Source organism: Daphnia pulicaria, chromosome 1 (genome assembly GCF_021234035.1).
Source record: "Daphnia pulicaria isolate SC F1-1A chromosome 1, SC_F0-13Bv2, whole genome shotgun sequence".
Taxonomy (NCBI): Eukaryota; Metazoa; Arthropoda; class Branchiopoda; order Diplostraca; family Daphniidae; genus Daphnia; species Daphnia pulicaria.
The window spans coordinates 20,680,930-20,825,108 of NC_060913.1; the positions used below are offsets into that span (position 1 = coordinate 20,680,930).

The following is a 144,179-nucleotide window of genomic DNA, read 5'->3' on the forward strand; positions in this document are numbered from 1 at the left end:
TCATCGACGCTCTCTTCCGGAACGTCGGCGTCCTGAAGATCTGAAAGATCGTGACCGACGCTCTTCAGTATGTTGGGCCATGAAGAGGCTACGGCAGATGGCGCCAAATGGGACAGGTGGATGCCGTGCGTTGGCGGAGGTGCCGAGGGATAGGTGTGATCTCTTGCCCCAAGGAAAGAATGGAAAGAAGAGACGAAGAAGAAACTAAGATGAGACGGGGTGCACGGGGTTCTTATTTCCTCGGGGCAGGATCTGGTTTTCGTAAAAAAATTGCCTTTTTCTTAAAAATTAACAATAGATAAACTACAATGAATATCGAGGTGAAACAAACACAAAAATCTCACCTGATAACGAAGGCATCAAATTATGAACGGGAAATAGAGATGACTTAAATGGGAAAAATTTCAAACTAGTAATGACACTGGCAAAACTTCATCAGCCGCTATGGAAGAGCAATTACAAATTCGTGTCAAAAATTTGTTTTCGCTTAAAACAAACTGGCAACTTCGGAAGTAAGCCTAGTTTATTGAGAGAGTTTCTTCTCAATACCCATGACAAAAGTAAATCAAGAAAATTTAAAAATTTAAAAATAACAGAATATGTAAATTTTTTCTTTAACATTTTTTAAATGTGAGTTGCATTTTTTATTAAATTTAAAATTATTTGTAACGATTTGATTTCGAATTTTTCAAATTGATTTATACTATTTTAGCAAACGACGCAAACCATATAGTCATCAAGTCTGAGCAGACAATTTTACTTTGTGGTGGGGTCAAGAAATGTGTAGAAGGGGTAGACGGAGAGGCCATGTTGAGGTTTTCGTAAAACAATAGAGTTGTTGGACATCCTGCGTTGCAGGTTCTTGAAATTTCATTTGTTTCCCAAATGGCAAATCACCGTACAGCGTTTTTTAAGAGGCTGTACGCTTTGGACACAAATGAGATTTCAAGAAATGGCAACGCGTAGCCGATTCATATTTTTGCTTCAATAAAATATCATTAAAGACTTTCCGTCTTGAGTCCATTGCGGATCGTCCATTGGACGTCGGTAAATTTTGATAGCCATTTTAAAAGAGGTGGTTTGCGAAACTTCTACTTTTTGATCATTTTGGGGGAAATTTAAAGGTTTTCGAAAATGGTTAACTGCAGTGATGTAATTTCCAAACCTTTGGTATCCTATATTGGCTGCATCGAATTTCTCTCGTAGTTCTTTGAAATCATCCACAATTTCTTGTGGATTTTTTAGAAATTCTTCAGCTTTAATATTGAAACAATGGTTCTTCGGCTTTACTCCGCGGTTAAGTTGTAATTTGGGATTCACTGAGAAACGCTTTTGCAACTAAGCTCGTGAGCCATTTTCAGTGAAACTTTCAAATGTTTTTTTGCTGCAAATACGGCACTTTCGTAGAAAACAGTATCCAGTCTATCGATTTCATGCCAATTAATCTGTTTAAAAATTCTTCTTCCTTCCAATTGCAAGGTGGTGTGGGGTACATCAATTTTCCATGCAGAGGTGAACTTATTCCAGCTGATATGGGTTGTTAAAACAGTTAAGGGTTGGTAACCAATTGAGGTTCAGTTTAGTAGACGAAGAGGGAAGAAAAGAAACTAGTAGATATTTTTTTACTTACCGTTCTCCGTTGGTGGAAAACCAGTGAGTTTTGAAAACGTGGCTCTGTAGTTTTAGAAAAAGAAGAAAGGATAAAAAGAGACCCCTAATTTAAACTCCCAGTCTTTTGATTTAAGTGACTCAGGATGACCATATGAAAAAATTGTGGAATTGAATCCTTGTTCATATTGGAGCAGATCCAATGGTGCGAATCCCCAAGTCATTTCTTGGTTTACCACATTTCGGTTGATGTAGTTGACACATGCGTTTATTTCCGCAGCTCTGCGATTATTTTGCTGGCCAAAAAATGTTTCGTCCTCACCATATACCGTTAACGTGGCGTGGTAGCGTCCATTAACTTTTAACGTCTTGATTGTACAAGATGTACTGGTGTATTTCGTCAAAAATCCAAAAAGCCTTTGTTTGAAATACTTAGGATCATTCAATCGAACGACTTCAACCTTTTTAAAGGTACTGTTTTAAACCGTGGCGCAGAGTGAGTCCGGCTTCTTTGAGAAGTGCGTGAGCTTGACTGTTGGTGACTTCTTTCTCGGTCGGTTGGCCGTTCATCGACGTAATCACGTCGCCTTCCCGGATGCCTTGCAGCGCTGCTTTGCTCACAGGATTCACCGCCGATTCGATGAGAACAGCTCCAATGTAGGAATCGGAGGACTTGACTTGACGATTCTACGACTATGGATCGACCAAGGAAACGGTTTGGTTAAAGCTGACTGCAATTTCGATTGAAAGAAACTCCGAGTAGAATCAATGTTAAGTTTAAGAAAGACAAGGATGAAAGACAAGGACTGTGATGCGTAGCGTAAATAAAGAAAACTTTGAGGGCTTGAGGGCCTGCAAATAATTTTTTGAGTTTTTTTTTAGCATGATAGGGAGTAATTAAGTACCTTTTGTTGATATCTTCCATTTCACAGAGCTCCTCTTCATGTTTGCTTTTCAGATTGGTGTAGCGTAAGATGAGAGATTCCAACTCTTTTTCCAACACAAGCTTTGTTGATTTGAGCGGAATGACTTTTACAGATTCTTTATGTGTATGGTTAACCGTTGGCTAGTTTAAAATAGTTAGTTTAGGTATTTAATTTATAGAATACCTTACTGGTATTCGACTTACAGCTTTTCAGGTGCCTGTTCTTTTTCTAGAATTTAGGGTTGGTTCGGCATCTCGGACTCGTAAAAAACATCTTCAATGTCTTCTTTTGTGAAGATATTCCCTTTTTTTGTTTTGAAAATTACTAATTCGTCCATTTTGAATCGGTCAAAGATTATGCAAATATGCGCGAGGTTTCTTTAATCTTTTTTTACGAAAATGTGGCTCCTCCCGCTTGGCGTTGCCCGCTGCTTGGAATCAATCCTGCGGATTCAGATCCAGCGGGCCCACCTGATAAGAAAAAGAAGAGATATTAATTTTTCATGTCAATATATTTCTGTAGGGCAGCCATTTTTTATTGGAAATTGATGAAGGTCAACAAAACTTGTAAGTTCATGAAACAGAAAATTTTATTTTTGTACCATCAAATCAGGTTTATCTCGACCTTCTGGGCTTTTCTCTGAGAATTTGAGCATAATTAATTTTAACATTTATTTGCAAATAAATGAGGAGTTATTGAATTTACCTTCAATGGTATAAGTCTGAGTCTTACCAGACCCAGAATGACCATATGAAAAAATTGCGGAATTTAATCCGCTAACAATTGACTGTTAAAGAGGTTGACACGACAAAAACACTTCCACTTGAGAGTCCTTGGTGGAGAAAACTTGATCAAAATGGAACTCTACACCGGGAATGGTGGATTTTCTCCTTGAAGTCAAAGGCGTAGTAAAAAAACTGCCTTTGTCGGGAGCACCGAGGCTGTTGCGGTGGTTATTACTGCTATGTGTAGTTTTGGGAACTTCAAGAAAATTGTCAGACAAATCTTTGAGAAGGCTCATTTTTTCGATTTGCACATTTTCATTTTGATGAGAGCGAACTCTGACAAATACCCGTAATTTCTCTGTATGATCCATCTCTTTATGGCGAAGTGTTCTAATTTGGAGTTCCAACTCACTACAATTAGCCTACACAAAATAAATTATTTCACATGGATAAAGCATTTAAAATTTGAGTAATTAAGATTTTGCCTTGTCTTGCTGGAGCTCCACGTTTTTCTCGAGACATAAGGCTGATTTTTGAAGTTCTAAGTTGCCAACCTTATCTGTAAGGTCGCCCACCTTTCGTTCGAACTTGTTCAACTTTCCCTTAATTTCGTTCAACTCCCTCTTAACCTAGCTAAGGGTTTTGTCCATCTCAATCACTTTACCTTGAAGACCCTCTTTCTTCATTTGTATTTCGCCTACCTTTCGTTCAAAATTGGCCGTTTTTTTCCGCAGATCCCTCAACGCTTTGATGGAAATGTCATCAATGACCCTAGACTACAATGAAAATTATTGCGTGACTTAATTTTATATTTTAAAACAACCTTGCTGGAAGGATATTTTGTTGGGACATTCCGGGATGAAATTCTATGGATGATTACTGGATTGATGTTTCTTTGTTTTTCCCTGATGTGGCGATTAAAATTTTTGGGGTCTTTATACGATAGATAACATGTATTTATTCACACTGGTACCTATTGAAAGAAAAGAAAATTAAGCGCGTGCCAATCAGGACAATTCTCCCTTACTCTTAATTTCTTACCTGGGAATTTTATGCTCTAACCGATGCAATCTCATTCCTTCTCTAGTCTGCGATTCAGCTAGACATGGAAGAACATCGGCGGGGGAAGGATCGGTTTTAATGGCTTTCTTGTCAGGTTTGTAATCACATCGGACCTTAATTTTAGTTTAAAGACAAATATTACAGATTATTGGTAGAGTGAATGGTGGACATAAGAACTAGAAAATAATTTTGCGTCATATCGGTTTAGCCTGGTAGCTCAAGTGATTCCTTCCGGAATGGAATTTTCATCCAACTATAATTAAAGAATTTATAAATAACTAATTACACAATAAACAATGTATGACGTTCAGTTTGTCCCTTCAGACCGGTACCTTTCAGGCAAGTACTGGGTAACCCTTCAGCCAAAAAAACACGGTTAATTGTGACTGGGGCTGTAACCCAGGATATGAGTGAACTGGGAGCGGAAGAACTGTGTATTTCATCACCTTTGATTACATCTTCATCTACATTTAGGACATTATGCTACCTCTGAGTGATATATATTGATTGGACAATTCCTCATAGTCTTTTCTTATCTTAAGTGTGCCGTCTTGTCTGTCTATGCTAGGACTTGATTTCCATTCGCTACTGTTCAAGGATTTTTTCTTTCTTTTGTGATGCCATTTACTGCACTTTTTTATTTATTCCTTTCCATCGGTTTTCAATAGATTTATTTCACTTGAATTTTATCCACAACCCACATGTTCTTGAAAAATTTTTACTGCTAGGTTTTAGAATGTTCTTAACCGGCACCGGTTGTTACCAGGCACCTACCAGACAGCTTCCTTTAAAGATTAGGTAAGTACCAAGGGTGTCTAGCTTTGAAAAAGCTTCATTGAATTTTCCATCAAACTTCCAATTTCCAAGCCGTGAAGCTAGCAACGATAGTTTTCAGGAAACTTCCAAATTACGGGTTTTGGAATCTATTCGTCTCCTGGGCATAAGCTACCGAATCAGTTGCGTTACTTTATTTAGACAATAATAAAATAAACAGATTAAGTTGTGCATAATGTTCTTTGTTTTAACATAACAATTTTAGTATTATGCAAAACAATCAAACCATTTGTAAATAACAAACATACAACATGATGAAATAATAACACGAGAAATCTTAATCATCGCTTTCTACTGTTGATGAATCTCGTGAGGGACTGGAATCACGTAAACTAGGTAAACAACCGCTTCGAATTGTAGAACTGTGGGATTCTCTAGGAAGACCCTGATTAGGGCCATTTCTATTTTGACACTACTTTTATTATTTAAGTTAATTATTTACTCTCAGACAAATAAAAAAATTTTAATCGTTTCACTTTATCTAAAATTTAAAGAACTGATATCTGTTTAGGTAAACAGCAAAGCTTCGTAAAGTTAGGCAATTTTGCAATCCAATCTCAATCCAGGTAATCTACATCCGTCTTTTCTGCAAACTAAATCCCAAAGACTTCAAGCTGTATACCCCGAAGGATCTTTTACAAAATACCAAGAAAGTGGTTGTCGCCACCATGCTCACATGAAGACGAATCTTGTTGCGTTCTTTTGCGCTCTCAAGATACACTTTGATGGACCGTCATATGACCATGGAAGAAATCACTGGACTGGTGGATGGAAAGGGATTGTCCGAGATGATCTCCCTTAATTTGAAATTGACCGCAGCATGGCCATGCTTGGTGGACAACACATCAGCTGAAGGACCAACAATGTCGGTCTCTCCGTTGGTGTCGTGAGCACTCCTGGATTCGATCGCCGCCAGTTTGCATATGCCAACGTTACCAGCCCAACACACTCGGCCGCTCCATACAGGCCGATTTGGACGTCACCATGCAAAGTCGTTTACAATTCTCTCGAAGGTATCCCAGGGGATCATCAAGGCTCGCGGATATCGCGTCCACTTGCCCGCCACAATTTTTGTCAGAAAGCTCTCCCTCCGACAGCTAGGTCAAAATCAAGAAAAACACTCTCAACGAAGAGAAACCCCTACCCTACCTATTCACGAGCAAGACTGCCGCTTCAAGGATACTTGCTTCGAGTGCGAACTCAAAGCTTGGTAACCCTAGGTGAGCAATTCCACAAAGCTAATTTTTGAAGCCTAGATGTTGTATTATTAATTAATTATATTATATATTAATTAATTATTATATTATTATATATTATTATATATATTAATATTATATTAATTTCCTAACAGGACAAGTGGTTCATAAAAAACCAACGAACTCTTGGGCATGGAATCCCACGTTGAATTTTAAAACTGCGAGACTTACACCGGCAGAGCCTCCATTGCCAAGTATATTAAGGAATACTTCATGCCATCAGAAATAAACTTGCATGGTGGTGTGCCCGGTTTCCTCTTCATGGGATTCATGCAAATACGCAACTACGTATTTGCAATTGTTGGTGCAGCACGACTGGTGCCTTCTCCATGAAGGCTGTCCTGCTCTGAACGCAAATTAACCCTGCTCAAGCTGTTGGAATGAAATTGAAGATGGATTATGCCTTCTCAACTGGCAAGGAGGCCGCTTCTGGCAAGATTTTCACCACCGTAATTAGGATGCCATTACTTTGTTGGGTTCCCCCGACCCCATTGGAATGTAGAATTCAAATTGAGTAAGAACCTTTTAATGATTACTATGTTCTAGTTTTATATCTGTTTGTGGTCTAACTTCGACGATCCATTTGAGTGTGTGTTCATTTATAAGTTGTTTAACTGTTCTCCAAATTATGTGTTGTCTGAATTATGTGTTGTCTGAATTATGTTCTCTGGATAGCCTTCTTCTCTGTTAGTTGAAGGGTTTTGAAAGAAAGGTTTGAAGACCCCATTATCCTTTGTTGGGACTTTTTATGTTAGCTGGATTGGCAGATGTTTCTATTTTTGAAGGGTTGGTGATGGTGAGTGTGATGAATTTTTTGCATGTGGAGTAAACTCCGTTTGCATAATTGTTATATTTAATTGTAAATTGCTATTTTTTATTTGTAGAAGAATCTTGGAAGCCGTGCTGTCCACCACGCCCAGGAGTTAGTTAAGTTTAAGTTCAGGCAAAACCAGAGAAGCTTTCAGAAACAATCTTACACCACACAATAACAACAAATCTTAAATGAGTCATCTAGTTTTCTGCAAATATCCGTTTCAATAACAGGTATCAGATAACGTTTTCATATAATATATCGATAACTCTATTTGAAATAATATAAAGTAGCATAATTTGTTTATCATACAGCATTTCCATCGATGATATAATTTCATTTTACTTTGGTTATAGGTTATGCTACCATAGTTGCAGTCCAGTGTGGTATGTTGCAGCCTATGTTGGAGAAATAATTTCGTATCAAGTTAATATGTGCTGGCTGTTCCTTGGGGATGGTGTCCTGTTACGGAAGTTTCACACAGTTTTTTTAATTGTCATTGTGTCTATGCGTTTTACCGTTCATATGTTAAGAGGGAACTAAAAAATTTTTTATGTGAAACAAATAATAAATGTGTTCGCGATTGGGAAAGGAACTAGAAGGAAGTTGGGTGAAAGGAAACCTGATTAAAAAAAGGAAATTTAGGTTGATCATTAATGCATAACGATGCAATGGGTATGGATAAAAGCGGTTTTAATATATATTCTCAAGCAAAAGTTAATGCTATTGCATAAATTTATATATAGCTTAAACTCTTGCTTATAACATGAAAATTACTACATTAAATATGGAAATAAAAATACAATGGTTGTACATAAAATAATTAATTTAATAATCAGCGTCCCGTGCAAAACTGAAGGTGCCTCGCTCAACGAGTCAAACTTAATCGGTGTTGGAGTAAAGAGTTGAAGGTAAGTACAAAACTGGTGTCGCCAATTTGCTACATTCCCTTCCCTAAGAGGATGCTTTGAGGACTGTGAAACAAATTGAGTTATTTTATGCTGAACATTTTTTTCCGAGACAATAATAAGGTGTTTAATTTCCATAAACTAGTACTGGATTTCTTTCTACCAGGGAGATCCAGATTGCATTTAAACTGGGACTGTATCGACTGATGGTCACTAATCAACAAAGGTTGTAAGCTGATGCTTGTAAAATTATCTGCAAACGTCTGACTAGCATCCATAGATTCTATCAAGTCGTGAAGAACCGGAATGATGATGGAAAGTGTGGCCCGGTTCACCATTCTTATTAGCTTTTTCCAGATGTCTGTAAGGTCTAGACCTGCAATCATCTCTTTCAAAGCAACGTTTACAATTTGGGATGGATGGGAGTGGGATTTGTTTTGGGATCTTTCTTCGCCGTCCAGACAGTTGAAGTCGCCAATCAACACAAGGGGAAGAGCTTAAGCAGGGATGGTACGTCTCAGAAAATTGTTTCGTTCATCCTTTGCTCGTTTACCCGACGGAGCATATAGACGTTTACAAATGTAAACGATTCCAAGTCGATAGAGATCAGCCTTCAATCGGGATCTAGCAAAGGTCGCGAATGGTTCAAGCCATGTCGTAATAGAATGGTACTACCATTTTTGTTTGGACCCAAATTTGTAAACAAGAGATAGCTACTTTCAATAATGGGACAAGCATGAAAAGCCAACTCTTGAAGTCCCACAATATAAAAGTACCCGTCCCTGCAATAGATAAATAGAAGTTGACGTTGCTCGACCGACTTCAAAACCCCCGTATTAATTAATACAACTTTAAGTTCTGTCATATATATTTTATTTTTTATTTTTTGAGGTCTGGTGCTATAGCTGTCTTTGAAGGTCGGGAGTTCTTAGCTGTCAATGTCGGTTTTAATTTTTTATTCTTGGTCTCTTGGGGGCTGATTGCCATTTTACCAAGTCGTTTGAATTTTAATTTGTCGTTCAAGAATCGCCGTCAGTTTCAATGGATTCAAGGGTCCCAGAATTGGGATCCGTTAAAACTATAGAGTCAATGGGTGGCAAAGTTGGTTCAAACTGTGTTTCCATTATTATTGACGGGGAAGAATTTAAAGGAGGATTCTGTTTAGCCATGGAAACCACTTTAAACTGGAATAAGGCTATCAGGTAAAAATGAGAAAGTTAACTAGTTTTTGAGGATCTGTTTTTGTTCCTTTACGGAGTGAATACGAACAGATGTAAAACGAAACTAGCATTTTATGACCTAAATAACAGTAATTCAAACAAGTTCAGCCAAAAAAATACGGTATTTAAGCCCTTTACGGTATTTTGTACAGTCAGGGAAAGTGTTCAGTCAGGTAGAAAGTTGTTAAGGGAAATTCACAATTTTGCGTATTTTTTTATCAATTTTCCTTTTAATTTTTCTCTCTAATTATTTCTTCTAATCATCTCTTGTAATAAAATCTTTTAATCATTCTTCTAGGAACAAGTCAATAGAACCCCTCACAAAATTTAAAATGATTTGCGATTATGACAATAGATAGCGTATGGTGCCTTTTTTTACAAACAAACAAAATGGCGAAAGTTATCGTTCTGCAAGTTGCCATATGTAAGGCGCAACATCGTAAGTGTCATGGCAAAAAAAATTAATAAATAAAAAAAAGCGCCACCGTTATCTAGCGGTTAAAATTACAACTATACATCAATTTGTTATTGTTCAAATTTCTTTGTTTTTACAGATGAAATTCAACCTCCCAAAAATTACATGTAAGTAACTCTGGCAGTTTGTTATGAGATCCCCAAACTATGGTGGCCAAACCCGCCACTTTTTCAATTTCAATTTTTTTTCGAAATATCAATAAATAAAACCACAAACAATTTTATACAAAAGCAATAAGTTAATATGAAAACCGAAAAAAGTTTAATATAAAACCACAAAAAATGTAATAGAAAGTTGGGAAGTTGTTAAAAATGGCAGACACCTAGCCGTCAAAATAATAGCTTCATGCCATATCTCCACCCTATTTATAGCCAGTTTGAATCCAGTACTACAAACTGGATACTTGCGCGTGACGCGTTTAACTTGTGTCATTGCAACCGCTTAAATAACCCTACTTAATGCACACCGCTCTAAGTTTAATTAAAAGGACAAGTAAAAACGATTGTGGTGAATGGTCGGACGAGTAACGCGAGCCCGTTCATTATTTAAGTGGTTATCGCTGGTTCGTCCGCTATTTCAGCGTTGTTGCCCGTTCGCTGTTTTCGGCGGCTCATAACACGAAAAATAATTAATTGAAACGTTTTGCGCTTGATCTAGCGCCATCTAAGCACGTATGACGCTAGCGATGTTGTTTTGCTATTAGCTTGCGCGCAATGCGCTAAATTTAGTACCATTCATTTCGTTGCAATATTTACGAAACGTGCACAAGCACTAAATTTAACTAAAAGGACGCAATTCTCGTATCGGCTGGAATACATTGCGCTATTTTATTTCACCGTTTAATTCTGGGCTAGCCGGATTTCCCATTAATTCGACACCCAGAATATAGTCGAAAGTCGATCTGTCCCGGCTGATCAGTGGTCCTTATCGTTAAACACATTAAGAATGGGAGGCGGATGAAAGTGGCAACGGCCACTACACGATTGCGAAAACGGATCAGAATGTAGGGTCGGCATACAACGGCAAATACCGCGCCTGTTCAACGACAGAACTCTCCTGGCAAAACGTTGACGTTACGTTACGAAACGTCTGGTAAGCGAGGCAATTGACGTTTACGTTATCCAGCGTTAGCTGTTCTCGAAGCGCGTTGCGACAGAACATGGCGTAGTTGCGGTTGGCGTTTGATTCCAGATCGATGAGACTATGTTGTTACCTGCAGCAGAGAATGAGGGAGCCATCGGAAAATCGCCATGCAACCATACTTTTAGGTCGATCCTCACTTAGATGACATAGTCGAGCGCTGGAATGTTGGCAATAATAAGGGCTGACAGCGTCGAGTTTGTTCTTTAGGACCTGGAAATTTTGATTATTAATTGTCGCTGAGCGGCCCGAAGTTTTTTAGTAAACCATTTCATCCTTGATTTTCTATCCCAGATGATACAGCTACAGTACCTACCGGCCAAGTTGGTACGATTTTAACATGGCGTCTTATGGCGCTGCACGCCTTCAGTTTTTATTTCTTTAATTAGCAGTAGTGTCCTGTAATGTTAAGATTTTTGGAGGGGAGGTTCAAGACAAAACTGGGAACATGAAAAAAATACGTGACCCTTTTGGTTACATTTCCCCGTTTCCCCTAGAATAAGCGGTATTGTACTAAAATTATTACTTTTTAAATGTGAAAGAGCATATAAAGAAACTTTGTGTCCCAAATGGCAAATCACCGTACTGCGTTTTTAAAGAGGCTGTACGCTTTGGACACAAATGATATTTCGAGAAGTGGCAACGCGTAGCCGATTCATATTTTTGCTTCAATAAAATATCATTAAAGACTTTCCGTCTTGAGTCCATTGCGGATCGTCCATTGGACGTCGGTAAATTTTGATAGCCATTTTAAAAGAGGTGGTTTGCGAAACTTCTACTTTTTGATCATTTTGGGGGAAATTTAAAGGTTTTCAAAAATGGTTAACTGCAGTGATGTAATTTCCAAACCTTTGGTATCCTATATTGGCTGCATCGAATTTCTCTCGTAGTTCTTTGAAATCATCCACAATTTCTTGTGGATTTTTTAGAAATTCTTCAGCTTTAATATTGAAACAATGGTTCTTCGGCTTTACTCCGCGGTTAAGTTGTAATTTGGGATTCACTGAGAAACGCTTTTGCAACTAAGCTCGTGAGCCATTTTCAGTGAAACTTTCAAATGTTTTTTTGCTGCAAATACGGCACTTTCGTAGAAAACAGTATCCAGTCTATCGATTTCATGCCAATTAATCTGTTTAAAAATTCTTCTTCCTTCCAATTGCAAGGTGGTGTGGGGTACATCAATTTTCCATGCAGAGGTGAACTTATTCCAGCTGATATGGGTTGTTAAAACAGTTAAGGGTTGGTAACCAATTGAGGTTCAGTTTAGTAGACGAAGAGGGAAGAAAAAAAACTAGTAGATATTTTTTTACTTACCGTTCTCCGTTGGTGGAAAACCAGTGAGTTTTGAAAACGTGGCTCTGTAGTTTTAGAAAAAGAAGAAAGGATAAAAAGAGACCCCTAATTTAAACTCCCAGTCTTTTGATTTAAGTGACCCAGGATGACCATATGAAAAAATTGTGGAATTGAATCCTTGTTCATATTGGAGCAGATCCAATGGTGCGAATCCCCAAGTCATTTCTTGGTTTACCACATTTCGGTTGATGTAGTTGACACATGCGTTTATTTCCGCAGCTCTGCGATTATTTTGCTGGCCAAAAAATGTTTCGTCCTCACCATATACCGTTAACGTGGCGTGGTAGCGTCCATTAACTTTTAACGTCTTGATTGTACAAGATGTACTGGTGTATTTCGTCAAAAATCCAAAAAGCCTTTGTTTGAAATACTTAGGATCATTCAATCGAACGACTTCAACCTTTTTAAAGGTACTGTTTTAAACCGTGGCGCAGAGTGAGTCCGGCTTCTTTGAGAAGTGCGTGAGCTTGACTGTTGGTGACTTCTTTCTCGGTCGGTTGGCCGTTCATCGACGTAATCACGTCGCCTTCCCGGATGCCTTGCAGCGCTGCTTTGCTCACAGGATTCACCGCCGATTCGATGAGAACAGCTCCAATGTAGGAATCGGAGGACTTGACTTGACGATTCTACGACTATGGATCGACCAAGGAAACGGTTTGGTTAAAGCTGACTGCAATTTCGATTGAAAGAAACTCCGAGTAGAATCAATGTTAAGTTTCAGAAAGACAAGGATGAAAGACAAGGACTGTGATGCGTAGCGTAAATAAAGAAAACTTTGAGGGCTTGAGGGCCTGCAAATAATTTTTTGAGTTTTTTTTAGCATGATAGGGAGTAATTAAGTATCTTTTGTTGATATCTTCCATTTCACAGAGCTCCTCTTCATGTTTGCTTTTCAGATTGGTGTAGCGTAAGATGAGAGATTCCAACTCTTTTTCCAACACAAGCTTTGTTGATTTGAGCGGAATGACTTTTACAGATTCTTTATGTGTATGGTTAACCGTTGGCTAGTTTAAAATAGTTAGTTTAGGTATTTAATTTATAGAATACCTTACTGGTATTCGACTTACAGCTTTTCAGGTGCCTGTTCTTTTTCTAGAATTTAGGGTTGGTTCGGCATCTCGGACTCGTAAAAAACATCTTCAATGTCTTCTTTTGTGAAGATATTCCCTTTTTTTGTTTTGAAAATTACTAATTCGTCCATTTTGAATCGGTCAAAGATTATGCAAATTTGCGCGAGGTTGTATTGGCTGCATCGAATTTCTCTCGTAGTTCTTTGAAATCATCAACAATTGCTTGCGGACTTTTTTGAAACTCTTCAGCTTTAATACCAAAATAATGGTTCTTCGGCTTTACTCTACGGTTAATTTGTAATTTGGGATTCACTGCTTGTAAGTCCAGACAATCCAGACGACGAACAACGCATTACAAGAAACTAAAACAGCAATAAACTCAGCAACGCTCTTTCAACTAAGCTCGTGAGTCATTTTCAGTGAAGCTTTCAAATGTTTTTTGCACTTTTCGCACAAAACAGTAGTTCAGTCTATCAATTTCATGCCAATTTATCTGTTTAAAAATTCTTCTTCTTTTCAATCGCAAGGCGACTATGTCGCAAACTCTGAATCCTTTTTTCATTTTCCTGATTACGACTTCGTTCAAATGTTTTGCTGTGTATATTAATTGTATTATTGCAAGTTTTTTTACGGCCTTGGTGCCGATGGCTTCCTGGTGGCGATGGACTAAGCATAGTTCCAGAGAGAAAACAATTCCATGTGCATGCATAAGTCTCAAAAGGTAACGCAAAAGTGATCAATTGGAAGCTGCACATAGGAGGACGAGATCTTGGCAGGTGAAAAAAAAAACGAAATTATTTGCTCACGAAGCCATTCTGGCTGCCCGCGGTCCAGTGTTCGCAACTGAATTCGCCGAGGAACAGCCGAAGGAGGAAGAACAACAACCGAAGATGAAACGCATCAAAAGAAAAGCCAAAAAAAGCGATAGAAGAACCGCTAGATCAATTGGTTCTTTTTCGTTCAATGCCAGAAAAACAAGTAAGCAACGCCGCCTGCAACGCCATAATGGCGTCGGGAAAGGATGCTGCTGGTCTTTATCGGATCAGATTGGAAGACGTGAAACCTTCGACTGTGGAACAATTTCTTCACTTCATCCTTGACTTCATCTACACGGGCGAGTTCACCTCAACACTGGCCAACCAAGAGCTGCTCAAGTTAGCCGAGTATTATCAGCTCACAACTCTGATCTCTCGCTAACAACTAGACAAGAGGAGAGCGGCAGCAGAACAGCATGGGCAGAAAAGGATTTCTTTGCAACCATATTCCACAACTTTGAGGTGTAAGAGAAGCAAGTTGGCGAGGATGAGGGCAGCGCCCGTTGACGTAGAATTATAAAGACGCCAAATAGCTATGACAAAAAGGCGATGAGCAGCTTTCAGGGAAGCGATCACGGAAAGCCGAAGGCCAAACAGAACAATTATAAAGCAAAATGGGAACATGGTTGTATTATAGAGAAGTGAGCGTTACGCTAGAGTCCCCATGATGATTTAAGTAAGAAGTTTGGATACTAATTGTCGTGATCATCATGCCGTTCGTTTAAAATTTGTCACTTTTGTCTCCTTGATTACCTTTTGGTCCAATTTTAATTGCTTTTACATTTCGACAATTCTTGTGTGGGATGGATAGTTTTATAAGTGATGTGTTCTATACTTTGATCCGCTCTCATTTTTTTAATCATGGGTGGGATATCCAGTTTTAGAAAAGAGGTGCTCTAGACTTTTACTCGCTTTGAAATTTTATTCCTTTTGGTATTTTAACGTACAGAAATCTTCTCACTCTAAAATTTAATTTTTTACATCAGTTTGACGAACAGCACAAACATTTTTAAAGAATAGTTGAGTACCATTTTCGTAAGGAGATAAAAATTTCTAAATATATTTACACTTCGTGGAGTGCGACCAGAACAGTATTATTGGGTATCGATTCTTTTTACTTTTTGATGAAGGAATTTATTTTCGTAGGCACACCTGGCACTTATCCCGTGCACTCAAATTTTGGAATAATTTGTTTTCAATTTCTATCGACAGTTATTAATTCAGGAAGTTGGCGATGCGAAAATTATCTGTTAGGATTGACAAGAAGTTTATTTGACAATCAACACGCTAACCTTTTCAAGTCCTCTAATCTAATCCTTTCCACTCTCAAATTTCATTTTGAACACCAGTTTGGTTATCAGATTTTGATTAGACAAACCAGATTTAAATGCGGCTCAAGTTTCTCGTCTAACAAATTATCTAAAAAAGCGTATTCTAGTCGTAGATGTTTGTATCCCAAAGTAACTAATTTGAAATTATTGAACGATAAAAGGAAAAATAGTATCAAAATCAAAATAATTTTTTCCAAACACCCCATTTACAAATGAGGTTTGTTCCGATGTTGAAAACAACCTGATAAGATGCAAAAATCATCATCTATGAAATTGTTCACAATTGGCAACAAACAAATAATCGGAAATTTGACTTACCCTTTTCAAAGAATTTTTTCAACCTCTTAATCGGTTTTATCCAAAAATTTTAGAGCCATATTTTAAAAGAAATGAAAGAGAGCTGACACGTCAGTTACACCGTTCAAAACTTGAGGTGGTGCCATGACGGTTCAGTAGGCCATGACAGCTCGATGACAGCATGTCATGTTTACTCGAAAAATAACGTAAATGGCGATATGAGCGCTGGGTGCGCCACCTCCCCGAAAGGTTTAACGGAAGGGTATGGGTTGAAAAAGCTACACTACAGGGGTATAGCTCGACCACCGGCCTAGGGTTCAGTAGGCCATGCTGCTGTACACCAACATCCTCCCTGTGAGATCCTTGTTATCCTTGTTACCCAATGACTGTAACCAGTTGCTCCACCAAACCTTTTCGGGATTGTTTTTTATATAAGATTGAATCACGGAAATGACACATATAAATAGAGTTCCGTATCCTAGCACTTCAGTATGTCAAAGACGATTCACCTGGATGAGTCATCTGTTGTGGTCAACTGTGTTGTAGTTACAAATGATTGAAATCTAACTTGACACTCTAACACATTCTTATCTCTACCTGCAGTCTTTATCAAGACTAACATTTGAATACAATTCCGCTTCCTAGTCTTTTTCAAGACTATGGCTGAAATTGAGAATCAAGACGAGATTTTTGAAGAGGAAATTTTTGCTAATGACGAACATAGCAATTACGACGTTCAAAATGAAGAGTACGATCAAGAAAATATTTAAGATGACTTCGATAACCTAGATTTCGACGAAATTGTTGGCACTTGGTTTTCTAAGTCTGTTCATTCAGAAAAAATGCAACGTCCTTCCGTTGTTGGGATTGGAGGAAAGGTTGAAGGGAAAAAGATTAAGATGAAACTAGACGACGAGTGAAAAAGACGGCGTACATGAAAAAAGAGGTAGGCCACACAATCATCTACCGCAAAAAGAAGAAATTGATCATATTGCAGTTGGTAATAATTTTTCTAAACGAGCCAAAGGTGACCAATTGGCTCTTAGAAGAATTTATGAAGAAGAGACAGAAAGGTAATTTTTAAATTCTAAGAATAATGTGTTAATTCAAACTCCATCGTGTTTTGTAGAATACCAGAGGCCATTTGATAGGCTACAACCAAGCATTGCAAAGGGCTATGCAGAGTAGTAGACAAGGTGCTCAGCCACCACCACCAAAAACTGTAGAGGAAGTGGATCAGTTACTTCTTGAGTACCCGCAGAAAAGGTAATCAATTCATGACATGCAACAATTGCATTTTCATTTTCATAACTAAATAACTAATTCTTTTTTAGTTTAACAAAGAACGGGAACTTTCAAGGGTGTTGTAAAGATTTCAACTTGAGGAACAGCTTTCCTATTTTTATCAATGCATATCATCCCAGAACTTTGACGGACAAAACAGATTAATGGTGATGGAAAGTTTCACACGGATCCTATTGGATTCTATCAAATTGACACCTCAAAAAGAAGGAAAAGGTTAGTTTTTAACAATTTTTAAAATTTGAGTGTAATTTGAATATTTAATAATAAACTCTCTATTATTACACTCTAGAGCCTATTTCTTTTCTACCTCCATTGAAGCTCAGTTAAGGGAAATTTTGGAGAATGATGACAGGTTATAGGGAAAATTTTCGCCAATAAACAGAAGTCAGTGTTACAAAATTGTAACGTAAGAAGAGGAAATCTATACAGGGAACAGTTACAAAACTCACAAAAACCACCGATTTCTCTTCAGGGGATGACCCTTCGTTAGCCGCCATTACGGGTGAAATCCGTCCTCATAAATCCTCTAATAAGTTAGAACTTTAGCCTATACATATATTGCACCATAAATGAGTATCTCGATATGTGATACTAATAAGTAGCCTCTGTATCGGCCCCAAAAAGCCTAGAATAGAGACTTTTTTGTTCCGTTTCTAAAGGAAATTGAAAATAATTCTATTTATGGTTTCAAATGGACATCGAATCTTGGCATCACTCATTTATCAAAATTGATGTTCCCTCTTGTAATAGCTGATGCATCTGCCTGTTCAATTCTGTCAAACAACATGAAGTTCAATTCTTTAAACGGATGCGGTTATTGCTTGAACAAGGGAGTAGCTTTTGAAAAGAGTTCTGGATGGGTGAGGGGTTTTCCATTTTTATATTCTATGCCTGAATTAAGAACCCCAAAGAATCAACATTACGACATGCAGTTACAAATACTAGACTAGGAAAACATTGCAGGGAATAAAGGGAACGTCAACACTTTTTTATTTCTTTTTCTAAATGTTATCCATGGTTTGATTCCAGACTTTATGCACTGCGTGGTTCTGGTGGTTGAAACAAGTTGAATTGTATAGGCATAGTTCTGGGATGACAGCTTTTCAGAAGCTAGAATACGTTTCCTCAAAAATAAGAATTCAATTAAAGTTGATACGCCGCAATAAAACAATTCACCAAATACGTGCAAAACACCAATTCAGAGAAAGAACCTATGTAGCTCTAACTGATAACAATAAGTGGCTACGTTAAACAACGAGGAAAAGTATTGCAGACATTATATTGCAATTCCTGAACAACCAATAAATTTAGTAAATACTATATTTTGAAAAAAACTGAAAATTACGTAAAAAAATTTATTGGAAAATTAGTTGTAAGTAATGAATTGATAATAGGTTAATTTTACTTATTGAAATTGAAAATTTTACATTTTTTGTTGGGAAAATAGTTTTTTTTATTTTTGATGAAAATTAATTGACTACAGTAGTTTCATTTCCATCAGGGGACACTTTAAGTTAGGTTCGTTTGAGTTAAGTTTAATTCATTGAATCTTATAAGCACGTCAGCACGATGTCGCTATCATCAATTTTGTTTGTGTTTTTGTTTTCATTTCATTCATTCCTCTTCATAAGACAGTTTTTCGTTTTGCATTATACGCCGAGGCATCATGATAGTCGCATGTGCAGCAGCGTCGTATTTTCGATCTCAATTCCAAGACAAAGTCAACGTCAACAACACAAACTTCTAATATTCTAATCTCGTTGTCGGGAAAACGAATGGGAGAAGTACGAGCGGGGAAAGTCGGATCTACGCTCAATCTGGCCATTTAAAAAAATCTTATATTCGGCTCTCAGTTTTTAAGATCAGAACAAAATGCGTTCACGGATAAGTGTCCTTAAAATTATCGGACGCTGATCCGTTCACGGATTTCTTCAATATAAAACAGCATTTTCTGCCATTTGCCGTTGCCAAAGAAGAGATATAAAATGGGGAAACGTAAACAAATTCAAATGAATAAATCGATATACATAGCTGTGCAATTTAGTGGTGGAAAGTTAACAATTGGAAGAAGAAAAAAACAACAAACATGCCTGAATCTTTTATGGTTCAAATCTTGGTTATAAACAACGCGTGATCCCCCAGATCCACAAACACTCAAGTAAAATAAGCGAACTTTAAGACGAAGAAATTTTAATTTATGTTGATCTTCCCGGTCTAAGTTCTTTAAAGCATACAAAATTCTAGAAGATGTTCAATAAGAATGTAAAACATATGAAATTACAGAACTTAAAATTGCTGCTCCAGGAAAAGGTTTAAGTAAAAAAGCAACATGCAAAGAATTTGGCCTAGATTTCCAAGGATTGGTAAAACCTCAAAATTGCAATGAAGGCATAAATAGAAAGTCATGTAACGTAGAAACTTCATACATGCTGGATTTGCAAGAAAAAGGTTAACTGCAGTTACATCCGTTGTGCCACTTCTGTCAAGGTGTATTATTGCCGTTACAGTGACATTGATTTCCATGTATCAACCACACTTTACAACTGCGATTTGATGCAGAATTTGAATATAATAAAGTTTAAATCGAAAAATTTTGAGGATTTCTCGAAAGATTTCAACGTTCTGTTTTCTCTTCACTCATCATCTAACTTTTAGGGCTCAATGTCTTCCTTCAGGATTGGAAATCGTATTATAATCGGGAAAAGAGAAACGTGGGTTTTATTATTACGGGCAGTTTTTGATTCAAGGATGTTGATGAAATAAAAATGTCGAAAAATCGAAGCCCCTCTCCGCCTACTCCCCACCTCCCTAAAATTTTACCCCTTCCCTAAATCAAACAACAAAAAAGCAATAAAATAATATAAGATAGAAAAGCAAGCTTATCAGCTCGTCGAATGAATAGTTGTAAGCCAGTTTAAAACTGTCTTAAATAACAAATTCAGGGCCTAGTGTTAAGTCGAACTTTTTTCTAAATGCCTTCCAGTCTTGAAAATGAAAATTAATTTTCTTGTATTGTTGTTTCTGCTTAAGAGGTTACACTTGTTAGTGCAGTGCTAACGTAAGTTTTCAATGTCAATTCAAAAAAAATTGCACTCTTGTCAATTACCTACCTTGATCAAACAGTGTCTGCGGTAAAAAAAAATATATATTCTAGCTTGGCAACGTTGCCTATGCTGCAACGTATATCGATACGATACGACACAATCTACCGGTGCCGAGGATAGTGACGAGGACATCATCACCGGTTACCAGTCGCCGCTGGACGACAACGGCAATTTGGATGCAAGACCTTCGGCCGTGAGCTCATCATCCCCTGGCGCCGCCGTTGCCGCTATCAACGTGGCCGCAATTCCCACTCGCTTTTTCCATTTTCAAAAATTTCCAAGCTGCTGCTACTGCTGCTGATGGGGGAGTAGGAGGCACAGACGACCGGATGATTAGCAATTACGAAACCGCTGCTGCTGCTGCTGAATCTATTCCCATCATCAGCGTCACGCTGCATTCACCAGCCGCTTCCAAGGCTTTCTTCATTTTTGGTGAAATTTCCAACCCATTTTCTCCTACTACTCCGGATGAACGACTAAAATGTCCATCCCGTTATTAGTTAAGAGGGGCGTAATGATCTAATACCAAGACAATCGATCCGGCTGAGGTGTGTGCAGTGGGCCGGATGGAGCTCGCGATCTTTATATATTTTTGCTGTCTTTCAATTTTCGTTCCATTTTCTGATGATGAAGCCTTGAACCTTTTCTTTCCTTTCTCTCCCCATGTGCTTACGTCAACAGGTTTTTTTTTTACACGGACAGAAACAGGTCGTGATCGTTACGGCGGAGGTCAAACCTATAGTGAGAGTAACATGCTAAAAACGTAGAGGCACTGCTTTCCATCTCGCTTTATACTAGGGGGTTGACTTTCTGATTTGTTCGCTCATTTTTTACAGTCGGTTTGACGAGCAGAATCGCAGTGTATTAGAGCTCCCCACTTTTCTCGTGACATCTATAGTGATTTATGTTTTGGTTTTATTTCCTCTTCCGCATTTGATCTGGAAATAGATATTGACATAGGAAATACTGTAAATGTTTGCCCTGATTTGGGTAGTAGCCTACTCGGCAGTATATAGACTCTGTGTGTGGTCTATATACGACACGACCGAGGAGCTTTTGTTTTTCGACATCAACAAAATGAAGGAAGAAGAAAAACACTTTTCGGATTTCTATGCAGAGATCGGCTTTTTTTTTGAATTCGCTTTGAATGGAATTCCGATTGAAAGTCGTTGAAAGAAAAATTAGTCAAATCTTCCAATCAGCATTTTTATTTTTCGGATGATGCATCTAAGGAGCAAAGACGAATTTAACGTACGTTTTCTGGGATTCCAATTTTGGTTAGTTATTATAATCACGATAGACACACACAAGGCACATATTCAATGAGATGCAGCCATCCAATAAAGTAACGATAAACTCGTTCGTCTTTTTCTCGTCATTTTTATATTTCCCTTTTTGTAACTTTTCCCGTCTCGCTGTTTGATTGAGAATCGAGATCTATACGGTTCCTTCCAGTAAAACATCCGACAACATCAAAACTAGGCATTTGCATCTCCCGTTTCGTTTTTCTTTTTCTTACATCTCTTTCCGGTCATTTTCTTCCAGTCATTTTCTTACATATCCTTCTACATTCCCCTTCCTTTCCCCTTATTTTCATCCGGTCATTTTTTACTCGAAAACATTCCTGGCCCTTCCGTTCGTTTCATTTTTTTTTCGACGAATTTTCTTATTCTTTTTTAAATTTATCTTTTTTCTTTTTATCTTTAGTCTTATCTTTTTTCTGTTCATCCGGTAGCCTTCGTCTAAATATATTTTTTAAGCTTTTAAGAAAACTGTTTTTTTTCAAAAGTTTGAGGAAGTTTATCTACTTCCTGGAACTCTTTGACGTCCGGTCCTGGTACGGAAATATTTTCCGGTACCAGTGCTTCCTCAGTGGAGGAAACACTTCGAATTGGTTTGGCCTTGGCTGTCTGGTTGAACGTTATTTTCTCAAATATTTTATTAAAATCGAATCCGAATTGCGGAAACCAATTCGTCCCTTTTAATGCGTTTGACCACTGTAAACCAAAACTGGGACTTTGGCTTTTTGTTCATTGTACACTGAAATCGATAGAATCTCGATAGTGTCACGTGTTTGTACGTTTATCGCATGTATTGTTTCCTCTTCGTTTTCCTTTACGTGGAATTTATGTTTACCTTTTCTCTCGGATCTATTAAGAAATATATTTTTTTTAAATCTTTATTCTTCTTACTCATTATCCCTTCCTGGCATATAATTATCCCTACGTGGTATCTCATTATCCCTTATTTCTGGTATCTAACGTCGAAGTTGGTGTTGGGGAGATTCGTCTTCTGACTTATACCTTATTCCTGAAATCTTAACGTCGGGTTGGTGTTGGTGAATCTTTTAAACAAGGGGTGGGGGTGTTGGTAAGGGAGTTAGTATGAGCTGGACGAAAAACGAGGGTAGTCATCTTTTAAAAAGTCTTCTGGTCTATATCTAAGTGAATTGGTCTAAAGTCTAACGAAGTTGTGTAGCATTGAGTTGGTGGTGGAAGCTATGTTTGCAGTCTGACTCTGTTGAGCAGCTTTAAATTTAGTTTTAACTCCTAATATTATTCACTGGATGCGATCTCAACCTAAATCCCAGAAATTCGTGACATGGTGGAGATGCAGGGTATGGTTAAGATTCGCAATCCGGTTTGACACTGTGTTACACGGAAAAGTTCTTTTGAGCTGAAATGGAAGGATGTCAAGTTTTATTTTGTGATAATGACGTTGATATTCCTGTTCTACGTATACTGAAAGCATTCCACATTGAAGATCATGTTCCTGTTCGGTCCAGGCCACCAATACATGGAGATGTTAACGTGCCAAGACACTGAGTACGGGATCCTCCCATCTTTAGGAGTGATCCACAAGAAGACGCGGTAGACTGGCTCTTCCGCTTTGAAGAAATTTCAAGATATAACGGCTGGAGTCCTATACAAAAACTCAACAATTTTGGTATGAGTCTTTATGGTACCGCACGCAGATGGTATTTAAGTGTCGTACCCCGTTCAATTTTGTTTGATGAAATTCGTGCAAAGTTTTTAATTGCGTTTAAACTTCCGAACTACGAGCTAGATTTGGAAACAAAACTACGCTCTCGATATCAACGTGAAAAGAACTAGCCATCAGTTTTTGTCATGATGTTATCTATTATCTTTGTCCTTGTGTCGACCCAAAAATATCAGTGAAGCAAGTAAAGTACAGCACTTTCTTTGTGAGCTTAATTGATCATTGATTTAAAAGGTTTATCCTTTTTTCAAACCCGACCAACACAACACGCAAGATTTCATGAAACTAGTACAAATTCAGTGTCAGGCGAATCATCTTGCCCAACCAGCTAAATTAATTCACCCGGAATTCCTGTAATGACATTAAGAACCCTGTAGTTCATTCATTCACCATCACCTTTCGTAACCAATGAAAAGTTGCAGCAATTTAAAAAAGATGTTGCATCGGAAATGTCATGAGGAACTAAAAAGCACCCTGAAGGACTAAAAAAAAAGACATTTGTAACGAAGTAAAAGAAATTGGACGGAATCTTAACGATAAACTTAGGGAAATGCTTCCCCGAACATTAAAAAGCACCTTTAGTGATGAACCGATTTGTTTCTGTTATAACAAATCGGTACATATCGGTCGTAGCTGTCCCGATCTACAAATTGTTAGAAAATGCTACATCTTTAATAGTTCGACTCATTTGGCGAATACAAGTGATCAACGTGGAACTCAGAGAAATAAGAAGAAAAGTGCGGTCGCACCATGAAACGTTTAGGGTTTGTTGGAAGGGATCATGTCAACCGATCAGTCTTCACTATTCTCTCTATGGACCAGTCTCTGTTGGTTTTAAAACAAGCCTTCTGTAAAAAATCAACCTGTTGAAGCAATTATTGATACCAGTGTTTTCTCCTGAATTATGTGAATTATTACAAATCCCTGTAGTCGAATGGTCTGGCCCCAATGTTCTATTAGCCGTTGGAAAACGAGATAATGTTGAAGGAACTGTTGAAACGGATATCCTAATTGAAAATTTAAAAATTCATGTTACGGGTTTAGTGTTTGGAATCAATGGATATCAATTAATGTTGGGGAACAATTCTCTTCGCCAATTGAAAAATATCAGCATTAATTATGAAGAAAAACAGGCCTTGTTTGAGCTCGGAAATATTGATTGTGATCTCGTACCAAAGTTATCCAATTTTATTTTTTGTAAAGCGTCTTACCAAATTCCACCTAAATCCATTATTTATGTAAAAATCGGTGGTGTAACTGAAATGGAGGAGTCTGTTAGCTTACACAAGATCGAGCCTTCACCTAAACTCATGAACGACAAAAGGATTTTCCAGTGGAAGATTTTGTTATTTTAATGGATCATCACCTGCTGCTGTTCAACTCACCAATTTTTCAGACCCTCCTCAATGGATTCCAGAAAGTGTAGCATTGATGAAGATTTCAGAGGCAGAGGAGTTTTCTGAAGATTCTCTTTTAGCAGTGAAAACCACAGAATATCATGACTTTACAAAATCCATTAATCAAGAACTATCTATACCTGATCAAGAACAGTTTCAGCATCTACTTCGGGCCGATACTTAGTGTTTTGCGGCATCTGATTGCGACCTGGGTTCATCTAATCATGTTCAACATGGGATTGATATATGAGACAATTTATCAACCCATCAACAACCCTATGCAAGTGCGTGGAAAAAACAATACATCATGGAAAACAGGTTGAAAATATGCTGCGAGACGATGTTATTGAACCGTCAAAAGGTCCTTTTACTGCTCCTGTGGTGTTGGTTGGAAAATCTGACGGAAATAAGTGGCAATTTTGTGGGGATTATCGGTGACTGAACTCTATTACAACTAAAGATGTGTATCCACTACCCAGGATTGACGACGCCTTAAGTCAGATAGAAGGATCGCAGTATTTTTTCCATCGTGGACATGCAAGCTGGATATTGGCAAGTAAAAATAAAACCAGAAGATCGTGAAAAAACGACTTTCGTTGCTAATAATGGACTCTACTAATTTAAAGTTATGCCTGCTGGGCTAAGGAATGCTCCCAGTACATTTCAACGAATGATGGATGTTTTGTTAGCTGGAATGAAATGGAATAGTTGTCTTGTTTATCTCGACGAAATATTTATGTTCTCCAAAACTATCCGTAAACATCTCCAACAAATAGATGCCGTACTTAAATGTTTATCTGGAGCCCATCTTAATTTGAATTGGCTAAATGTACTTTTGGGGCAACAAGTCTTTAAATTTTGGAGCGTATTGTGAGTGGGGCCGGAATTTCACCAGATCCGGCTAAAGTGGAGGCTATGTCTCAGTTCCCAAGACCTTGTTCCGTAAAAACACTTCAGAGTTTCATTGGATTATGTTCTTATTATCGCCATTTCATCAAGAATTTTGCCGTCATCGCTCGTCCACTTATTGATCTTTCAAAAAAAGGATCATGCCTTCATCTGGTCTCACGAATATAAACTTAGCTTCATTACTCTTCAAACTGAATTATTGTCCCCACCTATTCTTGGCCATCCAAATAATGACTTACCCATGGAAATTCATTGGGATACATGCATATATGGTGTTCAAGGAGCAGTACTTGTTCAACAACAGGATGGGGAAAGAGAATTGTCGTATGCTAGTCCTCTTTTAAGTTCTGCTGAACGGAATTATTCCATTACCGAACAGCAATGTTTAACTTTGGTCTGGTCATTACAAAAAATCTAAATATTTGTGTGGGGAACGAAAATCAAAGCTATTACGGATCATCACGCTTTATGTTGGCTCATGTGTAAAAAAGATCGTCCTGGCCGTGTGGCACGCTGGAGCCTTCAACTTCAAGATCTCGACATCGACATTGTTTATCATAGCGGACGTCTTCATACCGATGCTAATGTTTTATCTCGTCATCATATTGGATCTCCGGAAGTGGAATCTGAAATTCCCGTGCTACTTTGTCAATCCTCTTCTTTGTGTCTTACTGAATCTAATATTTCCCAATTACAAAAAAACTCCAGTTGGTAAGAAATCTGATAGAAGACCTCACAATATCCAATCCAAATTGTTCGACGCGACGGAAGATTTGTAATTTTTTACTCATTGGTGGTGTATTATATCACGTAGTCGTTTTTCGTGGTCATTTTTTAAAAAACAACTATGTTTGCCGCCTCAACTAATCAAGCAAGTTCTCTTATAGCTTGTCACGATGATATAACCGCGGGACATTTGGGAGTCTCGCGGACTTTGTTCAAAATTAATCAACGTTTCTTCTGACCTTAACGAACTCAAGATGTTGTTCATTATGTAAAGTCGTGTGTTGAATGTCAGTCAAAGAAACAACTACAAGAACGACCCGTGGGCTACCTGGAAACCATTTCGGTTCAACAACCATTCGAAAAAGTTGGTATTGATCTTATTGGGTTTTTTTCCCTTGTCTCAAGACGGGAAAAGATGTGATTATTTTTATAGATTATTTAACTAAATTATTACTAAAAGATTGCGAAGGCTGTTCTATCCGCAAATACCATCGAAGTTGTTAAATTTTTAATTCATCGTGTCCTGTTACAACATGATTCTCCGCTCAACGTGATCTCAGATCGTGGAAGGTGTTAACTCTTGGGATTTGCCGAAGAGTTATTTCGCAGTATACAAACTTATCATCTTATCACCACGGCACCCTATCCCTAATGTAATAAACTCGTGGAACGCTTTAATCACACCCTTGCTGAGATGTTCTCTATGTTTTTGGATTCTTCTCATTCTAATTGGGATGATGTGATGGATCATGTTGTGTTTGCCTACAACACTAGCAGACAGAAATCTACAAGAATGGCCCCTTTTCTAATGCTTTGCGATTGTGAAGCAGTTCTAACTATTGACGTCGCCTTGGGAAACACTCAAATTTCCGTTTACCTGACCTGATCCTCTTAAATTCATCCGTCGGATCCCTATTCTTTGGTAACAAATTAAAAGAAGATTGTTAAGTGTTCAACATCGCCGGCGCATCCGCTATAACGCTCTTCGTCAAAACAAATGCTATTCTTTTGGTGATCTCGTCTGGGTTCATCGCCCTACTCGGAAGAAGGGCCGCTCAGAAAAATTAATGCATTCTTTTCATGACCCATTTCTTATCGTCGGAAAAGTATATGCCGTCAATTATTCTGTTTGCAGGGATAGGAAGAAACGTATTTATCATGTTCATGCTTGTGATCTCAAGCCTTTTAATCCCCGTACTCGTATTACAAATTCTCTTAATTTTCCATCTATTTCATGTGACCCTGTGAGTACCACGGGTGGTGTGATCGCTGAGGGTGTGATACTGTGAGTGGTTTGGCTATAAGTCACCCTGACATTGAGAAAATCACGGGCGGGGTGGTAATCTTTTAAAAAGTCTTCTGGTCTATATCTAAGTCAATTTGTCTAAAGTGTAACGAAGTAGAAGTAGTTGAAGTGTAGTATTGAGTTGGTGGTGGAAGCTATGCTTGAAGTCTGACTCTGTTGAGCAGATTTAAATCTAGTTTCATCTCCTAATATTATTCACGGGATGTGATCTAAACCTTAATCACAGAAATTCCTGATAATAGATAAGTTGAATGAACGGCTCGAAACCTTTACATTGTGGCCAACAGTAAAAGAGACTGGAGTCTCAATCACTGTTGTCGTTACGGTTATATTCTCATTCGGAAATGGCTCAATTTTCCGGCATTCATTTTGGTCCCTTCATTTTGGTGTGTACGTTTAACATATTTGGACGATCATCTGTCTACCCATAAAGGAAAACTTATAAATAAATATGGTTTGTTGACTGTACCCTAGCAAGACCGATTTCTGCAATCAAGTGGATTTTAGATTTTTTTATAGTGATCATTTTAAATATATATCGTTAATAAATATACATAGTTTAATATGTGCAAAAGAACGAGAGAGCGCGACACACGCGCGTTATAATTTTTGAGTTGTGCATTGCGCAGCGTGTTCACTTCCGTTCACTTGGATTTTTTTTTTAAGTTTCCAAAAACAAAATCAGTATATATTGGCGCAGCTTTTTTAAGTCTACTTGGAAACTCGTAGTCATCTAGCTCTCAGCCTCATAGATACACATATAATTTCGTGAAGACATTAGTCTTTTTTTTATTGCAAGGACCGTAGGAGGTAGGACTATGGATGTTCAATACAGAGTTCAAAGCCAAATTGTCTACGGGGGTTCCATTCATTTTACCCTCAAGCTAATCGTAGCACACAAAGAAGTTACACGTTTTTTTTACATAAAATATCCGGTAAATCCCCCGCGCGTAAAGTATCGGGAATATCGGTGGCAATCTCTCATCAAGAGCACTGATTCAATAGATTATAGGAACATTAGATCATTCTTATTCTAAAACCTCAGGCATTGCGCCTCGCTTGTCTGGGTGGGTTTTAGGGTGGAAATACAAACATTCTTGTTTTGTAACTATGTTTAACTTTTAGCTCAATTTTGGGAGGAAAAGAAGCGAAACATGGGAAAAAAGAAAATGATTAACAGGCTCATTTAGCCACTGGCCATGTCTTTCCCAATAAAAACATTATAAATGAAACCCGACAAACTATCTGGAACTTTCGTAGAGGGAACAAGGGGAACGAAATTTAATTTTTTTCTAATTCAAAAATGACATCCAGGTTTTCAAACGCTATTGAAGTCTAATGGATATGGTGTCCTTCACACGGGTTCTCCAGTTCTAATACTTATATCAGGCAAAGTGAACATATCGTTAATTGTCTGACTTTCAAGAGTTATTTTTCGTTATTTTTCAAATGAAATGATTGAAAAAGATAAATAATCACAAAAGCAACTTTTCCATTGACATCGTAACATCTGCTCATATTTGACATGCTCGAAAAGTGATTCATAGCAAAGTTATGATTCTTTGGGTTTTCCCATTTAATGATACAGGATTTTGACATTTTCTTCATTTTCTTAGTCACTTGTCCAAAGAGACAGTAGGCCTAAGGCTATTGTTATGCAGTTATTCATTTTTGCCCGCTACGAAAATTCCATACCGCCTGTCTGGTTTCCTTCACAATTTTTTTGAGAGAAGGCATAATAAGTGGTTCTAAATGAGCCTTTCACTCCTATTTTTCACTTTGTTCCTGGCCCCCCAAATTTGGACTAATAAGAAGAACATAGTTCCCACAAAACTAATAGGTGGGTTTTAGCTTGTTCAAATTTTTTGTACCTCACTAAAAATTCTAACAAATAGAACAAAAAGAAGTTGTTGCGAATAGAAACAACCAATTTCCCTTCAATTTTTCCATAGGAGAAAACGCAAAATTTAATCGATACCTTCGAGATTCACAAGAGCCACAAGAATTCCCCTATAACTGGGTCTATGCATTGTGAAAATTAGATGCCACTGTCCTGATCGTCCATTACTTGTACATGATTAGAAAAATTTTCATATCAAATGCCGAAAAACCGAGCAGAAGGCAAATGCTCCTTTTTCTTGCCGAATTACCAATGAAAATATGTTTATATAAAACATTATATAGTTACCGATAAAAATGTACAAAAATAAAATTCGTTACTTTTAAAAATTCCCTTTCGTTTGTTATTTACGTTTAAACACTGGACAAACCCAAACAGAAGATGATTTCTTCTTTTAAAAATTTACGGGGAGGGGCCAGATGAAGAAAGATGCAATTAGTACTCACTCATTGCGTTGAGGAAGGTTCAAGTGGAAGATTCGAGAGCGAGGACGTCGGACATCTTTTAGGTCTCGAGCTGGCACAATTAAGGGGAGGTAGTTACGGTTATCAACAAGCAGTTTTATCACAAAGACACATCACCATTTCACTGCATATTTCATGAATCAATATATAATGGTAATAGTTTTCTCTCTGATGTGAGAAGATTGATCAACGGCGTGATAGAACAAATAAGTGGATCCTTTTCTCTCTCGTCTATTGAAATTATGTATCTACATAGTTCCCAGTTATCTCTATAATGTTATGAAATTATGATACACGAGAAGGCATGGTGACTATATAACAGATCATACCAAAGAGGACAGCAGGATGTCCAGGTCTTTGTTTCCGCGTATACGGAGGTAGCCGAGTAACTGTGGGTCATACTCACGCGCTCTTCAGGTGCGCTGTCGAAGTAGAAATTGACCAAATCTGTGCGCTGAACGTAATCGAGTAATATTTGGCTAAGGCACCTTGTACTTAAGTTGCATTAGACTTACCATGGCCTGGTAAATAACGGCAACTAGGAGTTCCCGCTTGATGTGACTGTGAGTGTGGTTGAGTTAAGTTTAATTGTAGGCATAGTCCTGGGCTGACCAGCTTTTCAAATGCTAGAATACATTTCCCTCTAAAAAATAAATCCAATTCAAGTTTAAACACCAATACACCTATTCACGTAGAGAAAAAACCTTTGTGGATCGAACTGTTATGCCTTAAAAATTAACAACACTTCGATTCATAACTAATAGACAGCATCCTCCTTCTACTCAAAATCCATCAATGGGAAAAAAAGAATGAAATGACAGCAATGAAATTATTTCTTTGATTCCTTTTACCAAGCTTGAATTGCTCTTTCAGCATTTCCTAATTTATTTTAACCTCACTTTTTAAACAAAAAAATTTTATTTTGGATTTGTGAGAATATATCATACAGTGTTTCAGAGGTTTCAATTACTACTCTTCCTATCATATTGTGCAAACTTGCGCGCCTATCCAACCGCTTTAGAGTACCCCTTATCGTCCCTTCGGTCTTTCCTAGGTCGACCTATCGATTTCATATATATATTAGTGTTCGTGCTAGAACGTTGTCCTTTCTTCTCAGTCTCATGCCATGTATATTTCCCTAGATTAATAAAATGGCACGTCTGCAACTACACAAACACGGCGTGGAATCAAACAAAACAAATGATTTGAGGAAAGGTTTGTCGTTCCAGGAACACGTTAATGCACATTCTGATGTAAAGTATCCATCACATAAACTAGGACAGCAATTTTTCTGTCCTAAACCACCTAGCGGCTAGTCAGATAAATTCGAGTCTTTGTTGTTAGGCTATAGGCTGAAGAAACTTATGCAATTTCTCGAGCAAGAAAAAATAAATTTTGCGAAAACGGATAATTACGCATTGTAAGCACTTTAGGCTAGCTCTATCCTTGAAACAAGGCAGTTGAGAATTCTGAAAATGGCGTTTTTCCGATTTGGTGTGCATCAGTTTCTTCAGCCTACAGTCTCGCGGAAATAAAATACTAAATACAACCAAATACCACTAACATGTTCTCAATAGTCACACTGTGGTAGAGCTGGGATCGGTTGCAAGCTTATAGGGCCGATTCCCTTAACGGCCTTTGCACCAGTGGCCCGATAACTGGACCACAACTGTAGTGTGAATCCGCTTTTGAATTTTCGAAATTTTTTCCTAAATTAATTAATTCCGAAAGTTTCCCTACATTATTGCTAGCCTAGCTGCGACTACCACAAACAAAGGACAAAGAAACAAATATTTCTCTTTTTAGCTAATCAAACAAACACATTTCTATGCACTTGCTTGTGCAGTACCTACTTATATACTGTGTTGGATTATGAACAAACAGTAATGATCTGCAACTTTGATCAGCGATCCCAGCCCAGCGATCAATTAAGGGCAAAGTTTGAAATTGCTTTACATGCACACTCAAATTGGTGAGCTTTTGCTTTCACTAATTTGAGAACGCTCTCACACTTTTTTCGGTTTTCCATATTTTTGATCTGGTCGAACGACATTCGATGCAGTTTTTTATTCTCTATATTCTACGTTAAAATTATGAATAAGAAACTAAGTAGACAAAATTGGAAATCACGCCGAGTTCGGGAGTCTATAACTTCCGAACGGCCCCACGGCGCCGAGCCAGACGGGGCTTTCAATAACTACCTCCCCCCCCCCCCCCCACGATTCCAAATATCTGCCTAAACCTTCCGAGGAAGAAAAAATACAACTTTTGTCGTGGGCTCTCAGACTATGTGCGCAGCGTGTGGGGCAACCCGTTTACAAGGTTTTTTTGCAAATAAAGTTTTCCAAAATCAAATCAGCAGATTGTCGTAGCGGTTTTTTGTGTCGACTTGGATGGAAACAAGTAGCTAGCCTCATAGATACACGTATCATTTTGTGATGACAGCACACTCTCGTCCTTTTTGGGTGTACAAAGGGTGTACATACTTGGTGTAAAATGAAAGTGGGTACAAGCTTGTACACCAGGGTATGCAAAAGGTGTACATATTGCTTTTGTACACCCTTTGTATACATATTACAAAGTCCTCAAATTGCCGATGCAAGAAATAATCACCATTCCCTTTTTGCTGAACAATGGCATTGTGGTTGCTTGAGGATATCCATTGCCCAAGGTGATCACACAAAAAAAAATTTTTGCTGCTCCTTCCTCTTATACTATGCCCACCCTCACCCTCCTCCTTCCTATCCCTCCAGCCGTCTCCTCCCACCTACCCTCTCACCTCACTTCTCTTCCACCCTCCACCTTTCATTTGTGCAAACCGTTACCACCAAAAACGTACATGGGATAAATGAAAAAATAAATTAAAATTTATTGATAAACCTTCTCATCATTTCAGATAAATTAGAATATTGAGTCACTTATTGAAAAAAGGTGAAGTAAACAAAAAGAGATGAAGTAATACAAACAGTAATTGCATTCCGCAGCGTCAAGAAAAAAACGACAAAGCAATGAATGAATTAACAATATCGGTAGTCCAGTTTATGAGCAGTACTATGCCAAGATTTAAATTTCAGATTCCTCATCGTGTACAGTAGCATGGCCGTGAGTACGGGGCACGGTTTTCTGTAACACGTTTGCAAAATTCCGGTTCGTCGTTCTTATTTCCTTCTTACTTTCCACTCTAAACACGATTTCATCGAAGAACATTTTGAGGCGTAGAACATTTTGATGTGAAACGGATAATCAATATGGAAAGTGTAAAACGAAGCGTAGAGGTTTCGGAAGGCAACATCAATATCTTCGCCGCATGGGATGACGGTGTGATCTATTATTAAATAGAAAGGGCCAGGATTAGCCACAGAACCGACGCACACAAGAAAAGGTTGTTTCAAATAGACGGGTTTTGAAACAGAGGCAAAGTCCTCTAAGTAAATGTTCTCCTAAACATAACGAGTAAAGTTTGTTAGTGTGACCTACATACATATGATTTTTAGAGATAACATATGTAGCAGGGTTTCACATACGTCTCTGAACACGATGAATCTCTCCATGAGCTGAGTAGCAGGTATCTTTCGAATGCTTAACATGCTGGGGTGTGTGGACAACAAAAGCATAAGAGCCTTAACTCCATCTAAGAATTGTTAGTAAAATATTACTGCACACTGCTGTCTGTGGTGTGTAACCGTTAAAAGGCATACCGTGCGAGCACTATATGTCCTTTTTTAAAGTGTTTGCGTAAGCAACGAGTCAATTGAAGTATTCCTCGATGAAGTCTTTCTGGAAGCTTCTTTTCACCTAAGGATGTTTCAAAAGAAAATCTGCCCAAATCTGCATGTGTAAATAGAATTGTATAAGAATGCAATAATATGTAAAGGTTCCTCATTGTAATCGGAAAAATCCAAAATGAGACTTACCAAAGATCCGCATTCGAAGTCAACGAAACGAGAACTGCCAAAGGTCGGAAAATCTCTCCTGGCAGAAAAGGGATGAAGCCACTTCTACCAGGGGAATCCAACATAAGTTGAGGAACCTCGTTCGCGGTCCGAATAATTTAGTAATCGTAAAAACTCCTTTTCATAACATCTGCATATTTTTATGCCATTTTTCTCTAAGTTTAAGAAACAACTAACTCGTTCTTCACTCAAGCGTCAAGTACCAGGACTTAAAGGGGGGGAATAAAAAAAAAGGGGGGGGGGATGACACAAGGATACAAAAAAATTTGGATTGCGTACTTAAAGCCCACTTACTCTCTATCTCATTAAAAAAACTGAATGCCACAAAGATATCAACCCTACTAACATCTAGCCCCATTGAATTTCAGTGATGGGACTTAGAAAATTTTTTGTTTTTAGCCGCCATTATGGATTTCCATTATGGGTTTTCAAGAAAGAACTTGAGATTAGAGCGGTTTAGAAATGGGAGAGAAACGTGGTCAAAAATTAGATTTGTGGGTCTCTTCCTTTCGATAAAAGAGTAAAAAACTAAAAAAAAAACCTAATTTTCATACTTCCACATGAGGCGTACAAATCTTTGTTTTCCTGTACAGGATATACAGACGTGTACAAAAGGTGTACAAAGACGAATTTGTACACCAGCTACAAATATGTAGACCGAACAAGTACGAGAGTGCAGTCTTATTTTTCTTGCGAGCACCGTAAGTATAGGATACGGAATCCACAGCAAAATTGTCTTTGGGGGATCTCTTCATTTTTCCGTCGTTCTAATCGCCGCACAGAAAAAGTTACATGTTTTTTTCATGAAATATCCGGCCCCCCTCCCCTGCGTGATAAGTCGTGCGTCGTGCGTGATCTCTCTTCAAGAGCGTTGACTATCTTATAGGAACATTAGGTATGTGTCAAACAGCTTATAATTTGCTCTGATCTATCATATCTTACAGGAAAAATGATTAAATATACAGGCCTATGTCAAACAACTTGTAATTTCACTGTCTTTTAGTCTCCGTTTGTTCTTCTCATCACCGTGCTTTACAAAACAGTCCTACCAAGTTTGACAGAGGTAATCACGCCTACAAAAATGTAAGGAATGAAAAGCTCAAATAAAAGATTAGTTCGTCTTTGAGCCACATTGTTTCGCATTGGCGTATGCTTCGCACCACGTCTAGCGTTTTGCCGCGTTTTGCCTACTTTTTTCGAATAAGATCTATACAAACCAGTTACTTTTTTTGTATGGAGGCTTAGGAGACTTCCTAAGTTCCTGAGTTAAAGAATTGTTTTACTTTTTTTCCCCTTTTTTATACATTCTTCATGGCATTTAAGAACTTAACTATCGGGTGATCGTTTATAACTAGAAATTTATTTTACTTTTTTTGTTATTAATTTTTAATAAAAGACATTTTTCTTTTCATTTGTGTAACGTAGACTAGATCCTTCCACAAGAAAATAGATGCTGAAAACCGAGCACCCCTTTTTTCTCTTCTTTCCATTCTTCAAGATCAGGACTGAAGAACTGGTAAGGGGCGTTTACAAGAAAATTAATTTGCCGCGTAACGGCTGGTCCCTCTTGGTATTAGCTTTATTAGCAAAATCTTTACCCTTTCTCTTTCTCCCTCGTCCGTCCAAGGGAAGAAGGGATTTTGGGATATGGCAACACTGATGAGGGGGAATCGAGGGGAAATAAACGGAAAACTTATAATTCGTGTTTTCATATTCAATTTCATTACTATAAATGAAACTTTAAAAAATGTGATTTTATGACCACACATACAGCTAATGCAGTTCTTGGTTTTAAGAACTGTTTCGCTCTATAATATTATATAGTTACCGAATAACAGGCGCCCAATGTAAGCCCAATTTCTACTAGGCCTCTCGGCCGTACGGATACTTTCGCAACGCAATAAGAACCACATATCGCGTTGTTGAAAAATCTCCCAAAAAATTCACATGAAACCCCACCCTAATACTAACCTTAGAAAAAAAATTTATTGAATTCCACCGAGAATTCTATTAATGGGGGCGTTTTGAAAAACACGTTTTCCTTACTGATCCTCTCAGCCGTACGGATACTTTCGGTACCTACTGTAGTAGTGCGTAGCGCCACGTCACGCAAATTACTGTCCGCACCGCATCGACATCTTTTATGCCGTTTAGAAGTTATCGGCGTGAAATGGTTATAACTCGGTGTCTAGACCCCTTGTAGGACCAAAAGGGAATAACAAATAAACTAACAAGATTTTCGAGTGGATATAGCAGTAATCTAATTATATGAAGAGTGTGTAGGACAATGAGGGGATAGGGAGAGTGGGGTTATTTGGGCCGGTTTTCGTTTTTCTCGTTTAGGTCCTTTCCTAATCATCCGATTTGTAAAATAAATGTTTTATTGTATTTGTCTAACTTTTTTCTATCTACAGTATTTCTTATTTTATTTTAGAGTCGTTAGTTTACCCGCTACCAATTTTTAAAGTTGCGAAAAAAAATGGGCGTGGAAAAATTCGGGGTTTATATGGGACAGGGTGAAACACTCTAAATTTAGCACCAAAAAATTGTTATATATTCATTTAAAAATATCATCCTATTATATAATTTCCACCCAGTAGGCCTATTTGTTTTTCGCTATGATTTTAGGTTATTGCTAAATTAAGAAAATAAATTGTTTAAAATTATTATTTTTTCAGCGTTGTCACTGAGCTAAGCTCCGCCCATTACAGACATTGGTCCCAAAAAACCCCAGATTAACGTCCCAAATATCCCACCAAAAACGCTTTTGGGAATACTTGAATTATAAAACACATTTTCGAAGTAAAAAAAATTCTTTTTTTGGTGATTAATGCTAAAAGGTGTAATTACACTTTGCTATCTCACTTTTCTTTTAAAATTTTGAAATTTTGAGTAAATTTTAAAAAAATAAAAATGTGTGTTTTTTAAGAATTTTAGAGGGCTTTTTTTATTTATTAAAAAACTAAAAAACTTACAAAAGTAATGATTTTTTGGGGAATAAAGTAGAGACCTATGAACAACATCATGTATTAATTCTAGAATTTTAGAACTAAATTAAATATTTTTTAACTTGCTGTTTCACACAGCGGACTATAGGGCTCTTCGGGATCTGTTTTCTTTTGCCGTTTTATCTGGCAACGCAGCATGGCTTTGCACTTTGTTAGTGCGAGCGAGAACGGGGAGAAGGAGAAGAGGGAGAATGGGACGAATGGGAGGGAGGATAGCGTACGAAAAAAAGGGGACCCAAGTTTCCTCTTCTCCCCCATTCGTCCCATTCGTCCCATTCTCCCTCTTCTCCCCGTTCTCGCGCTACAAAAGTCTACAGCCTTGCTGCGTTGCCAGATAAGACGGCTTAAAGAAAACAGATCCCGAAGAGCCCTATATAACCCCCCCCCCCCCCACCTCTCTACAAATTATCTTACTTAAGAGACACATGAAATCTCTAAAGAACCCGTGGTTCGTATACAAAATCATAATTTTCGAATCTCCTCGGGGGTTTGGCAACTCAAAATTTGGGTGTTCGAGGATTCAGAATCTCAAAGATTCTAGAGATTATGAGAGATTATGAGAGATTCTACGAGAGGTTTCTACGAGATTCCGAATCAATTTTCTCCCCAAATTCCGCTAGGGGCACTACTAGTACTTGGTCCAGTTTCTGTACAGCAGTATGCACTATGTGACGTGGTGGACGTGGCTTGTGGCTTCATTCCGACACGCTCTATTCAGTATAAGCATGTGAATCTTTTTGCGTTTAAAAGAGACCTTACTTATAGAAAAGGTGCTATAATAGGTTCTGTAGTTTCAAGTAGGGTGTAGTAATTTTATATAGGTTTGGAAATAAACATCCATAAAAAAGAAAATATACAAGGAAAATTAAAGCGTAAGGGACTATTTTTCTGGGAATCATTTGCATTAGCAATAATGTTTTTTTATCATAAATATGCCTCATCCTCAATTCATGAGCAGACGACAAAATGTGTGCGCCACCCACCGGTGGAAAAAAGGAGGGAAAAATTAAATGAAGCTTTAGCTCATCCCACATTTCGATATGTTCTAGTCTATCAAATTCAATAAATAATTAAATACCTGTAATTTTTGGCGGTTTTGGGGTAGTTTTAAATTTAAAAAGTGGTAAATTAACCGAGATTCTGCAGATTCTATGAGATTTTACGGGATTCTGTGAGATTCTTAGGATTGTACGAGATTTTGAAGATTCTGGGAGATTTTGGGAGGATTCTAGCCAGGGTGTATGAGGATTCTGGGAGTTGTCGATCCCCCGAATCCCCTTTCGTCAAGCCGTCTTCTTCAATTACAAACGCACAATAGATTTTTTAAATACGAAACTTTACATTTAATAATGCATCTGCTTTACATTAGACATGTGTATACGTTGTGCATTTTGTTTACTGTGTTTCTATAACTTGCAACAACGTTTTTTTTTCAAGAGTATGTCACCAAAATATACAAATAAATCATGTTTAAAACCTATATGCTGCAATAACGGTAATGGCGAACGAGCTGTATGACTCATCCAGGATAGGAATTTTCTGGCGAGAGTAGTGACGTTTCATTTATAAACACCTTAAACAATCGAAGTTTATTGTTTTAACAATGTCTAAATTGCAGATATGGTCTTTTAGAGAACGTAGTCTCAAACTCGACCTTCAGCTTTGCCTTCAGCATCGTTGCTCTCATGTATTTGGATCATTTTTAATGGTGAATCGCAGTGGTCTCTACCGCCTCGTTGAACATTAGATAACCGTCGATTTCCGTGCCCAAAGTGATGTGTACTTGGTGCATGAAGGCACCTCTCAGAGTAGTCTCCCTTACTTCCATAACGGCCACTAAACGTTTGACCGATTTGTCGAAAAATAGAAGACTTTCGACTCTTGCGCTCCGTGGAAGATGTCGAAGATTGTTGAATTAGGTTGTTCTCGTATTCACTGAGCATCAAGTAATTTTCGACCTGGTGATCAATAGATGGGATTTTCAAATAATCACTTGCTTTGTATGAATCAATAATTCAGAAAAACCTTGTCGCAAGAAGTAATGCAATCGGCTGCAAAGTCAAGTTCTTCTAGTAAATGATCTGGAATGTCCATCTGGGGTTGTAAAAAAAAAAATAATTAATTACAACATTTTATCGACCAATAACGTAACATAAAGCTCTGCAATCCTTACATCGGCAATGCCTTCTTCAGAAATGCAGGTTAGTTCAGCGGCGGCAGCTCCGTATGGTAACTCTCCCAACTGAGCTAAAACCAAGGAAGTCTGTTGCAAAAGCGTTAGCGGCGGAAGATTAATCTCCTCTTCGGCCAATGAATCTCTTCGAATACGACTCTAAGATGGGGAAACAGACATGTAAGTTTAACTGTGATCGACTGTGATAAGAAATGTTTTATGAGGAGTAAATGAAAAACCTTGCAAGACGGTGGGCAAGGATCTTCTTCATCTTCGTCTGGCTGGACTTCAATTCCATCAACATCTATTCGGCATATTTCGCCATCTACTACTACACTTCCACCTCCTGCGCCGTCGGTATTGGGCTCGCTGGCCACTTTAGGTGTACGTGGCCGATTTGCTCCCTTTTGTTTCTTTCTATGTTGGTGCTTGTGAGAATGCGAATGCGAATGTGACAGCACATATTTGCGCAAATCAATTATGAACAGCGCTAGGCTGCCGCTAAACACGAACGCGCTGCTGGCATAATAAGCTGTTTCTTGGCCATACTCGGTACTTAAGAAACCTGAATTGTAGGATGTTGTACTAAGCGTTAGGATATCATATTGATCAGAATTTGTTGCTGCTATATTCCGAGCTATTTTCCCTTCATGATTTACGAATTTTTCTATTTTGGGTTATTCAATATTCAATGCTCATTTTGCTTTCTTGTATGCAATTTATGCGGGTAGTTTTTTACATCTTTATTAGGCTATTGAAATATTTACGTATGTGACAGTAAATTTTACCTGTGAAAGGTATACCACAGACTAGAGGTAGAGCTTGTGATGCCTGAACGAAGCTCCATGCACGAGCAAAATTGCGAGCGCGAACACGTTGATAGACGAACATCTTCAGAGCGTAGTGATACGCTCCCAACCCAAAGCCTGTTTAATTTTTTTTTTATGCATCGTAAAATAAAATTATATTGGATGGATATTTTATTTGTTAATCACTGTTTACCGTAAACCCAGCAAAAAAGACTGTAACGGCCATCAGCTGTTGGTTGTTGACTGATTGGCGAGTGTGACGACCAAGGTGTTGAGACAACGGCTTGTGAAAGGAGAGACAGGGCAGCCAAAAGACCCGCAGCCTATGGTAATCAATTGAAAATAATGATGCAAAGTATGACTACGAGCTTGGGGTCGACCATATTATAATTCATCTATTCAGGATCAGTTATTGCAAATTTAATTCTGTTTTAATAATGAAACCGCACGAATGAAATGCAGAAATAAAGTTTTGAAGCAATGCATTTTAGTGAAATCCCACGGAACCCTTCAATGCATGTGGAAAAACTCGTCCATTTCTAGACAGAGTAACGCAGAGTAACAAATTCGTTTAATCTAACGGATAGATTTTTGACGTTTGTGATTGGACAATGGCTCCGAGGTGGCGCCATTGTCTGCCGGATTTCTGTGAGGACCGAGAAGATTTGAAAACGGCAACAAAATGTTTTCAGATCAATGCGGATGAGCTATTGCTCATTGGAATGACATTGATGAGCCTTAGACTGACTTTTTTTATCAATTTTAAATTTGCCCTAGCTGAGTAAATTGTTATGAAAATTCAGTTAGGCGAGGAATGTGGGTACCGCATGTTACAGTATAGTTGCAAGGCTTTAGAAAAAAATCGATAAAAATTGTGAACGATAAATGACATTCCGGTGATTTGTGAGAATATCTGAGAAATTAATTCAGTCTACCAGTAGATTTGTTTATACTTGACACAGGTATTGACGTCCGATTTTGCACTCGGCGGGTTCACGGACGATGAGAAGACCGACAGCTGCACAACCTAATGTCCAGGCAAGTCCTATGTACACTTGGAGCCACATGGAAGAATCTCGCCCTTGGGTTTTTTCTGCTTCGTAGCCCTGTTTTTATTTTTTTTTAATAATAAATAAGTAAATTGAGGGTATTTTCATCGATACCAAAACAGAAAAAAATAGACCCACCAGGTATATAAGAGGCGTGTAGATGCCAGCAGCTATAGAAGCTGTTGAGACCATAATAGTTTGAATGGTACGTGATTTGAGTGAAGTAAAATCAAAGAACGGTGGCTTTTCTTCGTGCTTGTTCTTCTCTTTGATCTGTTGAATATTAAATTGAAAAAAAAAAATAATAAAATGTTCTTATCGATGAAATCGCACTTATTGCAGTACTTTCTTTCGTTGGTTCTTTAAATGTAGAATGGCTCTCCTTTGCGGGTGGTAAAGAGAGGCCGACCTGTAACAGGATCCAAGAATGAAGGTCAACAAGACGAGGCCGGTGACAGCCTGCAGACCCAAGCGCCAACCTATGGCACTGCATAAGTGAATATTGGGAATAATTTGAGTAATAATACAGGGAAAGTACAGAAACGACTCGGTATATTCATGCTGAACGCATTGACAGCTTGAACGTGTGCCGTACCCAAGCGTTGTGTGAAGAAAGACGGTCATGAGGGCCAATCCGATACCGGAAGACCCGACTAGAGCAATTTCAACCGCTTCCCTGCGACGTTTGAAGTATTGGCCGACCATTAGTGTGGCCGTGTCACGGGTTAAACCTACCCCAACACCTGGAATTAAATTATTGTAATTAATTAATTAAATATTATACATACAGTAGAGTCTACACGCTTTTTATATATATAAATTTTTTTGTTTAAAAAAATGGAAAATAGCATTTGTATATATTTTGCTTTGATCGTGTTATTACCTAGGATCAATCCATAGCTGAGAAATAACTGATGGAACTGGGAAGCAAACGAAGTAAAAAGCAGCCCCAACGCGGCCAGGAGTCCACCAAAAACCGCTGTCAGTCTCGTCGACTTCCGGCGGCACCAGGCCACGATCACTGGCGAGAGCAGTGACGCTACGCACAGCGAGAGAGCAGCCAATGCACCTTAAAACGGAATGGAAATATTTCACAAGGGTTTGTATTTGTAATTTTAAACATACAATACGGCGATACGGTATGAGATATGATCTTGTTGAAGGAAATATAGAAATAAGTATTACACAATTTTTTTTTATTATTTCACAAGTAGAAAATCATCGATTATTAATTAGACATGATACGTAACATGCGCAATCAAATTTATTATTCAATGAAACTGTTAAACATTTTATATTCTCTCCCGCCAGACGTCTCCAAAAAAGCTCTAAATTTTAAATAATTATTTTGTAGCTAAACTATTGATTCGAATTTATTCATGCAATCTTTGTTGCTGCGCCTTTCATTGAAACAATAAGCGCAGATTAACAGAGTTGCAGTGGCAAGTAGATATTGTATGATTGATCTGGAATAATAAGCTGTATACTTCTTGAAGAACCCATCAATCTTCCTGCATTATTTTCTTGGAATGACTTTGACGGAGTGAAAATGGTACGCAAGATACAAAAGTCTGGTTTACAAACGTTATAATCCTTTTTCAGGCTACCTCCAAATCCATTCTTCCTGTTAGTGGTTCAACACTTTTTTTTTTAGATGGTAAGACATGGAATAATCAGTGAGAAGACAGATCGAAGCCAACTGAATTGAATTTACTGGAATTTACTGACCAGCAACGTGAGCCATCAAGCAGATCAATTCATATCGACAAACTTTTTCAACTGGGAAAACTTTATTGCCTGATTGATGGAACATGGAGTGATCCGCGATCATTACTATAGATAGGGGAATGTATACGACTAGTGGATTCTTCCTGGAATTCATCCCTTTTTGGCCGAAATTCTCTGAAGAAAAAGAATTTTCCGTCAATCTGCCAAGCGAGCTAGGGGTCCGCAGGAAACTCGGGATCCTGTTTTTCAAAGGTTTCTCGTTTTCTCCTTTGATACGATGACAGAGGAGTGGACACCGTTTTCATCATCATTCAAGTCCAGTCTCAGTAGTTCGGCACTTGACTTGAACGAATGAACTCTGTCGGTCTAGTGGCCAGAATCCAAATGGATATAATGGCTTTCGCTAACGGTATGTCAGTATCGAGTTCAGCCAAATGGAAACGAGATATTTCCGTCACTTGGGAAGTTTACGCTGCCAATCTCGAGCAGTTTACGGCCGCCTTTGCTTCCATTTTTTATTATACACGAAACATTTCACTTTCCGCTTCGTTCGTTCTTTGTTAAACAAAAAGCCATACTTATCTATAACATAACCGCGTTACTCTGAACTATTATTGGCTTTTAAAATTGATTGAGTCACTCAATAAAATTATGTTTTTTAAAATTTGACGCTGCATAGGGGAGTTCCGCCACCAAAAATTGCAATCAATCCATTTTGTATTTGCCGGTGTAGTATAACTCAAACGGGAAATATGTCTCCAAACTATCAGAAGAAGCGCAATGAGTTTCTCCAGAAATTAATCTATGTAGACCTCACGATCGGGTTTTCAATTTGTAATAGTCGGATGAGCTACATGGTTTCCGGGAGAAAAAGAAAATGAGACTCGGATGTTGTTAATTCTACGTGTCTGTTGACACTTGACACTTTGACAGCCATTGTCGTACCGACAGTGTTTGCGAACGAGAGTTATTGTGGCCAAGCTAACTAGCCTACATAAATTTAAAAAAAAAAAACTTCTGCGCTTAAAAGCTTCAACCTTCAAGACTGATTTGATTTGTGAAGTCAGTGATGCCATATACGATGGAATATGCACAGTTACATACGGGTAATAGGAGTGCGAGAGGGCTGCACTCTCGTATGCATGGATAAACTGATAAACGCGCACAATGAATGGACCAACAGCGCACAGCTCAACAGGGCAGCCAACCGTCTATAAGACGGGAGCGTTGCGTGCGGACGGATCGATGGCGGCTGAACTCAACACCCATGCACTGCCCTCATATTTCTGAACAGTGTCTTCTCTTCCCTTCTACTCCCTCTTTTTCTTCTTCTCCCTCTTGATGTTGACGAGGCTGTTTCCGAATGCAGAGAAGCCTCGAATCGACATGTCGATTGCTTCTCTCTAGTCATCCCCTATAGAAATTTCTTTTCTTTCTGGCTGTATAAATAACGCGTGCAGTTGAACATTGTTATACAAGTGCTAGTTTTGTTGCATGCTGCGAGCGAGCGCAGGGCGTACAGTTGATTTAGAGGAATGTTGGAGACAAGAAAGGGAAATGAATGCAATGGACGAGGAAAGATATAAACTTTCGGACATCCGATCCAGCACGAAACGTTTCTTTTCTTTTCTTCGTCTACACTTTCACTCGCTTTCATCATGCTGCTGCTGCTGCTCTCGCTTTATTATTTAGTACGTACGCCATGGCTGTTTTCGTTTCGCTTCGTTTCCTTCCTTTTCATCATTTTTTGCGGATCGCTACTTCCTCTTCTGAGACTATGGCGAAGAACTGTCACAGGCAAAGAACGACTGCGGCCATCGTTTGTAACAGATGCGCCGTAAATTATCAGCATTCAGCCAACTGGAGTAGTTTAGTCGCGGCGTCAATATCGCATGTGCTTGTCTATCCACGTCATAAGAGCGCCAAACGACTTTATTTTGAAATTATTCTCACCAGGAAAATTGAATTTCCAATTTATTTTGTCATTATGAAAATATTTAAAAATATCGTTTGCAAGTTATTGCAAATTGGCCTCTTAATGACTGAGTCTTGAGAGACACGCCAGCAACGACAGTAATGTGCTAAACCTATCCGAAATATCTACACTAGAGCACTAAACAACAGCAACGCCCAAAAGACGCAACAGTACTCAATGCAACTGGTACGTGTTTTTTTTTTACCAATTACTGGTTGTTTCATGTTTTCTCTGAGCACACACAATAGAGAGAACGTTAACCCAGTTCTGAGGGTTCAATACCACGATTGCTTTGTAGAAACATATACACATGTACATTTCATTTATGAGCGGAAGGGGGCGAAATATTAGTTTGCATTTCAGTCCGACTCATTCATATCAGGCAACGGCAAATATTTGGAAGTGTACTTTGTGCTTTTCATTAACGAAATAGAAAACTAAGCTATGTATTTAGGCTATACACAGTCTAAAGATCTTTCTGAACACACACATGAGAATTTATGCCGATATAGAGAAGCCTGTGGTTACGGAATCGATAACAAGTGTGCAACGCTGAGTTTAAATGAATCTCAATTTGTTTCTCTTTTCCCTTTTTGAGCTACGGATTCTCATCAGTGCGTGCGGTCTAATCAACGGCCATTTCGAAAACTCAAAAGTACATCTGTTAATAGGCCAGTTTTCTCTTTCGTTTCGCTTTCGGTGGCCTAGCACCTAGCTCCTGCTGCTGCCGAACAAAGAAAATATGGGAAAAAGAGCGGGGCCTACCGCTGTTTGCGTTTCCTTTTTCTCTCTTTTCTAGTTTGTTTTGGTTTTTCTGCAGGTTTCTCGGCTCAAAGGAGTCCAAATGAGAATCGAGTTCAACACGCTTTAGGCCAGGCGAAAGCAATAATCGAACGTGAGAACAAGTGCCGGCCCTACAGCCGTCTCTGGCGTGCATGAAAACGCGGGTGCTGGGCTGTTTGTTTTTTTGGCTTCCATTAGAACTGCTCAGAAAGAGGCGGTAGCGCGGAGAATCAATTGCTTAAAAAGAGGGAATCAATTGTTTCACTTTGTTTGGTTACTTGAAGCCATTTGGGAACGTCAAAAGATTTGGTGACCTCCGCAGCACAACAGACTTGAGAGCTCTCGGCGGGATGCTGCCGGCCAGAAAACGTCGGGGGCTTGCCAAATTAATCTGTCGGCCGGATGATGAAGGGTTCAATCCGGCATGCAAATTGATAAACGTAAGTTTGTTAGCACCGCAGCACGCGATGCTACGATTGGGGGGGGGGAAAAAAATCGTGTTATACACGCAACCCGTGACATAACAACGGCGCGCCCAGTCGTCTTGGTCTCTCACTGATGCGTGAGATAAACACTTGTTCGTCGGTACTCTGCTTGGTAAAATAGAAAGCTTCAATTACATCCAAATTAGGACTTCACATTATTAATCCTTTTTTTTTTCTTTTTCGTCTGTCTGTTGTATGGCCCTATGGCCCATAAATGAAGGATTTTGTATTTGTAATGAACAATCAAACAATCGAAGAGATAGAGAGAAGAATTCTCCTCAACAAGGAGAAATTCCTTTTTCTAAATAAATATGTTATGGCCAGCTTTATGTCTGCTGGGTTCTTCGTCTGTGGCTGGTAGCGCGCGTCTTGCGCAGAACAACAGGATGATTGGATGCCCGGATGCGGGCAAACACACGTATAGACGTAGTGACTGACTCTGATCAAGTCAAGTGTTAAGTCATTTATTGAGGTGATTTTGTGCTACCACATTTTTTTTTTTTTTTTAATTTGTATTATAAAATATAATATCGACTTTAGAAGGAATTTTTTTCTTCGGTTTCTAACCAGTCAAAAACGATCACTCATATTTGACGTCATTCCCTGAAAGGAAATACAATCAAGCTTCAGGGGGGGGGGGGGAGAATCGGGATTGGTGAGGGTTCACCAACCCGCCAGGTTAGACGTTCATAAACAATGGGACGTTTCAACAGTCCACACCCAAACTCGATTCAATAACTCATCAGCGACAATGTAATCTGATGGCTTCAGATTCTTCAAAGGATAAATAACTAAGCATTATTATAGTGGCGTATACAGCAACCGCACGTCCAAATACCTTGAGCCATTTGATCCAAGAAACAAACAACAATCCGAAAAAAAAAAAAAATGAAAACAAAGGGGAAAAACAAAAACCAGCAGCGAAAAGCCGAAAACCTCAAATCAGTTTTGGTTGGCATACCGTGAAAAAAGAAAAAAAAACGAGGTTTGACCGCTATTGTGTTTACGTCTTGGCAAGTGGTCAACATTTCCCTAACAGCCTTTTTTGGAGGGGGGTGTTTCGTATGGGCTTCACTATATAGAGTTATCGCAAATGTATCACGTTTTATCCACTTGTGGGCGCGATGGAAGAGAGAGAGAGAGAGAGAGAGCGGAGTCTCTGATCGAAATTTAGAAGCCACGGCACCATGAAAGATAAGCCAGAAAAAAAGAAAAAAAAAACTGGAGCAGCCCGAGTAAAAGTCAAGTAATTCAAAAGGCTGAAAAAAGAGTTATGTAGAAAACGTGCATGGTCAGTCATCCGTTATTGTGTTTGCGAAACAAGTTTATTGCGCAGAGTGCTGCCGCCATGCAGCCAGACGAAGGAGGCGTAAATACATATATACATCTAGGCTTATATTTATTTAGAAACACAGAAAAAATGCGCACGAATAAGAAAAGGAAAAGAAAAGAAATGGCTTGCAGTAGCAACCGCATGTCCGTGTGGCACCCCGTTATTATCTGATGTTACAACAACAGCAACAATGTGCGGGTGTGCGCTTATTCTTATATATATAGCGAAGGACATAGAATAAGCCCTGGCTGGTGGGTGATCGATCTGTGGATTTCTCCCAAGTGGCAAGCAGATCTTCTACCCCCATTTCTGCCCTGCAAGAGCCGCGCTTATTCGACTCCATCACTTATATAAACCTCGGCGATAGTGCCACAAACCCAATCGGCCGTCACGTACCATACAGACAGATATACCATCCAATCAGCTACTGCTTTACATGTTATTATCATATATTTCTTTTATTTGTGTTACCTACGGTCACCAGTCACCTATATATACGAAGTAGATTCCTGGCTGATAATGTTGGCTATACACACACACACATCTAGCACTCTAACAGTGGCCATATATTTTAATATCTTAATGGCTCTTTTCTTATTTTGTTGTCCTTTGGAGCTTGACTATTCTTTTAGCGGCCGTTCATCATCTATAGCTCTCAACAAGCCCATCAGGTGAATTCTGGCGCTGAACAACATATATATATAATGCCTCCATTCTTTCTGGCGTCGTTATGAATTGTGTCGTAGCCAGAATGATACGACTCGAGACAATAGATATGTCTCCGAAGAAACCTCATACAAAAGTCTAACAACAAACATGAATATCGATAATGGAACAGTTATATTTGATTGTCAGCATATATACACCGGCTTGCGTCAACAGTGACACAAATACCATAAGTAAAAGACAATTCTCCGAAGTTCAGCTGTATTTATCTCTCATAATGGTATATGCCGTGTAATCTATTAATCGCACGGCTGCCTTTCATTTCGGTTTAAAAAAAAATGACTTTTCAGTGACTGGTTCTTTCAATATATGGTCTGCAATCAGCATTGTTGCGTTTAATTGGATTACAAAAATTGGCTTTTCGTTTCATTTCGGCTAGCTTCGTCGATTTTACTTTACTGTAATTTTTAGAGACGCAGTGGCAATAAAAATAAGACAAAGATAGTTATTGTTTTGGTTTGTTTTGGTTTGTTTTTTTCAAAATATCTAGAATGGAACGGATTTATAAGCCGACGTTTCTTATTTATCGCTTATTTCTTTCTTTCTTTTTTTCTTATTTTTGTTTATATATATCTCCGCTTGCTTGATTTTGTTATTTAGGCTCGTATATCTGTGCACTCTCTTTATCGTGCACACTCAATCAAGTCAAAGTAAAGGCGGTGGGGCGAGTCGAACACGGAGCGAAAACACGACCGGAAATGGGGTATTTCTGTGTGGAAAAAGGAAGTGAGGAAAGAGAAAGGGGATCGGAAATTGGTCCATACAGGCGCCGGCCATTAAAGGATGACGGCCGCTGTGATTGGACACAATCAACCAAATAAATTCACAAAACAAACGACACGCGCAAGCAGCACGCAGCACATCTGTGGGCCACATAATAGGCCTTGCGAATCAAACTTAAAGGGTTAAATCAATAAGAATTCTCTATCGAATAGATATACAATGTGTAGTAGTATATATATAAGTCTGAGGGTAAGTAATCCGTGAGTTATATGGAACACCGTCACGCTATGTAGTAAGCAACACAACGACTTTCTTGGCCCGCGAGCCTTTGTTCTTTTTCACTGCTATCATGTTTCCCCCCCTCCCAATTCCGTCGTTTCCTTTTCAAAAAGAGAAAAGGACTCTAATATTTTTCGCCGAAATGTGACGCTGATTTCAAGCGATATTGCCGAGAACGCAACCCCATTTTCCGTCCCCCATACCATACATGTATAGGCTATTATATTTTTATTTAGACTATGTCACTTTAAAAATGCGGATGATTGAAGAGAATTCTAATTGACACGACGAGTCGCACTTTATTATAGGTAATCCGAATCAATTTGTGAATAAGGCGCCTTATATATCCCGGTTTATACGACTTTGACTATACTATCTACGAGGTTACGAGCGCTTAACTACATTCAGATGGCTCTCCTTTTCTTCTAGATTGAAATCTTCAAACGGGGCTGACTTTCACCCAACGAGGACGCGCGCATCACGATCGAATAATGCAGCAGCTCCGCGTATCAAAAGGAAATAAATTGCGAAAAACATGGTGTAATGTTTGTTTTTTGATACTGTCACATCCAAATTGTTCAAAATGTCGACATCAAACAAACGGTGAGAAAGACCTGGATATAATGAGCAATAGATTTTATTTATTTTTTTTTTTTTTAAGTTTTGAATTTCGTCTGCCGGGTTGACATTTTTCGTAGACTGTCGAGTTCTCGTTCGGTTCAGCGCTTGTTTTATTTACGATGGTCTTTTTATGACTTTCCTCAGTGTACATAATGTATAAGCACAGGAAGAACAAAAAAAAAACAACCGAGGGCTTGCGGTAGCCAAGATAATTTTGTTTTATCGGGTTTGGCAGTTATAATACAACGCGCATGTTTATCGAGTACGAGCCAATAGTCATCGTCTACCCGCTCTAACAGTAAAGTCTGTACCAGTACACTGTACAGGCTTCGCAGCTGTTGCGCTTCTGGAGTTTTCCAAAACTTGGCCTTCAGGCTAGCGAAAAATTTTCCGTCTGCCTTTGCCTGGAATTTCGATATTTTCCAGTAACAGAAAAATCGACTCAGAGTCTGATGTGCGGTGAGAGCGCGCCGGTATAATAAGTGTTTCGCCCCTTTTTCATTTGCCAAGCGTCGAAAAACAGAAAAAAAACATCAAATGAAAATGAACAATACCGTTTCAAATGGATTCCAGGTCGGAACCGGTTCTATTACTTGGTGTGGGAGGATCAGAGTCTGAGGGGTTTGATTATATAGTTTGCTTTGTTTTGTTTTCCTTAGAGAAGAAAGCAGAACGCCATTAAAAGTGGGCTAGCATAAAAGGTGTTGACGAATGGATGTGTTTCTCCTTTTCCTTTCGAATTCATTTCAATCTCGCTGATTGAGCGGGGGAAATATTTTCAATTGGCTACCAAAAGTTAAGCAGACCAAGTCGAGAACATCTTTGCCACTCAAGTACCAATAAATTACGTAACGCTTGACTGAATGAAACGAAACGAAGAGACGACATCACACGACAGAAGATTTCTAGCGAAATTAAGAACCTTCCATTGTGTGCTGCTGTTGGCCAGCGCCTCCAAAAAAGACTGCTCTGTGTGTCTATAGTCTATACAATTTCGGTCCAGCCACAATTCCCAACATTTTAAGCAGCTGCAATAACACGAATTATGGGCCGGCGTGACGGACGTCATTGAATTCGTGGCCCGGCGCAGCGCGTCCATCCATTCGGATAGATGGCAGAGAAGAGAATGAGAGGAATATAAAAGAATATCCCGTCATCAACTTTATTCTTGGAATAGAGAGACGGGGGTCCCGTCCCGTATCATCTAGGAAATGAAAACAGAAGAAAAAGGAGAAAAAAGGGGAAAAAAGATCCTCCGGGCAGGGAATGAAGAGGTTCAAATGACTGGAAAATTGAATGGACCCCAAACGATGTGTAGTAAAGCAATCGGACGGAGGGCAGGAATATAGTATAAGACACGCGATAGAGGACGCCAAAATGGCGAGAAGTGACAAAAAAGGGAAAGGTGCCGGGCATATAATAACATAACATATAACATTCGGATCGGCGTGATGATGAGCAACAGCACAGCACCCCTGAATGATGTAGATGCAAGGTTGATGAGGTTTTTTTGTTTGTTTTGTTTTTTTTCTAGATTATTATTATTGTTGTCTCCGTCGCACAACTCTCGTCCGGCCAATGGCCCGTTATAAAAAGAAAAGAAAAATAAAATAAAATAAAAAGCCTCTCTCACGAGCACAACAACGATGACAGGCTGGATTTACAGATCGAGTTGGCGCTGGTGTGGCCCGGCTTGGCCTGGCCCACTTCACCGTCTTATATATCCTTATATCTCTACGTACATATACAATAGAGAGCTAGAGAGAGGCAGGCTAGCTTCCACCCTCCTCTCACTCCCTCCGTCTCTTCACGTCCTTTCTCGTCCTTCGCCCGCGACCACGCCAGGCCATGCAGGCCATGCCGGCCGTGCTGCGCAGCGTGGCGAGGCCATTTTCTGCCCAGCAGTATCTGTCTCTATAAAAACTCAGCTTTCTCGGCTTTGTTTATGAAGACTTTTTTTTTCTTTTTCTTTTTTTCTTATTGTATTGTGTAGGGGTTTGGGCAGCACTGTCTAGGCTCTGCGCTCACAGTCGGCACGATGGAAGATTTTCGCTTCCATATTGCCAATCGTCGAAGTCAACAATTTCAGCTTTGAGGCGATTTTCTATGACTATTCCGCAATCTATAGCGCCGGATCTATTGCTGGTTATGATTCGGTCACGCGAGACGGATACACATTTTCGGGGCTGCATTGCGCAATAAATGTCCAGTTTTGGAACGGGAAATCTATTCGCCTCTAAACTGGCTTCATATTCGGCCCGAATAAAATCCGACATTTCAAACTCTATCAATTTGTTTTTTCACTTCGAAGGTTATATCAAACATAATAAAGTTAAAAAAAAAAACAACGAATGAATCCTGAATCCTCTGCGCAGAAATAGGAAACAGATTTTTTTATTATTCGATTCACTTTCGTTTCAATTGAAGAACGCCATTTCGACTTGTTGAAAGGCTGGCCAGATTAAGAGAAAAGAAGTGTAAATGTGGCACGTGCTCGGACAATGCCCGTACCGGATTAGATTCTCTATAGCTACGCAGCCCAGGAATCCAGGATGACGTGCTAATAATCAAGTGTTTCGATGAGAAATCGTTGGCACTTAACGCCTTTACGCTTTCTCATTCGAAAGCTTGAAGATAATAATGCGCACAATAACTCGAGATTTCTGTACTGCGCAGCTACAGTATACAGCCGAATAATTCCGATTCATTTCTATTGGAGGTCAAATAACTATTGAATGGTCGCATAGGAAATACTACAGCTAAACGCCCGGTGTCTGGCGGGTGGCGGCCATTCCAATTGTGCAGGATTCAAAAGCCTGCCAGCAAAGCTTGATATTAATTCAATTTGGTAGGCGTCTAAGACTTTTGGTATTAAGTAAGAACACCATGGGGGTATACAGCCAAAAGTCAAAAGATGACTAGCATGTTAAACATTTATCAGTTAGAGAGAAGAGGGAAAAAGGGAAAAAAAGGGCAAAGTGCCATTGCAGCCGTTCAAGGTGCTGACACATCTACTATTGTGTGGCTTCTCCTGCCACTTGTTAGCCATTCAAGTGGTCCACAGCAGCATAATATAATATATCCTAGTTTTTATGTTTTTCATTTCTCTTTTTCTTTCTTTCTTTCTTTCTTTCTTCTGTGACTTGTGTGTCTCCCAATCTCCCATTGCGTCTAGCAGAGTTGGAATAATGAAACTGGCTGTCATCTAACTTGTCGTCTTCCTCATTGTGGACCCTCACTTGTACGTACACGGCCCCTCTGACAAGCCCTCTGATCTGTTCACTTTTCAGGAGAGCGGCCCATAACTTTACACGCTGCATGGGAGACCCAGCAACCCCAGCACCACACCTGGCCGTAAATGTCTCTTAGTGTAGCTATAGTGTTGGTGACCACTTCTTGGTTGTGGACTGTAGCTGTGGATACACACGGGGGCTTTGACTGATTTGCATGACAGACGTATCGAGAGTATGCGCACTTAAGAAAACAAAGAAAACGTGGGTTCAATTATTGGGTCACGTAGGGTCGGGGATCGATGGGCTTGAAAGTGAAGTGCAGTCCACTCCAACCGTCTTGTCCATCAGTGAATTACAACAGCTATTTATTTTGGGATATAACTTGATCACCACTTGAAGCTTTTTATTTTTTCCTTTCGCAAGAAAACTCGCAAGAAAACTCGCAAGAAAAGAAAAGAAGCCTGGAGCTTATATTACCCCCGGCTCTTGCTCGCTGGGGCAAAGGCTCGCCAACGATCCGGAGCGCCGTTCGTTATGACTTACGACAATAAATCAGACGCTTATAGGCAAAGAAATTGCCGGATGACTTATGAGCTTTATGAGCTTTACCACAATAAGAAGAGAAAAAAGGTGCTGGTCAAGTTTCATCGAAGACGCTGCAGCAGCAGCAGCAGTTAAACGATGGAACAAGATTTCGAATGAAACTTGATAATAAGATATTCCAGACATTCAGACATGCTGGGCTTCTTTTATTTAAAAAAGAAAAAAAAAAGCCGACCGGGCATGTATTAGTACCGTCTGGATACTATACTCGACCAGTTCGTCCAGTCATTCGTCAATGTTCTCGATGGCTTAATACTATATTGGGTTGACCTTGTTGCTATGCTGCGCTTAATTTCCATCAAAAATTGTATTGCTTCATCCAGCACCAAACGCGCACTTCACCCAAAATAATGAAACCTCATTTTCGTCAAGTATGACACACTTAACAGACCCATAAAAAGCCATTTCTGCTTATTTTTAAAAAACGTCAATTCTTAATAAATAACGAGTCAGGTTTTAGCGAGTTGAAATATGGTAGTACTATATACGGACTAATTAGATATGTAATTCACGGCATATGTACCTCTTGAATGCAAAGAGAGAACGGGCCACGTTTGCGAATGGCGAATACTGCTGGTGTTGAGCGGAAGGATTTGCCACGGGAGCAAAGCGGCGATGGCCAATTGGACTCCGTGGCCGATGCTGAGCGCCAGTGCTGTCGTGACTACGATCACCCAGCCCCAGCCGCCTTGATGCGGACCCAACGACAAAATGATTCCAGTCAATTTTTTAAATCCAATTTTTTAAAATGGTGATGACCAGTTTTACTTTCATTTTTTTTTTAAATTATAAAAAAAAGTTGTTTTCCTATTTTAACTTAATTATATTGTCCGGGTTCATACCCTCTGGGTAGTAATGCTGTCGAATTGTGGCTTTCTTGTTATTGTGGATGGTGCGGATAGTGGCGGCCACATCGGATTTCATCCAGTGGTGGGGCATGTGTCGGACGGCCTCGCCGGATTCGCCCGACTGCGACAGTTCCAGCACCACGGCGTCCAGTTGCTGCTGATTTGCCGTCGGGACGGAAGAGCCGGCGACGGCGGCGGCCAGGTCGGCCGACAGAGCGGCCGCAACGGCGGCGGAGGAAGCGGCCGCCGACATGGTCATCGGCTCGGCGGCTCCCAGCAGCAATTCCGTGCAGGCCATCAGGCTGCTGGACTCGCGAATGTGACGATTATTGCCACTAGCGCTACTGTCGCTGCTCTGCGAATGGTCGAGAACCATTTTGGGCCGTCGGTTATTATGGGCTACGAGAAGAGCTGATGCAGCCGAGCGGACATGTAGCGGTAGCTCAAATGCTGGCCAAAAGACTCGATTGTCTCTTTGGCTCTTGTGGATATTTAATATGAACTGTATTTTACCGCTAGATTTCTATTTCTTTTTGGATTCCAAAAAGGAAAGAAACTGCCACCGGGATTCGGATGATGCCGACTAGTGATTATGCATGATCTCCGAGTATATACTGGGACTATACGAAGGAAAGATTTAAAAAAAAAAGGATATTGAAAGAATTAAACAGGAAGGAAATTCGAGAAAGGGAGTCGAACAACGGCTCTTATAATCCAAACGGTCACACTATTGTTCAATTTTCGCCTAACCGGAGAGAACTATTTTTTATTTGTTTAGTGTATCCGATAAGACCGGACTTGTATAACAATTGATGCAGCAGCAAGTTGTCGTTGTTCTCTATTTCGTTGGTAAAAGTCGGCGGGCCTGTCACGCCATCGTCCTATTGTCACTTGAGCCCTTTCTCTCTCTCTCTCTTTAATTGTATATCCAATCCGTTTTTGTTTTTTAAATTTTCACTATTTAGTTGTCTCCAGTTCTCACTGTCACACCCTCAGAGTGCTGCTGCTGCTGCTGCTGCTGCTGGCCAGTTGGTGGCTGGAAATCGACGGCGGAGATTCCACTGGCGGTCATTGTCCAGCGCGTCGCCTTGTGTGTCTCCTTGCGAGATCGCCTCGAACCGGGTGCCTGCCTCCTTTTCTTTTTTTTGAAAGAAAGAAAGCCGAAATCGTCGAATCAAAATGTATATCTTGTTCTCCTTTAACTCGCCCGTCAAGGTCGATCAGTCCTTAGAATCTCTGGCCAGCGTCTTCTCTATGGCTCGACACACGGCAATCTCGAACGCGGGACAGTCGAGATAAAATAGTCTGCACGTTTGACGCGCTGCTGCGTATTTTCATCGGTCGGTCGCCGGTTATCGAAATCCCACCGAGATGGTCACACCAGATATAATGAACAGTTCAATATTACGGGGAATCGTCTATCGGCAGTTAAGATTTCGCCGCGAGAATCCAACATTTCCTCCCGTTTGACGATCGATCGCTTATCTTGGCCAGCAGACCGTTGGCTCTTTCGCGTTTGATTCTATCGCCACCATGCAGATTGAAACTGATTTCTGCTCATGGCTCTTATTTAGATTTGATTGACAGAATATCACTAGACACACGATACTCGCGTGTCTGGCAAAGTCAACGACGGGAAACACAGCGATTTGTCACTCGTTTTTTCGTCTTTTTTCGATGCGAAATTGTTTAGAGTTTCACCGTTGGCCGTCGGAGCCGAGCCAAAGAGAAGTGCGTCATTAACGAACGTTGCAACAACCTTGTCTTGACTATTTCGGCCGCCGAATTCTTCATGTTATCGCCCAACCGGTAATGAGTTTGTCACATTGCAAAGAATTCATTTCATGGGGCCAACGAAACAAGTGGAATGGAGTGAAACAATAGAGGAAATAATATACTAGAGTGCACTAACAAACAGCCGTGCGTTTGGACTGAAAGTCACCAACCGACTGAATCAACTCCAGTGGCCAGCACGCCGTATACCTTCCTCCTGCTGTTGCTGCAAACGTCACCTCCCACTTCATACCTCCTTCTTCTTCTTCTTCTTCTTCTTCTTCTGCAATGTGCAAGTTAGCTAGACTCTCTCTCTCTCTTTCTCCATGGCCGGCTATCGACGCTACTGGGCCTGTGCTTTTCATTGTGTTGCTTCGGTTGGTTTGACGTGACTACCGCAACTTGTGTCGCTTGCGGTTATACCAATATACCAATGGCTTTTTGGGCCATCAAGCTCAAAAGTCGAGACTCTTCCAGCCACACGTCTCACCTCATCAGCCTCATCAGGAGAGTCACTAAAACAACACGAACTTCTTGAACTCCGGCCGAGCCCCAGCCCGTAATCAATTGCACAAGCTATCGGGTTGCTTTGGCTGGCTCGTAAATAGATGAGATCCAACGTAATCGGGACAAATTGGAATCGAAATAAAATGGGGAGAGGGGGGGGGGGAGGGGAAGGGGACTGGAAAAGATAGAAATCTCGACGGACGAAATCTCTTTTTTTTAACGTGTGTATATTTAACTTTCGGGTTTTTTTGTTTTTTTCAGACGATAGAAACTTGTTTTTTTAGGAAGGAATACGTTATAGCTACTTTTGGAAGGACTATCGTATACCGGTACCACCTGTACACTTAAAAAAAAAGGAAAACAATTTTTTAAAAAGAAATGTCGAAGCATTTTATCTATCCTTTAGTAGTCTGATGCTTTTGAATGTCTAATTCTGCCAGAAATAAAAAAAAAAAAAAGAAAAAAAAAATACCAGTCGGAATCAAATGTATATAATAACAATCGTCACACTCGAACGAAAAAATGCCAATAAAACGGAACAGGAATTCCAATTCTGGCCGGTCAACATTCCGCTGCTAGTTTTCGAATTCACTGGTCTGTAACTGTAACTGATACGAGTTACGAAATGGGCTCACATTTTCGGTGGCAAGTAGTAGTAGCTGCTGGACCAATATAAAGAGCTTCGGCAGGACACAGCAGTCAAGGTTTATTTTCTTTTTCACGAGAAAAACAAAAACAAAAGAAAAAACAAAAAAGACTCGATCGCCACATCGTGGCTTGATGGCCTCGAGTCAACAGCTCAACACCAAATACGACAATGAAAGCCAGTGCATTATAATACCATGTTGGCGATGTCAGAAATTTGTTCGCCAGGTAAAGAAAAAAAAAAAAAAACCAAACGAATACAAAATCTATATGTCTATAACATTAGCCAGTCGAACGTGGAAAGGGTATTCCACAGACGGCAAACGGGCGCAGACATATAACCAATATGAATTTTTGTTTTCTTCCCAACGGAAAGAATTGGCAATTCCGCGTTAGACCGTTAGAGTCGGTTAGACCCTTTCGTCTCCACTGCGCATACGCATTCTGCACTCAATACGCACAGTATGTAATTATACGCGCCATAAAAAAAGAAGAGAGTGCATAGGCCTTGATCGCGGAAATCCTTAGAGCTTCTGCGGAACAGTTAATGACCGTCATGGCTTTCTACGGTGAAGGGTGAAAACCACCGCCATTGATTTTCATGACACTGAATCGTCTTTTCTTTCACCCCCTTCCATTCTTGACTGCTGCTTCTCGGTCGCCGGATTTATGCGCACTTATATTGGATATGTGCGATAATCGAATGACGCGTGGAAAATATATTATAAGCTTGTTGCGTTGGGTTTTTATTAGTTATAGGCCGGCGGGAGAGACAAGAAAAAAAGAAAAATAAAGCTCAAATACATCTGGCAAAGCTCCGCCGTGGTCCCTTCTATATCAGTTCGACGAGGGATGCCGTATATTGCGGCTGATGCGAATATACAGTCATGCCTGAAAGTTTCTTGAACAGGCAAATGGCTCTCTATGTTTTCAGTTTAATTTGACGGAAGGGATACTACGGTGCCTACCGTACCCCCGATATTTTACGCCCTTTTCTCTTTTTCTTTATATTCTTCTCTTCCTTTACCTACGAAAGAAAAAGAGAAAAAGGCGCAAAATACTGGGGGTACGGTAGGCACCGTAGTATCCCTTCCGTCAAATTAAACTGAAAACATAGAGAGCCATTTGCCTGTTCAAGAAACTTTCAGGCATGACTGTATATAAACCATCGTCGCCTTCACTATATACTTTTGGTGAGTATATATCTAATCTGGCCCACCATTTTCCAAGCTATCCCGAAAATAAAACGTAAAAAAAAAGAAGAATGAAGAGAGAGAGGCACTTTGATTTATACAAGATTCGCATATCTGTGCTGATGCGGAATGGCTCTGCACTGGACTCCAGCATTCTCCTGTTAGCTTTTTTTTTTCTTTCTCGTATATACCTCTCGAACTCCGATCTCTAAGCTATTTAATTTACGAGACTCGACGCGCAAGTTATGTATCTCCGCTAAGCGGGCTGATTTGTAAACATGAAATCAGAAAAGAAAAAGAAAAAAAACCAAATCCAAAACTACAAGGAGAAAACTATTATTTAGAAGAGAGGAATTCGTGAATTGCCATTCATTTAGAAGGTGCAACTCTATCAGTCTATCTATGGTCTCTGCTCATCTCATATGACTCCATCTTACTCGACGTCGTTGATGTCTGGAAATATTATAGCTTTCGATATTTGTGGGAAGGATCGCGCCCCATGGACTTTTTTGCCTCTCTCTCTCTCTTAATTCCATGTCATCCATTATAAATATACGCTTTTGCCTGTGTGCCTGTGTAAGAGTGCACAAACGCCGACGTGAAGACGAAGAGCGGCTTATCGAGCTTTGGCCCCTCCGGCGTCCAAGTGAAATCCCGCCCGCTCGAGAAATCACGCGGTGTCGGATCCAACTTTTTTGTTTGGCCTTTTTTATATTTTTCTCGGGTGTCTCTATGAACAGGGATTCTCAGGTTTCAATGTCGGGAGACATGGGTGTATGTAAATCTGTAAGCGAAAGAGAATACGCATCCTTTCAAAATGATCGACTGCCAGCACTACTGAATCTATTCATCAACCAAAGTTGCGCTGTCTCCAGCGCGTGTCCGCCAGTCATGACAGCAACATAAGACCAACCTGTCACAGAAACTATAAAAATACCAAGAAACTATAAAATAAAACTTTTGGCTGGCCGGCAGCACCCTAGAATGATTAAAAATTTCTAAAAAATGTAAATTAAACAAATGCCAATTAAACAAATGCCAATCACTATAGCGCTCTATTAATCGAATTTGTGAAATTTTCAACTGAAAACTAAATTGAGAAAATAATGATTTTCTGCCTTCACTGTCAACGAGTGTCGTTTGAAATACGCAAGGAAATACGGGTCTGGTTCCCCTTTTTTAAAAAGCATTCCGTTATGCAGACAAAGTTGACATCCCATTTTGCATATTATGCGCGACGTTCAAATCACGGGTCACATTTCATATTTAGATTGAAAATCCTTCTAAAAATACCTTGCCAAAAAGGAGGTCAATGCGGCACTGAGGAGAAACCAGCCAGAGAGGAACCGTAAAGGCCTGCGGCACAATCAGTTACTCTTATCGATGTAATTTTATAGATAGTCGCATCACATGGCGTGAGTCTATTTTCAGGAGAAATCAATTACCAGTACTTTAGTATCTTAGAGTCTCCAGGCGTTCTACGCGCGTTTCTCTCTCTCTCTCTCACTTGTAATCTGATTTTTCGCTCGGAACACACTTCCCAAACAAAAGAGCTAACATAAAAAAATCTATCTAGATACTGTGTGGGGAGTGCAGTTATGTAACAACATCTATCCCAAATAAACCAACCATAGTCGGTGATTCGATTTTGGCCAAGTGTTGCCGTCAATCGCTCATACAGCTTCGGCTAGTACGTACAGTGCTAATGCGGTCCCATTTAATGATCTGGGAAGTTGCTCAGAGTCGCATCTAATCGTAAAGTTGTAACCGAGATTCTATTTCTCATCAGTTGCAAAATGAGAAACTGATGGAATTATTATCTCTCACACGCTTGGCACTCAAAAAAAGATAGCAAGAGATTCATATCCCTTTTCCGTGCATTCTTTTTATTTTTCACAGTGTGTCTATGTGTGTCTGTGGTTGCGCATTTGTGTGCATATATGTGTCTTGCTTAAGTGCGGAACGCTGTTCCAAATTTGCAATGGCGAATATAAGAGACATGCGGGATGAGTGCCGAGCGTGGCCGGCGCCAAGATCCGTCGCTGCGAGTCTACGCGACTATGCCTTATACAATCAACCCCTCGTCTATGCATTCTATACCCCCATTCGCCATGATATTATATATAAATATATATTATACTGGGCTTTTCTGGCAAAGGGACGGCCGGGGTTGGGGTTGGAGGGGGAGGGAGAGTCTGTGGTGTGTGTGGCACTTGTGTGTAATCCACGGTTAATAGGCTGGAATGGATGGGTGATGATGAACGAGTAAGAGCCATAAAAACGGAGTTTATCTCTCTCTTCGTCTCGTTCTTGCGCTTCACTCTTCTCGTCGTATTATATAGTCTTGTCCCACGATGGGCGTGGCATCGTCTTTCTTTATTCTGACTCTCCCTTGTCTTAGATTTTTCTATTCGTCTCCCGTTTTTTTTTCTTTTTATTTTTCGCTAGACTGTATAAACTTTCACATGTCTAGTTGAATGCGAAAGAGATGCGTGTTGTCATCGCGTTGTCCCCGAAGAAATTTTCAGACTTTTTGAGAGCGCGGCTATATGAAGCGCGTAAGACATTTGAATGCAGAAGCCTACCCGTCGCGTCGCAAAGAATGTGATATGTTCCGACCGTCTCTATATTATTCAGCTTCTCTTCGAAACGTTATCAAATGAATTCCTGACTGCCCAAAAAAAGGTTGGAGAACATGTAGAATATTCGAAAACTTCAGAGAACATCTGGAACAACACATGTGCGAAGGAACATGAAATTAAAGAATATATGTTTTTTTGCGTGCCAAATTAATGATTGTAATATAATAAATACATGAGTTTTTGAATAGTCTTTCCATTGCTTCGATGATTTGTTTTTGCTTTATTTTATGCCATGGAGATGTCAGTGGGGTACCAGTCGGTACTCGGTACCAGTGGACATGGGGAACTCGAGTTGCGCTTGCCAAGCTCCATAGATGGCGCTGCAAGTCGGTTCACATACTCGTTAAGGGGTGGAATGAGAGGAAACATGAAGTTAAAATTCCATCCGGATATTGGTGTGAATTTCCCAATTAACCGCCCTGCTCGTAAGACGGTCGTCTTATTATGGTCGCGTCATCGCGTGAATCTAAATTTGACCTCCCATCAAGTAGCTTTCGCGTTTACTTTGCAATTAATTTGTCTCGCGTTTAAGCAATTTTTTTGTAATAAAAAAATCTTAAGTCTTAAATTCTGAATCTCGACGAAACGCCATCTCTTGCGCTTGACACGAGTAGCTCAAGCGTTCTCTTGTAACTAATCCAGTGAGGGACTTCTCCTGGGTATTTTATTTTATTTTATTTTTATTTTTTTAATGCCAACTAAATTGTGATTCAGCCCGAGACGAGGGGCCATCTAGCGGACGCGCCTAAAACTAGGTGATCGAGGCATTCATGAAAAAAATGCGGCAAATAAAAAATTCGTTTTCTAAACATTTTTCTTTCACACACATAACGTTCTTTCTTTCAACTTCCAACAATTCGGAAACACGGCTGGGAATTTAATGTCTAACAAAATTGTTACATGTGATGCTTCCCCAGGTATATGATAACCAGATTCGAAATTGTATTTACTTAGCTCTGCAATTATTCATAAGCTTCTTTCACATTCCTGTTTTCGATAATGACTAATCGATGGAGTAAGACATATAACGTATAACGATACGTTTGATCAATTGCGTTCGTTATTTTAGAACAGCAATAGATAAACAGTAAAATTGAACATTTGAGAAAATCACTTAGGTATATCTGGTTACTTATTCATAACGTTGTGAATTTTGTGATCTTAGAACTAAGCGTCTAAACCAGAATGTAAAAAAATCTCGCCAATTTGGCAACTTCGCGTTTAATTCGTGTAGAATTAAACGCGATAATCATAACCGCTATAAGTGATAAATATATTTACTCCGAGGGGACGGTAGCTGTTTAAGTTATCTCGATTGCTTCTTAACTCAGAATCCCTTCTTTTTTCTGTATTGAACCGTAGAAATAGACACCAGGGAGGATCAGAGTTGGGCAGACAGGGACAAAGAAAGCGAGTAACAAACAATGAGTAACCGACCTGGAAATCACGCGGTTGCTGACATGTCGACCTATTTATATATATTCCCTGGTGAGCGAAGCATCCAGCAGCGCACTTTCTTTGTCTCTTCAGTAGACTCTTTGCTCTTTATCCTCTTATTCCGCATGATGATTGCCTTTTCCACATTCCTTCTTATCCCCCCACTTTCCGCTCTTATCAGTTTTGCACGTTAAGTGTCGAAGAAACCGTCAAAAGGTCTAATGAATCAAATGAGAAAGAAGTTGTCTCATCTCGATAAGAAAAACGGCCGGAGCCGCAAAATTTTGTTCTTCTTTCAAGTGGGTGTTGGTTTCCCTCGCCGCTCAAGGCGCTGACAGATATATTGACATTAATAACAACCCCGAGAGTGCTACGCTCAGCACCGCCTTGGCTTTCTCTTCTCGGCCGTGCTATTTGTAAACATGCGGCAGCCGTTTATATATATATCAAATAAGCCCGCGAAGTATATAGATGTGACTGATTCCACTCCGATGAAAGGCATTTATATAAGCCGGGTATTTCTCTCTCTCTCTCTCTCTCTCTCTTTCTCACTTATCAAGCTGTCCCTGTTACCACAAATAACATCGTAGGTGCTGAGCGACGCTAAGTGCTGATTAGTGGAGGTGAAGGTGAACGGTATTTTTTTTTGAGCTCCTTTTGATTCCTCAAACTTTCACCCGCTAGCTGTAAGGCTGTTAACTTCGCCATTATCTAAACTTCTCTCTCGGGTTGCTGCTGCCGTCTTTATTATAAGCTAACTAACCTTTCTTCACGTGATAAGCTGTCTAGACACGTAGTATTTCATCCGTGTAGTGCCTCCCAAACTTCTGTTACAAGCCGATCATTTTTCTCTCGCTCGTACACCGATCATTAGGATCCTTGTTCGATGACTATTTTTATAATAATAATAATAATTTTAAAAAAACTCCGGTTTGAAGAAAACGTCATATATAACCAAGATGAACATCAGTAATGCTTCGCTCATTTTAAACCTCCCATTAAAATAAGATGACTAAGAAATTGTAGAAATAAAACGATGAATAATTTCATAGCTCTGTTTTTCAGAATACTCAAAAACCCTTTTAGCATATCTTTTATGACGTTCGATTCATTAATTTAAGGCGATAAAACGGGAGTTTAGACCATAGAGACGAACGTCTCAAATCCTTTTACTCCCCGTTTTATACTAATCATGAAAACCAAGCACCCAAAAATAAATGTTCTCATCCGTCTCGTCTGAGTTCCTTCCATCAAACCAAAGATGGACGCGGGTGGAGAGCACTTCCTTACAGCATCGTATTGACTGACGACTTGAGTGCCTTTTGTGAATTTAATGTCGGTGGTTTTATTTTAGAAGCGCCCATGTTGTAACATAACCGCCATCTTCTTGCAATTACAAGAATTCAACCGACACATGATTTGCATCTTGGCAATCATTCAACAGCTATTAAAACTAGTGATTCAAGAATTTTGGAACAATCGCTAGAGTTATGACTTTTGAGGCATCCCCTTAACCAGGAAAAAATGTTGCGATTTTCTTGTTTTGATTGCGGAAATGTACAGAATAGGCTTCAGAAAAATATTTCATGTCATTCTTTGTGAAAAAAAAATTTATCGTAAATTAATACAGTAAAGTCTATGACCATGATTTTAACTCTAAAATTCAGTTGTTTCAGGACGTTTAAACTAGAACGATTTTTTTGTGTAGACGCACAATCGCAAGTAAAAGATGACATTATTCAACAACCACAGTGCAGTGCTAAGTAAGTGGAGACCGACACCGGTTCTAATACAAAGCAATTTCGATTTTAAACCGTGAACTCAATTTTGCAAGTCTTCATGACTAGCAAATGCCAAGATGCGGTCGGAATTAGAAACCTTCTTTAGTTGTTATATAAGATCATATAGAAGTGCAGAATCAGCATTCTGATCTCAGTAATAAATGATTGAATATATTTTTTGTTGCAAAGATGCTCGTTTCCGGTTTTAAGGTTAAGTATGATGCAATTAAATTGTATTTGGTTTTATTAATGAAAAACTTGATTTTCGCTTGAAAATAGCAATCAAATAACCTGCCGTACGTAAGACCCGCTTCCCGCAGAGGATTGCGCTTTTACATTGGAAGCCAACTGCTGGAGATGTGAGGTAATGGTAACAACAAATATGGCAGTACAAATTCGGAGGCTGAGTATGAAAGCCCAGACATAAAGATGAAATGGCCATGCCAATGGCTTACTAGGTTAAATGGTCCACTCGACCCATGGACAGAATAACAGATGCGATTTTAAAACCTACTAAAATGTTGATGCCAACACAATACTCTCAAGTCACATTCCACATTTTTTTTTTTTTACTGCCGCTTTGGAACTCTCCAATTGTTTGGCTACTTTTAATGTTTCCGAAGTCGTCAAGACTAAAAAAAAACTAAATTTATTATCTATTTTATGACTCTAAATAGTGTGTCAGAATAAGATAATTGCGATAGTTTTCTTATGTGTTAAATCGGTTCAGTATACTATTTGGCTTTTCCTTTTCAGTCAAATTGTTAGAATTAAAAAAAAAACTCATTATAAATAAACAAGAAAGCTTTCTGGTTGCGTGAGAGGAATGACTTAGCCTAAAGAAACAGACTGCTGTTCATTATTTATGACTGATAGGTGTGTAGGCGTGTGTTTATCTAAATATATCAAACCAAATATAGCTTGCCAAAATAACAATAATAATAATAAATGCAAAAGGTTAGAGGATGTGTACAAACTCCCAAGTCCCAACTAATTATCTTTCTAAAACAATAGGTTCTCACTGCACTACATTTTTTATTTATAATCTGGGCTCGCACAAATAAGGCAATGCATCGTGAATGGCTCATTTTTTCATAATTAGGATTTAGTTTTGGTTAAATAGCAACGTTATCGTTGATTATACTTTATTTAGACACATGGCTGATTTGGTATGTTCATGGTTTTTTCTTTCCTTACTACCTTGACTTCCCACTGACACAGCATTCACTTCAAATCCCGACTTTCTATTTTGACGATACACGAGATGTTGGAAGCTTTTGACTGATGACTCGAGCGCAAATTAAAAATTAAACATTGTTAGTGAAATGAGACGGAAAAAAGGAGTCTTTTACCTCTTTAATTTTAATTTCCTATTGAGGGAAACCAAGCCCAATTTTCTGCATTCTGATTTTTCAGTAATTCTGGAATCTATACGGTTCAATGGCACAATTTAATACTCCATACCGCCCTGATCTGCGACCCTGATAGATTTAACCACAGATTTCCAAATACGTGCAGGATATTTCCCTTTGATTCTTTCACGCGGGTCATTTTAATTGCCTTAATTCTGGTTTCCATCAATATTTAAATATATGTCGCAAAACACCCCGTGCATCTCAGTTGACTTGTTTCAACCGGTTACAACCCAAGAATGGCTAAGACATGAAATTTTCAAAAGAATAAAATTGTGAATAAGTAAAAGGGTTTTTATTGCAAGTTTTCTACGATAAAAAGATTAGTGTCAACGGATTTGGCTACGTACCCAACTATTTTCAGATCAAAACAGGTAAAAATTATATGTGCATCGCTTCCCCAACCGACACTAGTCACGCTAGACGCTAGGCAACTCGTTTGAAAGGATTTTGTTGTAAATTGTTTCATCCTCTTGATGCCTGCGTTCATTATACTTCCACAGCAATTTTTTAAACGCAATTATCTGCGTGTCGAATTAATTTTGTTATGGGAAGCATTAGAGATCGGCGTCATGAAATGTGATTGGGATGCATGGCCGTGTCTTTAAAATATTGTCAATATTCACTACTCAATTCATCGATAAGCATCAATTTCTCTATGGTAGTATTTATTATTTATCTTATTTAATAGCATAAGTATTAAAAGTTATTAACTAATTGGTGATTATACTGTTTACTGTATTACAAGCTTTAATGTAATTATGCATAGAGTTGTTAGCGATGTGGTGGTACAGCCTTTGACTGGGTCTTATTACATAGGCTATATCTGGCACGACACCTCCTACTATTGCCACTATTTGGCCATCGCTAACGAGGAAATCGATCAACGCCGCATCATTTTGGACGCAACAACATAACACAAAAAAAAACAATTCGTGCGTAACCAACAAGATTCATCAAGTTTTGATCGATGATGAGAAGGTGCTTTGTTATGCGTTGAGTGATGCATCATTTCTTTTCTTTTCCCTTTTTTTTGTCCGTAAATGATCGTCATCATGATCCGTTACGTCGTCAAAGACAGAAGACAACTTGAGACAATATTCCAGCAATATTGTGAGAAAGTAGCGCCATTAATATCTTTCACGACAGTTTTTACCCAAACGACAAAAGAAAATTTCACTATAAAATGTCAGCCGAAAAAATTTAATCAATGGTAAAAGATGCTGCCTTCCGTGTTGGATGAAAAAAACGTGCAACATTTTTTAAAGCTAGATATATAATCACATCATAAAAATATGTCTCGGTTGTTTGAGAGCTCCACCGAATTCTTGAAATCATTCTAATATCATTCTTGTTTTTCTTGCACACAGCATTTCTGCTGCGTGACTAACGAGCGCAAACGTTTTGAAGCGCGAAATAATAAAGTGATTACGGTGTATATTCCTTCAAAGATGCCACAGTAAGATATCACGACAAGGACGCGGAACGTGAGAGCCTCCTACTATCTCACGGTTGCCAAAATGTTGGTCCCGAAACGGCACCACGGATAAATATATCAACGTCAAAGTGAAGAGAGGTTATAGCAGAGAAAGAGAAGAAACCATCAACTGTTAATAGCGCCTAATGCGCGTGACACCACCCCCGGACTCTCCGCCCCCTTCTTTTTGGTTCCCCTTCCTTCGATTTGTATTCAAAAATAGGTTGTCCCGAGTCCCGACAACACGGGTCGTCCCCGCAGACAACAAACAGACGTCCCGTGGCCGAGTCAGCAAGGGAAGAAATATGCTCCCGTCAATCATACGCGTTCCGGAAATAAAAGGGCCAGCAGCAGCAACGGGCAGCCCGGCGATAGTCAAGTGAAGGGCAAAAGGCAAAGGAACAACAGGGCAGACACACAACTGAACAAGAATAAAATCGAAAAAATGTGCTAATGCTGACGTCTTTGGCAAAAGCTGGGGAAAAAAATCACAGTTCGTACACGAATATTCTGGTTTCATGCGGATGGTGACCGTTTCAGCATAACTGGACAATGCTGTGAATTATATATCAAAATCAGACATGAGCGAAAACCATAAGAGATGTCGACCACGTCTCATCCATCGTCGTGGAAAACCAACGTGATCGATCAGCGTCAGCGTGAAATTGGACCCTCCCCCCCGGGAATCATTTTCCAATGACCCATCACACACAAACAAAAGAATTGATGAAATGGTATAGGACAACATTATTGCGTGGGAGTGCTGGTCGTTCCCATTTCGTCGAGAGAGGTCATCGGGATCATTCGGTCAATTCGATCCGTTTATTCGACCAGTAATGTACTACAAACAGAAGTGGCTATATGTACCGGACGCTTCAATATAGGCTAGATCCCGCTGCTGACATGTTTGTTCTACCATTTATCGTATTACGTTGTTCCAACATTTATACGTGGGCGTTAGCCCAGCCCATTCCAAAGATGCTTTCAAAAGATTAGCATGAGAGTTCCCATTAAGTGCGACGACTGTCAATGCTGGGTTTATCTGAAAGTGCCAACGGATGTTATCATTTGTTTAGATGAGAGTGAAAGTAGTATAGTAGACCGTGTTCGACGAAAAGGCAATTCTCTTCTTTTCATCCTGCCAAAGCAATTGGAAAGATAAAGGCTTTATCGTTAGATATGACTAGAGGCAACAACTGCGCAGCTATGCCATTAAATCAGGTGTACTATACAGGCTATATATTCTGATATCCCATGGATAAAATAGGTCGGATGGGAGCAAATTTATACTAGCCTAAATATCTCATATTGTTCACTGCACCGAAATGCGCATCGCAGTACTGTATAATAAATTTGAAAATGATTTCGGAGGGAACCGGATCGCCTGGAAGATGCAGTTGTCTACTTTTATAATGGGCAGTGCTTGGTTGGATGTATATATCGCATGGCTCTGGAACACCTGGAAGATGGCCCGGAAAAATAAATATACTCGCAAGTCGCCAAAAGACTCGGATAGCGATCAAGAGTTTAGTCGTCTATACTAGCTATGTTCTATTTCTCTTGGCGATTGATGTTTTGATATTATAGCAATGCCATAGGGTTGAAGAGCCAAAAGAAAAGAGACGGCCGGGACGGACCCGAAACGCAATAAGGCGAGAGAAAACCTCGTGAATGACGACCCAGCAAGTCGGGCGGGGGGGGGGGGGGAAACAAAATCCGAACGGCGCTGCTGCCGAGCAGTTAGTTCGATCATTTCAACAAAAGATCTTGGCGTGCTGGGTGCCATTATTCGGACGGTCTGGTAAAATATATAGAGATACCGGTTTCCGCGATAGTTGGCAATCTGGAATACATAAAATATCCATTATCCAACATGCGGCAAAAGCCAAAAAACGTTGTCAAGCAAGAGGTCGACTCAAAGCAGGCGGCTATAATACAGCAGCAGCCAGCCAGCAGCCAGAATCCGTTTGAGCGTCGCGCCATTTGGCATCGGAAATCTGAGAAGACGACGACGACGACGGCTATTACAGATATTTCCCGATAGAGAACATATATGGATCAGCCAAATATAGCGATCACCAATCTCTATACCAAAAGGCAATTACAATCGTTAGCTTTTACAGCCATATGTTTCTGTGCTCAAGCAAAATCAATTTCAATTTCACGTACATGCAGGGGCCAAGGTCTGCTTCTAAGAAACGAATGATGGAATATATTTTATTCCCAGTCGCACAGACATGAAATCCCGTCAGTTTTATTATAGTTTCAGTCATTTTCATCACTGAAAAAATCATTTATGGGTCAATCGCAAAAATTTGACTAACATGTCACTAGAACCACTATTGTTCCAAAGAGGATGGTACGTGTTGTACGTGACAGAGCAACAGATCCATAAACCTGTTCCTCCTCAACAGTTGAGATAAGGAAAAGGTTCCATCACCTCCGTTGTAAGAAAAACCATCATCGTTTACGACATTGAGAAACGCCGTAAAAGTTTGAAAAATAAAATAAAAAATAAAAAGTGTTTGACGAAAGTGCGGGATGAACGCCGGCAATTGTTTAAGGGCGAAGGAGGAATCAAGTAGTAATGCATTGCGAACACGGACATTGATGATGACGATGGCGCGCATTCAATAACAGAAATATACTGCTCCCCGCAGAAGAACCGCAACATTTTTTTTATGCCCACGCATTTTATGTTTTAGCGCAGTAGCGCTATTTTTCTCGTCGTTGGAATATGCGGGATGTATAAAGACATTTTTTTAGGTGGTCAAAAATGGGAACGTGATTATTATTTAGGCAGAAAGCCTAACGGTGGTTATATAGAAGCAAAACGAAGTTTTTTTTTCATAAAAGGTCTGCGTGTCAAATTTTTTGGCTGTGAACAAAATAATAACCAGAATGGTAGTTTTCATGCCATTGCATGGCGACCAGCAACTGGTCACGAAAAATGTGAAATTGATGCGACGTTTCAAAAATCGGATATTCGGTAGATGGTCCAAAATCTTTATGGTGCACATCTTTAAAGGAAACCGTTATCAAATTGGCCTATTCATACGCAGAATAGTCGTACCATAGAAGTTAACACAATTCAAAAGAGGAGAGACAGGATGAACATTTGAGGCTATATGTTGAAGACGCTGCCAAATGTCGACGGACGCGTCAGATTTCCGTCGTCTTTTCAGACTTTTAGGCTTTAATAATAAAAAAAATCCTAAATTGCTCATCAGTTGGGCAGCTGGCGAGAGGAAAGTATTTCAACCGCGCATTTCAAGGCGTGTCGGACTTGGCTCTATACGGAGTTAATTGACCGCTTCGCTTCGACCATATCTCCATAATAACCTCGTAAAAATGGCCTAATGTTACGAAGAAGAAGAAGAAGAAGAAGAAGAAGAAAAAGAGCCCCAAAAAGAGCGTTCAGTCATAAAGAAAGCATCGAAATGAGACGGGCCATGTAAGTGCTGCCACATTCGCCACATTCGCTATGGCTTTATACACAGGGTCCAGCAGCGTTGAAGTGGTAATGCGATGTGAAGCTGCTGGGGCGATCGTTTTTCTGACCTCAAATATAACTATACTAACCTGCAACGGGACTGGAGATGGGCGCTGGGTAATTGACGGCCGACGACAGGTAGACGGGTCGGTAGTGGGCCAGTATGGCCGGGTCCAGGGCGGACGTCGTGACGTAGCCTGGCAGAGGTTTGACCAGGAAGCGCTGAGCCGGTTGGCTCGCCGGCGTCCATCCGTAGCGACGGGTGGTGGCGGTCATCAGCGTGCCGGCGGCCAGGAGGAGGCCGTACGAAACGCATTGAGTCACTGACGCACAGAAGAGGATAACCCAACCCCAGCCCGCTTCGGGGTAATAATGAAGCTTCAAAGTTCGCAACTCTCGGGCCGTTCGAGCGAACGCCTAACGAACCAACGTATATAAAGTCTCGTTAGAAAAATTAAAAATAGACGTGTCTCTTTAATAATAAGTCATTTATCATATAAGATCTAAATTCATTTCTATATCTAATAGCCAGTAGTATTCTAGATAATCTAATCTGGGTTTCAGCCATGATTTGATTCGGCCATACCAGCGATTGACTTTTGGGCGGAGGAGTTGTGGCCGGAAGCTTCCCCGTCGACACGGTTTATACAGGCAATAGACACGAAATGTCGACCAGCTATAATACAGCCGAGATTATAGACCATTGATTCAGCGTGTGCGCTTGTACTGGAACTGATGGTCATTTGGCGTCCAGCCTAAACAAGTTCACTCGTCAAACATCAATAGAGAGTGAGCCCTATATATAGGCTACTACGTGTTTACTATATAGGCTTCTGATATAATACACTGCTGAGCTATTCGAGTTGTTTCGTTATTGTGTCCGAACCGCTGGCTGGCCGCAGTCGTTGGCTCGTTTGTTGGCGTGGACTACATTTTTCAATCGATCGACCCGAGTCATACACTCGCGCGGTGCCTTTAGGACTCTAAACGAATAGCTAGTTGGGATACGCCCTGGTTTGGACGGCCCTGGCGCTTTTTGTGTCCATTATTGGCCAAAATGGGCAATGCCAAGGAAAAAAGGAAGATCAGAAGAAGAAGAATTCGAACTGAAGAATAAGAGAATAATGCAGATGCAGGGTGCAGCCGAGGGAATGATAGGTTTAGGAGAGAAGTGGAGGAAGAAGAAGAAGAGTGGAGAAAAAAGAGAAAATAGAAACAGAGTTGGGGCGGGCAGGACGGAGCAGCACAGCAGTGCTGACTGTGCGCGAGAGACGGCCAGCAAAAAGATCGTCAACCAAATAAGGCAGAACTTTTGCTTTAATTGGGCGGCGAGTGGATGATTGCACGAACGTCAGCGTCACGACCGGACGGCGCCGCAACAAAAGAACCCGTTTCTATTAGGGACAGACCGCGCGACTGACGTCGTCGTCCATGTATAAAAACGATCGATAAATAAAACAGTGAGTCAGGCTGGGCTAATATGTGGGCCTGTGCCGACTCTCGACGTCACGGCCATGTATAAATAATATCATCTTGAAATATTAACCAAAATATTCGTTGAACGCCGAAAGAGGCTATGGTATATACTATATACCTATATATACCATTCTTATCTTGGCCTACCTACACAATCCCAATATTTTTCAATTAACAATGAGGCCCAAAATGGATGACCTTTTTTCGGCTTCATTTTTCCTTTTTTTTTTATTCTATCATTTACATGTCCATTAATAGAAACAATCTTTTTTTCTCTCCCACCGTGACTGTATTTTTTGTTTTATGTATGCCAGTTATTCTGAATTCATATCCCGCTGTATTCTAAACGAGAGGAGAGAGAATATATGCCATGCGCTGCTTTTTTCCGTTTTTCTTTTCTTGTTGTTTTCCACCCCAGATGGGTCGTACGGTGAGATAGAAATCAAGCATAATTTATTGCATGCAAAGTAGGGCCACATCTCAGTTGTAGCCGGTACATTCTAAAAGCGGTTTATAAACGTCAGATAGCAATTTATTCTTTTGTCATTGATTTTTTGATTCATCTGTGGATTTTAGAAGCCCTCCCTCATTCTTATTGCAACTCTCATTCTTTCCGTCTGTCGCAATTAATCTTGTCTTCGTTTTTTATGTTGCAATTTGCTTGTAATTCTCCTCGTTAAATTCTTCCTCCCGAAGAAATATTTCGACATTTGTTTAATTTACTAAAAAAAAAAGAAAAGAAGAAAGAAAAGTTGGCGGTAGAAATCGAGCTACGTCAGCAATCAGAATTTAAATTTCATTTTCAAATCTAAATTTCGTAACCTGATTTATGTCCCAGCAAAAGTCTCTGAAATTTATATAATCACGGTCGAAAACTGAAATCCTTGTTTCCTTCTTTGATGCATGACTGCACTACTGATGATCTCGGAAGTGACGTAAGGCCCGCGTTAGACAAACACGAATTGGGAACAAGATTGCTTTGCTTCTCTCTTTTAGCATACTCGCCCACCCAATGGTTCTCGTTTATATAATTCGTTTCTACGGTATCTACGGGTCTACGGTATCTATCTTGAATATCATTAACAATTCTCTCAATGAATTATCTCTGTTATCATAGGCCTATAACATCCTATTGGAGGGAATACTCCCTTTTTATTTCATTTTGATTGATTTCGTGCAAAATTTTCTAGACTAATATCGACTTTCAAAGATTTTGGCGAATTTGTAGGGAAATCCCCATTTTCCTATTTAAATTTTAATTTAAAAAAAAACTCTCCATTTTAAAAATACATTTCCCAATGCATTATATTTATCTATAGCTTTGTTAGTCTGGCTTCGCGCCTTTTAAAGTCTATATACAGCCCTTTGATTTCGAAATGCGGCGCCGGTTTTGTTTACTACACGAAGAATAAAATTGCTTTCATGACTGTGACGAAGGACTTGACGTCATGACGTGTGACTTGACACGCCATCAGCCCGTCATTCCAGTCTGTGTCGAATATCTTAACTTGAATCTTTTTGACTCTCGCTTCAACCTCGAAATATCAGCGAGTTTTGATCGAAATCGTTTGCTAATTATCTCCCATGACTCCCATTCCTTGACTAATAACGCGCGCCAACCGAGCCAACACGACGCGCCTGTTCGAAAGACAAAACCATTTTTGAAAAAAAAAGGCCTTTTCTCTTTTTTTTTTTTTCGATTTTTTTGTCTCGTTCCTTTAATGGATCATACATTTGATTAGCTCTCCATCTATATACATTCCTGTTCAAAAGTGTTATTTCAAATATTTTTGAAAACGACAGCTCTGTTTTTGTTGTTTTTTCTACTTGGCGACAAGTCCTTATCGGTCTGTATATAAGAACGTGACCAACTGGAAAGTTATTTTTTGTACAAGTTGTTACACAAACATTATCTAACCTTAAAAAAATATATACAAATACCCAGCCGTCTGGTACTGGATATAAAAGATATTATCTTTCGAATGGATTCAATTACTAGCCCATTTCGTGGTGAAATGAGATTCTTCACAGAACTAATTACACGAGAGACTTGTAATCAATCACACTCAATTCTGGCTGACGTGTGGACTACTTGTTCAAATGTAGAAATGATTAAGTAGCGGGAGGATAAAAAAAAAGAAATGAATGAAACTTTGCCTGGATTTTGTCTTTGGACGTGAGCGCGTTTTGAGCTGTGCCCGACGGGTTTCCGGCATCGAGGGCTGGAGCGGACGGATCAGACGGCTGGGCGACTTCGCTCTTGCACCGCCTCAGCTCGTAATTGGTCTTGGCCGGCAGCGGACGCGGGTCCTCGAAGCTGGAAACCCGTCTGACGACCCGAGTATTCGTCGGCGGCTGTGCAAGAGCGACGGATGTCTCAACTAGCGGCAGAACGACTGATGAAGTCACCAGATGATCCAGCGCGTCGCTGTCCCGACGCTTTTCCGTCTCTTGCCACGTCAAGCGCATCGTCCGACCGCCAATCAATGTCTTGGCTTTCCTAGCGCTGCTGCTGGTGACGACGAGCGACGATCGGCTCTTCAGATTCTCAGCCTCGTCTTCCTTTGTGGCGTTGAGTTCCTCCTCCACTTCTTCTTCTTCTTCTTTTTCTTCTTCTTCTTCGACATTATTCTGCGTTGTCGGGGGTTTTGATCGGGAAGGATCGCACGGTCAAATCAAAATCAATTAGCCGATTTTAATTTTACTAGGCTATACTCTCAGTCGCCGTAGAAAAATAAAACTTTGAAACATATGTGTGTGTGTGGCTAAAGGCTGAGGACATGGGCTCTTTTTTGCGAGTCTTGTTTTCTTGTTATCTTAAAGAAAATGAAGGCGAATAACAGAGAAGAGACAAAGTGAAGAGAGAGAGAGAAACAAGAGCGCTAGAGAGACTCTTCTGGACCATGGGCGCTGTGGCTGCTGCGCCTCTAGTCGTCACATTCTAATCAGCCTAACTGCCTCATCAAACCCGATTATACGAGCGGGTAAATAACCGTTTACAACAGAGAGGCGGCCGGGGGAGAAAAAACAAAAAAACAAACGGGAGTTTTGTATTATATAACAACCCCCGGCCAACTTTAGATTTCTCCTGGCGGTCATTCTTCTTCTTCTCTTCACTCTCGCCTCCTATCTCTCTCCTATATGTACATATTTATATATACTTTCCTATTTTCCCTCTCCACTCTCTCTCTGTTCTAAACTTTGTTATACACGCATTGGTTTTGGTGTATCGACTGGCATTTTAAATGCTGTCCAGCCATCACAACAGCCGATATTATTCATCCGGTGCCGCGCAACATCGTGAACTGTTGATTGTTTTTTGGGCTGCTGCTGGTGGGAGTATATTTATAGGAAAGACAAGAAGAAAAGAAAAAAAAACAGCGAACAACGGAACAAAAGACTCCGGTCATGCTGAGTAATGCTCCTCGCCTATACTCTGCTACATCCTATAACCCCGGCCCCGTGCGCTCTTTTCCCCCCACCACCCGAACATGGGCAATGGCAATGGTGAAGAGGAGGCTTTTTGGATATACTGTTGAAACTGCTGGCGGCGAATAATGGCCACAGAGAGCAGCAGCTCAACTCTCCTCTCTCTCTCTCAAATCTTTTCTGACGTCCCAAAGTTTCGCAGAAGAACAATGAGAAAACAAAAGAGCTGCGCATATGAAAAGAATCTCCCCGCCATTCCCAATGAATTAATAATGATGACTCTTGACTCAAGAGTCTTGAGTGAGCCAACCGCTCGTTCCGAACGATTTTTTGGGGGTTTGGTTATTGTCTGTGAATAATTATCATAGAAAACGCCAAAGAAAATTAAAGTTTCGAAGCTATATGTAATCACATTTTCGAACCCTTTCGCTGGTTTTTACGGGCGCTGGAATATTCTTCTTTTGGTGCCGTATTCTTTGACGAGAGACATTCGAATAGATAAATAGATGAAGGAGAAATTCAAATAGATGCCACTCGGTTTTCTGTACAGGCAGCGGCTAGGCTATAATTCATTACGTCCGAAAAGATCACCTCGAGTGAGATTTGTATAGGTATGAAGAACCGGCGTGATGGTGAGAAAGAAGGAGAAGATTAGACGCACTTGTGAATGATTGGCACCATTATGCGAGCCGGGGGAATTTTTTTCCCTAATGAGAATAAAGAGAAGACAGATGGGAGACACAAGTGGGCTCTACGTGTGACGGCTGTGATGCGCTTTCACAGCGCAGATGGGCGCTGAGATATTTGCGTAAATTATTCAACATCAAGAGTCTCCATGTCCAAATCCCTTCTCAGCCAAACACATACGCTTTGTACACGTATATACGAAAGAGACAGAAAATGTCAAATGCGTATTACATTTTATACAAGAAAATAAATACGAAATGAAAATAATATACACAGATGGACGACCGTGCATACGAAGGAGGATATAATTTTATCATATCTGTATATATACACCTACATGTGGTCGTGTCTCAGTCAGGCCAGCTCTTGAATTGAAGTTGGCCGGAGGTGGTGGTGCTGAGACTCCGACGGAGTTTGGAAACCAACCCAGCGGGCCGCAACTCGAAGACAAGAGCTGGGAACTCTTCTTCTGGCCGGCCATTCAATGCCAGCACTGCAGCTGCGCTGTCTAATGTGGAATTCTAATATTCACTCGGCACTATCCAAGTTTAATATGTAGAAACTTTTAGAATTAATCCGCTTTCGGGGGGGACTGTGAAACTCACAACTTGCACTTGCACTTCACGATTACATAATCACTAATTGCGATTTCGATCGGAGTCGAGCGCTCGCCACGATCAACCCCTTCTCTGTTTGCTTGGACGGCCAATCGAAAAATAACATCACTGAATTATAACACACAAAAATCCGACAGTTGCAGGAAAAAAGGCAAACACCGTCACGCCGCCCAGTCTGTGACGGGAGCGAGGAGGATCCGGCCGTCAAGAAAAATGTTTACACAGATTAAGGAGCGGGCAACTTATTCACAAGTGGGCGGCCGGGGCCAGGACGCGTAGGTGGCAATTTCACCTTTAACCAACACAATCCAAGTCAATGAGTTTGCGGGTATAAACCGTAAAAAAGGAGGGCAATTGCTGGGCTCTCTAGTCGTTTTTCGAACGGTCACGCGTTTCACTGTGAAGTCGAAAAGATCAGGAGAGAAACAACATCGGAAAGGGTCGGGTGAGTTAGGAAAATGAGCAGTCAGAGATGGTAGAGCAAAGGGAGCAGCCAGCCCAGCTAGTTGCTCTACTTTCCAGCCACTGCTACTCCGACTCTCTTGGCCCTGTGTTCTCTATCTCTTTCACTCGCTCTCTTTTTTCTTTTTTTCTTTTTTTTTCTTTTTTGGATCTATCTCGGCGGCAGGCACTGCGCTGTGTCGAGTATATCTAGGAGCAAGCCATTCAACACACGACGACCGAGCAAGACTTGCTGGATGAGTTGGCCTCAGACTGGAACATTACATGCAAAACGTCGCGCGTGCTCCTCCAATAACCGTTAGATCGCTGTTATCGCCTCGCCAAGTTGTGCGATGATGATGATTACGAGTCTGCCACTATTTTCGGCTTTGATATCAGACCAATTCGTCTACTTTTCTTTTTTAAATTTTCATTTATTTTGTTTAATTCAAAGAGAGGAAATCAAATTGTAGCACGAAACTTTCACGACTGTTCACGCCGTGTTGCAGCAACTCCATTTGACTGAATTATGTTGCAAATGTTGGGTTCACACTCGTGTACACACTGCCGCGTTGCTCCGGTTAATAATTGGCGAGAGAGAAACAAATTCGAACGCGGGATCAGCCCGGGTGCGCCTTTTGTTTGATTTATTTGATTTGATTTATTTATTCGTTTGTTTTTTTCCCAGAATTTTTCGCCAGTGGTGAAAAGAGATAAAGTCACGCGTCGGGAAACGACAGTTTGTCTCTCACGAGTGGGAAAATTCGAGCAGAGCGCGAGCGAGCGAAGAGGATGGTTCACTTGGAAGGTTGACGTACGTTGGTGTCGTCGTTTTGTCCCATTCACGCCGCCCCCATCAACATGCAAAGGCGCGGGATTGGGCGGCTTCTCCTTTTCCTTTTCCCTTCCTTTTCTTCTTATTGCCTTTGTTTCGCCCGTCTCGATCGTTGGCTCCCGAGCGGCCTCTTTTGCATGTCAAATCAAGTCGAATCCGCTTCAATCGATACAACTGAGCTGGTGACGATGAATCAAACCGTTCAGTGTGGTTCTTATGGGCTATTTACTGTAGCAAAGTCCCATTCATCCGCAAGAGTCTGATACGACGATGAGAGCGTCCAACGTATTCCGCATTTATCAACCGAAATAAAAGAAGTACCGATAACGAAATAACAACACCAGGAATATTTTGAAAAAATGAAATCAAACGGCCAACAGAAAATACGGCGTGTGACGACGGTGAACGGTCGTGGATATTAAAATGTGGAATGTCAGGAAAAAAACCAAAACAATCAAAGTTGGTGGCTGGCGATAGTTGTTTGCTGGCGTGCTGCTGTACAGGAGCGTCGTTGCCAGAAGCAGCCGCACCGCTGCACGGTTGATAGTCGACTGACTCTGGCCGCGTCACCGTTGCCAGCCTTTAAGAGTGTCGCTCACGCACAAACCGCGCTGGCATCACAAGAAGAGAGAGTGTGCTGGTGAGCGCCTGTCTTGTTGTATACACGCGTGTGTGTAAAGGGAAGAGAGAACAAGAAAAACGAGGAGAAGAAGAAGAAGAAGAAGAAAAAGAATAAGGAAGAAAAAGGATGCTGCTGCCCAGCCATACCCCACTCCCTTGTACACTAGATACAGTCAAGGAGTGAATAGAAAAGAACGTCGCCATAGTCACACCGACGCCCTGTTACACACGTCTCATAACTGAGCATAGATCGCCAAGTTTTCCTTTACTTATTTTCTCTTGGTCGGCACGCATCAGCACCAATTGTCTTTGCAAAACTGACTACAAAAACCAGCTTTGTCATTTCGACTTTGTGCGTACACAGTCATTTATATCAATTAGAGCCCACGCACAAGACAAATATTCGGGACTTTCTTCACCGACCTGCTGGCGTCTGCAGCTGTGCTTCTTCTGCACGTGCATAATATAGCTATGACGTCCGTTTGCTGCATTATAGTACGTACTGAAACAGAGTTACACAAATATTCCGAAATATGTGAAACTGGAAACGGCATTCATATGGTCTTCTCTTCGGCTAGATTATTACGATATGAGATTTCAAACTTTTTGATTTTTCTCCTGGGAGTTCTTCTTCCTTTTGACTACATATCTCTAGCTGCAGCTTCTATATATTTTGACGTACAGCAGCCAAGGCATTTCTTTTCGACCGTCAGAAGAATCGACGCGCGGCTAAACGGGAAAAACCGCCGCTCTGCTGCTGCTGCTGATGGCCAGGGCGAAAGTCATCAATCCGGTCGTAAAACAAAACTGAAACCGACCAGCAGTCAACTATTGCCAGCGGCACACACAGTCATATAACATGAGCCAAAATGGAAGCTGCCGAACGGGTATGGGTATCCATCTCTCTCGTGACTGCTGGGCTCGACCGAAAAAAAAAAAGTTGCCAATAATATCGAATCAAAAGAAAGAAGAAATAAAATAAGGAGCGCTGGTGCTGGAAACTCACCAACCTATCACGAATAAGTATAGCATACTATGACAGAGTCATATCTGGTCTGGTTCGATGGGAATTGTCGATATGCTCTACACGCATCACATCACAGCAGCTGGTTTTTTGGGTGTTCCAAGTAATATGGTAAATGAGTCCGACTACTTATTAGATAATAGCCGATCTCTTCCAGTTAATATGAAAACGACGATATGCTCTCAACTGGCAATAATATAACATAACCGTCTAGCCCGTTGGCACCGTGACTTATGTCTATAGGGTAGACACACGTGAATGGGCATACGGTGACACAATATCTAAAGCTGATGCCATGCAGTCGGGTCATTATCGATGAAGGACGACCGAGTGCCAGTCGTCCATATCCCAGGGCCGTCGCCAGAGAGCTAGGCTGCTGCGCTATGTAGTCGGGCGCTTCCTAGTGTCGTTACGCTTCACAACCAACATATTTATATCTCTATACGGTGCTACTGCTGATGGCAGAAGAGACTTGTATATTTTAGGTCTATACTATAGTAGATCTTGTGCTATTGGCAATGTTAAAAATGTCTTAGTTCTATCGCTGATGGAAAGGTTTTTATTTTTATTACCAAACTACTGGCAGACGTGTGTGTACTGTTGTGCTGGAAAACTTGTCGCGACCGAGAGCCCCATTGAGGCGTCAATAGATTGTCAGTTAAATTCTACAAAATGTCTTGTAATTGCCTCTGGATATTTCGACTGCCAATCACCAGAAAGAAAAATGGCGTCGTCTTATTGCGTCTTCACTTTGGATTGCCATTTGCGTGGGAGGAGGATATAGCCGCCGATAGCGGGTCCGAGTTTTCCCAGCTATACTACTGGTCCCAATAATCATCAAAGAGGTGCAACGTAACTAGCCTGTATACACCAGTTTCTCTATAGGCTGGCCAATTGGAAGCGGCGGCCAAACTAGTGGAAAGCCGAGAGTTTGCGGGGTCCCACACGGCAACGAACGGAGAAATGGCGACCAGATTGGCGCCTAGGGAATGTCTAACGTTCTAACTGAACAAATCGCGGATGAGGCAGCGCTTTGATGAGAAGCGAATTCAGACGAGAGAGAGAGAGCCGCTGACTTACTGCGCAAGGCCGATGATGAGCTCAGCGCGAGCGAGTCCAATGCCCCAAACGTCCGCAAAGAAAAAGAAAAAAGGGCCACAAAAGAGTTGCAAGCTCAAGCCTGACTATATAGCTACACCCACACCATTCATTAAGGATCTGCCTCGGGTGTCACTTGGCCATTTAATTTTTCACGAAATTCGAATTTCCCTCTTTATTGTGAACGTGTGTAGAGGAGACGAGAGAGTCGCATTTTGAGGACCGTGTAGACGACTATTATCATATCGGAGAAAGGGTGCTGGACTGCTGGGCGAAATAAGAGAAAAAAGGAAAATGCCTTGCGTGATAACGGCCACCGCCGCCGCCGCATGACGTCGCCCATCTAGTATATACCATCTACGTCTTGTGATGTGTGTGTGGAAGACTCGCTGCTCTGCCTGCTGCCTGCCTGCCACTCTCGGCAAACAAAAGAGAGAGAAAACAAAACACAAGCCCACTGGCCGACGGACGCGTCTATAGTTCTTCTCTCGCCTTTTACGGCTTCTTCTTCTTCTTCTTCTTCTTCTTCTTCTTCTTCTTGTTTATTTTTATTATTATTTTTTTTTTGTTCACAGCCCCCCTTTTGATTTCTTATTCTTTTTTGGGGTTTTGTTGTTTGCCGTTGTTTTAATTCGCTTCTGCCAATGAACGGCGTGTTATTACCAGCAGGAATTCCTCGCAGCAATAATCAGAGAAAAAGAGAGAAAAATAAAACAACACAACAAAAGCAGACTGTGCTGGTTTCTGCAACCACCCGTTGCGAAAAATAGTCTAAACACAGCAGCAGCAGCAGTGGCAGCAGCAGCTCAGGAGAGATTTCTCAGAACTTGTTTGGCCTTTTGTTTATTTATTATAGTAGTGGCTCTGCGGTGGTTGTAGAGTAGCATTGGTCAGATTCTCGGAGCCCCGTGATAAGATTATTTCCAAACAAAAGGAACTTGCCCCTTCGCCTAGCTCTCGTCGCCCTTCTCCAGATCGTTTGACTTTTGGGAGTAAATAAGAGATGCGGTGACGCAAATGGCAGTGTCAAACGGCCCAGGTCAGCAGCAGACGACGATCGTGTAGTCAATTTGTTCTCTCCCGCCGACGCTATAGCTTATTTTCTGAAAGAAATTCACATCTACATTACACACCCAGCAGACCAAGCAGTATAGCTAGTAGTATCAATAGTATATAGATGTGCACATGAATAGATTGTGACACGAGTGGCCAAACGTTGATATCCCTCCCCCCGTTTTTTGGCTTTTTATTGTTGGCGTGGCGGTGCTCAAAGTTTTATGGCGGCCGCCGGAATTGGCGAGTCAAAGGATCGCTGATCGTGCCATTTCCCGGTAGGGCAGCTAGAGCGACAAAAATTGGACCTTGGAAAGAATCAAATAAATATTATATAAAAGAAGATAAAAGAAAGACGGATGGACGTCGTCTATTCCTGGTGGTGTCGTCGTCCACTCGCGTAATAATATCACGAAACTGTACTGGCAATTGCCAATATAATATCAAGCCTTCACCGACTGGCTGGTCTACTGGTCTGGTATGGCCGTTTCTGTTTGCTGCCTGTTTGCGCATCATTTAGTTGAATGCCTTTTTGACCGGCGAAAAACAATTGAATGCCACTAATTCATTCCGGCAAAGTAGAGCTGGAAGCCATCCGACCCGACACAACAAAGTCCTCCTACTACATACTATAGCGTTATAATATCAATGATAGAGAGTGTGGCTAATGCAGCGCGTATCAAACAAGTTTCCCAAAGTCGCTTTTGATATGAGCTGCTGTGGCGGGATATGCGCGCGAGCTGCTGGAACTTGTAGTACCGGTAGTAGTATAGTGTGGGGCCCGACAAGATAAATCGTTGGTCGTCGGACGTGAAAAATTAGACGCTACGAGTCGCGCAAGAAAAATCGATGCCAGCGTTCGCACGCAGTCGGCGGAGGACGTGAGAGCTGCTGGTGCTGCTGGCCTGTTTTTCCCTTGAAAATAATATGTTGGCCTGTACACAGTAACAAACAACAGTGTGTGTGTGCTGCGTGTGTGTATAGGGTGGCGGTGGTGGCCTGGCTGCTGGGTATAGAATTGATAGAAAGGCATTGCATCGTGATGGCCGTTGCTGGGTGTCAACAACTTCGCGCGGGCAGCAAATCGCTGCCCTTGCTGGGAAGTTACGTTAGTAGCGCTCCTAACTGCGCAGTCCGTCACCCGACTGCGCTGCGAGACTCTACTCGCCCCCAGAGAGACCAAAGTCCTCGACACCAGCAGCAGTTGGCAAGTGGAATAAGCAATAGTTAGTGAGCCTTATTCGTTATATTCTCACCCGACACCCGTCCGCCTTTTGGAGATGGAAGAAAAGAATCAAATAGAAATAGAAAAATGGCTATAGGTATATTTGATTTCTGAAAAATCCTTCAGATACTCCTCCTTTATAACACGACGAAAAATGGGTATAGGAGGAAAAAGTGGCAGAATGAGGTTAAGCAACTGTTGAAGAGAAAGTCTTATATATAGTTGTGACGCCATTATTGCGTATAGCGCGCGTGCAGCATGAAGCCCGGCACAAACAACACCTCATCTCCGTGATGCGTGTGCACACAAATACCAGCAGATTGGAAAAAAAGGGGTCTTCTTCTTCTACTACTAATACTTCGTTTTTTTTAGCGAGAGGAGGACATTTTGCAGCTATTTTCTTAGCTGATGTAGTTTTACAGCGGCGCTCACTTTTTGTTTTTAAATGGAAAAACACACGGCGGTGCTGCTGGCTGGCTGGCCGGCCCACCCATCCAGCTCTGTTTGTCTTTCCATCACTCGTTTTGTGGGGGGGTTTTGTGGGTTGCGTGAGTGTTGCTTATAGTCGGAATGTGTGCACGTACATATATATATATAAAATACACACATTGTGTCTGTGTGTATATAGTATAGTTTCTATTCTAAATTCGTCGTTTTTTGAGTTTGTTCGAATTCTTAGCGCGGGCACGTTCGATTGCTAAACAATTTCGACGACCACGAAATGGAAAAAGCAACAAATAAAACCGGACAAACTGGTATACCTGGAAAAACAAACCTCAAATCCCAAATCGAGAATAGGATAACAAATGGAAATTCATTTTCATCAACCTCCCGAAAACACAAACACAAAACATAAAAGGGATGTCTGAAAAGAAGAAAAAATAAAGAAAAGCCATCAAGTCTTTTGGGTGTATATAGCTTTAAAAAAATAACAAACAATTTCACCCCGCCCTGCAGCAGGGCCACACAATAAGAAACCCAAAATTTCTAACCGATGTGATGATCGTCCCAGCTATATATATGTATTTATATATCTGCGGGCTGAATGATTTATTTTGATTATTTCTAGACATTCTTTTCTGGGAATTTATTTGATTGGCTTGAATTGCACTACGTCGCGTCTTCTGGTCGGGTCAGGTCGTCGGTCAGGAGATTTTTTTTGACTTTTTTCTATTACAATAAAACTGGCGAGTTTCTGTTGCATGTGGGCGCCTTTCGCTATTTGTGGGCGTGTGTGTGTGTGTGTGTGTTTTATGTTTATTTCGGTCTGTTCCGAAGCACTTGGCTATCCACATCCCACCGAGTTCTCCTTTGGCTGCCGCCGAGGCTGTTGCTCTAGCTGCCCATTTTCTTCTTCTTTCTTTCTTTTTTTTATTTCTTTCTTTCTCTTTTCGACCCATAGACTCATCTCTATAGATTATAGACGCCGTTTTCAGTCTCTCTTGTATAGAGACATTGGGGCACTGGGGCGCGATTATGGGCCAGGCTCGGCGGCTCGTTCGGAATCAGAGCCGCGCAAGGGAATCACGGGAATGTGCGTTTTTCTTCTTTCTTCCAGGGGGTTTGTCTTCCGTAAGTTGTTGTGAAGAGAGCAGAGACATCAGACTGTCAGCACCAACGCAGAAGGCGCAGCTAGAGCTGGGCGCTGGATGAATCAGACCGACAGTTGTAAATCAACCGCCCATCTCTTTTCAAAAACTTAGACCCCCCAAAAAATGAAATAAAAGGCCGAAAAGTTCCACTTTGGACCGGAATATGAGATTCTATTCTATATTTTATTCCGTCTGGATGAGAGAGGAGTAGGACTGAAGATGGCACTCACACACATATCTACACCATATCGCCCGAGCGGCGAATTATATAACCGAAGCGCGCGCCCTTTTAAGAGTGCTTTATGACATAAATCACGCAAAGCTTTTCTTTTCTTTTTTTTTCCCCTTATAAAAAAGAATATCAAATGTGTCAAGTCGAGTGGAGAACAATCCCGGAGCTGTTCTTTTTGGCGGCTTCTCTCTCCTATAATATTTGTATCGATCGCACAACCCAAAAGTCTTTTGTATAACAACATCTAACCTTGTTATAATTTACCTGCCATTAGATATTTTGATTATTATCCCCATCTGATAATGTCTCGCTTAATCAGTTCAAATATCGATCGCTCAAAATCACAAATGCTGATGCCAATAACGACCGGTCCACCGGGTGTTACATAGCGGGACTGAAAAGGGTGTGGCTGCTGTAAACCCTTACAGCTCTCAATTGGGTGCACAGCACACATATACCGCTGTGTATATATTTTATAAAGGGTTTTCTCTAAGTTGACATATTTTTTCTTTTGATTTTCTTTTTTCCTGGCCCCATCGATTCTGAGAAATGTGGAACCTCCCAAAAACGGCGGCACTTATAAAAAGCCTTCGTCGGCGGTGGTCTATAACTATGAAGCTGGCGCGAGAAACCTTCAAAAAAATAAAAGACGAACGATTTTTCTAGAAAAGGTAAAGAAAGAAAGCGAGCAGAAGTGTCGTGATCGCAGCAGTGCTGATTACGATACAAATGACGCAACACTTGACATCTGTGTGAACTTTTTATTGACCTTCTAGACTATTATATATACGCAATATATAATAACGCCAGAAGGAGTCCTCAGCGCCTCTAGGGGTGATGGCGTAATAAAATGGGAAAACAGGATTTTTTCTAAACATTTTTCCGATTACGTATAGTATTATCTAGTTTGGCTTGTTGACTCTAAATATATTCGCAGATAGCCGAAAAACCAAACGTCACTGTCAACGTCGTGATCTATTTTCGATGGCTCGTTTGCATGCAGGAGCTCACCACCAACTCACCAGCTAGAAGCAGGTAAAACCGATTTTGAATTTGAGAACCAAACCGACAGCGTCGTGTTTCACAAAGCCAAGTAGCAAAACAACTGGCCAGCCGTGTTGTTTATTCCAGACCCCCATCACTAAAAGTCTGAACTGACATTCTTGGTTTTTCTTTTCGACCGTTGTGTCTTGTGTACGTGAGAGCTGGATGACTTGATTTGTTGTTGCAGACACACACGACAGCTCGTCAAGTGGAGGTGTCATTTCCAGTTGAGCGACAGTTTCACGACACCACCGTCCATCAACTGCTTCCCCTTTTTGTTTAAAAAGGCAGAAACAAGAGTTTCTTACATGACACGCGTTTGTCGTCGTGTCCGCTCTGATTTTCTTCTCTCCTCCTGTCTGAGAGTATATTGGGTGTAGTAACTCGCAAGAGTTAAACAAACCAAAAACAACTAGAAAAACACGCAGCAGTTACACGTATAATCACAATGGCTACTGTTGTGTGTAGATATTATATTTTACATGTGTGTCTAAAATGCTGTACAATCTCGAGTCTAAAAGCCCCGTTTAGCCCAATCACTACCTGCTGATGTATATGACCACCATCAAACAGTTGAGAGGATTCAGTCGAATAAGTTGAACCACAGACACAGAAATGGAAAAAATACAAAAAGCCTTGGGAGAGGGGGGAAAAAAGAGCAGCTAGACACTGATTGATGTACCGCTGGGAGCAAAGTCAGAAGTCGTGAATCGGAACGAGGACAGCCGCAGCAGGTCACGCCGTTTAATATCTGCAATAATCCATCGAATACGTACAGCATATAACAGTGTCACCCTTTCGCTTCCTATCGTCATTCACTTTTTCCCCCTTTTCATTGCTTGTGTATTCTCTTGTCGGGATATTGAAATGAGCGACAAATCATAAAAAAAGAGCAGGAAGATTCAGAAGATCAAAAGTAAAAAAAAATGGGGAATACAGAACAAAAGAAATATATATAGTCGAATCCTGGACTGGAGACGAAATAATGGCGGAAGAAGCCGAAATTGTCACGCATCCAATCGCCAGCCACCAATCTGGAGCGATCGTAAAAATCGACGAACAAAAAGGCCAACGGCCAAGGTTTTTTTTCTTTTTTTTTTCGAACTACGCGCGTCGGTATTTAACTGTTGTGTCGTAAAAAGTCCTCCCGGTGTAATAGTTCATATAATAGTAGTAGAGAAAGAGTCGCGCGCGCGAAAGAAACTCCTGCTCGAGATATTTGAGATTGTTCGTTAAAATGAAAACGACCAGCAACCAGCAATCCATGTGACGACAAACAGCAGACTTAAATGTAATCATATCTTCAGATTTATACAGTTTTGAATGTTCCGGAATATGTTCATAGTCCGCCGGACACGGACACTATGTCTTTTTTTTTTATTGCACAGTAAGTTAGCTTTTTTGAATAGATATTTAAATTTCTGCTGGTTTTGTTACGCTTGTTACTTGTCCGGACCCGGTGCCCTCTCTTGACTCTGCCAGCAATATATCATGCGATATTGTCAGTTGCGCTACAAGCCCGGTTATTTTCTTTTCCTTTTTTTTTTTTTTTACTCCCGTCCGTGAAAGCTTTCACGCGTGAAATATACGAGGCAGCTGAAGATAGAAACACTCGATGGTGATAGCATATGTTGCTTATCTTTTTATGGCGTTTGATTCGTCTTGCATCACCATCGCAGATTGCCAAAATGTATAGCAAGTCGTGGTTACGTATTTTAAATTTTTCTAAAACCCAGAATAGAAATTTCAGGATCAATCAGGAATGTGGTAAGACCAAATTCGGCACTTTCCAAGCGGAATTTCTATATATATATATACACACTATCAGCGATTATAAGCCAAAACGCGCGTGAATAATTCGAGTCGAGAAAAGGGGAATTTCGCGCAGCCAGTTACAAGAGATCAGATTAGACAAAGGAGGGCAAACAGCACTATCGAACTATAGGAGACATACATCAGCACTTATAATATATTTTTGAACTTTTTTTTTTACGACCCAGCAGCTATAGCAGCGCCAGCAGAGATGTTGAAAGTCGAATTCTTCTCCCGCTCGGCGTGCGATTGACGACCAGCATGACTATACAGTCAAGTGCCAACTAAGAAATGCAGCAAACAAACGCGTGTGATTCATTTGTTTTGAGAGAATTCAACCATCCATTGGAGAGTTGATCTAGCGAGCCGAGAGGTCTATATAACTCGCCTGGCAAAAAGCAGCTCTAAGAGTTTGTGTAACGGGAGAATAAATAGACAAAACGGGCTGTTGAAATAACAGGACCACGCAACGCGCGCTGAGCGCACAGCAAGGGCAACTCCTTTTCTCTTGTTGTTGTTGCGACTTTGATTGATAAGAACACATATTGATTCTCCTTTTTTCTTTTTTTATTTCCAAGTATTTGATTGTTATTCAAGGGGCGTTCGGGTTGGTTGCTGCTGCCATCTCGACTGTGATACACTGTGTCCATCGCTGCTGCTGGCCACCCAGTTTGTCGCCCTGTCAATAATCTCGCAGAGGGGGGAATTGATGTATTTTTTCCTGCCTTATTTGTTCAGTCGAAAGTTTGGTGAACCTGGAACCCCCCAAAAATAGCAGATGAACCTCTCGCGTTGGCCGGCTGATCTAGACATGGTGCATATTGACTTTCTCGTCAAATGATGATGGGTCTAGAAATAAAAAGGGAAAGAAAAGCAAAAACCTATTGCCAATTTAACGAACAAGCTTCCGAGAGAGATCCATCATGATGATAGTTAGGTCGCGGCGGAGGCGGTCCATCATACATCATGATGCCCAGCAATTTCTTTCCTCCTTCTCCTTTTCATATTGCTATAGATGTACTAAAAGTATAAGTATATTTATACCTTTTATCAGCCGCCCGTTGAGTAGACCGAGTCCAGAGCTCAACTATTCGGAGCTTTTTTTTCTCGATTCTATATATTCCCCAGAAAAATGACGAATGGAAAATAGGGGGGGTAGACAGGTCGTGCAACCCACACGTTGCGGCGCAAAACCCACGGTAATCCATCAACTTGCGGAATAGATCCCAATCGTCCGCATCCATCTGCGATTGTTGTTATTCCGTTGGGGGTTTTTTTTTCCCCAAAAAAGAGAATATTTAAGGCGATGTTAAATGGTAGATGAAACAATGCTGCTGGCTCTTGTGTTTTCAATCTCGTCGCGTCCAGCAGCGGCCAATCTCTGGTCGTGTGCCGAGCCAACGGGCCGCGATCTGGCCGGTGAGGAGGTGACGTCAACACCCGCCAGGAAAAAGCCAGCAGGGTGTCGATGACAACATGTACGTGCGATTTCACAAGCATCACACTGAAGAAGAATTTATTCAGACGAAGAAATTCACGAAATAAAATATAGGACGAGGGGGGCGACAGCAGTTTTCAGATAAGAGATAGAAAGTTGCTCGTGTGCTGGAAGAAAGAAAACAAAATGTTTATTTCTACACTTTTTCTTTTTCTTTTCTTTTTTCGTTTCATTTTCTTGATGGGTGCGTGAATATATTAGGAGCGTGTACTTTCATTAAGAGCGCGCTCTCTCGAGATATGACTTCAACTAATATGGACACCGCTGACGAAAGCTTAGCTGCCCAGTCAATCGCCGGGACAAACGAGGAAATGAAGAAGATTATTTGATTTTTAAAACATTTTTTTCAAAATCTTTTAGCTGAATGGAAGGTTGTCGATATCCGAAGAAGAAGAGAAAAGAATAGCAGCGATTGTCCATCGGCGATGACCCGAATAGGGCTAAAAAAAGACCGCTATAGCAATGTCTATAGGGATGAGCATTGCATTCCAACACACACACTATGATCTGATATCAATGTTGGGGCAAGATTAAACGGCAATGCAAATGCAAAGGCGGCATTTGCCAGCCCTATAACAAAGGCCGGCGAATAATAATAATTTAGGAAAACCACGACACGAGTGTATATAAGAGAGACCTGCTGCTGCCTATTCTGGTGGAACCCCTTTCACGGTGACTTCGAGATGGACCAGCAGCACCGATCGGTGGCTGCTTCTCTCTCTCTCTCCTGTCTTGTGTCTATACGCAATATAACGGTGTCATCCATTTGTAAAAGACAAAATCGAGACTATAGTTAATCGGTTGGCTATGCATTTCTTTATCGTCTGTGTATGAGACGGCAGGCAGCAGCGGCAGGCCGGCAGCTAGCGAACATCTGTCGCGTGAATTGAGGTTCGTGAGGCGACCAAAGTTATATAAGACCGGTATAATAAGACGGGAGCCCAGAACATGTGTGTGTGGTAGAGAGAAAGAATGTCGATAAACAAATATATATAATGGTATTCAAATGATTAGTATTCATATCGGCAGCCTCTGCGATAACCGAATCATTGAATATTCACGCAAATCCAGTTAGGTTAGTGAACGGAGCGGAGAAAAAAGGGCAGATGCTAATGGCCTAATGCTCTTTTTCCTTGACGACACACAGGAATAATTCACGATTAAGTATTGACATTATTCTCTATTTCTTCGTATTTTTTTAAAACGTATATGCTGAACTCGCTCAGTTCAACTGCCCACCTGACAAACATTTCCAGGTGGAATATCATTCACGACCCTAGTATAATTTAAGAATTAAATAAAATCAAGAGAAACTTAATATCATAACATTGACGAGGCTATAGTGTAGCACTATGTAACTCACATTTATCCACACGCTTAATAGCTAAAATATAAAGGTATAACATATTATTATTAAGGTTGAATAGCATTGAAGGTCGAACGACTCGTCATTTTGACCTTTGGGGATGTCGAACAGGATGCGATTTCCAATATGTAATAACCACACGTTTACATGTTATGTATACACATGTATGCAAAAATGCCGTGTGATTTAAAGAGCGACAGCAAGGATATCGACAGAGAGAGAACGCTGTTTGGGAGGAAAACAAAGCTTTGCCAAAGCAACCGAGAAAGAATATTACATCAGCATCGTAAATTTGTCGCGGGATAGCGTTTTTAAAAATATACAACAGCAGCGCCAGAGAATGCTGCTGCTGAGGTTGTTATTGCAATTGTTTGAATGCTGGAGGGAGTCTCTCTAGCTGCTCTCTCTCGTAAGTCGTATCTATAGACATTCCGAGGGCAACACAGCGCTAACAAGCCTGATGTATTATCATCACTGGCCGACCGTCCGTCCGTCATTCCCCCCTTGTGGCCCACTAAACTCATAGAACTTCCTCCTCCGGACGCATAGTTTCACTCGACATCTGTAAATTACCGCAGTCGAATATCGTGACACCTCTCAATGTCTTCTTCTTCTCGGTGGGCGTGGCGCTGCAGCTCCAAGTGCGGGATCTCTTTTTCTCATGGCAGTTTTGAACGCCAGTCGCACGCCAGCAGCCGTCAGTCCCAAAACTATCCTGAAACTCTGTGTGCCTTTTGTCATGGCTCTTTTTTTTCTTTGGTGGTAGATGGGAGGGGGGTGTACTGGGTAACATCACGACTTGTCGTGATCCTGGACGCATACCCAATGAGGCAGGAGACACATTTATTTTCAGAACGCGGAACTCCTTCATATCTAGTTGGTGGGCAAAACGATGGGAAATTTTTTCCTTTTTTCTTTTTTCCGTGTACGTACCGGTTTATATAGACTCTCTCTCTGCTTCTCAATGCAGCGACTTACTATTATTCTCTCTCTCGTCTGTGTCGGATGGGGGGTCATGCTATAAGCCGCCAAAGCGACGTGCCCAACATTTCCGATCTTTTTCTCACACGAGTTTAAACGTCCTATAGAACTTTGTTGACTTAGAACGTCGAGTGCACACTGGTTATTGAGGTCTTGCTGCTACACAATGCGTGTACCGCGTTCGAATGATGCCACTGCGTCAATCGCACGCATATATCCTACACCCGAACAACTTTTGCGCTCTCGCTCAGCGTCGGCTGCATTATTCCGTAGAAATGTTGGCATGGAAACAAATAAAGCATAAATTACTTTCCATTTTCCTTGTTTGTTTTTTTGTTATTCTGTAGGAACGTGGAGATCAAATCAAGGCACTTGCCTATAGTGTGTGCCAATCAGTCGCGCATGCACGTCTATAGAAAAACGGTGCCATCGACTCATATCCGACCGTAATCAGATGGGAGCGTGCGCAATATGTACCGGTATATACGTAACCGAATTATAAGCTAAAGCAGCGCCCACTCGGATGTGAACGCCAACGCGAAAATTGCATTGGCTTTTTTGAGGGGTTAGCTTAGCGATCAGCACGTTTCCAACCGAATGAATCTTATATAACCAAAAAACGTTCCGGGGAAAAAAATAAAATGAGAGCTCGTCTAGAGTTGCTTCGACGTCTGCGTACGACACACATAACAAAACAAGATGTATATAATGTATACATATACACTGTATACGGAACAAAAAGCATTGTTTGGGAAAAAAAGAACAGAGACGCCAGCACTGGGCATATTAGCAATTCCAATTTCCGATGCTGCAGGTTTTGGTTTGGCATGTGACTTTATGCAGAGACGCGCGCAAAACTGATGTATGTATTTACATCGCCCGATAGTCTTTGCGGGGTATGTTGTATGTATGCTCAGTGAAACCTGGAAAGTTTTGGCTCTCGCTGAACGAAAAGTATTTTTTCCCGAAAATCTGATAGCTAAGCCGGATTTCAATATTCGTGGCGTGACGTGTCACGCTGCGATCAACGTGTGTCAAAATGGAAATGTTTCGTCATTCAAAAGAGGACACATTTTTTTCGATTTTTCCGAACGGCGGTTGTGGAGATGCACGATGCTCACTTGCGCACCTTTTTTATGTGGGTTTTGCGTCGACCGTTGCGAGTTAGGTGGTCTACTATGTAGGCCTCTAGGCCTTATTTTCCTTTACGAGCCGTTTGACCCTTGACAGGAGGTCTGAGATAGTAGCAAAAATGGCGCCAACTTACCTTTTTGAACGGCGGACGAGTTGCAGACGACGGCGGGAGTGCGAGACAAGTAATCGACGATCGTCCATTGGCAACCGAATGTTAGCATCGTCGAAACGACGCTGGCGCCCAGCACTACCCAACCCCAACCCCCTTCTAAGTAGTATTGGCACCTAATATAAAAACGAGTTGCCATCAGGTAGCAGCAGACGAGTTCAAATGGGCCAATTGGGGTATAGTGCAAATTAGAGACAGTGTACACACACCAGATAAATTCAATTGATATAAGAAGTTAAGATTGTGGGAATATATATACCAGAGTGTCAGGGCAGCTCGTGTGACCATGGTCGGTGCATTATCAAAATTCCCGTTGGCAGCAGCAACTAGCGGCAATCGTTTGTCATCCATATTATTACCTATAAGTTATGAAGTGCCAAAAGACAAGTTCAGCAGGTCATTATTCCTGCGGGCCTTCACGGATCTTGACGATCACAAATGTCACAACTTCGCAATTTCTCAACGCTGCTGCTGGAGCTATAAAGCTGAGCACTTGTCATCTCGACTTGATGGAAACTGGCTCCGTCAAAAGCTCACAAGAGACGCTTGCGCACTTCCAGCCCTGCGCCGTTTTCCTACATTTCATCCGATGTGTATCACATTATACCAGAGTCAACACCAATATATCCCCGGCTATACTGTATATACAGCTGCGCATATATTTTTGACTGAAATTCCTATACGCGGATATCAAATTACTGTAGTCTTATCGATTGAAGTACAGAAGTAGATTTGGCATTTGAATTTTCAATTTTTTGGTTGTTGTTATTATTATTGCCTCTGTTGGGTGGATGAAATCGCCTAGAAACAACGTATCAATAATACTGGGTGTCTTTGAAATTTGAATGCGTTTTCCCTATAATCCGCAACCGTCATAGCTTTTTAAAAAATTTATGTAGTGAAATGGCGATGTTTGACTTCTAGTCTACGTAGTAGAGAAGTATAGGAGAAGCTTGACATTTAACAGTATAAAAAAGTAGGAGGATAAATAATACAGTAGCTAATATGGATCGAGTAACGTGAGGGTTGCACAAGAAAAAACAATTCCCGTTTGATATGTAATCTTGTAACATTAGTCAGTTGCTCTTAATAATAATATTCAAGTAAATTCTGGATATAAATGCGAAGAATTTTATTGAAACAAATGTTAGTACCTACTTTTCCGAAATAAATGGGACCAAGATGGAGAAAATCAATACATCAAAAGACCGATGTAAAACTAAGACAATTTTTTAGCCGATTCGTTTTTGGAATGGATTAATGAGTTCGTATGTTTACAAGGACTATATTTAATACAAATAAGGAACCGAATATAAGAATTTGAACTTATCGTAAATTATGCAATTTAAAGAAAGTAGTGAGTTTGTGTGTTAAAACAAGTAGTTAAATAAGTGGTATTGACCCACTATAGATTTTTGGTCTGGTAATTCACCCTTTTCTAGAATCAGTAAAATGACACTCTCGCAGTTAATCAATAATGTACCTTTCGACGCAACGACTTGAACGTATGTGGAAATGCCCAATTCGTGTGTTGTGAATGTAAATCGAGTAGATCGCGACCAGAATATTGCTTCCGATCCAACTGGACTTTGGAGAATAACTGAAACTCGACGAAGAGGAAATCCACATTTGAGGGCAAGATGGAAACTTGGATCCCGCGAAAGAGCTTTGAAAGGAGGAGCATTCTCTTGGGAATGAGTAAAAAGCCTAATGATGATGTGTCGCTACCTGTTATAGCTGATAATCTTCAAAACGGTTGGTATTTTAATGGCGCCTCCCTCCACGAAAGACCGTCTACCAGTCGATTATAGTGGGAAACGCTCCAGAGAACATGAAAATCTTGACTTTTTCGAACTCCATTATGAAAGACATGATTGATGAACAGCAAGAGGTTGGATACCATTTATTAATAATGGGCAACGGATAGGCAGTAGCTAACTTTCCTTCCGTTCACTTTGATTCAGCCTTTTAATGATGTTTTGTCTTTTTTAAGAATTGGTAACATGTAACTTTAAAAGGCAGGATGAAATAATGGTATACTGGAAATCATAAACCCACTTTTATTGCAATCAAATTATTAATTATATCAGTTAGGTATTTCTAATCATGTTATCACCCTTGCCTAATCACCAATAACCTTCATCCTATCCATTTACATAATTTGTCTTAAAAATGTCAGTATTGAAGTCTAATGTATTTATCCAACTGTATTTATTATTTTTACTTGGAAAACAGCAACGCCAAGATTGTACAAGACAGACAATAAACAAGACAGCTCCAGCAAAAATATAACACTACGTAAAATAATATCTATGTCGAGTTTTTCATTCATAGTCTACGGAACTAATATAATACTACATCATATACATGTCTCCTGACATATTGTGACTTAGACAAAATTATTGTCGCTATTGGTCCTCCTTCGTGTTTTCCCCATCGTCGCTGCATCACTTGTGCACTAAGATGACAGCAGTCGTTTTCCCTCATGTCAGACGGATAGCTTTGAAGGTTTGGGGTGGTTTTTCGATGTCTTCTTTACTTTGAATCAGTCGAAGTTCCAGTAATTTGGGACCGTAGGGTTTCCCTTGTTTGACCTGCTCTTCGGCATAAGCTGACGTTCGATGCAAGACACCTTGCAAACTGCCGAGACTGTTGGCCATGGCTAGCGATAAATTTCCGCCGCTGATATGTAACCAGGCTAGAAGCAAAGCCTAGATTCCACACGAATATAGTGAGCCAATGCAATAGTAGTGCATCAAAAGTATACAAAAGCTGAATTCTTACACTAAATAAATCTCCAGTTCCAGTAAATAGATGAGGTAGGCGTGGAATGTCCAGCTTCCAAACTTCAGTGGAATCTGCTCCTTCTGAATGAAAATAGTAGATATGTGGATTACTAACCTAACGAAAAACGTACACAATCCTTTGATAGATGAAAATAAACGTCATATTTACTAGTGCTTCCAAAAGCTGTTAGAGTTCCATTGGGACCAAGTACTGAGCTTGAGATAATCACAACTTTAACTCCCATTTGATGTAACATTTCCATGCATTCAATAGCATCAGCTTCATTGGTAATAGTCTTTCCAGTTAGAAGTCTATTACAAAGTTTTTTTAAAATCAAAATGTTGGTTTAGATAATGAGGGCTAATTTACTCACTCAACTTCAAACTGATTTGGTGTGATTATATCTGCTAATGGAATTAGTTTATCACGATAAATTTCGAGAAGTTCTTTAGGAACATACATTTGACCATTGTCACCCATGACAGGATCACAAACTAAAATGAAAAGCAAGATATTTTATTGGTAGAATTTTTTGAAAAATATTTTGTAAGTTTGTTTACAAAGTTTAAATTTTGTTGCAATTTAATTGCACATTTCATACCATATACAAGCTTAGGATTCTTTTCTTTGAGCTGTTTGACATTCTCATATACTTGTTCTAAGAATGATGCAGAACCCACATATCCTGTCAACAAATGGCTGAAGTTGTCTAAGTCATTGATCTGCAATCCAGACATCAATTCAGCTGTCAAGTTAAAAATTATTCAGAGAATGATAACTTAACTGATGTATATAGTATTAATCTTACCTAATTCTTTGGCATTTAACACATGACCTTTCCACTTTCCGTAACCAGTATGATTCGAAAACTCCACAGAATTAATGGAATGAACTTCAAAGCCTAGAACCTGCATCGTAAAACTTAAAATGTAGGTCAACTCTAAAATGCACTGAATACCAGTATTATGCAAGATAACAAAATGCTGCTTGTTCCCACTGAAAGATGAAGTATCTAATACTAATTTACTTACATTTAGGGGAAAGACGGCACTTTTGTTACCGACATAACCAGCCACGACATGACTTTGGATGGATAAAACTTGTGGTGATGATTCAGAAAAGTCCATTTTGAACAACAGTAAAATGAAAATCACGAAGAGTAGATTTCGATTAGGTAATCTATCTGCTGGGTGAAGATGATAAACACTAATAAAAAAAACCACGAAATAAATCTTGCTTATTCATTTCATTGCATTCTGTTCGATACCTGTCGTCTGCTACTCTGCTATACATCTTAAAAAATTCACTAGATGGCATGGCTATGATAAATAAGTGCGTGCCCGGGGGAATATTTCGAAATAATAGTCATTCGCAATAAAATATTTTTTAATGTATGATTTCGCTCGAAAAACAAAAACAACTTAAAAACACGTTTGGGAATTCAAGCTAGTATACAGCGTGACTCATCTCGATAGTATAACCTCAGAATTTTTGGTAATTCGTTTCTAGGTAAATTAGGCCCATCATCAATGTTTGAGTAATAAAAATCCACGAAAGTTCATTTCTGATCAAATCAAGGAGTTTTTTAAATATTTTATAAAATCATTGGGTTTTCCCTAGTATACCAAAAAACCTTTTCTGGAATTCACGTCCTAATTTGAATTGTGCAGCTGAACAATCAAGTTTTTTTTTTCCCTATTGCTCAACCTGGGTTTTCCTTCATTCTTACGGGTTGTTCCTTCTTCTGAAATCACGAAAAATACGCTGGATTTTCAATGATGCATTGCGCGTTTTTTTATGGAATTTTCCGGAATAAATTTAATTTAATGAAACTTGTTTTTTACCTTGAAATTTTTATAATTAATATTTAGAAAAAAACGTACTTGCAATCGAGTTGGCCTTGAACATGAGTCAGCGATTGATTGTCACCCAGACACAAATACGCACAAATACTCAACGTCCTCAACACCTTTTCTCTGGTCCTCAACGAAAATGTTTGTGGTGAGACACGGCAGCGTAATAATAATAAATTTCATTACCTTGGAACTGTAAAGACAAATAATAATCTCGCATTGTGACCTTGGAATAGCTTATGCCTGGAGGATGGTCACGCAAGAGGTGCTCACATTTCTTATGGTTACTATGGCGTTTGCATAAAAGAAGGCCAGGACAATAAAAACAAAATTCCATATTAATTTAAAATCTGTAGAAAATAGTGAATAAGCTTTTGGATTCCATTTCTGGCCTATATGCTTTATATGTAGAGAAGTTGATATGCGAATTCTTTTAACAATTTAAAAAGTTTAATCATGTCTTCCTAGTTCCTACCTTTGAAATGGGCGTCGTCGGGCGTCGTATTCTTGTTTAAGATTTTTATTACGACCTGTTGCAGACTTTGTTTTATTCAGCAAAAACATTTCAAATTTGAGTCACACATTATTACAGGCCTATATCGCGCAACCTTTAGAAAAAAAGGTGGCATGAATGATAAAATGTTGAATTTTCATAAACGTAAATAGAAGTAGAATCGACATAATAAACGAAGATGACATAAATTGTCAAGGTTTAGAAACTTTACAGGGAAGCGTATCTAGATTCATTGCCTTGAATTTACAGCTAACTACAAGCAACCTTCATCTGATAGCCTCTCCCCGAAAAATGTATTTAGAACATACGGCGGGCTTATTATAACAACTATACCTTGGTTGGTTGTTGGCCTTCTTTTTCTAAATATGGTGATTCTCTCACGTAGGAAAAACTACAAAAGCCGTGGAACCTGCGCAGTTTGGCATCAGTATACATCTTGTCTTTGTTGAGCGCAGTCGAATAACATATACAACGCTTTGATCATGCATTTCACGCGTTTCGCGGTAGGAATAACGGCAGCTGCCATGCTCTGTTTTGTAAAACACAAACATTTTAAACTTTATTTCTTTATGTGTTGTTTTAGGTTTTCTTTTTCACCGTATTGTCCTTGGCTGTATTGATTGCTGCAAAACCGCAATCTGATATTCAAAGTACCTTAGGTAATCATTTTAAAAAATCTTTAATTTCTATACTATAGTTTTTAACAACTAATAACAAAATCTCTTTTTCCGTTACAGATAAAGTAGCCCAGGTTTTTAATTCACGTATGTAAAAATTAGTATTATAAGTTTTTATTATTTTAAATGAAAATGATCCGGGTGTTAATAGAGAATTCATAGCTCTTGGTACCTGTCGCTAGGGGATCTAGTGATTTTAGGTTAGGTTAGGTTAGGGGGGCCAATGGCCAATGAAGCCTTTACAATGATTTTCTTATGAAATTTGGTTATTATTTGAATTATTAAAATTCAATCTGCTTAACTAATTATTTAGGTGATGGATGCGTTTGGAAAGGAACATCTCCATTTTGCGATGGAGGTTGCAACGTAAAGGGTCATGTTGTTCGTGACACAAGCACAACTGGGGATGGAGAAAGATGTTTGACTGGCATCAAAGTACTTTGCTGCCCTTCTGCTCTACCTGGCCTTTAAAGTAACTAGCGAAGTGGTTAGACCTCGCATCATAAAACCAACGGGAGTGACTCACTCATACTTCAGTCACTTTTGTTGCATCACCAACTGTACATCTTTAGAAAATTAATAAATAGTTAAATGTTCAACGACTGTTTCTTTTATTTGTAAGTTTTAGGTGTATTAGCAAGGTTCTTGTGTGTGTGTATACACCTTTGGATTAACGGAAAAACTAAAAAAGAACTGTTCTTGTTCGTTAACCAACCACATTACCAAAAAATGGGGTTTTTCTTATCTTATCCATTAAAAATTAATTAACTGATTACAATTAAAATGATGAGATGACAAACATTCTTAAAAAAGTGCAAGTAATAATAATACTGTAAGAGAGACAGAGCCCAACACCAAACGGAACATAGGTTCCATTCCAAACAGACTCACAGGCAAGGATTCAGGAGGTAACATTTTACATTTATGGTCCTACTAGAATGCGCGAGCGCGCGCAAGCCGCAAGGTGAAAATGTTAGGATAGGTTATAGGTTTGGTTAGGATAGGTTACCATACTGTGACCTGTATACCATAGCTACGTGACAATACTGTTACGCGCCACATCGTAACGAGCCACAAGCCCCCAAATTGGGAAACTATTCCCGACTATTCCTCTTCCCTACTCGTCTCTCTCTGCCTCGCAATCCCCTTTCTTCTCCTTCTACTTTCTCTTCCCACGACGGGAAGACATTTCTTTCTTTGAAATACTGACGTCGTATCTACATTTCACAGAAAAAACCCGAATCATAACAATACTTTGTTGCGAAAATTACTAGCTATAATTTGAGCGTACCTTTTCAGATAGATACATCCAATAAAAATTTGTCAATTTAACATCCAGCCCCTTTTAACCAAGAGGGTGATTCCATATGAAAACGACCAAAACCTGTTGCAGCGTCTTTCTAGCAGAATTGAACTTCATTAGTCTCATTCGAATAATATAGGGGGAGGGGGGGTGATCTCACCCTTTTTCTCAACTTAAAAAAAAAAAAAGAAGCTGGGACGAAGCCTTATGGCCGAATTCGACAGCATAGATAAAGACGACTGGTTGATTATGTGCTATCCTTTTAGCCCTATCCCTACTGCCCCGAGTTCTTGGAGTGCTTGTAGTGCCTCTAGCGGATAAAGTACTGTACTGCACCGAGGCTACGAAGGGTTTTGCAGACGAAGATTGTTTTCCTTCTGTTTTGGTAAAATTCTTTGCCGGCGTTTAAAAGTCCTAGGTAATTTTTTCATGAAAATTTTTATTAAGAATTCATATTGTATTTAATTTTGACGTTTGCCAATTGAAAAAGCAGAGAAATCAATTGAATCATTGCAATTGAATAGAATTAAGCAGAGTGTAGATATGAAAACGAACACTAGAGGGCAGGACAAGTAGTCCAAGATTGGAGAAATCGGAGGAAGGGTAGCAAGAATGTTGGCGACAGTTGGCCATGTTAATTCTCTTTTGGAGAGAATCATCCAGTGGTCTTTATCTGTGTCGACAGCGTGCCTCTATTATCTTTTCCTATAGGGCTCTTCGGGGCCTGTTTTATTTAGCCGTTTTATCTGGCAACGTAGCGTGGAGAAGCAGATGCGGGCATGTATTTTCAAAGATCATGGAATAAGAACAAAGGAGTAAGCACTACTCCTTTGTTAAGAACGTGTTTCCTCAAAGGAGTAAGCTCGTACTCCTTTGTTTAGTACGTGCTTACTCCTTTGTTCTTTTGTTTATTATATATTCCACGTATCAAATTTTGACAGAATTTTGTACAAAATTAGGTGACGATTGGTCATTCAGAGAAGAAACATATAAAGGAAATACTTAATAGAGTTGGCTAACGTCCGAAGTTTCCAGTTCGCTGAAATTGTGAAAAAAAATTGGACGTGAACTAGTAACAGTTTTTTCATGGCGGCTTATGGAGTTTTGCCGGTGTCAGTATTAGTTTTATGTTTACCATTTCAGTCGTCTCCAGTTCCCGTTAATAATTGGATAACTACACTCATTAGTTATCAGATAATCTTTTAATTTTTATTTCCCCTCGATAGTCATTGTAGTTTATTTATTATTAATTTTTAAGTAAAAGGCATTTTTTTTTCAAAGACTATATCCTGCCCCGAGGAAAGAGAACCCCGCGTACACCCCTTTGTCCCCTCTTAGTTTATTCCTTCGTCTCTTCTTTCCATTCTTCCCTTGGGGCAGGAAATGGCGATATTTCTGTGTAAACACCGTAGGGACGTTTAAAAAAAATTTAAAAAAGAAATATTCGAAAGGAATCCAAGAGAAGCCCCTGTATACGATAAAAATCTATCAACAACCCAAGAAGATTACCCATCATACAGACGACGAAATGACAACAAACCCGATAGCATAACCGGGACCACCAGGGCAGGCTGGACCACAAGGACCGGACGGCGCACGAGACCTATTGGTGAGTATAATGATAGCCGGTGATTACTGAAACTTCGTTGCCGTACCGACATTCGATTTTGCTGTTCACCCGGATGTCGAGGCGTCGGAGCGGAAAAAAATGAAGATGAATGATTTGCCGCACATAAAAAAATTTAAAAAGGTCACTTTTTAATTCAAAGCTTAAGTTGCGTTTATTTTTCAAGAAAAGAGAACATGAGAATTTTTAAGCGTTATTCAACTTTTAACGCAATTTTTTCTCTCCGTTAAGAAATCTTCCTCGTACACAACTCTTAATTGTTGAGGTGGTCGCTGCAGCTTCTTCAGTAGAATTTCGTCGACCATGTCATCACCTTCGTTGGATCCTGTTTTTTAAATCGTATGCAATTGGATTAGATATTGAAATAATTTCATGTTCACTCATTTTCCATGACTTTGCCTGTATAGAGAAAAAAACTCGTACTTCGCTCTCTTGATGTATCTTTCTTTCGTGTTTTCTGGTAGAGATGGCCATATTGTAATAGCGTCACGTTGCAATTGCGGAATGTTATTGGGCCATGGGAATTCCACTAGTGTGTTGACATCAGTGTTAAAACTTGTGCACATGTGCCTAAGAAGAAGCCTTCATGGAAACATAATTTTTTAAAGTGGAAAGACAATTGATTTCCTGTGGGAAACCTGTTTGAGGTGAATAAAACAATACGCAAATGCCGAACTCTAATTACAATTCGGATTCCACATATACTTTCACGTACTGTACCCAATGTTAGCAATGCAATATTGAGCTTTGATGTTTAACTGAGGAGTATGTTCGAGATTTTATTAGGGAGTAATTATGAAGTTTATTAGAGATTTTACACCATTTGACTTAAGAAAGATTTGGGGTTAATATTCTGGTACTAGTTCCAGTGAGACATTAGTTATTAGCTGGACTTAAAACACGATGACAAAATTTATGGATTAGTCTTGCCTCCATGGTTGAAGCGGGTTCCAAAGCTTTCTTTATATTTGTCGAACCGTTGCTAAAGTCAGACCGAATAATCAATACTCATAAATTCACGTAAATAAAAATGAAAAATCTATTTCATTTCCGGGTTGTGATGATGCTGTATTTGTATTACTACAATAACTAATTACACACTAATCAAAGCGAAGGTTCTGATTATATAGTTTTAGTCGAAATTATGACTGAAAAAGCCCACAAATTTGTTTTACAAAATTTGAATTATGTGGGAACTTTAAATATGAAAGTTAGTTAAAAAAATCTCCTTAAATGTCTGAAAATTTTTACTGTTTTCACGGGCGTCTAGGTCCAAAATTAAATAACCCAGTCTCAAAGAAATTTTTCACATCTTCTTACCACTGTATTGGAGGTCACTGAAGTGGGGGTCGCCGGAGCAGGGACCTTGCTCTTTTTTGTGGATGTTGCCGGTGCGAGGCATTGATCTTTTTGAAGGAGGCCGCCACAGCGGGGCCGCGCAGATTCTTTTTCTTTGAATCTACAAAAACTTTTATTACACTTGAATTATACTTAAGCTTCTTTAAGTTGAGCCAACTCCTTCAAAACCGATTTTAAATAATGATCTTGTCGTGCATATACATCGGCAGCAGACTCGAGTTGTACACGAAGATCTTCGCTTTAAGCCAAAGAGCTGCTGGTTTTGGGCAGTTCAGTAGATTCGAGTCCTGATTGGCGATTAGCTTGTTCTTTATGTTCATGGCATCTTTGGCAAACCTTAGGTTGTTGAAAGTTTCATACCCGTATTTCCTGCTGTAAATTCCGCTAAGAGAGCATCAGGTTTTTCCAAGTAAAGCTAAAAAATGGAGGTTGTAGCAACATTCTTACATGATGCTTAACTGGCTGTAACTTAAGGATTTAAAAATAAATGCGGCGTTGGAAAATTCAATATGGTAATTTTTGCCGTAATATTTAATTACCACAATTTACTTGAAGAGTTACTGTTTTATATTTTGCAATGATTGCTGCGATGAAATCTTTTCTTTTTTTTCTAATATTTTATTATCACAATTTATTTGAAAGCTATTATTTAAAAAATTATCATTGTTAAAAAACCACGAACTTCATGTAATACGGGCACCAAGTTAATTACTAAAAAGAAACATTCGTAACATATAAGGCGATACGGGGTAATATGCGACCATTGGTACCTAAATTAAAATATTAAATTCATAAGGCAATAACCAGTTTTGAGATGAAAATAAAAATTATACCAGTACAGGTATGACAAGAAAGACGGAACTCCCTCAAACTTTGAAACCTCGTTTATCTTACAACAAGGAGATTTTGTTAATATTGATTGAAACTATCATTAATTATTAAAGAAATTTATGAAATGATTGACAATGAGGTCCTGACGTCTCTGACCAATATTTCCATCACATTGAAATACTGATTTTCAACACTTATCAACTATCGGAGGTACAACTCTTCCATTGAAGGCATGAAAACACAAATTTTATCAATGCAATTTTGAAGTAAAAAGCTTAAAAGCCTCAGACATAGTTAAATTATATGTTCCGGGTGATACAAGATTGACCACTGCTACCATAATAGCAGTTCCCCCAGTTTCAAATTCTGATTTTTTCCAATCTGATTCATTTTGAAAAAGAAGTTTCCATTGCTTAGAGTCTAACTTTTTTCACTCGAAAGCAGTTTTTATTGGTTATTTTAATGTCAATAGGGTTGGTGCATGTATAAGGGATTCCTTTGAAATAAATATTATTAGAATCAGTTTTTGACGCTGATTAAACTATTTTGTTTCGACTGGAATTTTCAATTCGATTGTCTTCAAATATTGTCATTCGATTATATATGTTCTGCTTGCTACGCATTAAAGTTGTATGTGTGCTATTTCGTACTATTTAAATGAACATGAATCGAAATAAGCGTGAGCCATACAAGCAATATCTCCTAAAAGATAGTAACCCAACCATACGGAGGCATACGGTGTTTAATCAAGCCAAGAAATGTCATTAAGAAAATGAAGAATTCCACTCTGAAGGTTGCTTTTCTTTTTTTATTGTCATCTGATAGGATTGCCACCACTTTCGGCACTAGGGTTAGATTTAAACACATTCGGCACTGTAAATAACGTTTTCGGCACTGTCAAAAGTACATTCGGCACTGGAAAATACATATTCGGCACTGTAATAAAGACTCTAAATTTTTTGGATTGGAGGGCCGTGAATCCTCCCGAAATTTGTTTACACTACGACACCAGTTTTCTATCTTAGGAAGTAAATTTTTCTTGTTTGTGCTGAAAAGTTTATAGAGAAGCGGCTCTACTATGGCTTTTGCTGTTTTGTCCTTCTGTTCCAAGCCATGGCGCTTGGCATCGCGAAGAAGTTTAAGCTGATCGGCCAAATTAGGAATTGGTTTGCACTCAGGAATGTGGTCACGTTCAAGAAAAAACGTTGTTTCAGTTTGCTTAACATACGACTTACAGGCAGGTTATCCTCTTGGCCGAAAATTACATCGATGAAGAACAGTGCCGTCTGAGTTGGTTTTCCATTTGCCAAACTTGCGCTCTTGGACGAGATCAATAAGAAAGGTTGAACATCTTCTTTCTTGCCTCACTTGCCTTATTTTTCCGCCCAGGTGGACGACCACGGCCTCTCTTAACTTCTTTATCAACGGTATACTCCCAATCTCCAAACCGATTGACTTCTTTCTTTTTTCGTATGGGTCTTGACATTTTTAAACACAGACAAAAATCCTTCAGCACTCACACAACTAAAACTGTAGTAATAAAATCGCAAGCCTATTACAAAAACACTCACTAAAATAGGTATGATGTAAAGTCAGCTGGACATCAGCTTTGACAGTGCCGAAACGTCTTTTATCTCGAGAACAATGTAACAGAGGAATGGCAGCATATGCAACGGTGCCGAATCATCCAATCTTAGTGCCGAATGCGTAATAGTCATCTACACATATCAGTGCCGAATGTGTCTAACTCAGTGCCGAATTTGTCTTTTTTCATTTAAGCAAATTATTGGTGCCGAAACGTCTGGACACCATCTGATAGCATGCCACTGTTAAAACTGTTATTGTATTTTCAAAGGTTTTGACTATTTTTTTTGGGGGGGGGGAAGGGGGAACGTTTTTTGTGAGTTACAACATACAACTTACTTTTTCTTGTGGGTTTATATTTACAATTTTTTTTAAATTGACAAAAAGTATGTGTTTGAACTGAGGTTCAAATCAGAAATCTTTTGAGACATAATTTAACTCGCTAATCAATAAACCTTTCATATGTCATAGCTTTTCCTACTATAATAAAGATCAATATTTAGAATAAGTTGGTGATCCTACAGAAACGGGCTCTTCTTTTACTGATGACGTAATAGACGATCATATAGATCGTCATTACTGCAGATCGTGATACAGCCCTCACCAATGACGAATGGTGATGAAAATGATATCTATATTAACGATAGGTGCAATTTTAAAAAGCCACTGGCATAATTTTATTGGTCAAATCACTGACCTTTCTAATGGGTTTGCATATTGTCACGGGCGGTTCAGTGCGGGCTTCACGTTGCTGTGGCCGACCAGTGGTGTAGTTTAACGGAGCTGGCTCCGTGATTGCACGAGCCCAGCCTCCACCAAAGCACATGCACTGCCGTCACTCCCAACACACGAAAACGGACGACAGTGCCCAACACCAATTAACAGAGACCCACACACCAGACAGGTCCCAACTCGACTCAACCTTACGTCTACTAGGGGGGGTCGTCTTAAATGTAGGGGAACCCAAGGTGACCTTATGTCATCATCATCATCTAAGTAAAGTCGTCCCCTTATCGTCGTTTCCCAGAATCGTCTCGTTGATCGACGATTGTGTTAAACTGTACGCGACAATATATGAATTTTGGAGTGAGCTGGAAAACTTCTAGAATTTATGTTTGTTATTCCCTTACTTAAGAGCACTGATGGGTTTCCCGTGTTTAATTCTTCTAAAGTTTCTATGTAGCAAGTATCTATGTCCATGAATAAATTGCCCCTAAATCTCAGAAGAAAATATAGGATGGCATGCGTTTTGTGGGTAGGGAAAGGGAAACCCGATCTTGCTTTGATGCTAAGAGATTTTGTGAACGAAATTAAAGATCTTTCCATAAATGGGCTTCAATTTTTCATTAAATAACGAAATCATAACAGTAGATCTCACAAATGTAGGGGATACTGGAGTATGCCGGGACACCGGGTCAAGACGAGGGACAATAGGGGGGAAAATAGTATATTTTAATAAAATTCAAAACTTTTTTAGAATGAACTTTATTAGTATGCCAGCTAATTTGGCATGTATCTAAAAACATACTAAAAAAGTTTTGGTTTATTATAATCTACTATTTTTCCCCCTACTGTCCCACTTGACCCGGTGTCCCGGCATACTCCAGTCTCAACAGAGTTTCCCATGCACCACTTCACTTTTTTTCTCTTTTTGCAATTGAAAGGTATTTTGGGTGTGCTTAGTGAGAAAATCCTAGAATTCATTTGAATAACACTCACGTTCATGAATATAGTTGTTTTCACTTAAGGACGATAGAAAGTGTAGCTATGCTTCTCGAGCAGAACAGTACGTTCTTCCCGTCATGGATGTCCAAGAATTTTCAATCTTAAGAGAGCTACATTTTTTATATTGTATTTGTAACTGACTCGACGCACGGACTTGACATGGGAGTCGTAAAACAACTAGTTGGTTTGTGGCTGGATTCCATATATTCGGAAATTGACCGGTATTTTGGTCTTGATGAAGTTCAAAGATGGAATGCTAAACTTGCTATCGTAATTCCACTATCGAACATAAAAAGGCTAACTCTTGACTTGAACCAACGACCGAATATGAAGTCGTCTGAATGGAGAAAAACGTTACTGTGTTATAGTCCTTTTTTTCAAGGTATACTTCCCACCAGATACTACCAGCATTTATGTGGCTCAGTGGAGCAATATATAAATTCTTTCTGGGACTGAAATATCTCCTTCCGTTATATGCGAAGCTCGAAAAAGCACACATTGACTTGAAAATATGTACTTTAATGTGCTGTTACATGTTGCTAATTGCGTATGGAACTTGACTCTTTGGGGTAACTAGGCATATACATTTGAGGATTTTCATGGCAAGTCATTACAAATATCCAATGGAACTCAAAAAGTAAGTAACCAAATTGTTCAAAATTTCTAACATCATCTTTTGTTTATGAGAATTCTTACCCAACGTACTCTCATAGCATAATGTCTTAGATTTCTTTAAAATTAAAAATCAGTTGCTTGCACTTTCAATAAATACAAAACAGTATTGAAGATTAGGAGACGTAGTTTTAATTGGATATGGGAAAATTTATGTTTCAAGTCTTTAAGAAAATAAATAGTGTCTATGTTATTCTCTTTCTCATGAAAACCCCCCAAAGTATTCGAAAATCCATTTCAGTAATCAATTGTATGCTGTTGTGATCACAACAGTATTCAAGTCTCAAAAAGGCCAGTTAAAGTAACGGAGAAGAAAAGTTGATAAATGCTGCAAACAAAGGGAATAATAATCCAGAAACCCAGCAGACCAAGCGAGTGCAATCCAAAAGAAAGCTTGAGAGTATTACCCATCAAAATACTATAAAGAAAATAGAAGAACAGGGGGAGCTGGAAGGTAGAAAGCCGATAGAAGATCAGAACGAAAAAAAATCTGATAGCAGTTATGTGTCTGCTTCCATGCCAGATCTTGAAAGCAGCACCAGTGAAGATGAAGGTGATTTTGAACACGAGAATGTCTTTCCTCCTGATAGAAGCAATACTATTGATGTTGTGAAGGACACTGCACTACAGGTAAAATATCTTTGCGATACTGTCAGAAAATACTCATATGCTGATTGTTATTCCATATTTATTTGTTTCTATTAGTCAAAGACAATTCATTGTCAATGCTGCGAAGACAAAATTCATCTTCTGAAGATGCCGCAGGATGAGCTTAATTTGTAAAAGAGTTAGTTTTTGTGAATTCAACATAAATAAGAATAAAAAAATCATGATAATTATTTTATATATTTTTTTTACCTGAACAATCTTAAGGATCTCCAAAGCGGAATTTGTCTTTATCGTTTCGAACTGCTACTTCTCCTCTTACAACTGAGAATAAGCCGGCAGAAAATTTCATTCCCCCGAACCTTTATATCGGATAATTCTCCCCCTGTTCAACACCCATTGCTTTAGAGACTAAGAAGTTCAATGTAAGTTTACGATTACTACGATTTTGTATTGTAATTATCTAACTATTTTCATATCATTCAGGATTAGGATGGTCCATTTATAGAAGAAAACATTCTAAACTGATACGTCGGGGTCAACATTTCCGTTTGGACTGGGAATCTTCTCTTCATATAGTGTTTGGAAAAGACAAAATGACAAGTAAGGGAGACGGAGATAAGGAGCCAAGAATGAACAAGATCTCAATATTATCATATGGAAGTTTCTTTTCATTGATAAGTTGTTTTCTGTATTACAACTCTTATTTTTTTTTCAGATCACGTCAAAAAGGGGCCTGATTTCCACCCATCTTCCCAACCTACAAAAATACGCCGAGCAATCACACATAAGTTTATTAATACTGCTTAACCTCGAAAATAATCATAGTTATCATTGTTTTTGTGGTCAGATCAAGAATAATCTTGATATAATACAACTTATCTTGCAATGATTTTCTTGTATTTTATTTTCTCGAAGCATGCTTGTTAAAACTAAAATAATTATGTAGTAACTATGCTCTTATATTAAGTTTGTCACTTCTAGCATAGTTAGCATAGTTATCTGAGATACTAACTATGTACTTCCAACATAGTGAAGTACGTACTAAAATGGCCCATGGTAACTATGTACTCAAAATATAAAATAAGGATGTAATTATCACATCACATTTTTACCTGGAGACCTACAAAGTTGATTCTAAAAGAAAATAATATTTGTACTAACTGATGATGGCATGTTATTCGAAATCACTTCTGCTTTTGCCATTTCAAATACGGCTATAGTTTTAACATGGTTGCAGACAACTCGTCGATCCTTAGCGACGAATCGCACCGTCACTTTTCTACTGTGGAAAGCCAATTCTTATCGACTAGTCTATATGAGTCGACTTGTCCATTAGAGTGTGCCTTTTTGATAACTAGTTTGTAATGATTATTGTATTAAATCGTTTGAATCTAGGGATTAAATATAAAAACGTTTACAGAATACAATAACTTTTCATTCTTGTGTGTATTGTTGATCAACGCTTGATTGATTAAGAGTATGAAAACAAAATCAATTTATACAAATTAGTAAACCAACTAATTGACTAACTTTTAAAATGTCAGTCTCTTTTAAAGAAAAATTCAATTTAGTTGATGCATGGATATATGCTTGCAGCCAGAAGCAAGGAAGAGATTGTGCAGGTGGAGGAAGAAATTATGAAGAGATTTCATTGTGGCCTGATGGACGCAAAAAAGAAGTTGGAAGAACAATCTGAAAATCTCGTGCAATTTGATGATCTATTCGTCCATGTAAAAACTTTTATAATGCGTTCAGAAATCAGGAGAATTAATCGCTTGCTTCAAGATTGTCTGGGTTTCTTGCAGTTGTTGTAGTATCATCATATAGTAGTTGTAGTTGTTGTAGTATCATCAACTTCCAGTTTGATTAAGGAATCAGTTAAAAATTTGTACATATAAGTATTGAACACTAAAATAAAGAAAAATTTCACCAAATTTGTGTATTTGTTCAATTGCATTTAATTCATTTGCGCATAAGGTACAGAACAGATGGGTTGTAACAATTAGATGATTGATGAAGGATCGACGAGTAGTCTGCGAACAGCCTGAGTAGTTTTTGGAACTAATTTTTTTAAACATATCAATGATTGTCTTCTTACATTCGTTTAGTCTGTAATGAAGAACTGAAAAACGAAATGAAATTTTTAATTTATAACAATCCTGTGAACATTGAAATTGAGCAAGAGGGATGTAAAGGTTGACTTTCATTAAATTTTAAACACGAATACACTTTATTAGGTTATAATATTTTCCTTAATTGTAAATGAGGCCATTGCGATGTGGAGTAGAGGTGTTAGTTACGCGGTATAATTAGAAAGGCTGGATTGCCGTACTTTTTTTAGCTGTGCCCATGCCGACGCAAATGAATTAGCACCAGTTAAGATATGTGCCATTGAAATGGCTCGCCACCAGATGATCGGATCAAGACGAGGAAGGAAACCTCATGTTTGGAAAGGAGCAGTCTGATCTTAGCTAAAATACTTGGAAGATCACATTTGATAAGAAAAACACAAGTTAACCAAACGACTACTCAAAGTTATTACATCTGTGAGAATACACTTATCGCCAACAAACAGAGCAAGGTCGATCTACTTTATCATGGCCTTCAAAAGAAGATTAACCTCGTAGAAAACTTGAAACCCAAGTTAACATTTCTTCACACCTTAACCACTCCGAGACTTCTTACCTTATTTGACCTTGTCACTTTCATATTAATATTTGTCCCTTGACTCCCTTCAATACACTTTTCACACTTTTTTTTAATTTTTCGGGTGGAACCTCTGCCCAAGTATGTGCCTGTCAGTATAGATGGTTTTACTGCTGTGTGTATGTGTGTGTGAATATTTTAATAAAGTTTTGACCGGGATTATTTGCTTTTGCCTTCCTCCTTTGCCAGAGACCGACGGGCCACATATCTATCGCTACTAGTAGGAGCGACCGTACACCCTAGAATAGATTCCGCGTTCGTAATGTATGTTATGCATCTTCATTCTTTCTCACGTTCGTTTTTATTGCAATATCTTTTATTCCTAGATCTTGTTTAACCTTTTTTGGAGCAACATGAACTCAAGATTGAACTTTACTTCTCTGTCCTTAGCCGTGCAGTTGCGTCGAACTGCGGGGTAAGATTGGCATGGTTCTCTTAACTAACGACATTCCAACCATTGTTGTTTTCATGTGTTTCAATAAACCGAAGAGCACTGGACGTTTTAGAATCCTGAGACGGGACAGTGTGGTTAGTCTGTTCAGCTTTAATGATTTTGACAATTAATAATGTTATAACTTTTTTCATATACAGAAAATCTTAACATGGATGAAATAAAGAAAATTAGTTCTGAAATAAAAAATATAAGGGCAAAAAGACAAATTTTGACGTCCAACTCCATTAGAACAGCACTATTGATAATGGCAGATGAAGCAGTAAAAGCATACAATATTATTCATTCGGCTTTGCAGCCAATGCCCGTCACCCATAAAGTGTTGCGGGATGTGTCTTCTAAGTTTTGGGAAAAGGTAATTATTTTTCAACTTCCGTTTTAGCGACTTCGTTAATGATATTTAACTTACACTTTAACAGGAAGTTCAGGCACAAAGTGCATGTAAAGCCATTCACAAAATGGATCGATTGGATATTGATATCCCTACCGTTCCCCACGAGAATTCCATTTTGGGGACAATCGAAGAAAAGTGAAAGTTGATCGGTATTTAAATTTTTATATATTATTATTATTATAACTCATTAGTAAGATCGTTTCTAGGAAATCGTTTCCTTAATTTTTTTTTTAGAATTGGAAAAATTGACCAAATCATCGTTAGCAGAAACAAGTCAACCAAAGACAAAAAACGACCGAAGAGGAAGAACAATTTTACCAAATTATCCCAAACGTATCATCAAATAAAATAAAAATCAGTGTTGATACTTCGGGAAATGTGGACGTGTACTTCCTCGAAAAGGTTGATACAATCGACGAAAGAAGTTCATGCAAAGTACCATATACTGCGTTTTTATATAACAAAATTGTTTTTTCTTTACTTCGCCTTGTAGACCTCTCGGACTGCCGGAGGTGGCTGGTGCAGGAGAAGGGCTGGAGGAATAAGAAAAGAAAAGGAGAAGGCGAGACCATCATTAAAAGTTGAGGACTAAAATTTACATGTTCCAGTCAATAGCGGCCGACAAGGAAAACATAGGCAAGGTAGCAAACATTTCTGGTCGGCTGCCTTACGCTAATGGCAGCCAATGTCAAGAAGAAGAGGCAGCGGAATGGAAGAGGAAGCCCGAATCACCCAAATTTCCGCACTAGACATCATTTGTAATCAAATCAATTTAAATAAATGATAAGAAATGTTAATGCTGCCCTATTTTCATTTTTAAACGTCCAGATGTACCAGATCATTCCGGTCTGACTCTGAAACCATCAGAATCGGAGTTTTCTGATTTAATTAGATATGTAGAAATTACTTATGCCGAACACTGGGCTACTCACGGTGGCATCTTGGTAATCCCGCCAACACCGTTGAAGGAAAACCAGTCGTTGGTAGAGCAGCTCAACCAGTTGAAAGTAAATCCCTACAAACAGGTTTACAGACCACCGGCCAACAACACAGTGGGGGTTCACCTTGTGGAGGAAGAAAGAGAGGAGGAAGATGAAGATGAAAGAAGAAGTGGAAGTTGGTTTGGCTAAGGGTGTGGACCAAGGACAGGGATTGTGTTGAAAAATTGCGCCGAATCCTGTTGACCCAACTGTAAGTTGCTTTTATCTGAATTATTACTTAGACTGATTTATTTAAAAAAAAACAATAACAAAAATCAACTAAATTTCCCTTCAATTAGGTTCGCGTTGGCAAAAAAGGAGGAAGAGGAAGCAAAGGAACCCCTGACCCTGCTACTTTAAGAGACATTGCTGGCTTGGCCGGACCACCTGTAATTATTATTTAAATACCATTCAAACATTTCTACTAGGAATCTTAAAAAAAATCCAATTCGACGAAATCTTTGAAGGGAGAAGTCGGTTCTTGTAGACCTCGCGGACTGCCGAAGGGGGCTGGTGCAGGAGAAGGGACTGGAGGAATTAGAAAAAAAGGAGAAGGCGAGGCCATCATTGACAGTTGAGGATTTTTAAAACGAAAACCAATCAATGGTGGTCGACAAGGAAAGAACAGGCAAGTTAGATTTCAATGGCAGCAAATCTCTCTGGTCGGCTGCCTTACGTCTAATGGCAGCCAACGCCAAGAAGAAGAGGCGAAGGAAATTTCCGCACTATTTTATTGATGTGGACGCTGTTCCCCAAGGACAGCCCGGATAATTTGCAGTAAGAATTGTCGTAGTTCTTTCGTGCAGGTATTTACCAAATTTGCGGAAAACCTTCGGTGCATATCTAACTGAAGATTAGCAGCTGCAGTAAAAACTCCACAGCCAACGGAATTTCGTATCCCTATGGGAAATTGTCTAACTGGTGGAGGACCAAAGACAGGAGGAAGATGAAGAACAAGTGGAAGTTGGTTTGACTAGAGGTGTGGACCAAGGACAAGGGTTCCTGTTGACCTAACTGTAAGTTGCTTTTGTCAGAATTACTACTTAGACTGATTTATACAAAAAAACTAAAACTAAAAATCAACTACTCGCGTGAGAGAGCTCAAACAACTTGCGCAGAATCCCCCCCATTCTATTTCACACCTTGATACAGTCGGCGGGAGAGTTTGTATCACTTTCCCGTCGGCTTTTCATTTTGTGATGAATTCGGGCTCCAACGTCACTGAGGCCGTCAACTTCAGCGCAAAGGACTGGGAATTCTATATGAAAAAGACGGCCAACTGCGAACGTGATCTCAAAGAGACATTTAATGTCATTGAGAAGCGATTCAAGAAGTAGAAACTTATAGTGGAAACATTTACAGGGTTTTCTTGATCACACACAAAGAATTATAGATATTATTTATGGATTTGTAACAAACTGTACACAAAGAGTGAGACAAAGGATTTTAACCTAAAATGAATAAGAAATCTATGCAATCCTTCATAACATTTACAATTAGTTTTCCCTTTATATTTCTTCAAATATCCCAATTATACCCATATTATTACTTTTAAAATTGGTATTATTGTCAATATTTTAATTCTTGAATATTTGTGTAGTTTTCTATGCAGAATTAACACAAACATATTAAGAGCGCATTAACTGCGCTGCGCGTGATTAACTGCACTACTCATTTTTTTGGAGGAAAAGAGCGACGTTGCCAAGTTTAAAAAATGCTTAAGATAAATTGTATTTCCAGGAATTTCACAAAATCCTTAGTAAGCCCATTCCAAATTTTGATACTTGACGCCATTGCTCCAACTTATTTAGACCCTGAATTTGAAAAAAAAAGAATATTTCGAATTAATGATATAGACCTGAATTGGATGCTGAGTTGCATGTATTTACTATAACTAAAATTTTTATCTCTCGTGCCTTGTGTAAGAAGACTCAATTTTGAAAATTAAAAATACTTCTGGTTTATTCCGCGAAACTTGTAACTAATTCTTTGCATGGAATATTCTAATTCTAATGCATTTAAGACAAAAATTATTTAATGTCCTATTGACATCAGAACTAGAATAATATATATTATTCATGTTATCCTCACTCTAAGGAAAAATGTTGAAATATTCCAAATTTCGACGAATTCGGACTGTTTCGAAGGTCAAGTAAATTAACGACAGGAATTTACCAATCTTTATTGCTAGAAATTTACGCATCCATTAACAATAATCTCCCATCAATCTTATCAATGAGTTCGAAAGAGTTATACAATCAATAATTAACAGCTTTTAAAAACGTATTTAAAAACAAACCAACATTTTTTCACTTACCTACGACACTTGAAGGAAAAAAAGTTACTTAAGATCGGTTAATCGCGGCTCTGCTATCGAAGAATTCTCTTGGTAATGAGAGAGTTAGTTTTTTTTGTGACAAAGAGCCAACGAAATTAAGGTTTCTTAGCAGATTTTTCCATTATCATTTCATCGACCAGAATGCAACGTAACAAGATATTTCCAAAAATGTTTATGAAAGATAATGTCAAAAATAAAAGGTTTAAATATTAAAGATCTATAAGTGGAATCTTCCCTTTCTTGAAAAATCTATTTAAGAGCAGTGTCTTGATGTGAGAAAAAAAGGAAGGGCAAAATTTTCTTATCCATTGGTTTGGTACAATTTGCCAAAGATTAATGAAAGTTTTTGAAAACTTTTTGTTGAGCAGATACTTTTTGAAGATGCAGCATTTCAAAGAATCGAAAAGGGGGGAACATTTGCTGTAACTTTATACGTTCAATTTGCATCTGTTTCAAAAATTCAATTGCAGGAGAGGACATAGGCATTTCAAGCATTTGTGGAGCAAATCCAATAATCAATTCACACAGGATCTTAATTTTTCTCTGTTTCACTTCTCTGTCCTTCATTTCACTTGTTGATGTTTCCTGAATTTTTTTTTAAGATTGGAAATCGCAGATGCCATATCTTCGGCTGAAAATTACGTCAATGAAGGACCAGCAGTAGAGCTTAATTGCCAAAGGTACGATTAATCTATCTTATTTAGGTTTTGAGATTGTTGAAGCTTTTTCCGTAAACAAATTGTTTTGACACATCTTAAATTACAAAGAAGAATCTTAAATTCTTAAGAAACAAACAAAAAAATATACTGACAATTTGCATATCCTTTAACTTCAAGCAAACCTCTATGCTCATTTGAATACCTCAAGGACAATGTTTGATTGATCACAAGGCTTATTCTTGTAGAATTTTGGAAACTTTCTAATATTTTAATAATATTGTGCGATTTAAAATATTCACAAAAGAATAACATGATAAAAATCTAACCTTGTTATTACCTAGATGACCAAGACTTGATTCATTCCTCCGAGTAAAAAATTCCAGGGACTTTGAAAATGGTGACATTGCGATTAACTTATTTGACTATTGTTACATAATCAGATTCATCAAAAACGCATTTTGTGAAAAAATTATATAAACATTTCACCTAGTTGTTATTTTTTAACCATTCAAGTTTTTACCTTCCTTTACTTCCATCAATAGTATACAGCCTACATTTCTCAGAAAGTTGACGTTCTGTAAAAGTTTGATTCCCTGTCTATTCACCACCCTTCCTTAAACAAGGAATATCTATTTTACGTGAAATTGCATGAGACCATTCGTCAGTGAGTTTTGAATACTTCTTAAGTTTAAGTTAAGTTAAATTCTCCTTCTAGGATTGGAAGGGAAAACGCTACAAAAGCCGTAACAGATTGATAATCGCTACAGAGACGCTGCAGAGACGTAACAGATATTGAAAAATTGTTTTACATTATGGGACTTAAAATAGAAGACTGGAGATTACATTCAACTGATAAATCTTCAACACCAATTTCCCAGCGCAATTTTTCAAGTGAACAGGAATGGATCGTAGTAAAATATTCCGCGAGCTTTTCTTCTGTAGACAGGTAGTGTGGAGAAATCTATCAATGTGCTTATCACGAATAAAGTTGTGCTGAACGTCGATATGATTATTAGTTCGCTTGTGAAATTCAGGATTGAACACCAAACGAACATCACTTTGATTGTCGCAGAACAAAGTGGTAGAATCAACTTTTAGAGACATAGTTTTAATTGGATATAAGAAAATTTATGTTTCAAGGCTTGAAGAAAAGGAAGTGTCTTCGTTTTCGTTATTCCCTTTCTCATGAAAAACCCACAAATTATTCGAAAATCCTTTTCAGTAATCAATTGTATACTGTTGTGATCACAACACTATTCAAGTCACAAAAAGGCCAGTTAAAGTAACGGAGAAGAAAAGTTGATGGATGCTGCAACCAAAGGGAAAAATCCAGCAACCCAGCAGACCAAGCGAGTGTTACCCATAAAAATACTGTATAGAAAAAAGAAGAACAGGGTCAGCTGGAAGGTAGAAAACCGGTAGATGATCAAAACGAAAATATTGTCACAATACAAACACAAATGGCTAGTTGCCTGTGTTGAAGTTTAAAGTAAAGGCCTGCCCACACATAATTAAAATGATCACTTACTCTGTCGCGCAAGATTTTTGGCAAAATACCTGTATTCTGGAGATAGACGTCAACAAACTTCTCTCAATTCAATTCAATTCTCAATTCTGAAATAAAAGTATTTCCCATCGTTAATTATCCTTGCTTCAGACAGTTTTTTGTGTGTTGGGTCATTTGTTGATGCTGGAAAGTCAAGTCTGTCGATTTTCATTAATTCTTTTCCAGTGTTTGGCAGTAAAGAATAATCGAGTAATGGTTCACGTTAACTTCAAGGAGAGTCAACAAATACGTCAGATGGTTTTGGACTGGTACGTGCAGCAAAACGTCGCAATAGCTGTGTAAATGTAAGTGAACTTCGTTTACAGTTTTCTACCCCAGTGTCATCTAAAAAGAAGTATTATTTGTTAGCCTATAATAGGTTTTGCTTAGGTTTTTTCTTACACGATTCAATTTTGCTTATTTTGGGAATCGGTATCGCAAGAAACATCTTAATCGAGTGATTCAATTTGTCCATAAAGCTGAGTTTAATTAACGTAAAGTAACATACAAAGAAACAAACAGAAATCCCATTGTCTTATACCTAATCCTGAATGAAAAATTGATTTTCTCTTTGTGCTCTTGGTTTCTAGTAATTTTTCAGAACAAGGTCTACTCTTTAATTTTTCTAACCCGGATATCATGTGTTACACCTTGCTTTCTCCAAATTTCAAGTATTTTTACAGATAGAGATCGTAAATGCGTCGCATACTGCGACGTTAATTTAATTTACCGGCGTTTTCTTTCTCTTTGTGAAATTCTAATGGAAAAATGATTTTTTAATGAGCTGCAATATTTGAATGTAAGACAAGGATTTAGAATAGTAGAGATCGCCGAAAATCAAAAACTGCAAAAAATAAAAAAGAGCTTCGACTTGACACTTATGCCACTGGTTTTCTGCATTGACTATGATCTGTTTTGTTGCTAGGTCACAAAAATTTGTCCTTTCCGCATGTTTTATCGTAAAAATTAACGTTAACTGTATTACGCAGTTTTATCTAAGAATATTTTTTTTAGTTTAATAAAAAAAAAGATGAAAACTAATCCTCGACGGGATTCTGTTTTGTGATACATCTGTGAGAATCCGCTGAACGCCAACAAACAGAGCAAGGTCGATCTAATTTCCCATGGCCTTAAAACGAAGATTAACCTCGTAGAAATCTTGAAAACCCACTACCTCGGTCTCACTACAATGGTAAAACCATTTTTCTGTCCTCTGTTTAAGAATTACTTGACAGGTTGGATGATGTGCATTGAATTTCATTCATGTTGAAAGGGTGCGGTAATAGACCAAGCTGGAGTGCGGTTGAGTATGAGAGAAAGAGAGATTGAGTATTGAGATCACTTGTTCAGAAGAGGCTGCCCCTAATTTGACTAAGCTGACTGAAGTCATTGGATCACTGCTGTGGCCACCATACAGCTTTTCCAGGCAATGAGCTTGGAAAGTTTTAAAAATGTTGTCAAGCTGTCAAATAAGTTTCAATTAATCCAACGGCAAAATAATTTGATGCTGATATTAATTAATTCGTATTTGTGAACTTATTTGAGATGATTTTCATTGCTGTCACCGACCCCACTGCTTGGTTGATAAAGGAATGGGTTCTAAGTGGAAAAATCACTGAGATGTAAGCTCGTCGTGTTGCTGCTTCCCCCTATTACTTGCTAATGCCATCTGAGAAATTGTTGACCTCCTGGGAAGGTATCTTGAAGGATAGCCCCAGTATCATGACCAAGTAGGATTGATATTTTATATTTTTATGGTTTACAGTTGATTAATTTTTATTTTATTTGGATTTTAGGTTATGCTCCCATAGTTAGTGTCCAAAATGTTGTTGCAGCCCATGCTGGTGAAAAAATTTGAATCAACTTAAACTCTGGTTGTCCCTTGGTGATGGTTTCGTGTTACGGAAGTTGCAACCATTTTTTTTTATTATTGTCATTTTGTATATGAAATTTACTGTTTATTTGTTAAAAAAAAAGAAATGAGAAAAGTTTTCATGTCAAACGAATAATAAACATTCGCGATTGGGAAAGCATGAGGAGAAAGTGGTGGTAGTATGTGAGTCGACTTGGGGGAAGTGACGAAGGGTTTGTGAAACATGGCAAAGGGAAAGAGTGCGAAACTCAAAATGTTTCCCATCTTTGGAGGGTTACTAAGATTTTAATTTTAGAAAAACCTCGGCGAATTTTTAAAGGGATATAAACGAACATGTTAATTTGCTGTTCGTAAAATCTAGTTATAAAAATTGAAAAGCCGTTTTAAGCTATATAAATTTTCCTGGAGGACACATTGGGCACTGATAAATGGTTAAAAACGTAGGTTAATTTAATTTTTTTAAATTTCAAATGAACTTTGTTAATATCAATAAATAACGTTTATTTGCTAAGTTTATAAATATTTTTTTATTGCAATTTAAAAAGACTTAATTTTAAAAAAGGAAAACGCGCAAAACGCGCAAAAAAAGACGAAAAGTTTAAAATTCGATATCTTTTTTTGTATTGTTTGAAAAAAAATTACACCACAAAATCATGACGTCTTTACCAGTAGGTGGATAAATTTTCATGCAAATCTGTGATTTTGTCGCGCACGGCATTGGTCCATTTCACGTGGATTTATCCTTATGCTGAAGTTATTAAATTTAACGGAAACACATACACAAGGTAAACGAATTATTTACAAACATTTTACATACAGTTTTGAATTTCTTTTCTTATTATACATACGGTCAACTAAATGAGCCAAAATCTGTTTCTCTACTTGAAATTACAATGACTGTTAGAAAGGCACACAACCACTTTCGGTGCGAACCTGTGGGTTTAATTATATCAAAAAGTAATCCCTATCTTGCTGCGTCTCCAGATCGAATATTCACCTGCAGCTGCCATGGACGTGGTGTTAAATGTCCATTCCTAGTAAAAGGACTAAATATATTGCTAATATGAGTACGCTAAGAAGAATAAAGGTTTTTGCTTGTTGTTTGACGAAAGTACCAAAGAACTACGCCTAGATCCAAATCGTGAGTATTACTCTCAGGTTCAACAATTTTTAAATATTACATATATGTTATGTAATGTTCAAATACTGTTGCATTCTCAGTTTCAATTACAGCTTTTTGTAACAGAGCTGTCTTTTGCACTTTTCTTTGTATTTAACGGAAACAAGAATATCAAATGCGTTACAGTGCAAAGGAATGAAGATGTTGTTGCAATGATGGTAGCTTAAGGTAATTTTTTTATGTTAACTTCATTCTCCCTGAACTCGTAGCAAAACGATGTACGCCCGTGATGGCAGTTCCTCAAACATCAACATCACTTCAACAAAATGTGCTCAGTGATCAGTTAAACAAATTCATTTGTTATTGTCAAGATCCACAAAAAATTGAAGAAACAGTTATGTGTGCAAGTTCATTCTGTGTTATTCACGAATTCCACAAGTCCTGTACTGGATCAAAGAGAATAACTAAAAGATGGTTGTGCACATTTTTAAAAAAAGAAAATGCTTCAAGGAAAAAATCAAGGACGAAACAATCAGCTGGGTGGTGCGAATGCCATGGAAATGGTTGAGCCATGAATTCTTGGAAATGTAATAGTTGTTGTTGAAAATTGTGAGTCTATGAATGCAGTAGAAGTAGTTGAAAGAACAGATATAAACTTAAAGCAAACGCCAAGAAGGAACGGTAAGTTTTTAAAACATTTCTTTCTGTTGTTTTACTATAGTAGCCTACATTTCACAATTCACTTCCACAGACACGATGAATGAATCTGAAGCTCCACCATGTGATGTATCAAAAGTTCCTGATACCACTTCGAGAAAGAAACAACTGCAATCCAAAGCTAAGTGTAATGACGAAAATGTTCCACCACTAATAAAGGTACTGCCGAATCCTTGTAAGAAAAGAGGAAGACCAAAGCAGAGTATTGAAAATGGGAAAACAGAAAATGATTTTGTCAATCTAAGTCAATCAAATCGTCCTTAATTGTCTTCTGTTTCTAATACAGTATTTGATATTACTCCAAATGTTCTCAGTAATGAAAGCCGCTTCAGTAGGCTAAGAAAAACAATGTGTTGTTGTTTTAAATGGTCAATAAAGACAACAAAAAATTGTTTACACCCATATTTATTACAAAAAAACACCAGAAAGTCATTGCGATGGAACTACACTCGGGTTTGCATTAGTTATACAAAAACATTAAAAAAAACTATTTTATCCAAGAAAGAAAACTTTAAGTCTCCTTTGCGAAGTAATTGAAATTTAACTTCGTCTTTTGTAATCTTGTAATTTTCTCTTAACCGCCTGATTACTCTTTCCCCGTGAATTCTATAAAATTTTATAAAAACTACGTCCTTTTCCTATTTTCGAATTCTTCAAACAAAAACAATAGTTTGGGCAAACTGTAGTAAATAACAGCTATACAAGTCAACAACTTCAGGTCCCACTACTTCAATCAAGCCATTTCTGCAGCAAGTTTCGGTTATCCCCAGACACGTAACACACTAGTCGACTAGCTCTGCGGATACGAAGCAATTAGAAATAGGTCTATATCAAGCACACAATTTTTGACGCTGAAACTTATTTCATGGGGTGTTCCGCACTTGTTATAAGTGTACATTAGTGTATTCGAATTCACATCTTCAGTCATGTAGCTGTATTGGAATTATTTGCTTTTATTTTCACTTATAATTGTATTATTTCATCTACAATTTGTGTTGTATTTTTTGTTTCCGTTCCCGGTCCATTTTTTGAATGAACTTGGGCTTATTACAGAAAAACGTACACCACTGAACTGGAATTATATGTCTTCTGGCTAAATCTTCGAGAATAAGTTCTATTTTATGAATTTTTTTATTTCAAATTCATGCGAAAACCAGAGACAATTGACCTGATAGGCATAAGGTATCCTACCAAATATCCGAACAGCGATTTTTTTTGTTTTAAGCCACTTATCCGTATTTCAGGAAACTGTGTTTGGCTATTGTCCGAAATTTGGGGTGCTAGGAACAAATTAAAAGGTGGGAACCATGAAGAAAGAAAACAGGAGTAATAGGCTCAAGTAGCCACTGGCCATGTGTTAACCCCCCCCCCCCCCTAACAAAAAATATCAATAAATTCCAAAAAGGCTGTATATAATATAAAACAATTAATTCTACACATAATATGAAGTCTTGAAAGTTAAAATCTAAAAATATACATTAATCTGGGCTTTTGAAAAAGAGCTGTGTTAGGATTTTTTTGCTGAATACTGTACCTACAGTAGATAGGTACAGTATTAATCAAAATACCTCGGTGTAGCTATCTACTACACCTGCCCATAAAAAGTAAAAAATAATTTCACGACGACAGCGGCTAAGTCAACCAGAGAAGAAATCAAACGACGCATGGGAATGCCGTGTAAGTCCTACAAAGAATAGATTTGTGAAGCTCACGAAGAAGGAAATCTGCATTCAGTGATGGTCCAATAAACAGTTCAATAAAATTACACTTAAATAAAATTCATGAGTGTTTTCATCATTCTTAAATTGAAATATATCATATTAAGTTTACAATGATCCAACGATAACTGGTCCTTGTCTTTCAGGGACTTTAAACAATCGAATCCTACTGCTGGCCTAATTCAATCCACAATAATATGGTTAACTAAAGTAATTTAAAAATATTTTAGTACATTGATGGCAACCGACCAGGTGTGCAGTTGTTTTATACATTGACATTTGGTTTTCGACGAGAAGTTTGTTGCTTTTGTTGGTCTTAGGGTTTTCACTGCTGTTTCTTCTTCTCATAGTTCCATATCTCAGTTGTTCTTCTCAGTGTTCTTTTGCAACCCATAGGACGAGACCTATGTTAAACCCGCATTTCGATAACTTTTCTAGTTCTTTATTTTCTTTTTGTTTTTGAAGCATTTACAGATTTACTCCTCATTCTGTGGCTTTAGCTAACGAACCTTACAAATCATTTAAAATTTTAGCTGATTATTAAAGCGCAGATTAGATTACAGCTTAACCACCTAACTTCAAAGCCATGTCCTTGGGAGAACGCGACGCATTCCACCTAGCCCTTAAAGAACTAGCAGGTGAAGTCAAAGATTCAGAAGTATTGCACGGAGGTGATCTCTCAGCCGTCCCCGTTTCCAAAGAACAACGAGAAATACTCATAAACCTAACAGAAGTAGCCGGCAGAGCGATCTCATGCAGGCTCCCAGTAACCTAAATTTCCTCCAATATCTGCAAAGGTGTCATCTTTGGTGTCCCCATCCCCGACAAGGAAGAGGAAATTCTAGCTGCGCTCTCGTCTCCAATCCCAGTTAGGGTGAAAATTGCAGCCTTGAGCTTTCGCGTGAGACAATCGATCTCCAACCCTTTCAGGTGCCGAAACTGCTGGCAACTAGGCCAACCCTCCTCCAGATGCGGATAAAACACCCTACTGTGCAAAAAATGCTGGAAATCACACCCCCGGCCTCCCATGCTCTACAAACTGCGTTAACTGCCACAGCTCATACCACGAGTCAGACAGTGACACCTGCCCAGCAAACCAAGAAATGAAGGCCCTCCTAAAGACGGCCGCAACCAATTGCATCTCTATCAAGGAAGCCTGCATGCAGCACAACCGTCTTTTCAGCAAAGCAGTCCAACGCGCCCCTCCAGCATCAGCCCCCGTCCCTCCCCCCTCTGATAGCATAACGAGCCAAATCGCGGCCCTTCAGGCCGAACTAAAGCTAGTCAAGGAAACAATAATCCCGAGCATGAGAGCAGACCTAGCAGAGACTCAAGCTAAAATGGCGCACTTCGACGTCAGGTTCGACGCCATCGAAAGACAGCAGGGGGATAACGCGCTTACCCAAAAAGCACGATTCGACAAGCTGGAGCAACTTATTGGTGCTCTAACCAATGCTTTTTTCCCCCAATCCATCTCCTCTGCCGTCTCCCCATGACTCAACGCTGACAAAACGCTTCCGCAAGGCCCTCCCAGCCCAGAATACAGAAGCTCACTCACAGTTAACCCCCAAGAGCACCCCCTCAGCAGCCGATACCATCGCCTTGCAACCACAGCTGCGATCAAGACGACGCCATCCATGATTAAAAACCTAAAATGCTTGCAATGGAACTCAAGAGGCTTGACTAAAGCAAGATTCGAAGAGTTCCGAAACTTACTCAACACTGAAGTCCCTGATTTAGTTTTTTTTTGTGAAACGTATTGGAAGCCTCGTTTCACCGTTAAGTTTACAACCTACGAAATTTTCAAGCTGGATAGAAGTACAATCCGCGGCAGAGGCGTAGACCTTTTCGTAAACAAATTGCTACAAGCCCACGCTATTCCCTCCCCATTTACCGGCACCCTTGAATTAATCGGTGCCCAAGTCTCCACAAAAACCGGTCCAGTCAACTGTTTTTTCCGTTTATTCTCCCAGAGGTGACTGCACCGCAGAAGAAATCAACCTTTTGTTACCACCCCAACTCCCCTTCATAGTAGAAGGTGACTTTAACGCCCACCACAGCTTATGGGAGTCCAACTCCACGGAAAATCTCGCGGGTAAATCCATCTTCGCCGCGATTACAGACCACCCAGACGCTACGATCATCACCCCAAAAGACCTCGGCACAAGAATCAACCCGTCCTCTGGAAAGTAATCAATCATTGACCTCATTATCTCATCATCAAGCCTCGCCCTAAACGCCTCCACCTTCCTCTGCCCCTTCTCAGGAAGCGACCATCTCCCCATCATAACAACACTAAACACTGAACCCATCAGATCTACATCCAAATCACCTTCATGGATCCTTCCAAGGGCCAAATGGCCCAACTGGAACGCTGACTTAACCCACCATCTCACCGCAACGTCCTTCAAAGACCAAACGGCCTCTAAACAGCTATTCGACTCATTCATGTACGCAATCACAGCCGCTAATGAAAAAAACTTCAAGAAAACAACGCCGTCACTCCACCCCTCAAAAGAACCTCGACACCCGTGGTGGAACCAAGAATGCGACTCCGCAGTGGAAAAGGTGAAGCAAGCAGAGAGATAATGGCGTCGCTCACCACTTTCATCAGATAAACGATCAGCCTGTAAAAAAGCAGACGCAGCAAAGAAAAGACTTATCATCTCCGAAAAGAATGCCTGGAAACTGTTCATATCTAACCTCAACCCCCAGGACGGGCAAAGAACAGCATGGTCTTTCATGAAAGCAATGATCGGAAGAGGTAATAATTGTATCGCAGCCATCCCGCCCCTAAAAAACCTACAGGAAGGCCACACCACTTCAACTGATGAACAGGCCAACATCTTTCTAGACCTCTTTGGCTCATCAATCGACTACTGTCAAGACGACGCCATTCTAGACCCCATCATTGCCTCACGTATCGACGATCGACAACCAAACGACCTTAACAACGCCTTCACCATCAACGAACTGGAGCAATCCCTAAAAAAACTCAAAAGCAACAGGCCTCGATCTAATCCACAACGACATGCTGTCCAACCTCTCGCCCACCAACAAACTTTACGTCCTGCACCTATTCAATATCCCATACGTCAACGACTTCGTCCCCGATATCTGGAAAAAGGCTATTGTTATCCCTTTCCTAAAATCGGGAAAACCCGCCGACTCTGCTAGTTCCTACCGGCCAATAAGTCTCACCTCGTGTCTAGGCAAGCTTTTCGAGAGGATAATCACTAACCGCCTATCCTGGTTCGTGGAATCCAAGAACATAATAGGCCCAGAGCAGGCTGGCTTCAGGAAAAACCACTGCACCACAGATATCCTCTGATTAAAATTGACCATGACATTAAAAAAAGCTTCAAAGAAAAAAAAATCTACTGTAGCCGTCTTCCTGGACATCAACAAAGCCTACGACACCGTCTGGACAAGTGGCCTCCTTTTCAAGCTTTCGAAAATAGGCATCCATGAGAACTGCCTAGGCTGGATCTCAAACTTCCTCCGTGACCGCTCGATTGTCATCAGGATCGGAAGCCACACTTCAGAACCAAGAAAGATTTCCAACGGAGTCCCACAAGGAGCAGTAATCAGCCCACTCCTGTTCAATGTCATGCTCTACGACTTTCCGCTCCCCCAATCAACGTAAACCGCCTACTTTTTGCAGACGACGTCACTATCTACGCAAAAGTCAAGCGCCCAATCGACGCGGAACTGATCCTTCAACCCTACATCGAAAAAGTGTCGAGATCAAATGGAAATTCAAATTTGTGGCTTCAAAATCCTCCACCGTTTCCTTCACTTGGCTGTACAAACCAAGAGACGACCCACTACTGTTCTTAAATGGCCACCGCATGCCAAACGTTCCAAAAATTAAATTCCTAGGTCTGATCCTAGACGCAAAACTGCTGTGGAAAGACCACATCTCAATGGTGGTGAACAAATGCACCCGCCTGAAGAACGTCTTCTCCATCATCTCTAAAGCTTCATACGCCCCTAACATCCCAAAGCCTGTGCACCCTCTTCAAGAGCTTAGTCCGCAGCCGCATCGAATACGGACTACTAGCCTACGGCTCCGCCAGCAAAACCCACCTACAGAAAATAGACACCACCTCCCGTTCTATCCTCAGAATCATACTTGGCTCAAAGCCATCCACGCTCACGGAAATTATCTACGCCGAAACGGGTACGGAACTTGTCTCCGACAGAAGAAACTGGTTGGGAACAAGGTACATCGTCAACATTAGCCAACACTGGCAGGCAATCTGACAGGCAATCTGACTTACCAGACAGCCAAGTCCCTACTCCAAACTTTGGCCACCAAGGTGCTAGCCATGCCTCAAACTCATATGTGAAAAAAGCAATCCGTCCACAACAGCCTTATTCAAAGTACCAGCAGGTACGACGGACCAACTTAACAAACTCCTTCCTCCATGGAGCCCACCCCCAACGATCGTAAAATGGTTCCTCATGCGGAAGAGTGACGCCTCAGCAAACCAGGATGAGTGTCCAACATCTATTCGAATCTATGATAGCTGGCATCGTAGCCCCTGACATCATGATCTACACGGACGGATCAGTAAATGCAAGCCCCATCGTCACTTCATGCGTCTTCTACATTCCTGCTCCTGATACCTCAGGCTCCTAGCGCCTCACACCTGGATCAAGCATTTTCTCTGCAGAAATCCTTGGAATCAAACAAGCTCTATCTACCGTCTACAACTACGACCACCCACCACCAGGAATCCACATCTTCTCTGACTCGAGCGCGGCAATCAAAGCCATAATATCCACCTAGACTCCCAAAAACAAATGCATAGGTGAAATCAGGAACCTACTGGGATGCCTTAAATCAAGTGGATCAATCGTCACCTTATACTGGATCCCCAGTCACACCGGATTCACTGGAAATGAAAAAGCAGATCGTCTAGCCTCTGACGAAGCCTCCTCTCCATCCGGTAACTACATCACAAACGAACTCTCCCCGGGGGAACACCTATCTATTCTAAAAAAAGGAATGGGAGACCTATGTCCTACTGAACCTGACCAAATACAAAAATCCCAGAGTCCAAAAGAAAAACAAACTAGGCATCATCCCATGCATCATACCAAAGACCGAGCCTCTTTAACTTGCCTCCACCGCTTAAGATCCGGCCATACCCACTTAAATTTGTTCACCCATCGAATCAACAACGAAGTGGATCCCAGTTGCCGCCATGTCTGCCCAGAAATCGAAAATCAAAACCACGTCCTGATCGAATGCGCCTTCCACAATGCCCACCGTCAACAAATCTACTCCTTCTTCCGCCAAGAAAAAATCCCGCTCAACACTCACACCCTCCTGGGTCTAGACCCCAACATTAGCCCCGGACACCAGCTCAAAATCAACAACCTTCTGACATCCTACCTAATCAAAACGAACATTCGCTTCAAAGCTTAAAACAAAACAAAACAAAAAACCCTACCCAATCGCCCCATCAGACTCGAAAAATTGGCTAAACGGCAACGATACGAGGGGAAGGAAGTAAAATTAACGCATAAGTGCGGCGCTGCATATCACTAGGGAACCAGGCACTTTTTCCGGTTGTGTGGCTTCAACCAGACCGGACGGGGTGGGATTCCATCCACTCCCTTCCTGCTTAAACAAATTAGAAATGTACCGCGCAAGTTACCCCCCCCCCTCCAAAAAAAAAAAAACAACCAAGGCCTTCAGTGACCAAAACAAATTCCAACTGTATCGTGCCTCTTCTACGGCTAACAGTGGGTCTTCGTAACCAACCGAATTCCATCAAGCACCTAAAGAAAAGATAAAAGAAAAATTGTCAGCAACTCTTCGAGGCAAATTAGAAAAACGAAAAGCAAGTGAAACCAACACAACACAAACAAAGCCTTAAGGAACGAAAAACAAACAAAAAAACAAAACTTAAAACAAAAACAAGACTCAAATAGAACCCATCAACAATCTTCAAGCTCCAAACTCTAGCTCAACGCACTACTCCCAGAATCGGCAGTCCACGCAAAAATCCACAAGTGAAATCCACGCATTTCGAAAAAAATCAACCACTTGCACAAAGAATTATCCATCCAGCGTCCACCAATAACAATCCAGGTCAAAAATCCAGCCAGGCAATCACTCCACTGAAAGAAAAAAACCACGAAACAAACCAAGGCAGCGTGAGCTACCTCTATTGCCGAGGAAGCCAACGCGACTGACCATAAAAAAAATCGCCGAAACGTCGCCCCATTTGTTCAGCCCTCTCTCCAGGAAACAGCCCCACAGCATTGCCAGACATCACAGAAAAACTCCAGGATAAACAAAAAACCATTCCCCCTCTTTTCCCCAATCCACAAAACAAAAAAATTAAAAAAAAAACAACCAAGAAACAAATCAGAAGATCAACTCACAAGCCGGTGCTGAGGGTCTTTACTTAGAAGACCAGAAGTCTACTAAATCCGGCTACGCCGGATCTATGCAGACGCACCAACCCCCCACTCATGACATCACACAATTCGTCGTCGCCTGATGTTACCTTTAATTTTATTGTTTTTATTGTTAAGATTAGTTAAATTGTTAAAAAAGTTACAAATTTTATTTATAGTTATTTATTGTTATATTAAATGTTACTTATTTCAATATGTTATATTAATACTTCTTCCGCTCACGATGTCATGAACGTTAAGTCATCGAAGAAAAATCTTAGATCTATTGAAAGTTCACTTTGTAATAAATATATTTCAAGATATAAGAGCGAATGATCGAAAACAGAACGAAATACCTAGCCATGTTGACTGATTTGGAAAATTGTGTTCTATTCATAAGTTTCATGCGTCAGTTTGAGGCAAAATGCGCTTCGATGATGGTCACATAGAGATTGGAGATTGAGACATGGAGTTGAGCTACATAGCGGGGACGGGGGGACTAATGCTTCTGGGCAAACGAAGCCAGCAGTTAAAGTTAGTTAAATTTAAAAAGCCATCAATTCCAATTTGTGCATAAATTTCAAAACATTTCTTTAAAAAAATTGTTAATGGCATTAAGTTATGAATACAAAACGTTTGAAGATTTATTTTGAAATCTTAAATAAATTTATAAGCTTGGACAAATTTGTACCATTATTTTTCAATTTGTGACTCTGTTTGAACTTCCAATATCCATATTAACGTCCGAAATGGCATGTTAATTATGAACGTGACCTACAGGAGAATTGGTCAAAGCAGGCAGAGCTGGAAGGTCTCCGAAGACGTACAAAATAGCTTGGTGTTCGGGTAATAAAATAAAAACGTATAAATCAATCAGGGTCCAGGTATTGTTTATTGTGTTGCAATATAAAATCAAAAACATTTGTTTAAGGTGGAAGTTTGATTGCAAATTTGCAGATAAGCATTTGCAAATTTGTTTTGGTTGTTCCACTCATTCTAACTCTACTTGCGGCGAGGCTGCGATCGATTGTGTCGATCAAGACGGCCAATGCCCCCCTGAAACAGGTGTTCATTTTTTATCAGTTCATTCCGTAATAGCTGCTGTTGAAGGGCCATAATGACAAACGGAGTTTTGTTGATACACACCTGCCATGAGAAAAAGGAATGTGTCGCGCTTGGTGTTCAGGTGTACTATACAATACAAATGTATAAATCAATCAGGGTCAGGGCATTACCCATTTTGTTTTACTACAACCTCTCAAGAATTTGTAAAGATGGAATTGATTCCAGTTTGATTGAAAACTGACAGCGTGATGAGTTTCAACAGCTAGGACACCAGCATAAAGTTTGAAACAGGTTTTCAGTCTTTTTAAATTCATTCCGTACTAAAAAATCCAACAAGTGTGTTCACATTCAAGCACGAATTGTGATATTAACCCTTTAATTTTACATCATTAAGACATTACGACTCAACTGTCTGGGAATGTGGAATCTGAAAAGAATTGCGGTTGACAAAAAGATTGAACAGACGACGCAATTGCGAGTGACGACCCCAAGTCGATTTCGCGAGACCCCCATTTGACAGTAGACCATTCCCCGAGTTTTAGTTCGCCAAGCTTCACGCCCCAAGTTTAAGTTACGCCCCTTCTCTGTTGAAGGTCTCTTTTCTATACTTACACTTATAAACTACACATAATATGAAAACAACAATAATAAAATTATTTTTTCCTTTGATTTGCCCACAATGAAAAAAAAACAAGAAAAAAAACAAGAAAAAAAACAAAACAAAAACCAAAGCAACAAACAAGAAACAGTTTGACATGGCACAGAACGAAGATCGTGTAAATAATTTGTGTACATCGGAGTAATTTCGATGACTAGTGATGTACAACCTTTTTATGTGTAAATTATCAAACCAATCTTATATGGATAGCTGTGAGTATAAATTAATTCATCTCGTAAAACTTTAACAACGTATTCGGTAGACGTTTCTGGAACGGGGAGAACAATAATTTCGTTAGGCAACAAATTTCGACCAGGATATGCCATATTCTACCCATTTCATTCTTTCAAAATCTTTTATTTCGAAAAAAGAGAGATCATACAAGTCCGTTCTCACTAGACTATACTTCAATAGAGGGAGAAGGTAAAATTTCAAAGGCACCCTCTTCATGAAACAATAGACAATATTAAGATTTATAATTTTTTGAATCTTTTTTAAATATACTTTAACAAATACATGCATTTATGTGGATAATAATTCGAAGCGATAATAATCGTATTATTATACATGAGTATAAAAAAACTTAAAAGTACGTCAAAAAGGGAAAAATGAATTGCATTTGAAGAAAAAACTTGATAAAAAGAATCTTGAGATGTAGTACGTAAGTGTAGATAAGTATAGTCTGTTCTATTACTATTTGTGGATAACCATCACGCATTATTACCATATTTGATAAAGAAGCACTCGAATTGTAAGAAAAGGAACTTCGTACTGAGATAGCATCTTTTACGAATAAGAACCCTAAGTCTATTCTAGAGAACATGATGATATGGTGTATAATCTTTACCCGTTTGACCTTTTTTCATTGTGTATTTCTTCCGAAACTACAATAACATTTCTTATTACAGTGGACTTATTTTGTAACCATTACAACTTTTACACGCAGTCGTATACTGTATTAGGTTATCTTTTTAATATTTTCGACGTTTTGAATTTGTAACTTAACCTATTGAACCGATCAATCACGAACCATTATTTTTAAGGCGAGATATAAAGATAAGATTTAATGGCGATACAAGGTTGAATGGATTAAAAAATGTTGGCTTATTAGAGTAAAAGTCCAGCTACCTATGAACATCAAAGGATAAAAAAACATACTATCTTTACAGAGCAAAGACATTATTCGAAAAATGACTAGTTGCCTTTCGTTGGAATTTGGAGTTAACGATAAATCAATCAAATTTTTCAAAAACCTTTTCGAACTTATTATCGGAGAAGTTTGGTTCCTTGATGTGACGGAACAGAAGTGGCCATCCCCCAAGACTTAAAAAAATTTTCAGTTGAAAAGATTTGTATACCTATATCCTAGCCCAAGTTAAGGAAGACGAAAATGATTTATCAACTCTGAATGAACTTTAGTTCGAAGACGAAGATCATTAACATTTGGCAGATCACGCGTACTGGTATTTCGACTTTTCAAGGATTGGTGTATATAACCTATCTCTGTTTTCATTAAAAAAAGCGCAGCTAAAGACAAAGAACTGCAAATCACTGTGATGAATACTTATTCTAGAAGAAGCAAATGCTAGAGTTTTAACTACTGTATCTGGAGGTCTCAACCCAACAATTACATTTTAAATTCATTGAGAGTATTAGGATGCAATAATACTCTATTAAACACCCAATTTTTGACAATGACACGTATTTGTTGAGATGTTCCGCACTTTCCGCATAAGTGTATTCGAATTCACATCTTCAGTCATGTCGATAACCAAGCATTGGAATTATTTGCTTTTATTTTCACTAATAAATCTATTATTTCATCTACAATTCTTGTTGTATTTTAGATTTCCGGTAAAAAGGTATGGTCTTAGCATTTTTTAAATTGTTTCAGTGCGATTCAGTGAGGGGAAGCACAGGACGGAGTGCTTTGCCTAAACTGAAGCCAGTTCATCTAAGCCCTAATAGCTTCCAGAAAATGAGTGTAAAGCTGGCAGTTCAGACATTAAGTAATGAAATAATAAATCATCAAGGGCTAAATTTATAGGCCATTAATGCCCACTGAGAGAACACATTTTATGGGAAAAAGGGAATTCCCACGAACGATGGAAGGGAAACTCCCTAGGCGAAACCCCCAAGAGAGCTAACTAGTATAGACTTCTGGACACTGCCCAATCGATCCAACAACAAAAAACAGCAACCAAACCAATTTAACTTAAGCGATTTCTCCCAAGGCAATTAAAAAAAAATAATAGATTATCATTCTTCAAATAACTCTGAATGGCTGGTCGGCGAATTGATGCTCACGTCGGGGGAAAAAATTCAACCTACTTAAACTTCAGATTCCTTGATAAACCCAATCGTAGAGAAATACAATCTGTTTAATATTCGATAAAAAATAGTTGTTTTTTACATTACATATGTATAAGGTGCCCTGAAACAGAATACTGACGGCCAACACGATTGGTAGAGCAGAGCCAAGTTTTGCAGTGATCTTGTGTCATTTTAGTATGTTGGTTGTATGTTATACATTTTTCTGTTCGGATTGACCTCTTGTTTATTTATCACCCAATATTTAACAGTATCAGACTGTTCCTCGAGGAGTTTGTCTTGCTTCTTGAGCGGCTTTCCTGCTCGAATGTAAAGACCCTTATTGTTGGTGAGGTAGCTGTTATTTAACTTTTTTTTTGTTTCAAACTCAAGCTGTTCAACTTCAATATCCACTTCGAAAAGCAGAACTACTGCAAAAGTGTTCCTGCTGAGTTCTTCTCACTCTTTGGATCGTTTAGATGAAATCAGCATTATATTGGTTCAACTCACACTGAGGAAAACACCTTAGACTTGGTCATCGCTCGCACGACCGACAGACTGATTTCGAACTCTGTTGTGGCATCCGAACTTCAGATCCATCAAGAAAATTTACATAGAGGCTTTTAGAGAGGACCACCTGGAGTTGCCGCTTATGAAAGACCCAGCAACTGAGGTAGATGGGCTACTTGACCAATACATTGACGGCTTGGCCAGCTTTCTGGCCTAACATGGAACACTGAGGCAAAGTGTGATTCCGCCCCGAAAATTGCTGGAGATTGGAGGTGATTTAGATGGCTATGAGAAAGGCAAGGAGGCTGGAGAGGAGGTGGCGGTATAAGCGACTAGAGATTGACAAGCAGCAGCTTCGAGAGGGCCGTGATTAACTAACGTATCTTTGTGATAATGTAAAGGTGACACAGCTGAGCCCTTTTGCCGTCATAAACAATTTCTATACAATTGTCAATATCACATTCAAAGCCGGTGTAGACCAATTATCAAAGAAATTCATCACACGGAGACTTAATTCTGCTGGTATAAAATCTAGAATTGCCGCCGTGAAAGATTTTTTCATGGAAGAGTATCGTTCTGGACAGCTTCAATTTGCACGGCACTATGTTAATATGCCAATTATTTTTTGTCGTCTAGTAAATTTGTATTGCAAAAATTCTTTGTCCTCGTCTGCACACGGTAAAATTCGTGTTTTACGTCTAAATAAGCAAAGATATAATCGCGGTAAACTACAGGCTGCTCAACAGTCTCCATTTTGTGCGGAATGTGGCTTGGTTGCGTCACTCCACTAAGACGAGTGGTTAGAAATTTGACTGCTGTCCAATATATCAACATATTAGAGGGAACTGGATTATTTTACATCTGGAGAAGTTGTAACGTTTTTCCAAGAAAAGTAATAGAAATATTTTCTAAGTAAAAGTAATTATTTTCCGTTAAAACAATCATAATTAAACATCCTGGAAAAAGCTCCTAGCTTTTCTTGTGAATGGAGGGAGAAGTGAGTGATGTGCCCTAGAGAAAATTGCTCAAGTTGAGGAACTGACTTGACTCCCTCATAATATCAATTATTGTGTGAATGCTGGTCCAAGCTGTGTCTTATACTTTAAAAACATGTTTTGTCTAACTTCTTTTTGTCTTGAGGCAGGCTTTTTGTCGTTTCTCCTAAGGCAGATTACAAAAAATCACCGGGATACGACCTCAGAGGAAGATCTTCTTTTTGGCCATCCACGCTACCTATCCTAACAAATATTGCCGAGACCCAAACGTATGCAAGATACGTCATATACAAGGGGCATTCATTTTTCCCAAAGGATAACAATAGTGAATGGTAACATTGTTTATATATTAATATAATTAACTTCCCTTTCAAAAATTATTAACAGCCGTGATCATATGATAATAATTCACAGGTGTTTGCAATCTTTATCAAATTCTTTTTTCGAAGTATTTGTTGGTGTCCGAGGAAAAACTAAACATTCCAGGAATAGACACCGTTGAACTATTTATCAGTGAGGCTGGTAGCCTAACAGGTTGGCACGTCGAGGATTTGAATTTCGGTAGTGTCAATTATCTAGTATCTGGCAAACCTAAAATGTGGGTTGAGTAAGTATAATATAGCACCACAAATTGCACAAAAGTTCAATGATTAATCAATAACATTTTTATCTTGCAGAATATCTTACAAATACCAAAACCAGGTAAGAGCCCTTATGAAATTATCCTATACTGATAATTTATATCCTGATAAGTATATCCTGAACTGTTCAAAGCTTGCCCAGCTGCAGATTTGTAAGTAGTTATATTTTAAAAAATTTAACTCTTCTATAAAAATACCCATCATCGTTACAGACACAAGACTATGGTTTTGCTACCGCAAGAACTGTTGCTGGCCAACATTCCATTCCGGACCCTGAAACAACTACCAGGCGACTATGTTATTACACTTCCGGTAGGACTTCATTTTGTAATAAATTCTGGCAGCAACATAGCGGAAGCAACCAACTATGTATCTGAAGACTGGGTGGAGCACCGCAAAACTTTCCCTCGGGGAAACGCTTAAGGAAAAAAAAGTAAAATTATTTTTTTACGAGGGCAGGCAACTAAAATGATTTTTCGGCACCAATTGATTTTTCTTTCCATTTTTTACCCCGAAAATAAGCACTCTTTGAATATGAAGTATATTTTAACAAGAGATTTTATTTGCTGTAAAAAACACAGCCACCAATACGATTAGAAGGAACGAGAAGAATGTCTTCCAATGTCTTGGAGAAGATTTTCTCTAAGATATTGGAGGAATCGATTGAAGCTTCATAGTTGTTTTTATTGTATAAAAAAAGCAAAAAATTTCACGATGACAGCGGCTAAGTCAACTAAAGAAGAAATCGAACAATGCATGTGAATGCCGTGTAAGGTCTACTAAGAACTGATTTGTGAAGCTCCTGAAGAAGGAAATCTACATTCAGTGATGGCCACTAATAACATAAAGCAAGTGCAAAATGCATAAGTTATGGAACGTAAGAAATTTCGTCTTGGTCGTGGTGGATTTTATAATTTGCACCTGGGTACAACACAATTAAATTTTATGTAAATAACTTGGGTCTGTCCAGCAATTAATGCGTTTGTCTTTCTCCAATTATCCACCATTAACATAAATTCCCTTGTATTATCTTTTTCTAGAGATTAGGGTATCTATAAATACAATAAATCATGATATTGACATAGCTTTCAAAATATTTTTAGATTGAAATCTAAACTGTTTTTTGGACCACAGAAATTATAACCAGGAATTGTGTATCCATGACTAGATACTGGTTATCGTTTTTTTAATTCATCATGCTCCCGCCGATTTTTTAGTTCAGTTTGATGATATTGTCTTATCCATAGAGAAAATAGTTTAGCATTAGGAGCAATTTGTGCCCAATTTGAGTAAGAACCAATTTAAATCTTGTATTCCATATTCAAACATCCTTCCACGGTACTTTTCTGTTTCTTTTTTATCTTTTATCTAAGAAAAACCTTACAGTTGAGCAAGTATTAAAGTTCGTGCTTCCTTGTTTTTCCTTCTTCATTTCAGAAATAATAAGATTACTAAGTCCATCTTTTATTTACCATACAAGTTTTGATAAACCAAATGCCATTATAAAAGTTTCTATAAGCTTACTATGGCCATTTTGTTATTGATAACATATCTCTGGCAAATCCAGGTCTTTGTTTACGAGTTGTTTTAATAACCATACTGAGGTCCAATTCTGAAGGTAAGCGCGACGGCTGACAAGAAGGATAAAGCTCTTTTTTTGTGTGGGTTTTTGGGTTGACCCACAGACTTCGAAGTAAAGACGGAAATCCCCTATAACTCTCTCTAGGCGATGCCTGAGCTTGCCGCTAGGGCTCAGGTCCATAGAGTTGGAGAATGTTTTTAGGTATATTCACTATTTTCCCCGTTTCCCTACTGATTACGTGCTTCACACACACACGGGATTTGCGAATGTTCTATAAGGTTAAATTTTTTAAAAATTGCACTATTATTATCTATTGCACTTCACGATGTCCCGTGAATTATTTCATATTTTTTTAAGAACTCGAGGGTTAGTCTAGGTTAGTTTTAAAAATACCCTATTTCGTCCTTTTTCTTGGATCTTTAGAATAAATCGTGAAACACTGTTTGGTTTTGAAATTCATAACAGAAGGTGCTGGGTATGAAGTGCGTAGACGGTTGTTGAAACTGTGTGGCCGACGAATAGAATAATTCAATATTTTTACTTTTACTTTCTAACATTGAAATGTTATTCCGACATTCAAAATCGCAGTCGGGCATTAAAAAAAATACCAATACCAAGATTTAAATGTTAAAATAGTTGTTATGTATAGGCAAGAAGTAAGACTAAATAACAATAAGACTGATTCAGTTGAAATTTTTTTTTATTTCATTGTTTTATTTCGAATTCAATTAGAATTGTATCACAAAATTGTTAATCTATAACATCACATGTTTTGCCACATATCACAATGTTACAGTATATCATTTCCTAGCATTTTTTCTTAATTTCTTCATCTTCATCCTTGCATGTTGCTCACAGCGTTTTTTTTCAAAAATATCGATGAACCTTTTCTTTCCAAAACACCGAAATCTCAAAGTGAGATACTGAAAAATGACGTCCGACATTAGACTAGTTTGATGCATTTGGCATCCAATTAATGGCAGTTTCGACCCAGATATCAATCATCGGCGCGATCATGTTTGGCCAATTTGAGAAAGTTTTCCTCTACAACGCAAATAAGCTGGAACAGTTTGTAGGAGGAGAAAATCAGATAACCGCGCTTCTTGATTTCAGTCAGTTGAGAAGCTGTGAAGTTGGGTGGTAGTTCTTCTGGGCTAATATTCACAGTTGCGAGACAGTTTTGACAAAATGACGAGTTCACCCGTTTACCTTTTTGCCTAAAAGAATGCACCATGTACCCACAAATGTAATAGATAATGTCGCAGTCAAGAACATTGATTCTAGAGGAAGCAGGAGTATGTAAATCAGTAGAGTCGTCAGCATTTTCGGTAGACGGGTCGGCATTTTGCGTACTGTCTACGAGAGCCATTTCACGCATGATAAAAGTAAATGTCATAGACTTTCAATAAACAAGTGTAACTTGTTGCTTTTCCCTTTGGATTGACATCATATTTAAGATCCTCGAACAATCTCTCCATCTCCCGGACTACCACCTGTGGGTGGTAGTTCCCAAAATTTTCTAGTCCAATTGAAATCCGGCTTTCGTATTCCAAGAATTGATTTCCTGGTACGAATTGCCTATAAATTATTCAAATAATAATTAATTATTTGAATAATTAAAAAAATAAAATTTAAATGTACCATGTCATGTAACCGTTGACAACTTGGGCGTTGATGTATCGTATGCATGCGTTGATTTCAGCAGCGCCGCGTTGACTTGCCACGGCTATAGTAGGCTCCTCTTCTCCGTATACAGTTAGAATGGCCATTTAATTTCTCACACTTTAGAGTACATGAACTACTTGCGTAATGTGTGAGGAAGGCTTTCTTTGCTTGTCGAATTTTTCAGCACATTTTCTGACAATTTCCACCTAATCAAAAAAACATTTGAATTAAAACTTATATCAATAAAATAAAATTATTCCACTTACGTTGGGAGACACCACAATCTCATAATTTATTTTGATTTTTGCATTGTTTACGTGCAATCTGGCACTCCAGCTTCTTGTCTAGCTAGATGTCAGAGAAGAAAAAAGCAGAGGAGATGTTAAGAGAGAAGATGAAGGAACACAAAAAATAAGAAAAGAACTTACAAAGTAATTTTTAATTTGGCTTATTAATATTTAATAAAATATTCATTGCTGAATGTACACTAATCTTAGGATTGAACAAGACATTCGTGAGATCGAGTCGGAAATCAACAAAAATCGCCCAACCTACATCGAAGCCAAAGAGGGAGTAACGTACATGCAGAAAAAATAAGAAGTCGCTTAGAAATCACGTACTCAGGCCAAGAAAGCGAATGATACCTACGCGCAAGACATCATTCATCTAGAGAGAGAACTAGACGAAGTTGACAAATGGAGAGAAGAGTTTGAAACCGAATGGTAGTCTGAGAGTTAAAGTGAAGGTCACAGCGTCCATTTGGAGGAAGAAAATGTTGCTCAGTACGAATAGTTGAAGGAAGATTCCAGAAAACAATCAGCGCGTTATCATCAAGAACTCGACTCGATTAATCGCGAGCAGAAATCTGACCAAGATAATCATTTGCAGGTGTCCCAGTTGCTTCGTTCGAATCCATTTACAGCTTCTACATAGGTGGTTGCAAAAGTAATAGTGATCAACCAGCAAATTGCGATCTTCCATCGTGGCTCGCTGTTCGGTCTGCATTACTTTGCGTCAATAGCAAATTACGAACTCCCCTTGGGAAGGCGCAAGACACATTTCTTTCCATTGAAGGCATGTAACTTTTTTTTACTTATTATATGATTTGATAATTATATCAATGTTTTGTCCTAATTAGATGCCATCAAGTCTGCAGTGGGGCACCCTTCTGGCCAGGAAAGCGCAACAGAGCAGATTCTAGCCCAGTTAAACCGTGTTCGACTCCTCTTATCGTTTTATGAAATGCTGGAAAATATGTACAACACATTTGATGGTTGCAGTATTGCTCTACCGCTAGCACCGAAGGTATTTGTTCGAAATAAATATCCTTAATGTGAAAAAATAATAACTAGTTTCATTCTTCCCCGTTTCAGGCTATTCGGGTCTTCTTCCGCACCAATCAAACTACCTGCCAAGAGTGAGTAAACCGTATGGGTTGCGCGGCTTTGACTGCATCCGTCCGTGTTGGTCGGCACCCCAGCGCCGCCAAATTTGGCCTTAATTTGCTTGCTCATTGGACTCATACTCGTCGAGCAGTTGGTAAGTTATTTTTGTAGTATCCGTGGAAATTTAAAATCCTTATGACTTAACTGTTCCTACAGACTCTGCTGATCTAGAAATCCTGCTTCAACAAGTTGTACAAAGTTTGATCAAGTTAGGGGCGTCACAACAAATCCGAGGACTAAAATCTTGGATGACTGCTCCTAAGCAAGCAGATTTTTTTCACCTGATAAACGTAGACTTCCTCAAAGCAGCTACTCTTCAAGCTGACTCAAAGTACGTTTTGTCCTCTTTTAATTTCGACGATGATAATTTTCATTAAATTATTTACAATTATTAAATTGGGAATTTAATGGTGTTTGTGCTGCTGAGGTCATACAATTTTTATAAATTAACCAACGTTGGAAATTGTGGAATTCAAAAACAACAAAGCAAACTACTTGCACTAGTAATACGACAGCACCAAACTTTCTTATTTCGCATTAGAATCGTCTAAATATTGGCAGTGGGTCGTTTTGAGACGGAATTCCGACTTTAAATAGGAATTTCACATAATCAGATGCATTTTAAAAATAAATAAAAATGCCACGCAAATCAGTGTGAAACACTGATTAGAACTATACTTATTTAAAACAAATCCCTCATTAACCCCCAGTTATCAATTTATACAAAAAGTTACAAAACCGAAATTATAGTTGGTCCTACCGCTGCATTATTATGGTTCGTTTCCACCAATCGTATGGTTGTTCAGCTTGATCTGCCATTCACGTTCAAGATTCTACGATCTTATAACCCGTGCATTCGTGAAGTTATACTTGTCGGTCTGGCGGATGGGCAACATCCAGTAAATAATGTAACGCACGCCCAATTATTGAATTCTCTCTCACATTCTGCCTGCTGTAGGTGCGTGGATCGTGGTGTTCCCCAGCTCTCTGAAATCATCAACTATTTCAATAACAATGGCAATAACATCAGTAATAAACTTCTTCCACTTTAACCTGACAATAAAGTCTTCAATATGTCCTCTTCTTTGTGTATCGGACTTTCCAGCCTCCGTTGGGCCTTCCTCTTCCTCGTTTTCTCACTGTCTTCTTCTTCTTCGGTTTCTTCCTCGTCTTCTTTCTCATCCGTGTCATCTTCTTCGTCTGTTACCCAACAATAGAGTATTCAGTAAATATTTGTTCCCGTCTAATGGCTGTTCCAACTCTCAACAGGCCAACTGCTTCCTCGTCTTTTTCGTCAAATTGTGATCCAGCCTCCGTAAGGTCTTTTTCTCCGTCGTCATCTTACGTTCTTAGACTTTTTCCTCATGTTCTTGCTTTTATTTCCCTCCTCCTCGACCTCTTCCTCGTCTTTTGCTATCTTTCCTCTTCTTCATCAGTTTCTTCCTCATCTTCTTCCCCGTCTAACCGAAGATTCAGCCTTCTATATGCGTCCTTTTCTCGTCTATTTTGTTCTTTCACCATTCTGCTAGCTCTTTCTAGCTTCCTCCTTTTCCTCACTACTTTTTCGTATTTATCTTCTTCCATCTTCCGCTATCTATTCTTCATTAGGCATTAGTCTCCTCTTTTTTCATTTCCTTCCTTCTGTCTCGTCCTTTTGCTGTCTCTTCCTTCTTCCTCGTCCTCTCTCTTTTTGCTCCAGCCTCCTTGCAATCTTCCCCTTCTTCTCCCTTGCCCTTCTTTCTTGGTTCCTTCCCTGTCTTCTCGTTTTCTTCTAGTGCGTCTTATTTCTCCCAGTTTTCCGTAGGACTTCGTCATTGTTTAACAGACGGTCCAACCCCCTAAAGACCGTCTTCTTCTTCTTCTAAGAAAAAAATGTTTACTGGCAGTAAACTTGTGTTTAGTTATAGCTAAACAATTGGGTTATAGAATCCCGTCTAATGTATATAATATTAATATATACATACCTATATATACATAAAATATTTGGTGGTAGATAAACTCATTTGTTTACTAAAATCATCTGTTGTCTCTTGCTGGAGTCATTTCTTGGAAGAAATGCGTTCAACTGGTATGCAAAGGAAAAGAAAACAAATGATATTTCCAGCAATTTTTCAAAAAGCAAAATATTCTGTTTTTTTTTGTTTTTCTTTTAATTAGGTTGATTGAAGGTTTGGTGCTTAATCTTTTCCCTTGAACAAAGTAATACAGTGGACCCTTGATATGTCTGTCCATAAAAAAAGAAATCCTGTACATACACAACAACATAATCTATTATGAAATTGAGGGACACAAAAATTATAGTTAAATACCCTTGGACTTTTTGACGATGTGTTTTCTGTTGATGGGTAGAAATATCTGATGGCCATCTTTAAAAACTCCTGTGTTGTAGGATAACTTTCTTATGACCCTCACCTTTAAAATGATAATTGAGCGTTCCTTTATACTCAATAGATTCATTGACAGGAACCATAAATGATTTCTTGTTCACTCTGGTCTCAAGAAGTGGAACTGATGATTTCGAGGTTGAAAAAGTTACACAATTTTTAGTTAAATTGGTACGTTTGCACATCATGAAATTTCCTTTCTTAATTTCTCCTCCGAAAATACCTCGCCCTTTTTTCATACGGGAATGGTGAATCGGATCGTCCCTATAAGCGTTTCATGAAACACGGATTGTAACACTCTGATCCTTGAAAACCTTATACAGACGTCAAATACAAAAACGCCAACACAATACTTGTATGTGTCAACTTAGATGATTCCTTTAGATGATCCCATTTCTAAGCACTTATCCAGTTAAATGGGGAAATTGACTATACTTTAAAGTGTTTATCCGTGCTCTTTTTTTAGATTTTGATAAGATAATTAAATCAACTTTTTCTGAAAGAGCTATAAAAAGTTTCCAGTACCTCAAAGCCTCTTCCCTGTATATCATTCCACCTAAAATTAGGGCCTAAATTCTAAAAAAAGTCCACATTTGGATAGAGGATTGTTTTTGCGCCATATATTTTCCTGGTTCCAAAAAAACTGCAGCTGGCTTCAAGAGTATATTTTTCTCCTTTTGCAACTTGGTTGATGGTGAATCAGGAGCCACTTCCTGACTTGGGTTGTTTTTAGGTGACCATTATTGTGCCACCGTGCTGGCTCAAACCAAATTTCACTTGAGCAATGTTTCTTGTTTTAAATGGGTTGTTGGCCTTATAAATATATCTCTTCCTCTCGTGATTGACACGATTGTCTTGGATGATTTAGGAAATTCTGAAACCTTTCAATCGTTTGAAGGATATTCCATCGTCTCTATTTATGAAGATCAGGATTGGTTTTTGATTAATGACGAACTACGCCATGATATGGCTTCACCTGAAGGGGCGGCTATTTTCACTTGAGTGGTGGCTATCTCTATATCAGAGACTCTTTTTTAACGTTTAACCACTACCATTTCTCAATTCGGACTACGCGCTAGAATCTTTGGATGGCATTCTGACGCCGATTTTCTTAGCAAACACTGCTTGGATGTTGAATGCAATTTTCGGTAAAGTGATTCTCGGCTTGGAAGTTCCTGGTCCGCTGCCCACAAGAGAAAATTCGATTTCAGTCATGCCTCCAGGTAAAAAATTGAGAATGATAAGTATCTCGTTGTCAGTTTCTGGATCTCGATATTCGATTTATCGATCTTAACTGATTGTTTGTGTTGGACAATTTGGAAATTCATTTTTCCCAGGTTTCCAGTTTCATCTTCGGTTTTCGATCTTTGAACCTTTTAGAAAAAAACAGTGCTGTTGCCAGAGTTACTAACACAGCTGTCGTCATCAACTGCTTCAAAAGGTTTCCTTTAGACCTTTACTATTATTTAACAAATAGAAAGATTAAGTTTTTAGATATA

General features: G+C 39.3%; 2 protein-coding genes and 2 long non-coding RNA genes across 7 annotated transcripts; all 4 read right to left on the reverse strand.

The window, feature by feature from the left end:
* Positions 1-32,863: 32,863 nt before the first annotated feature.
* Positions 32,864-36,688, reverse strand: LOC124319001. The gene is made up of 4 exons (XR_006913228.1): positions 33,857-36,688; positions 33,641-33,770; positions 33,467-33,573; positions 32,864-33,382 (listed from the first exon to the last, which is right to left on the reverse strand). It is a non-coding gene; the product is annotated as an uncharacterized LOC124319001 (long non-coding RNA).
* A 1,534-nt stretch (positions 36,689-38,222) lies between these two features.
* LOC124320189 (monocarboxylate transporter 2-like) lies at positions 38,223-94,526 on the reverse strand. Of its 4 annotated transcripts, none has more exons than XM_046782875.1 (14): positions 94,449-94,526; positions 93,225-93,324; positions 92,930-93,081; positions 41,818-42,003; positions 41,530-41,677; positions 41,280-41,421; positions 41,073-41,207; positions 40,839-40,991; positions 40,079-40,208; positions 39,865-40,002; positions 39,316-39,641; positions 39,077-39,235; positions 38,929-38,997; positions 38,223-38,861 (listed from the first exon to the last, which is right to left on the reverse strand). In XM_046782875.1, the coding sequence occupies exons 2-14, from the start codon at positions 93,314-93,316 to the stop codon at positions 38,547-38,549; spliced, it is 2,145 nt and encodes a 714-aa protein (XP_046638831.1). In that variant the 5' UTR covers positions 93,317-93,324; positions 94,449-94,526; the 3' UTR covers positions 38,223-38,546. The 4 variants fall into 4 exon arrangements, with proteins under 4 accessions (XP_046638831.1, XP_046638828.1, XP_046638830.1 ...); XM_046782872.1 differs by lacking the exons at positions 92,930-93,081; positions 93,225-93,324; positions 94,449-94,526 and adding exons at positions 70,721-71,048; positions 74,265-74,738; positions 76,561-78,678; XM_046782874.1 differs by lacking the exons at positions 92,930-93,081; positions 93,225-93,324; positions 94,449-94,526 and adding exons at positions 70,721-71,048; positions 76,561-78,677.
* Positions 94,527-95,157: 631 nt separating this feature from the next.
* LOC124320191 (pyridoxal kinase-like) lies at positions 95,158-97,023 on the reverse strand. Its single transcript, XM_046782876.1, has 7 exons — positions 96,784-97,023; positions 96,561-96,660; positions 96,354-96,497; positions 96,126-96,246; positions 95,921-96,063; positions 95,750-95,832; positions 95,158-95,676 (listed from the first exon to the last, which is right to left on the reverse strand). The coding sequence occupies exons 1-7, from the start codon at positions 96,877-96,879 to the stop codon at positions 95,449-95,451; spliced, it is 915 nt and encodes a 304-aa protein (XP_046638832.1). The 5' UTR covers positions 96,880-97,023; the 3' UTR covers positions 95,158-95,448.
* Positions 97,024-99,515: 2,492 nt separating this feature from the next.
* On the reverse strand, positions 99,516-100,353 carry LOC124320783. The gene is made up of 3 exons (XR_006914034.1): positions 100,260-100,353; positions 100,088-100,196; positions 99,516-100,013 (listed from the first exon to the last, which is right to left on the reverse strand). It is a non-coding gene; the product is annotated as an uncharacterized LOC124320783 (long non-coding RNA).
* Positions 100,354-144,179: the final 43,826 nt, after the last annotated feature.

Bases quoted from the DNA above. Each gene is read 5' to 3' on its own strand.
- LOC124320189 (XM_046782872.1), bottom strand. From the start codon at position 76,704: ATGGCCGGCCAGAAGAAGAGTTCCCAGCTCTTGTCTTCGAGTTGCGGC. The intron at 40,992-41,072 runs GTGGGTCTATTT...AAATAAAAACAG, and splicing joins ACACGCCTCTTATATACCTG to GGCTACGAAGCAGAAAAAAC. The intron at 38,862-38,928 runs GTTTTTCTGAAT...ATTGATCACCAG, and splicing joins GCATTACTTCTTGCGACAAG to GTCGAAAATTACTTGATGCT.
- LOC124320191 (XM_046782876.1), bottom strand. From the start codon at position 96,879: ATGGACTTTTCTGAATCATCACCACAAGTTTTATCCATCCAAAGTCAT. The intron at 96,247-96,353 runs GTATGAAATGTG...TTTTCATTTTAG, and splicing joins GAATCCTAAGCTTGTATATG to TTTGTGATCCTGTCATGGGT. The intron at 95,677-95,749 runs GTAAGAATTCAG...TGTGGAATCTAG, and splicing joins GAACTGGAGATTTATTTAGT to GCTTTGCTTCTAGCCTGGTT.